Source organism: Monodon monoceros, unplaced genomic scaffold (assembly GCF_005190385.1).
Source record: "Monodon monoceros isolate NGI ecotype Baffin Bay Population unplaced genomic scaffold, NGI_Narwhal_1 Super_Scaffold_4, whole genome shotgun sequence".
Taxonomy (NCBI): domain Eukaryota; kingdom Metazoa; phylum Chordata; class Mammalia; order Artiodactyla; family Monodontidae; genus Monodon; species Monodon monoceros.
This window is the reverse complement of record NW_021703781.1, coordinates 44,659,564-44,803,742: the sequence shown is the minus strand read 5'-3', so window position 1 is coordinate 44,803,742 and position 144,179 is coordinate 44,659,564. Positions and strand designations below refer to the sequence as shown.

Genomic DNA, 144,179 nt, shown 5'->3' with positions numbered 1-144,179 from the left:
GACACCCTTGACCACCAAACTACATGGACAGTAACGTGAGCAAAACATCAGGCTTTGCGTGTCATAGCAGCTATTCCGCTCTATTTAACACATGCTGTCTTCCTCCGTGTGCTCTTGCATGACAGAGATTAAATTAGTTACTTAAAGGAGTTGGTACAATCCTGCTACACAGTAAATAATAAGTAAATTGTGACTATGTTATTATTGTTGGGATCGTACAGGCAGGAGGCTTTCTTGCAGCCTATAGTAGAGGGAAGTAAAACTTCTATAAATATCAACTGATACAGACTGTATTTAAAGTGAAATTTGAGCAATCACATTTTCAGAGACTGAGAATAATCTGCAAATAGTAATAAAGATCCTGAAACAAGGAAGTGACAGATTCCGAGCAGGCATTGCAGGTCAAGGACCAGTGTCAGACTCAGAAGGAGGGCAGAAGGAGATGGGAGAAGAGGAATCTGGATCAGGCCGGAACAGAAACTGCTCCCCTGAGCCACACTGGGCCATGGTTCTCAGCAGCTCCTCAGGGAGGAGGAAGTGGCCATGGTCATCAAGATTCTACCCCTGAATACATAATGATTGCATGACTCCATCAGCCTCATTTGATTCCTTTATTGTTTCCATGATGTCCTCAGGTAGCAGACCCCACCAGGCACTGCTACCGGGACACTGCCCCACCTGCACTTTGAAGTCAGTTCTGGTAAGTAACGTGGCTTCTCCCTGTCCAACAAGATTTATTTCCAGCTGTGTGTGTGCAGTGCATTCTACTGGCCTTTGAGACTTTCTCCAGTTACTCAGTCTTGTCATTTGTTCATTCACTCATTCATTCAAGGAACATCGATTGAGCACCTGCCATGTGGCAGGCACGGTGCCAGCTACTAGATATATCAGCAATAGCAAAACAAATACATGTCCAATTACATATGTAGAAAAAGTACTCTGAACATGAATAAAAGGAAATCACTAGGTTCTGATGGGGAAGAACACGAGGGACTCCATTTAGAGAGATCACCCAGGAAAACCTGCCCGAGGAGATGATAATTAAATCAATGTGGTACCTATACCCACCTCCCCTATAGACTGTAAACGTCCTCGAGACAGGGATTCCCACAGCCCTTGGCAATGTCCCCATGCATAATAGGTGCTCATTAAATTTATAAATGAGCTTTTTCCTCTTCTAGAGAGCATCAGCCCCAATCTGAGTTTTTGACCTTCTCTTCACCCTTCTCCTGCTGCCCATCTATTGCTTTCTGTTCATCAGCAGAGCAAGCTTCAAGGAGATGCCCATATTTTTCTAGGTTTTTATTCTTTTGTAAGACTTGCCCCCGTGCAGACAAGCCTGATCTCTGTGGTATCCATAAAGCTACGGGATGTTGGGAATAGTCTTGATAACTGCCATTGCTCGGACCCCAGTCTTTGACGGTGGCTCAGGCACCCAAGATGGCTTTCAGGGCTGTCTCCTCTTTAGGAGCGCTGTCTATGGCTTAGTCTCTCTTTATCCACTCTCTTAAAATATAGAAATACAACCGTCAGAGTCATGATTAAAGGGAAAAATCAAACAATAATAGTGCTCCAGAGACACTGAGAGTATTATGGAAAGGAAGTCTTTAAGTGGAAAATACTCAGCTTTGGAAATAAAACTGTAGGCATCTGAACTTAAGTATGGAACCCAGTTAAAAGATGTGAGAAATGGTAAGAAGCTCTTTTGCCATTGAGTCAAGTCTCTGGCAAATGATCCTTGATGAATCCAAATTTGCACAGGGATTAGAAACTTTCCATGCGCTTGTATTTCCTCAGCTGCTTTGAGTTACTTTTAAAGAAATGCATTTTTAATGAGAAATTTTTGACAGAGAATGCAGTGCAGATGTAATTCTTTGGAACAATTGTTTCCTTTGTTGGTGCTTTTTTCCCCCACAGTACCCACTTGCAATTAAATAAAACAGTAATTAAAACTCTAAATTCACTCAGCATTACTGTCCCATCGGTCACCTTCAGGGATCCTTCAAATGTCATTGTGGAAAGAACGTCTTATCGGAAATGAAATGTGCTAAGACAGAAGGCCTTAGATTTTTCTAGTTTGGAGTCATAAATATACAGGAACATTTTAAGGGATTTGAAAATTATCACAGTGAAATAAAAATCCAAGGCTATAGACCATAGGATAGCTTAACTCTCTTAGGAAAAAAATGACTTTTTTTTGACATTTTTATACAAATTACATACACATTGAACAATTTAGTGACATATAAGTTACAGGCATAGACCCACACACTCCCCCCAGTGCAGACATGAAACATTCAGTCTAATTTAGCCATGACATAAGTGTACCTTTCTGAGTCTTTCCCTAAGACAGGGTGTGTTCAAAATTGATGTTAACTCATCAAATGAGTCTTTGAACCTTCGTAAAGTGATTTAAGAATGGCCTTCCCTCCCCATTATTTCCTCCTCTTCCCCATCTCCCCCACTCCTTCTCCTCTGGAATCTCCCACTTTCCTAAAAGGCACCATCGTCCTTCCAACAACAAACACAAGCCACTTCCAAGAGCAGCTCAGACTGCTTCTTTTCATGGCCCATCTGAGCCATTGGTCTGTAATATTTTTCTCTTCTTCTCCCTTCTTATTTTCTTTTTATTAAAACTACATGATTCTCTCATTATCTTTCACCAGATCCCCTGACTTTCACTTCCTCCTCTCACCAATCCTCACAGCCATTGCTTCCAAGTTAACATTCCTAAGAGCAGCTGCTGAAGGACTCTCCTGTTAATGAAACTCTAATGCTCACTTTGCCTGCCTAGGGCACGTTGCAGGATTTAGTGTCCATTTACCTTCCTGGTACAACATGCATCTTCCCCTTTCATGTACACTTAGCACCCAGGCTAATTGACTTGTCCTTAGTTTTCTGTATACGTAACATACTTGACCCTCTCCACATCTTCAATCATGCTATTTTCTCCACGAAATAGCATTCATCTGCATGTCCAAATCCTACCCACCCTTCGAATCCCAATTCGAGAAAAGCTGCTCCACCAATTGGGCCTTGAAGGATAACTGCAGGCCCCACAGGAATCCTAGAGTATTCAGAAAATTCCTGGCACTGACTTCTATCACATTCAAGCCTTCTCTTTCTCCACTAAGTTGAAATTAGAATTATTTTCCTAATATGCCCTCTCCATACAATTAATTCTTATCTTTTTTTATTCTGCTCTCTGTTTACCAAAGAATAGAGTGGCCTTGTCACCATGAACAGTTCTGGGGGTATAAGTGGTGGAGGTGGGTACACAGTCTGCCCAGCATCATTTGTAAATAGTCATGCATGATATGAAAGCATTAGACGAAACCGCCTTAAGGGCCTAGAAAATCGCCAGGCCTCGTGGGCAGGAGTGTGGAGAGATCTCAGCCCAGGCAGTAAACCTTGATCCTCAAGGTCTGGACATTCTCAGCCTGCACCAAAAAATTCACTCTCCAATCCTACAAGTTTCCTAGGAGGTGGGCAAATTAGGAGCAACTGTTTAGGGATAAAGATAGAGTTTTAAAGGTTCTACTGCCTGCCTAAATGTAGACTTCCCACATTGTCAGGGTTTTGAGCCAGGTCTTTCGATTGCAATAATCCTACAGCTGATGCATATAAAGGATGAGTATTACAAGAATACATGGAGATCTCATAGAAACCCAAGAACAGGAAGCTACATAGCACATCCTGTACCTCATGAGAAACAGAGCTGGGAACCATAAGGAACCAAGGTCACTTTATTTCTTGGGACTTACCTGCTTTTCTCAGCACATCTGTTCTTTGCTTCTCTTTTTGCCATCCGTTGTCCTCTGTTTGCTCAGAGTCTTTTCTCTCTCATCATTTTAACTCGTACTTGGCTTCTTAAGACCTCTCTTGCCCCAGCTTGACCTGTGATCTTCATGTCCATCCCTAACTGGCTTAGTCTCTCAGTGCCCCAATTCTACCTTACTGAGAGGGCAATGTGATTCACCCAAAAACACTTTGAGCAAGGTCACTGGCTAGCCTAAGTCAGATACCACTAACCTGCTATGTATTTATGCGATAGGGCAGTGGTAATGGGGACTAAGCACATAATAGCTCTTACCACTTCCTGTGAGAAGCTTCTCCTCTTAGAATGGAGTTGTGATTAAAGCAGGGAATGAGCCCCTTCAATTGGTAAATGTTTGCAGTCTAAGGGTCATATTAAAGTTTCCTAGATTTCCCTTTATTGAGCATGTTTTTGGGGTGTGAAACACCCTGAATACTCTCTCACAATTTGGAAACCTAGCCTACAGGCTCATCACTAAGGCCTGTTGTCTTACCTTGTAGTTCAATGCTAAGAAAGGCCTTTACAATCACACACTCATGGGAATATGAGTCACCTTCCATGACTCTGTGGAATACTTAAAAAAATCTCCCCCACAGATAATTCATTGAACTTGTATTTAGTTAGAAAGGTCCGGGATGTAGCTTCAGGAAATCCTTGTGAGCACAAGTGATAATTGGGCACATTTTCCAAACAGTGTTCATAAGAAAAGCATTTACACATAGACATGGGAAATCCTGAGACTTAGTTCTAAAAGTTTAGCATTAACAAAAATTGTCAAATATGAAGTATTTCAGAATCAAATCCCCTACTCAAAAATAAAATGGGAAGGGGGACAGAAGCTACATTGGAGCGAATCTTAGTGAACTTGGCCCCTGCATCCCCTTTGGGTGTGTTGAATGGCAAAGAGAAAACCTGTGACATCTGTGCCTGGTTATGTAGTTCGTAAAGAGCCAGGGTCATGCGTTCTATCTTGTTCCCCAGTTGGCTTCATCTTATTCAATGGCTACAGCATGTACCTGGCACCCTGGCCAGGAAGCTGACTCTGCAGGCCCTTGTTCTTTGGGGCTTTAGAGTGTTGGAGAGTGATGAAAATTTATTGCCATGACTGAAAAAAACCAACATGAAAAGCACCCTTCAATCCATCTGTCTTGCCATCTTCACTGGCAGGAGACACCCCTTCACTTGTTAGGGTCTTGCTGTTCATCCTGTTCTGCAATGACAATAGGAGAACAATAAAAGAAAATCAAGGAAAAAAGAATGTCAGTGACCTCCCTCAATTAGAAGTACTTTTTTCATTAAGTCAAAGGGGAAAAGATTGACCTTCTGAATAAGTCAAAAGGAATTTGATAAAAATTCAACATTGATACCTAATTTTTAAAAAATTGCTTAGTTAACCTAGAAATAGAGGGAAGAAAGAGATATAACCTAAACAAAATACAGAATATCTGTATAGGGACTTCCCTGGAGGCGCAGTGGTTAAAGAATCTGCCCACCAATGCAGGGGACACGGGTTCGAGCTCTGGTCAGGGAAGATCCCACATGCTGTGGAACAACTAAGCCCGTGCACCACAGCTACTGACCTGTGCTCTAGAGCCCACGAGCCACAACTACTGAAGCCTAGAGCCCATGCTTTGCAACAAGAGAAGCCACCACAATAAGAAGCCCGCGCACCGCAACGAAGAGTAGCCCCCGCTCACCACAACTAGAGAAAGCCCGTGCACAGCAACGAAGACCCAACACAGCCAAAGATAAATAAATAAATAAATAAATAATTTTTTTTAAAAAAAGGATATCTGTACAAAACCAACAGCAAAAACTATATACATGGTGAGGGAGTGAGTCCCATTAACATCAGAAATAAGAAAAAGATGCCCTCTCTAATCATGAGCATTTAACATGGTCTGGAATTTCTAGTTAGTGAAATAAAACAATGAAAAGAAAAGTAGGATGTATCTTTTGGTAAGGAGATAAAATTGTTGTTTGCATATAATATTATTGTTTATCTAAAAAATTAAAACCAATAAATAAAGCAACTATCAATCTTAAAGAGAATTTAATAGGGCAGAAAGTTACAAAATAGGCATAATTTTTTTTCCCTAAATACAGCAGCAACTATATTGGAATTGGATCAAGAATACAGATGACTGTTGACCCTCCCTCACAAATTTTTTTAATAAAACAAGGATAAACCCGATGAGTACTGAAAAATCGGGGCAACTCATCAGTGACTAGAGAAATCGTGAGTAATTCTTTGAAAATAAAAACATAAGATAAAATACTGTAAATAGTAGAACAGAACACATGAACCTCAACTAAGATTGAATAAACACAAATTGCAGAGGTGGTCTTGGATCAACCAATATGTGGTTAATTGATAGGCAAATTTCACTTATGAACTGATACAAAGAGAGTATCTGAAAGTTGAATCCAGCAGAATATTAATAGCATAATATGTTATGAGCAAGTAGAATGTATTCTATGTTCTATGTAGAATATATTCATGAAATTCACTACAATAATAGATCAAAGGAAAAAAATACATGCAGTTTAATATACTTTAAAAAGCATTTGTTAAATTTCAATACATATTCCAATTTAAAAAGAAAAAAAAAGCCCAGAAAAGAAATAAAAGGAAATTTATTTAGCTTAAAGTTTAGACAAGTATATAGCAGAGCCTATAGAAAGCACTATATTAATGCAGAAAGAAACATTGAAATAATTCCCATTAAATCAAAAAAGATTAGAAAACATGCTATCACTGCAATTATTAAATATTTTACTAGCAGTATTAACAAATTAAACAAGATAGGAAATTTTTTAAAGAAACATACATATGGAAAAGGAAAAGACATATAATCATGATTTGTAGATAATATGATTGTCTACATAGAACCCAAGGGAATAAACTAAAAAATTTCCAGAACTTATATGAGGGTAGATACGGCTAGTACAAGATCAACACACAAAATTTATCACAATCTGTAATAATCAGTTAGAAAATTAAAAGAAAAAAAGACACCATCATAACAGCAACAAACGAAAAACCCAACAAGAAACATTCAAGAACAGTATGAATAAGATAAACAAAACCTAAATAAATGGAGATATACCATTGATTTAAATGCAAATATACAGGTTTTTTTTTAAGTTAATTAAAATTCCAACAAAATCTTTTCTGGAACTGACAAACTGATTCCAAATTTTATATGAAGGAAAATGAATGAGAGAAGCCAAGGCATTTTTAAAACAACAGTGAGCGATAACTTGACAAATACTAAAAAGCTAAGGTAAGATGTGTTAGTATTAGCTAGTGAATAGAGAGATGGCTCACTGAAGCAAAAAATTCAAAAATGCTGTGTATGAGGGAATTTAAAATATTATAAAGGCAGCATTTCAGATCAGCGGGGAAAGGATAGTCATGATATTGTGAAAAATGTATATTCATTAGATTGCTACCTCTTGCCATGCTAAAAACAAATTCCAGATAGATTATTTAAAAATACAGTATTTTAAAATAAAATTTAAGTTTAGAAAACAGAAAGTATCTTTTTATAATATTATGACAGAAAACCCAGAAGCCAAAACCAATGGCATTTGACTGTATAAAAATTTTAAACTTGTAGAGTACTAATAGACCACATAAAAATGTGAAAAGACATTCAAAAGACTGAGAGACCATAAAACCAAAAATGAATTACTACTCAAAATTCAGAAAAGCAATTACAAATAAGTAAGGAAAAGACAGACAACTCACTTGAAAATAAGAAAAAGATTAGAACAAGCAGTCCCATAAGAAGAAATACAAACATATGAGATTTGCTCAACCACACTAGGCATCACAACAATGAAACCCAAAACAATAAAAACATAATTATTTTCCCTCAGATAGAAAGAATTAAAAAGATTAATAACATCCAATATCAGTAAAACTGTAAAGAAACCTTATTATTGGAAGTAAAATTTAAAAACCATGACAAAATCCTTTTGCAGAGCAATTTGCAAACGTGACTAACATTTCCACAATTGTAAAAACACAAAGAAGCTTGAATAAAGATATTAATTGAAGTATTCTTTAAATCGTAGTGCATCAGTTCAGTAGACTCAAGTCTGCTGACTTCACAGGCACTGTTCTTTTCTGTTCCTCACAGCTAAAAATGGAGTTCATAGCAGGCCAGGGCATTGATTTTTCAGCTTCCATTGCTGAGAGTCCAGATCTAAGAGGCACAGAAAACAGCAAGAGCAGAACTCACCACCTGCCCCATTGCCCAGACTCATTACCCAGGTTGAATATTCCAGGGGTCAGATCAGAGAGCCTGTGTCAACCAGCTGGCCCCAACATAAACACTACGATGAGCAGGTAGTGCTGTCGGTCCTACTTCCAGTGGATGGAAAGAAACTGGAAAGTGAAGATCTGCACTATCTAATGAAATTCCTGGCTATGGGTCAACCCAGTTTAACAAGTATTTACCTAGACACTACATGGGGTTAGGCACTGGGGACATATGGATGAGTAAGACACAATTTTTGACCTCTAGGAATTTATATCTTTGTTTTTGTTTTCTACTCCAGATTCTTAGTTATCATTATGATTCCCTGGGCAAAAGCTAGTGACTCTAAACCAGTGGTTCTCAAAGTGAGGTCCTGGGACCTCAGCAGCAGTAGCATCTCCTAGAAACTTATTAGAAACACAGATTCTCAGGTCCCACTCCAAACCTCCTAATTCAAAATCTCTGGGGGTGGGGTCCTTCTAGTGATTCTGATGTACACATAAGTTTCAGAACCATTACTCTATATTAAGCACTAAACAATGCCCAGATTATTTTCCTTGTAAAAATTTTGCATAAGATCACTAGTGAATACAAAAGCAACCACTGTATAATTTGGATAAGCTATCTGATTATAAAATGGTGACTCAGGGCTCCCCTGGTGGTGCAGTGGTTGAGAGTCCACCTGCCGATGCAGGGGACACGGGTTCGTGCCCCAGTCCGGGAAGATCCCACATGCTGCGGAGCGGCTAGGCCCGTGAGCCATGGCTGCTGGGCCTGCGCGTCCGGAGCCTGTGCTCCGCAACGGGAGAGGCCACAACAGTGAGAGGCCCGCGTACCGCAAAAAAAAAAAAGAAAATGGTGGCACATATTTTGCACATATGATTTCTGGTAACATCCCATTATCATAGAGTTATCCTATATAGAATGTTCCTGTAGCAGAAACGTATATTCATTTACTGCTAGATCAATACATGATTATTTTTTTGATCTCCTATGATTTATCTGACACTGTAGATGTTGCAATGAACAATTTCATGCATATAGCATTTTTTTTCCTGATTAATTCCATGGGATAAATGTTCAGGCATGGGATAACTGCGTGGGGAAGAAAAGAATAGGAACATCTTTATACATGTTGCCATGCTGCTTTCCAAATGGGTTTGTCCTCAAATGATGCCAGCCGTCCTGTGAATGTAAGTTTCATCACCGTCTTCGGGCATAATCATTGCATTTTTCTGTGTTTAAAATGTTGCCTCAAGGCTGCTCTATTGTACTTTCTTTGTTTTCTAATGAGATGGTAGATTTTTCCCATGTGTTTCTTTAATATTCACATTGCCTCTTGTGTGACTCATCTGTGGATTATTTCTTGGTTATCAGAGATATTGCTTTAAAAAATACTCACTTAAGAAGTTCTTACTGGAGTCAGGAAATAGAATTGTGTTCCAGGTATGTTCCAAATATATCAGAGTGTAGAATTAAGCATCTAAATGATTAGGAATCCTTCATCTGAGCCATTGATAGAGATTCAATAGAAGTACTTTTTGAGTTTTCTCAGGGCTGCTGTTATTCATATGGAGTACTATGTATTAGGGAAAAAAAAAAAAGGTGTCCTTCTTAGGGTTGTAGTACATTCCCTGGCCCTGGGCATGAGCCTTGATGAACAGAGGGTTTCAGTCTCCATTGGCTCCCTAGCCCAGGCACACTTGAACAGTGAATAATCTGTCTGACCTTATCCTACCACCCTGAGCCTGTCACTTTGAGTTCCTATATGAAACTCTTGATTTTCTGAAAACCAGACCGAGGTAGGAGGGATCCTGCCACTGCCTCATTTCTATGGCCTCAGCTTCTTCTGGGTGGCTTCAGGTTTGAGAAGTGGCCCCACCACCTCTAGTTGTCTTTTCTGTGGTTTGGAAGGAAGCCCTGTGCTTAAGCAGGTTGGACACACTAATGAGGACCCAGAAGTTGGAGGGCATCTCCTACCACGGCTCTTGAAAGGAAGTGCTGTGTGTGTCACTGTTTCCATTAGTGAGAAGGGAGAGCATATTGCAAAGGCCATTCCGGTATAGTCAGAGGAGTTCTCCTTCCCGTCAACTGTGGCATGTTCAGAGAACTTTCCATCTCTATCTTGCTTCGCCCCTGACCACTGACATCTACTAACTGTCCTTATTCTTCCAGATGTTGACGTTCATTTGTACCCTCAGCCCAATGTGCACAAGCCTTCCCTATCTTAAAAGAAATATCCGTTCCTCCACTCAACACATCCTCCAGCTACTGCTCTTTCTCCTTCTTTGGACAAATGAATTTCTAAAGGAATCCTATACAATAGTCTCTACTCCTTCACCTCCCATTTACTATCAGCCACCAACCCAATAATTCCTCTAGAACTGTTCTCACCAAGGCTACTAGCTTACCTCTTTTAGTCCTTGTGGAATTTCTTGGTTTGTAACATTTATGAAAATTAATAAAATCACTTTCAAGGACTATATTTAACATTTAATTGCATTAGGCCATGAGTCTTTCAAGAAGAAGTCCTATTTGGAAATCCTTTCATGCCTTGAGAGGATAAATAAAAAGAAAAATATCACCTTTGCCACCTCCAAGTCTCACAAGCAGGAAGGTCTCTAAAATCTGGACACAACAATAAGTTATCTTTTGTGCAAACAAAAGAAGGGATATAAAGAAAAAAAAAGTGTTAGAGAACAATGGGGTACCCCAAAATATATTGCTCCTCCACTGACTTCAACTGAAAGAGAACAACAATTCACTGTTGGGAATGTACAGTTGTTTGACCACAGGAGAAGTCCAGGCAGAGACAGCACTAAGGAACGATGGTTTCTATGTTGTGATATCAAAGTTTTCAAATTTGACTACTCAATGTTTAAATTAAAAAATAGTAATAATAATTACATTTAAAAATAAGAATTCAAATTCATTTTTATATGCCAGAATTCCATTCTGTGATAGTGTATTAGTTTTGGCCAAATACTGATCTTAACACTAGGTCACTCAGCAAAACTGTCTATTAATAAGCCCTCTTCTTCTGATGACTCCTTAAATATTGATGATGTCTCTATGAGAAATACAGGGAGGAAAGAGACATGTAAATAACACTGCGGTCATCAAAAAGCAGACTGTGGTACAGTACAAATAACCTATTTTCTTCAACTAGTAAATGTAATCCTTAATAAAAAAATTTAAAACAGAAGGGTGAACTGACCCACAAATTGAGACCTAATTGTTATATCAACCAACTGCAATATACAGACCTTAGTAGGCTCATGACTCAAATAAATAAATTATAAAATAAATAAATATATATGTATATTGACATATAAATATACAAAAAAATCAAGTAAATTTGAATGCTGACTAGATATTGGACTCTATTAAGAAGGTATCGTTAATTTTTTTAGGTGTGAAAATAGTAAGAGGCTTTATTTTTTTAGAGATATCTATGGAAATATTTTTTAAGAAAATGATAAAATGTTGAGGATTTGTTTCAAAATAATCCAGGCAGGGGGAATGGGATTAGAGTATAGAAGAAACAAGATTGGCTGTAAGTGCTATGGTACCCAGCCTCCACTATAACCCCAATGAACCCCACCTTGTGGTATTCATGCTCTTGTGTAATCTCCTCCCACATGGAATAGGGTTGACCTGTGTAATCATAAGATGTTGTGGAAATGAAGGTGTCTGAAGAAGAGCTCACAAATATAGCTTCTGCCTTGCTATCTCTAAGATCACTCACTTTGGGAGAAGTCAGCTAACATGTTAGGAGGACACTTGGGCAACTCTCTGAAGAGATCCACATGAAGGGAATCTAGGGTCTGGTGCCAACAACCGGCACTAACTTGCCAGGCATGTGAGCGAACCAACTTGGAAGTAGATATTCAAACCCCAGTCAAGCCTTCAGATGACCACAGTTCCCATCTGAGCCACATCCACACAGCGAAGCCGCTCCTGGACATAGGACCCACTGAAATAATGTGCAATAATGAGTGTTTATTGTGTTAAGTTGCTACGTTTGGGGGTAATTTGTTATGTACAAGAGATCACTAGTAAAAGTGAAATTATTGAAGTGTGGTGATGGGTGCACAAGGAGTTCATTACAGTCACTCTTCAGTATCTGTGGAGGATTGGTTCTAGCACCCCCTGCAGATACCAAAATCCATGGTGTAATATTTGCATAGAACCTATGCACATCCTCCCATATACTTTAAATCGTTTCTAGATTATTTATAATAACTAACAGTGAAAATGCTATGCAAATAGTTGTAAATACAATCTTAATGCTATGTAAATAGTTACTGGCACGTGGCAAATTCAAGTTTTGCTTTTTGGAATTTTCTGGAATTTTTTTTTCATATTTTCCATCCATGGTTGGTTGAATCTGCAGATGCATAGCCGCAGGATTTGGAGTGTTGACTGTACACCATTCTCTCAATTTTATACATGTTTGAAGTTTTATAATAACTTAAGGTCAATATTAAAAAACAAAATATTTCTGTTTCATAGAAGTCTATTATCTATCCTCTCTCTACACTGTACTTTTACATTTAAATGAATGATTTCGCACCTTTATCACCTCAGTCTCCCAAATATTTATCTAAATTCCAGACTTCTGCACTAAGCCAGTTTCATAAGCCTAACACTTAGGACAAATCAAAATCTCTTTTTTTTTAAAACCAAACATCTCTTTCCCTCAGACCTGCTCCTCTTATGGTATGTTCCATCTTCATGAATGTCACCATTGTCACAAACCTAGGAATCATGCTGGACTTTGTCTCCACTCTCAACCACTTAGCCAACCACTTTCCAGGTCCTGCTTGCTCCATGTCCTAAATAGCTGTTTATTATCACCCCATTCCCCCTTCTCTATCCCCTGTTCTTAGTTGAAACTTTCATTTTCTCACACCAAGATTTTATCTCACTCTGTATTATTAGCATAGACTAAGTTATGGTAATAGATCCAAATACACAATGACTCAACATTACAAATGTTTATTTCCGGCTCACGGGACAGTCCGAGAGTGTGTTTCAAGATAGTAAGGAGGCCTGTAATGCTGGCAGCAGCAGTATCTTCATGACTTGGTTTCCAAGGTCTCAACTGAGGCCACCAGTAAGAAGAAAAGCATAAAACCCAGTATATGTGAGGTTTTAACGGCCTGACCAAGAGGTAGCACAATTAACTTTTGCACACATTTCACAGAATAAGGACACACAGCCACACTAACTGCAAAGAGACTGAGAGATGTGGTCCGGCTGTGTAGCTAGGCAGAAGAAGCACATTTTGGAAAACAGCTCTTCTTCTTTGCCAGATATCTTTTATTTTTTCATCCTTCACACTGCTACCAGGGCACTCCAACATGGAACTTAGATAATACTTGTTGGGTGGGGGAGTGAGGCAGTGAGTGAGCAAGAAGCTATTAAGAAGCTGTGAAGATTCTCCTCAAAATTCTCCAATGGCTCTCCATCCATTATAGGGTAAAAATTGTAACTTATCATTGCATCAAGGCCCCTACTGCTCTGCTTCTGATTATCTTCCAGCCTCATCTCACATCACTCATTCCTTCTTGCACTTGTATTCAACTAGATTGGACCATTTACCATTGCCCAAATTAGCCATGTTCTCACATATGATATGTATACGTTTCTTCTCCTTTTTCCACCCACAAATCTCCCACTCATCCCTCACGCCTCAATTCAAGAGTCATTTCCTCTTGGAAGCCTTCATCAGTACCCTACCTCCGCTTCTGCGCCAGGCAGAATGAGAGGCTAGCTCCCGCTTTAGCTCTTTAGTTCCTTGCAGTGACCTCTACTGTGTGCTTGCACAACCTGCCTCTCCTCTAGGTAGTGAGTTAGCTAATGGGGAAAGCAGTGCGTGTGCTACTCATTCTCTTCCTATTAGTGATGGGGCAGCAACCATTTAGGCAGTTTTAACTTTCTCCATTTCAAATTCCACCAGCTTTTAGAAGTATAGCCAAAAATAAAAAGCAACATATAGAGAAAACATCAGAAAGGTAAATACAAAGTTTCCTCCTCCTTTTGGGTAAATGGCACCACCATCATCACCCACAATTACCCAAGCCATATGCGTATGTCTGTATATATGTATGTACGCATATATAATCCAAGGGGGATTGCCTGATCTCTCCTCATCATTTACATTTAAATCACCAAATCCTATACAGCCTACATCCTTAATATCACCAAGTTCCCTTCCTCTCTGTGTGCTCCACCCTGGCAAGTTCAACCCTTCTCCCCAAGCTCTCCTCCTCCTAAAGGAACTTCCTCTCGTCCCTCTCTCACTCTACACCACCTTTTCACGCTGGTGCAGATCTGGGCAGGAACTTTCAATGACACTCTCGCCAGTCCTAGCTGATGCTAACTCTTGGTCCTAAGCACAAGGAGGTCCTGGTCAGATCTCAGACTCTTTCCAGCCTCAACCCCTGCACTGATGCATCAATTCCCAGTGCACTGATGCTCTAACTCCGTAGAGCTGTCGTCAGTCCTCGACTCTAACATAGGTTTTTACCCGTCCAAGTCTTTTCATCTCTCTTTCAAAGTGCCCTTCCTCCTCTTCCACACCCCCCCCAACCCGGCCTTTTCCTACCATAAACTATTCATCATGAAGTGGCTCAAATAATATCATTTTTTGAAGCCCTCCCCACCACACAGAGGTTCGTACAACCTGTTCCCGTAGGATTTGCTTTCGAGAGCTACGTCAGCACTGATCTCATTGTAACCACTGTTTATGCATCTCTCTCCCAGTGCAACAGTGACCTCACTTGTCCCCTGCTCCAGTCTATGCTGCAGAGAACTGCTTTCTCCAGGTTCCCTTTCCTCTAGCTCTGGATTGCTTTGGTCAGTGGAAGACGCGTGTGAAAGATTAGGAAGCTAGAAGCTGGGGGGAACCAGAATATTCCTCTCCCCTCCTCCTTAGCTTTCTGTGATGTTCCTGGAAATGTCTCTAGCTGCTCCCCACCAGTCAGGCCCCACCGTGGTTCTTGCCATGGTTCTAGCCCCCTCCACACAGTCCTCCTGGGCTCTGGCAACACTGCTCTCCCCGGCCACACCCCACTACACCCCTCCACACCCATCCCTCCCATCCCCCCCACCCCTGTGCCTCTGCCCTAGGGCAGTAGCAGTTTCCTACTCTTACTATTCCTTCACCATCCCCTTTGCCATCCCAGTTTTTCCCTGATCATGTAATCAATTCCCTCTAATTTAAAACGTAGAGTGAGTCTGTTTTACTGAGTGGCTCTGACTCATATATACCACCTCTAAATCAAGGTCCTCCAAGCAGGAATCATGTATGCAACCACTGTTTAATACATGTTCATTTAAAGAATGAACAGAGGAAATTCCCTGGCGGTCCAGTGGTTAGGATTCCGTGCTTTCACTGCCCAGGGCCCGGGTTCAATCCCTGGTTGGGGAACTAAGATCCCACAAGTGACGCAGCATGACCAAAGTGGGGAAGAAAATGAGTAGAGCCCTATTAAGCTATGTCTTAATTTAAGCAATAGTTATACACCTATAACTCAATATATTAGAGAAAAAGAAGGAACCATATCCCTAGACATTTCAATCAGACAGGCCAAGAAAGAAGGGCCCTATGTAGGGCCCTCTACAGGAACAAGAACTGACCCTGACCCCCGGCCTTCACTAAGATCAACCAGTATTCCATTAAAAAGTTTCAGCCACAAAGTGTGGCATTCTTTCCTTGTGGTTCACATTACCCAGGAGCCTCTGGTTTCCCGGAATTTGTATTGAGTAGCAGCTGTCAAAGATGATAATATTTGCCAACAATCCCTGTGGCACTACTTTACATTTTTCTGAAACAAAACGGGGATTATTTTGTCCATATTTCTCATTTCTACAGGCTTTTGCATATATTGGTTCTTCCTCCTCTGGCATTAAATAGCAACATATTCCCATTAAATCATGAAAGTTACATTATTGTCTTTTAAACATCAGTTGTCAATCAAGGTTGACAAACAAGCTCTCTGACATTCTCATGAACATCTTACTCAGCCTGTGAGTACAAATGTCTCACTGATTTTGAGAAACACTCGTCACAGGCAGGCAGGCAGAAATAAATACTTGAGAATTTCATTTTTACCAACTTCCCATAATCACCTATTCAATTCTATATGCCTGCATTGTCATCCCAAACAGTAATCTTTGAAACTCTCTAAATTATGCTGTGATCATTGTTGATCTAATCAAATCAAAATACTCACTGCTGACTTGTTATCTTTTCTCTCTGGTCTTTTTTCATCCTTTTTTGTATCCCAGGAGTGTGTGTTGTAATGCTTCCTCCTGCCCAGGGATTAGTATATCCAGATTCTAGCTTTCATGTAACATTTCCAAATGCCAGCAACTCCTCTATGAAATTTCCATGGTGCTATCCTGCCCAGCATAATCTTTCTGTCCTCAATGTAGTCCATTTTCTAATACCTGATACTGAATTTATAGACATTACTTTATATGTCTTAACTCTCTACTGCAGTGCAAGGTCCTTAAGAAAAAAACACACACGCTCTTACTATGTTATCTTTACAGGGTCTATCAGAGTATTGGGTTTATAAAAGATTTTCATTAAGCATTTGTTGAAGGAATACATTTTTCCTGGATATAAATGGCTACCCTAGGTAAACTGTTGCTTTAAATGTTTTAGTGAATAATTGAGATGGATTTGCAGCAAGGTTTTTATAATTATTTGTACAGTATTTGATGTATACAAATGCAATCTAAGTTCCACTATTCTCTAGCTCAGGGATTCTTCTTTGCTTAGAAGACTCTCAGTCGTGACTGGAATGTAAGCTTCTTGAGGACAGAGATGATGTCTCTATTGTTTCCCTCTGTGTCCCTGGGTCTGGTATGTAGTAAGTACTCAATACATAAATGCCAAATTAAGCCTTCAAGATGCGGCTCAATTTCTTTCAAACGCTTTTCTAACCAACTCTGGATTCATTTATGCCTGATGCTACACGTATATGTGTATATGTACATATATTCATACATACAGACACATGTACATATGTATACATATATGCATATATCCTTTCTTTAGGTAATTCAATATAACAGTTATCCAAAGAAAGCATTATTATCCCCTTTTTACAGATGAGAAAACAGGGTGAGAGACCTTTAAATCCGGTAACAAACGGTTGAGTGGCAGATCTTGAATTCCAGTTCAAGTAGGCCTAGTTCCACATGGTTCTTTTTACTACACCGCAGTGTCTCTTGTCATTTCATGAGGCTTGAATTTTTTTTCACTTTCCAAAATCAACAACATAGTAATATAATCCCTCCAGGATTAGCATTAATTTTAATACCTATATTCCTTTGAGATCTAGTTCTCTTTCTGTTCTGTACTTTGTGGTACATTCTGCTTAGGAAAGTGTCCTCCTATGATAAGAGCTTTCATTCTAACGTTGTACGGCCTTGGCTTCCTTTTCCGTATATGAAGTCATAATGTCTTTTTCTTGGACTTCTCTCAATTCTTGTAGCTTAATAAAACTTCCCAAAACACACTAAAGTTTTCCCCCACTCTGGTCATACTTCCTCCTTCCTACTGATCACCTCTTTCTTATTATGGTCCATCTCTTTTCTAATAATATGTATTTCACTTTACCATAAATTGGCTAGCTCTCCCCTTCACTTTTTTTTTTTTTTTTTGCAGTACGCGGGCCTCTCACTGTTGGGGCCTCTCCCGTTGCGGAGCACAGGCTCCGGACACTCAGGCTCAGTGGCCATGGCTCACAGGCCTAGCCGCTCCACGGCATGTGGGATCTTCCTGGACCAGGGCACGAACTCGTGTTGCCTGCATCGGCAGGCGTACTCTCAACCACTGCGCCACCAGGGAAGCCCCTCCCCTTCACTTTTTCAATTATACAAGCAATATATCTTCATTGTAGAAATGCTAGAAAATACCTATAAATAAAAGGAAAATATTAATAACTAGAAATCCCACTACCCAGAGAAAAACATTGTTACTACAGCAGTCTTCATCTTGCTTTCTTTTTTATTTAAATATATTTGTATAAATATACAGATTTTTAAAAGAAAATTATATTATACACATGAGTCATTTTTCATTAAAAATTTTTCATTTAGTGTTCCATGGGCATTAAAAATAAGAGTTTTTTTGCAAGAAATAAGACTTTTTATATATTTAACTAAATATTATTAATTTATGTTATTCAGTTTTTTACAATCATATATACTTCTGTTTCTTTGGTTAGGTAAAGATTCAGAGGAATATGCTAATGTTTCCCTGCACTATTGTTCTGATCCTTTTCTTCATGCATTACAAATAGATTTAGCATTATATATTTTGTCATTATGTTGTTCAATGCATATAATTTTACTACAGTTAAGTATTTATGGAGGTTTATAAGTGCCAACAATAAAAGAATAATCCACCTTGTCCTATTTGTTGATTTTTATAAGCATATGAAAACATTCTGTGTAAATTGGGAGCCCTGCTTTATTTTTTTTGTTGTATTTGTATGGCATATTTTTGCCAATTCTTACATTTTTAATCCAGCATTTATAACAGTTCCTGGTGCACGGTAGGCATTCAGTAATTTGATCACATGATTGAATCAATAAATGCTGATTAACCTTTGTTACCTCATCTTAGATGTCTTGTAAATAGCATCTTATTTGATTTTGTTTTTTGATCCAACTTAATACTTTTTACCTTAATTAGTGATTTTATCCCATTTATATTTATTTTTAGGTTGTATATATTTGGATCTATTTCTGTCATCTTATATGTTTCTAAATGTTTCATTATCATTTTCTAACTTTTAGCTGATGCTCTAATATTTTTTCCTTCAATAGTAATTTGGAATATTTTAGTTCTACTTATGGTTATGTTAAAAAAAAAACTACTTAAATCCATGCTTCTCTTCTATATTCTCAAATGTGTCTGCTCACAAATGAATGGTACCCACTGGTGTCTCCTATAAAAATTATGGACATTGGTATATATATATATATATATATATATATATATATACACACCCTCTCATAACCTCCCTTCCAGCTGCCATTTAGCCACTTTGGGGGTAGTAAGATCTGGGATTTTTGTCCCAGTATGTTATTATTTATGTTATTTATCTCTCATATGTATTATATTCCTTCTAATAGACTTTGTCCTTTTCTTCTGTGTTCTTAAAGAGCTTCTTACACTTGTCTTTCATTTAACTGATTTGATTCTCTGCAGTATTGATTCTGCTCTTTATTGCTTCTAATGTCATCATCATTTCTCTTATGCTCTTACTTGTTCCCTTACATTTTAGTCTCATATTTCCCTTTTATTCTCATCTTGTTGTCTCACCATATCACCTTTACAGCTTATTCAAAGGATTCACAATTTCTTTAAGTACCCTGAAAACACTAAGCAAATACTCCCAAAAATTTAATTGTCCTTCCTAAAGTATGCTCATCCTGTGGTCTTGAAATACTATGGTAATCCTTTAATTTATGTGGCGGAATTTTTTTATATATTTCACTTTTGTTTTGTTTCATTGCTGTTTAGTTACTTTTGAAAACATTCATTTAATTGAAAAATGTATTCCCTGGTGGTGCAGTGGTTAAGAATCTACCTTCCAATGCAGGGGACATGGGTTCAATCCCTGGTCTGGGAAGGTCACACATGCCACAGAGCAACTAAGCCCATGTGCCACAACTACTGAGACTGCGCTCTAGGGCCCGCGAGCCACAACAACTGAGCCTGCATGCCACAACTACTGAAGCCCACGCGCCTAGAGCCCATGCTCAGCAACAAGAGAAGCCACTGCAGTGAGAGCCCACACACCGCAATGAAGAGTAGCCCCTGCTCGCTGCAACTAGAGAAAGCCCGCGTGCAGCAACGAAGACCTGACACAGCCAAAAATAAATAAATAAATAATAAAATAAATTTATTTTAAAAAAGAAAAATATATTATTGGAAGATCTTCACAGTTCTGGCACTGGAAGGATAATGATGAAAAGAAAAAAATCCTTGCACTAGCTTACAGTTCATCCTCCAGCGTTAAAGAGAGACTTTAAGTAAGTAAGAAAATAAATATCCAATATGAATTGGAGCAAGTTATCAAAGAAAAAGAAGGGAGTCTTATGACAGAAAACCTGGATTGGGTGATCCAAAAGACCTCTTGAGAAGTGACTTTAAGATGGGATTTGGAGGATGGAAATAAGCAATCCATATGAAGAAAGTGAGTAAGAGTGAAGAAGGTAAAAGGAACAGCACATGCAAAAGCCCTGAGGCCAGAGACACTCTTGCTCTTCTCTACCCCAATCACTCTGCAGGAGATAAAGTTCAAGAGGTTGGCGAAAACCAGGACATTCCCAGTCTTATACAAGCTTGGATGTTCCTGGAAATGCTATGAGAAGTTACTAGGATCTTTAAGGAAAAGGAGTGCATGATCTGATGGATATTTTGAATTCACTGTGGCTGCTGTCTGAAGCATGGGGTGGAAAGACAAAAGTAGAAGAAGGGGACCAGGTGGGAGGCTGGGTCAGGAATCCGAATGAGAAATTATAGTTGTCTGGATTATGGTGGAAGGATTCAAACTACATTTTGGAATTAGAATCTTGGACTAAATGGGCTGGATTAAATGTGGTGAGGAGGGGGTTGTTAAACAAGAGGAAAAAATTACAAGGCTTTAGGCTTCAGCAACTGGCTGGACAGTGCTGTTATTTACTGAGATGTCAAAGACTAGTGGAGGTACAGGTTTACGGCTGAAAATCAAGAGTTTGGGACATGTTAAATTTGTGATGCATTTGAAAAATAGACAAGCTTGAGACTCTAAGGAGAGATCTTGGATGGAAATATAAATTTGGAAGTTAGGCTACAGAGGTAATTAATATCACATGAATGGATTAGAGCACGTTGGGTAAAGTATAGAGAGAGATGAGCAGGTAGCCGTGCACCACAGCCTGAGGGAAATTTTGATGTATCATATAGAAGAGGTGAGAGCAGAACCTGAGGACTGTGAAGTCACAGAAGCCAGGAAAGGAAGGTGTTTCAAGAAGAAAGAGTGGTTGACCTCCATTTAAAATTGCAAAGTAAAGATACTTCTGCACACCTTTCCTCGCAGAACCTTCCTCCAAACAGCAAGGAGAATGAGAACAGAAACACAAATTCAACTTTAATGAATCCTGGAGACATCTGCAAAGCATAAACATGGAAAGAATGGAACAGATATGGATGAATAGTAACCACCTATCAGAACAGTAGCAAGTGAAACTTAAATGCCTATGGTGAAAGATACCTACAAGAAGAAAGTCAGTTTATTCTGTCAAACCCCAAAAAAGGTGCAGGAAGCAGAGTTGTCCAGTGTTGTAGAAAGAGGGGTAATACTGAAAACAGAGCTTTGGGATTTTGGATCTCTTGCTCCTCAATATGAACGGACAACCAAGCAATATCTGGAAAGACATTTTTATTAATGTGAACAAAGATATCCAAACAAACAAAAAGGAACTTGAAGAAGAAAAAAACAATGCAAAGAGCAGATGAAAACTTGAAATTTTTAAAAATGTAATTGCTTCCCTCAGAATGATGAGAATATGTTGTGTCTATAAATCAACAACAGGAAGCCACACAGAAGAAAAATTCAGAGAACAAGAAAGAGATTCTGGAAATGAAAATGTAACTTAAATTCTTTTTTAAAAATCAATAGAAGGACTGGGAAGATAAAGTCAAGAAAATCCACCAGAAAGTAGAACAAGGAGAGAAAAGATGTTTAAATATTAAAGTATCAATCCAGAAGTTCACATATGACTAAGAGGAGTCCCAGAAAGGAAGAAAAGAAAACAGTGGGAGGGAAATTATCAAACACACACACACACACACACAATTTTCAGGAGTTAAAGGACAGGAAACTATAAATTAAAAGAGTCTACTATTACACAAAATGAATTTTTTAAAATCCCTAGGGCACATTATAAAATGTTAGAACACCAAAAATAAAAAGAAGATTCTAAAAGCTTCCAGAGAGAAAAGAAAAGGGTCCCACAAAAGAAACAGAAATCCAAATGCTATTGAACTTTACATCAGAGGTGTGCACAATAGTGTAAAAGCTGGGAACCTGGCTGCCTGGGTTTGAATCCTGACTCTGCTCCCTACTAGTGATGTAACCTTGCACAGTTAATTAATATTTCTGTGCCTCAGTTTCCTCATCTGAAAAATGGCATTAATAATGGTATTTACCTCATAGGGTTATTATGAGGACTAGATGAGTTAATATTTGTAAAGTGTTCAGAATAATGTCTGGCACCTAATATTTGCAATTTAAGTATCTCCTAAATAAATTTAAAGAAGAAAACTGAACAGGACTTCAAAATTCTAAGGATGAGTTGCTACCTAAAAGTCAATACCTAACTAAAACAAGTATGAAAACAGAAAAAAACATCTTTTCAGACATGCAAAATCTCAAAAAAAATTTTACTTCCTCTGTACCTTTCCCTGGGAAGTTCCAGAACTATGAGCATCACTAAAACAGGAATTAAACCAAGAAAGAGGAAGACACAGTAGCCAGGAAAGGATTGGAAGATAAAGGGGAAAAGGAATGTAACACAAGAGAAAAGAAAAGGAAAGTCCCGGTATCACCTCAGTATAGCAGGCCAAGAGGGCAACCAGTGACAATCAAAGGAACACCTCCAGGAAAATAAATGGAATGAATAGGTTACAGCCAGATTTGACCATGTGGAAAATTACATTAAAGAAAGGAGAGGGCTTCCCTGGTGGCGCAGTGGTTGAGAGTCCACCTGCCGATGCAGGGGACGCAGGTTCGTGCCCCGGTCCGGGAAGTTCCCACATGCCGTGGAGCGGCTGGGCCCGTGAGCCATGGCTGCTGAGCCTGCGCATCCGGAGCCTGTGCTTCGCAACGGGAGAGGCCACAACAGTGAGAGGCCCGCGTACTGCAAAAACAAAAACAAAAATAAAAACAAAAACAAAAAAAAGAAAGGAGAAAAAATAGCACAAGGGTACAAGGCATAAGGAAATGGACAAATGAAAACAAACCAGGCAACTACTAACCATAGGAAAAACCAAAAGTTGTATAAGAAACAATCAGGACAAAGAGAGCAATATTTATTTAGTCCAGTGATGCAAATACTTAATACTGATTTAACTAGAAACTGTGATATACCAGGAGGATTGAAAAGGGGTAAGAATTGGGGAATATGTGTAATAAATGGCATCTACCAAATAGGAAGTCAATATAATCTTTAAAATTAAATAATAAAGAGATTGAGTATTGACATATTATTTAGACACATGGAGGTAAATACCACATGGGATATTTGCCCCAAATAGTGTGCACTGATTCTCCTTGAGGCTTGTTGCTCATCTTGAGCACCCCTGACACCTCCTCTTAGATCCATCTGGAAGGCTGACCATGTGTGTTCTCATTACCATTCCAAAAGAAGTCTACAGAAGGCTGGAGAGAACGGAGGCCAGAGACTGCCCCAGGGTCAGATTGGGGTGGCAGAATTTGTCTCTGTTGTTCGCCTTCCATGTTTCTTTCTCTTGTCACAGGAAGGCAATTTTCCATGCCTAGTTTACTGTTTGGCTTGGTAGCCACTCTTGGTCCACCCACTCATTTGGAACAGTGTTCCATCCTCTTGATGAGAATGTAGGCATTTATACCGCTCCTGATCTGGAAAGTCCTTATCTGCCTAGATGTGAAGCCCTAAGTTACTGAGAAGATGGATCAAAGAACAATTCCCAACTTGCTCTTGAATCATATTCTTATTATAGCCACACCTCCCACCCTCACTCATAACCTTGATCATTTTAAATTAAGGGGTGCCAGTAGGGTTTCCAGGATTGACCTTCTTCTCTGTCACTTCAGTCTGGTCCCATTGCACCATATCTGATATAAATTCTTTGAATTTTGTGGAATGTGGTTGGCACCATTCCCTGGTTTCAAAACAAATTAGTTCGAGGTACTTTAGTTTTGTTTCTTTAATATCTTTTAGCCATTTCTAATTCTGAGAAAAGCTTCAAAATTTTATATGTAAGTTACCATCTTTCCCAGAAATCTGTCGCAAATGGCAAGGTTTCTCGATTCTCCTAAGCGTGTTTAACTCATATCTAAATATTCTTGTAAAATGTATTAAAAATAGACCTTTTCAAATTCACAACCTAAAAAGGACTTATGTTTCAATATATACTACATCACATCACTTGGTTCTGTATTGATTCAATTATATGTTCTTAACAAGGATGTTTAAACTTCTAATGCAAACAAAAGGTGGTATATCCACACAATGGAATAGTATTCAACCACAGAAAGGAGTGAAGTACACCATGGATGAAACTTGAAAGAAGCCAGCTATAAGAGGCCATATATTGTATGATTTCATTTATATGAAATGTCCAAACTAGACAAATCTATAGGGACATAAAGTAGTACAGTGGTTGCCAGGAGATGTGGGGAAGGGAAATGGGGAGTGACTGCTGATTCACACAGGTGATGAAAATGTTTTGGAAATAAAAAGTGGTGATGTTTGGACAACTTTCTGAATATACCAAAACTACTGTTGTGTACACTTTAAAAGTGTGAATTTTATGGTATGTGAATTATATCTCAATAAAAAAATTCTCTTGCAATTTCCCTGGGGGCTTGAGACCTGTTGAAAAATTTCAAGCCACAGCATGTATAACTGTATACAAAAAAACCCCACAGAACGACGGAGAAAGTGCCAAGTCCTCAATTACCTATGGTAGAGTTTTATGTACCAATAATGAAATCAAAATATTATTAAATATTAAAACAAAATGGAGTATATGAAATGTGTACAGCGTGCTACCATTTGTATAAAAAAATGAAAATAGAGGATATGTAAGTGTTTTTATATATGCATAAAATATCTTTAGGCAATACATAAAAATTGGTTACAGTGTTTGCCTCCAAAAAGAACTGGCTAAGCAATGTATAACAAGGTGGTGAGACTTTTCACTGTATACTTTATACTATATATACTCTACACAGTATATACTTTTTAAACCTTGTGAATGGAATAATCATTCAAAATAAATTAAAATTAAATTATTTTGCTTAATTATGGTTTACTTCATATTTATAAATGCAGTCTTCAACTATAATTGTAGATTTGTCTATTTCTCCTTTCAGTTGTATTAGCTTTTGTTTCATATAGTTGAAGCTCTGTTATTAGATGTACACATATTTAAAGCAGTTATGGCTTCTTGATGAGTTGACCCCTTTTACACTAAGAAATGTCCCTCTCTAACCTTAGGGGTAGGTAGGAAAACAGGAAGCAAGGTACTAAAGTCATCAGTGAAGAAAAGCAGGTGACCAGGAAATTGCAACTTGGAAGAGTATTGAATTGTAAAGTCTAATGCCATAAACTTCAGAGGGGATGTGTTTTTTTGTTTTTGTTTTTTAGGACAAGAGAGGTAACGATGACGAGCAAGGACCATGCCTATCCTACCACCCCATCCCTACCAAATTTTGATCTATCTGAAATGTAAAGGTAAAATCAGCTTCTACTTGAGAGGGCCACAGGGGAAGCAGTGCCTTTTGAGGCAAGTCAGATATGAGTTATGCATTACTAATGACAGTTAATAGCGTGAAATAGAAGAAATCACCCAAGCAAGCTGTTGGTGTAGAGAAAAGGAAGAGGGAGAAGTTCAGAACCCTGGAAAACATTAGCATCAAAATCTCATGCTGAATTTTTAATTATTTTGTATTAAAATAACACATGTACCTAATTTTAAACTTCAAATAATGTTAAAAGGTTTAAAATGAAAAGGGACAGATTCCTATCTCTACCTCTCTCTGTGCCCTGACCCTCCAGAGGAAATGTCTCAAATCCATTCTCAACTATTCTTGTTTTCCTTGGTGTTTGCCTCCTTATATTTAACTAAACATTATGCTTCTATCTCTTGATTCATCAATGTTAGGTGTTAGGTATTAACAATTGCCTTCCCATTATGGTGGACAGGGACTTAGCTCCCTCCATAGCATCATTCTCCCCACGCCATCACCCCACCCAAACCAACAGCTTAGGAATTTTTGGTAAAATCATTAAACAGTGTTTACATTTTAATAATGTATAGTAATGCTTCTGAGGAAACTTTGTAACCACACATCCTATTTTGTTCAACCCTTCATTTTTCCTAGAATCAATAATTAACCCCCCCCCAGCTTTTTTTTTTTTCGGTACGTGGGCCTCTCACTGCTGTGGCCTCTCCCGTTGCGGAGCACAGGCTCCGGACACGCAGGTTCACTGGCCATGGCTCACGGGCCTAGCCGCTCCGCGGCATGTGGGATCTTCCCGGACCGGGGCACGAACCCATGTCCCCTGCATCGGCAGGCGGACTCTCAACCACTGTGCCACCAGGGAAGCCCCCAATTAACCCATTAAAAAAAAATATTTTCTTGGCCGCACCGCACAGCATGTGGGATCTTAGTTCCCTGACCAGGGATCGAACCCTCACTCCTTGCATTGGAAGTGCAGAGTCTCAACCACTGAACCTCCAGGGAAGTCCCTGCTCCATCTTTTCATTTGTTTGATTTTAAATGTATCTCTAACACTTTTTGCACCCGATGCCCCAACACCTCTGTCATTTACCTGTCAGTAACTTTTTGAATACACTCAAACACACCTTTTCCATTTTTTTCCCCTGGAGATCTTTCTCCTTGAAGACTCCATGTTTCTGCTTCTGTGCTGCTGTTTCTCTAGGCGTGCTACACAGCTCTTATTTTTAGGACTTCTCTTTGCTGCTCTCCCTCCCCTTTTCCAGATCCCACGTCTTCCTCTCTCTTGGTTTACTTCTGCATTTGAGTGGAATGTGACCCAGCCTCTCCTTACGTACCTCAAAAGGTAAAGTTAAAAGTAAGATTAAGTTCTTCAAGTTATTGTTCTTTTGTTAGAAACTCTGTTAGCTAGAACGGCACTGTCCAAAAGAAATATAATGCAAGCCATATGTGTAATTTTAAGTTCTCCAGTAGCCATATATTTCAAAAAGTACAGAGAAACAGGTGAAATTAATAATATATTAATTTAGCCCAACATATCTGAAAGTTATTTTAACATGTAATCAATATAAAAATTACAGTAAGTCCCCTAATACAAACAAGTTCCGTTCTGAGAGAACGTTCATTAAGTCCAATTTGTTCGTAAGTCCAACAAAGTTAGCCTAGGTACCCAACTAACACAATCAGCTATATAGTACTGTACTGTAATAGGTTTATAATACTTTTCACACAAATAATACATAAAAAGCAAACACAAAAAATAAAGAAAACATTTTTAATTTTACAGTACATTTTTAATTTTGAAAAGTACAGTAGTACCAGCTACATCACCGCTGCTTTTCTGCTTGCTTCCAGACATCCTGGGCTTGAAATAAAGATACCGTACTACCGTACTCTCTGCAGTACTATACAGTAAAATACACAAAAGCACAACTGCTTGTAGAGGATGCACGCACATGACAATGTACGCCAGACAAGTGAACTAACGTATGTGATTGGACATGCAAACACACGTTTGCATCTTTGAAAGTTCACAACTTGAAGGTTCGTATGTAGGGGACTTACTGTATTGAGGGGATATTTTACATTCTGTTTCTCACACTAAATCTTCAAAATCTGGTGTGTAATTTATACTTCCAGCAAATCTCAATTCAGACTAGTCACATTTCAAGTTCTCAACAGACACATGTGGCTAGGCTATGGTATTGAACAGCACAGAGCTGGAAGTTACTTATTGGGAGGCAAACTTGGCCTTCGAATATTCCATTCATAAATTCTGGTTACACTCCATGAGTACAACTCATCCCTTTTGGAGGCCTTTGCCTCTTTAGTATTACAGATACAGAATATAGATCTAGAATTGAAGTAACTTGCCCAAAGTCATCCACTGAGTGGTGGGAAAGCCAGGATGAGCACTCAGATGTTCTAACTCCCCGGGCTATGCTCTTTCCAAAACACCACACTGCTTTCTCTCACAAGGCAGACTTCAAATATTTTCCAACATTTGAAAATACCATTGGGCTTCTGTTCCCAAGGAAAACTCTTTTAGTTGTCCTCCATATGTGCCTCTCAGACCAGCCCCTTACCTAACAGAGTATTTTGCATATGGCAGGTGCTCTGTAAATGGTTTTTAATCAAATGAGATTTGTGCATTGTACAAGCAATACCTATACAAATTATTATTCAACTGTCTTTATGTAGTTATTCAAACATTTTCACATGTATACCTTGTAAAGCATTGGGTCAGATGATCATAAAGGAAAAATGAAATTTAAGATGACCTACCTTGTCCTCATGACATCTGGTAATCACTGAATTATTTTCTAATGTTCTTCAATTACCGGCTACAGAATATGGTATAGTCATTTTTCTGGGAATCAGTGTTAAACACACTGGCATTCATTGCCCAGAATATATCCCTCTGGAGAGTTAAGGCAATCTTTTCTCATTTCTGTTTGTCTGAACTCTCTCCGATTTCCCCTAATTTATCATAAGAGTACTGCCAGTGATTCTGAGACCTCATTTCCAAGTTCCTTCATCACTCTGAAAATTAAATTTTTGGGACCTTTTAGGTAAATGTTCTCTTACTTGCCTCCTGCCAATCAAAGCTCTTACATCAGTGATCCTCAAAGTGTGGCCTGCAGCCCCTGTAGAATATTGAGACCCTTTCAGGAAAACAACTAACAGCATTTGTTGTCAGTAATAAAATTCAAGCTTTTGAGTAAAAATTAATATTTTTTAAAACTTACATCTGCCACCATGAACTTGACAGCTCCCCAATATTTAAAGACTTTTCTGATGAGCCCAGAGTGATAATAGCAAACATGATTTTTTTCTCACATTGTGTAATGAAATGTGTCAACATTTGGAAGATCTACACAACTCAGTGAACCAATATTTTCCAAATAACCCATGCATGATGTTACAAAATCATGTATGGGCAAAAGATCCGTTCAAAGAACAGGATAAATCAATGTGTTTGCATTAAACTGAATATAAAAAGTTCACTGAAGGTTTCCAATTCCACATTGCAACTAACCTTAAAGAAATTACAACTTGATGGGCTGGTAGTACCAAATAAAAATATCTACAATTATCTGAAAAGGCTGTTAACATACTTCTCCCTTTCCTAACTACATATCTATGTGAGTCTGTATTTTCTTCACATACTACAACCAAAAACTATATTATAATGGATTCAATACAGAAGCATGTATGAAAATCCAACTCTTTTCTATTAAGGCATGTAACAAAAAGATGTGAAAAACTGTTTTTTAAAAATCCATGCTTATCACTATATTTTTGTTTTGGAAAACACAGTCATCTTGATTAAAAATGTTATATATGTTAACATGTAATGAGTTTATTATTGTTATTTTTTAAATTAATAAATATGTCAGGTAATAATGCTTCAGTTTTATTTATTTTTTTAGCTGTAAAATATCTTTCTTTTTTAAATTGAAGTACATTGACCTACAACACTATGTGAGTTCCAGATCCTGGAATGCTTCACAAATTTTCAGGGGCCATGCTAATCTTCTTTGTATCGTTCCAGTTTTAATATACATGCTGCCAAAGCTAGTACTCAGTTCTAGTTTCTAATATGGTAAATATTAATAAGTATAACCCACACAAACAAAAGCTCATTGACATCCTCAATAAATTTTAAGAGTGTGAAAGAATTCTGAGATCAAAAAGCTTGAAAAGTTTCCTTACACCACTGTTCTACCCATTCCAATTTGAAGACTATGCCCTCTTAAAGAAATTAAAGGTTTCATTAAGTTGTTATAGGAAGTAACATGCATAACACGGTAGTTAATGGCCTAGGATTGGTAATCAGATTGACCTGGATTTAATTCCTGGCCCTACTACTTACTAGTTTTGCTATGTTCAACAAGTTTTTGAACCTTTCTGTACCTCAATTCCTCGTGTATCAGATGGATATAATCATACTTCCTACCTTATGAGAACTAAATGGCAAAACTTGTTATCTAGAATAATCATTGCAATCACAAAAATTTATACTAATGTCTGAGAGTAATATGGTGCTACTATAACAATGGGAGGTATTCTAAAGCCTTGAAATTCTCTTCCTTCATCAGAAGTAGTTTTTTCCAAATGAACTGCAATACTAGTTCAGTTTTTCTCCAAACCAACCTAGAAATTTGTTAAGATTTCCATTAGCATTTCCAGTAGCAGCATTAAACAAATATTTTTCTGTTGCAAAATCAAAGAGCATGTATTATGCCTACATGATAGGTCGATTTTCTTAGGACATCTCTGTAATAACATCCATATTTGGGAAAAGGCCCAATTGCAAAGGATGAATCAATGAGTTAACACGAGCAGATGAGCAAAGCGATTACCAAGCACTGATTCTGAGGATGAGCTTAGCAGTTATCTGGTGATGACTCTCCCATGTTTCAAAATTGCTTTTACTGCAGGTATACAATGTAATAGACCCAATCAGAAAACTTTTCTTTGTCAATGCCACTTTGGACATTGTAAGTCACAGAGCATTTGAAACATGTTTTTACATATTAAGCCTATATAAAACACTATAAAATTGACATAATTATGGTTGGACCTATGATAATACTAATTCTTCACTCAGTGTTATTGACAAATAGCAGGAACTTCTTCATATATATCTGAGGGTGCCCCATGAATGTACTCGGATTAATATCTTATTAAGGCACGTGTAGCTAATTCAATCAGATATATTTTGCTTTTCAAGCACTCATCTACCTTTAAGACTTTTAAAGTCATCATTAAAATCTGACATTAATTTATCTTCAAGTTTGCTGACTCCTATCATTTCCATTTTTCTGCTGCCCATCTAGTGGTTTTTATTTTAATATCAGATGGTGTACTTTTTGTTGTAAAATTTCCATGTGATTCTTTTTATAATTTGTTTCTCTGCTGAGAACTTTTATCTTTCCATTCAGTTCAAGTGCATTTACCTCATGAAGCATAATTATAATAGCTACATTTACAGCTGATAATTCCAACATCTGGGTAATCTGGAGGCTGGCATCTCTTGATATTTTTTTCTTTAGAAAAAATATTCTTGGTTCTTCCTAGTTATATAATTTTGCATATTGGGTTATACCAACTCTGGATCTTGTTGGAACTTGGGGGAAAACATTTTATTTGTTTTTGTTTGTTTGTTTAGTTAAACAGGCAATCAACCCAATTAGGCTCAGATTGCATATTCTGTCTCACCTGTTGAGAGTGGTGGTTCCGATCTCAGTTTCATTTTCAAAGACTTTGCTATGGTGCCTTGGGTCCGTCCTGTGCATGCCAGCTCAGGAGTGAGCCCAGGATGTGTGGAATGTCATACACAGAATTAGAAGATTTTCCAACTGTCAGGATTTCTTTCAGCATCTCTTCAAGATTTTCCCACTTTCCCCAACCCCATGCTCTCTGGCTCAAAGGAGACTCTTTTTCTGGTTCCTCTGGCCAGAAAGCTGGATTTCTCTGAATTTTACCTAGTCATGTCTCCAGTGCCGTGCAGCTCCACAAGTGGGGCCCACCCTTAAGGCAAAAGCTGTAAGAGAAAAGAGAAAAAAATGGGAAACATCCTCATACAGGTTGCTTTTCCAAGTTTTGACACTCCTTCACAATATACCTGCCTTTGTTTACTTTTCAGAGTTCTTAGGTACTTGATTTTCACATTTGCTCCAGAGGTTTTTAGTTGTCGTTAGCAAGACAGACAGACTTGAGTGGTTTTGGCCCACCTCAGCTGGAACCAGAAGTTTCCCTGCCTACTTCTCCAAATGTTTATCTTCCACCACTCTCCCTGGTCACTTACTCTACACCAGCCTTTCTCTTCTTAACAGGCTCCTAAATGGCCAAGTTTGCACCTACAGCAAGCCATGCTACTTGCTCTTCCTTCTATGTAAAATCGGTTTCCCCACTCTAAAATATAAACTCTATGAACTTTTCTGACTTCTACACTACCGTAATTCCAGCTGAACACGGAAAGCATGCAACACATACTTGTCGGATGGCTGGTTGGCCTGCTTAACTGAGAACCAATTACTTTGAACAGTCCGGGTATTCTAGTTCAAGCAAAAATAAAGTAAAAGTTTATTGAATTGATTTAATAATAAACTAGTAAATAAAAGAGCTCTCATTCTGAGTCTTGATATGAAAATGTGTGCCAACATCTTACCATCTTACCTGTCAAGAAGTTTGCAAGATACAGAGTTTTCTTTTTCTCTTTTATGGCTCAAACAATTAAGTATTTCTCTTTGCAATTCATTTTGCATGACTTATACCTGGTACTGAGGTTTGCTTTTCTTCTGTCAGTAATAAAGAATATCTGTATGACTTCATTACGCATTAGTTGTTTAAGCTTTGGGTTTTGTTCACTTTGTAAATTTGATTCTGTTTAACAGGTAGCAGACTGCCCTGTTCATACCCAGTTCTACTTACTAGTTGTCAGACTTGGGAAATGAACGTACTCTGACCTTCAGTTTTTGTGCAGAAAATGAGATACAACTACCTACCTTGAAGGGTGGGTAAAGCATGTGAAATATCTACCACAGTGTCTGGCACATACTTCAGACTCAAAAGAATATTATTTTCCTATCCCTCTACCAGCTCTCCAGTACTAAGAGTTAGTTTGAGCTCTCCCATGCTTTTCTTTCTGCTTTCCCTTCTTTTCTTACTTCACCTTCCTCTCTCTCTCTGTGCTATTTTATTTTAGTCTCTAGGTACCTGACATCACAGAATTCCCATGAATTTTAAATACGTGTCTTCAGGTTTTCTGAGGTAGAACTGTTTAATTTTAGTGATATTTTTGTTTTAACCTTATTGGATTTTTTTATAGAAACAAAGGCTTAAGTCTTCTCCAAGGACAGCTAAACACATTAAACGATGTCTGCCGAGTCTGGCAAAAGGGACATTTTACCTCATACCTACTATTTTACCAAAGACTAAAACTCATTTTCTCTTTCAAATGTTCATTTAATATACAATACTAATAGTCATAACAAGCCCATGCATTATTCATATGAATTGCGATGGCTGTGCACGGTAAACAAAATATTAGCTATTTAATTACTTAAGGAACGCTTGTGGTTCCCTTGTTGAGGATAACCATGTAAAATGTTTTCCTGCCAAAGATGTCTTCATGGAAATATTGAATAAAACTGAGAAGTTTGCTAATTTTCATATCCATGAAATTTAAATACATTTCTCTTCCTTATAGTAAGGATTAGAAAACTAGGAAATGTCTAATTTCAAAAGCATGATTATAACGGAAAAGGGAAGCATAAACATAAGCATAGGTAGTATTGTCATACTTAAAAAAATTTTTACAGATTATATTTTTGGTGAGTTTCACAATATCTACAGGTCATATTTACCTGTAAATATATCAAACAGAAAAACATAACTAACTCAATTTTTCCCAAGTCTCAGCTGTTTCAAGAAGAGTAAACACTGCGGTGAAAACGTGGCTTATTTCCCTGAAAATTAGGTTGACGGCTTATTTATCAATGCTTAAAGAAGCAATTCACAATAATATTGGAATGTATGGATTTTCAAATTCCAGTGAGGTAGGTTCAGGAGATATTCCCAGTAAGCGAAGTTTAACCCTTAGGCCAAGACCAATGGATACAAGTAATATTTTTTCCTAAACTGACTTGGCAATTCTTCTCACGTTAGGGAAACCCAGTCAGCTACCTTAAATTCTTTCCAAAGCAAAGTAAAATGTATTAAAAACAAAAACAAAAAAAAAAAAAAACGCCTTGGACTCAGAATAAAAACAAAATGCAAAACTCTCAAGGAAATGTCTTTTAAACCACTTATAATGCTATTTTCTAAAAAGCTGAAGTTAACATTTTCTTTCAAAATTTTATGTCCAATTATACATACCTGCCCTGATAGGAAGAAGAAACTGATCAATAGCAAATACAATAATAAATATTCCTGATAAGTAGTTGCAAATTTCTACTGTATCAACTTAATTATACTATTTTCCCTTGATCACAAAGTTAAACTTCTTGGATCTTGAAATGGGGTAGGAGAAGAGTGTGTGTGGGGGGTGTCCCTCTTCATGAACAAATATTTCTTTTACTATTTAGATATTTATACATTTCCACAGGTTTTTGCTCGAGTTAAGAATATAAAGAACTAGGCCATAAATTTCACCTTTTGTTTCTTGAGGTAACTCAAAATTTACAACTTGTTTCCCATCAATAAATCATAAGTGACATTTCCTTTCAGCTTTACAGTAGTGTTTAAGGCCATAACAGAACTTTAACTTCTACTGAAGTGATATCAAATATTGCCAAAGTACAATCACACACATTTAGTAAGATTTTAAGAAATTTAAAAATGAACTCAACTCTGAAAATGAAGAGAAACAGATTGTTTATATAGATTTGGCCAAACCAATTTAGAAAATAAAGTAACTTAGAACATTGTGACTATTTTGAGTGGTATTCTTAAAAATTCTATCTAGATACACCAATAATGATCTTAAAAACTCAAGAATTAATATAGAGTTGTAAAAGGTGAGAATAAAATTTTATAGAGGATAATGAGTGCAACTTGCTGATCCTTTTAGGATGAAAAGTTCTAACTACTGTTTCAGGGGGTCTGTTCAATTCTCACCTTCCCAGTGAGGCCTATTCTGGACTTACCCTATTCAACACTGCAATCTCTCTACCTCTGCGTACCTGGTCTTCCTTACCCTGTTCCACATTTTCCCCCCATAGCATTTATTAACTTACATATGGTATGTTGACTGTCCATTACCTATTATTCCTTGCTAGAATGTGAGATCCATGAAGACAGGAATCCACTGTTCACCCATTTGTATCCCAAGCATCTATAACAGTGCCTGACATATATCAAGTGCTCAATAACTATTGAGTGACTTGCAGTTTAGTTTCCTTATTGCATCCATGTTGTTTAAAGATGTCACTTTCTGTTTTGCTTTATTCTTAACTCCTTCCTTGCTCAAGAGAGCCTTCCCTGATCCTTCCAAAGCATAAGTCAGAATGTAATTAATTATGCTATGGTAACAAGTTGTCCCAAAATCTCAGTTTACGTCAATATGTTTACTTCTTGCTCATGCTAATATCTAACACATTCAATGTAGGGAGAGAATCTGAGGTAGTTTTGCTCATATAGTCACTCAAGACCCAAGCTGACAGAGTTGCACGATCTGGAACATGTCATGTACTCGGTCACTGTAGTAGAGAGAAGCCTAAGGATTGTACAAGGGATTTTATTTACAATGCCTTTCCTTGGAAGTGTCACATCACTTTCAGTGCTATTTTGTTGGAATAAACTAGTTACAATGGCCCCATCTAACTTCAAAGGGGTGAAAATTTAGAGGAGCATATGGAATGTTTGGTAATCATTACAGTATCACATATTATAACTTTTTAAATAAGGTCTATTTCCTCTACTAGAGTGGAAACTCCTCAAGGGCAAGAGAGGGTGTCGTTTTGATCTCTAATGTATTCCAAACATCTGTTATATATAGTGGGGACTTGATAAATACTTGTCAAATAAAAAGTTTAAAACCAAATATTAAAAATAATTAACCTTTTTAATTTTTTAAAGAAAAAATACTCTCCATAATAAAGCATTTGTTTTTACGTCCATCAGTAGCCAAATGGAATTTGATATAAACATTTCCAATATACCAACTTTGGATAAATGCACAACTTAGAAAATAACTCAATAATGCATGCATCAAGATGCTACCAACAAATTCATTAACATCCAAGATTCATTACTGTATGTCAAAGGTCATCCAGGGTTAACATTATTTTCATTACGATGAACTGTAAAATTCCAGTGAGAACTGTTTGCCTGAATCAAACTATTTAATCTCTAAAATCGGAACCTAGCACTCTCACCACCCATCCAAACCTCCCTACACTCACACACATGCACACACACTTAAAAACTGCCCATGAAGGCATTATAATGGAAAAAGAAAATAGAAACTGAATGAGCATTTGTAAACGTGGGATATCATTTAGACAACTGTATAAAGTAGGCAGAAAATCCTAAAAGTGTACATAAATAAAAGCCAATAAATGATAAGCTACAGAAAGCCACATCTAAACATTTTAAGATAATCTCACTACAGTAAACAGATTTGACAAACTGAAACACTAGAGCCATGACTATAGGCCTTGCTCCATTCCAGCACAAACAAAATCTCTAACCATTTTAAGAACAGATGAGAATCCACATGCAACAAAGGAGATATAAATTACTTTTAATTAAAAAAATGAAAAATATAAATCCTTGTTAAACACTTCATTTAAAAATATGCAGCTTTATTTTAAAATGTGGTAATGCTCAAAGATGGCAGTTGACTTCACTCATATATGTAAAAATGTTCATAAAATATCAATACATTGGTTTGTAAGTTATGTACTGCCCTCCAGCTAAACTTTTTTCCACCGAATTCTCAAGTAACTGTTAAAAAAAAGAGATCTATGTTCTAAGCCCACCATTATACTAATCATGGTTAAGTTCCAGAGCTAAAGGTGAACCATTCATGAAATAGTTTTGGATGTGATGGAAGTCTCATGAGCACACAGATGTAAAAACAACTAAGTGATAAACCAGCAGTGGCTTTTTTTCTGTTTTCCAGGTGTTAAACTAATTCACTCTAAATTGAGCAACTGTTTGGGAATTATAAAAAGTGAAAAGCTCACCCTTCTTTTCCAACCTATAAAGAGAAATAGAAAGGTGATGATGAAATTCACTACTAATACAGTGTTTCACACATTCTGACCTAATTCCAAAATACAAATGTTTGAAACGGTTTTTGAAGAGAAATATCTACAATGTTAAGCTTGTCTATGCTAAATAAATGTAACCGTTTTATTTACTTAGACATGTATTATTCTGATGCTAACAATATTTAAACGTCCATGACTGACCCACTGAATTGGAAAGGACTCTCAATAACTGCACATAATCTGCATCTGTAGTGTTAGAAAGAATCCAGTCACTGTTCATTCTCTGATGTAATTTAACATTCTACAAATCCGTGATGGAAATACTAAGCTTAAAGGCCTGGAGAGTATGCCCAGTACAAATTTCATTTTTTGAAGAAAATATATACATGAATATACAGAAAAAAATGATTGTATAGTCACTAAAGCATTAATAATAGCTGTTTCCAGGTGGTGAGATTATCACTGAAGATTTTGTTACGGGAAACTATTCTCAAAAAAGCTAACTTAAGAACCAAAGGGTATTACCACCAATGAAACTATTGTCCTTTACTGACTTTACATAACAAACTTTTAAAGCTACCAACACGTGAATTTGTAAGAATGGCTACATAGTCTGATATATTGTGTCGGCCAAAAAGTTCGTTCGGGTTTTTGGGTAAGATGTTAAATACCCGAACAAACTTTTAGGCCAACCCAATACTTGAAGAAGGAAGATCTCTTAAAAAATGGAAAAATACCAAGATCATGGTCATAAAGGAATAGAGTTGCTCTAAAATTAAAAACAACTGATAATCATTAGGCTTCCTATAGATACATAATTCTATAGGAAAATCGGTCTCTAACATGTCATCTTTAAAAGTTTTAAAATGTTTTCCTCTATTATCTTTTTTGCTAGTTTTTTAGGTACTTATACCAGTTTAGACTGAATATTTATATTATTTTTTCCATTCACAAACATTTCTCTCTGCACTAGTAACAGCACACTGCTAACCAAAACTTACACTTAAGCCATCTAAGACTAAGTTTTAGATCTGTGGCTAATTATCTGGCAAGAATAAAAGAACAAAAAAGTTTCACATTAGCAGCAAATTGACTAGATTTAAGGGTCTTGATTTTTTGTAAGCCTTTGGAAGCCTGCATGTTAAACACTGGTGATTTTTGTATTCTCAATGGAAATGGTGATGGCATTCACTTAACCAAGCTAGCCCAAATTAAGAGTTGTGAGAACACGCAATAAAAACAAAATTGTCAGTAAATTCCTATTTTTCAGACATCACCAAGATCATCTTATAAATCAGAATAATTTTAGACTCCAGTATAGTTTTCAACCATACTTACGATACCTAAAAAGAAAAAATGTGTGTACACACACATACTTTTCATACCTCTTTACATTATATATTCACATTTACTTTAAAAAAAGTCACATGGAGAAAATGTAAACCTGAAATAACATTAAATTCTATTGTTACATAAATGATCTGCTTTATTTTCAAAACATTTGTACAAGCTACACTTTCACTTATTACCTTACTATGCTTTGTTGAAAGGATGTGCCTTACTCAGTCTTTAAGCTTTTAAGAATATTAGAAATAACAAGATTAAGTTCAAGTACACAAAGTCCTTTAGACTATTCTGGAATATCAATTTTTAAATGGCACAAGTCACAATGAGTAGATGAAGCTCCCCATATGTTGATGGCATACTACAGAATCATAAAGAATGGAAAAGCCACAAAATTGAAATCTGAGATATCAAATCCATTCTGGGGAATTATCTTCAGACATCTTAGTAAAAAAATATATATGCACAATTTTTCAAAACTCGTGAACTTTTTAGGATTAGCATATTATTTAACGTGCTTGAAATAGGATATTAAGTGTTGACTAAGACACTAAAAAAGCTAAATGCCTCTCTCAAACATGAGTAGACTGATACTCTACTCCCAAACTGACAAGAGCCCATGTTTTTATAACTGTAGGCTTTGAAGGACAGCAGGGAAAAAAAAAACCAACAAACCTTACAAAAACTTATTAATCACATTTGGCTGCCCATCATTTAAAATGGCAATAAATCTAATCAATTTAAATTATAAATATTAAATATTCTCATTTAATAAAACACCCACACAATGACAAGAATGAGACTTTAATCAGTTTTAAGTGGAGTTTATAACACTAAGAGATAAAGGGTTGTTAACAAACACAGTAACAAATGGACATCTGATTGGTATGAGGCATTATCCTGTACACATCGTAATTTTTTGTGTATCCTCAGTGCATAGCATTTACACACAGAGCCACTGCTGCACAGCACAAGAGTATCTGAAGAGGCTGAATCAGAGTAAGGCTGTTTAACAGACTGAAATTTTTTAGTATATATATTCTATATGAAAACAGATTGAACTTTTGAACTGGCAGGGTAGAAGGCAACTCTGCCAAACACTGCAGTTAAAGCCCCCACTTTAGTGCACAGTTCCACCCCTTCCATCTGCATGCATAACACATTAACAGTATTTAAAGGTAAACGAGGCACTTTGTGGCAACCACAGCCATCGTTATGAACATATTGCACAAATTTTCTAGAACTAAACAGTAACTTGTACCCTACTTTTATTTTTTAAAGCTGAAACATTTGATGCTGCCGGTAAACTCCACTTAAGTTTATAACCTGTGCCACAGCAAAGAATGGTGATGCTATTTATTCAACTACCCTTTAATAATTATGGCAAAAAATGTTCAAGAGGAGCTACAGAGGACTTGGGATGGTACAGGGCCCAATTGTAAGCTTTCTTAAAAGTGATGCCTTCAAGTAACTTCAGACATGTAAGCGGCTGCACATCCAAAAAGTCTAAGAAAACATTCCAGAAACTCAAAGAGATTACCTACAGAATGCATTTCAGGCTAATCGTGAATACTGTCATAAATAAAGTTTTAATTAGGACTCAAAAACCTTTCAGTCATAGCAATTCTTGTCAAATTCTATGGGCGTGGTAACTGAAATAAAGGAGAGTAGTATGTATAATATATATTTATATATATATAATATATATAATGCCATTTTTCCATTTCCAATGACTACACCATAAAATGTAAGCAAGGCTTCTCAAAAACACTGAAACATTCAAAATCAAAACCCTCATTCAGACCTTCACATTCCAAAGGAAAAATAATAACAGTGCAAAGCCCATTATAATGTCATTATTTATGACCTGGCCCTCCATGTTACATATTGGAACCATACAAGTTACGCTTTAATATACTGTGCCCAAAACTGTAACAAATAACAGTATTAATAACCATCTTCAAAACATGAATAGTTGATTTTCATTTTAGTCAACAGTTTTCAGCTTTTATGAAAGACAAGGTGACATATAAATTTCAATGATGAGATCTTAGGAATAGGTGTCTCTAACTTTACCAATTTAACTTATGAGCAGTCAATCAATTCTCTATATATCAATGTTTAAATATAAATGTGTAAATCCTAACAGCTTTGTTAAAAATTTTAAAATTTTATTTGTTGAATGCAACTGATGAGGTATGGAAAACATGTCAAGATTATTTACTAAGAATATTTTAGATGAAGTTCTGCCTAATCTATTTACCATCAAACTCTATAAATGCTGCTCTAGTAGATCCTATGCAATCTGTATTTGTAAATTAACTAGGTCAGACCACAGCTAGTGAACAATTTCAGCACCAATAAGTTATTGAAAATGAGATTTTACACCATTAAGAAATAAATTGGCTGGATGGTCAAATGTTTCAAGGTCAAGGTATCATTTGAAAGATACCAAATTTCTGGGGGAAAAAATTCTTTTTAATCGTATCTTCACATTAACTTTACAATAGTAGTTGTACTCTGCTTAAAATCGTATGCAGTCTGGGCATATCAAATATATGATATTTAAGAAGTGAAATTGAAGCCCTTGTCCTAACTCTAGCACTATGAAGAAATGATTCAACACTGCACATTTAAAAAAATCTATTCTTTCAATAGCAAATTGATAAAAGCATTATGTGGGACAATTTCTACTGAAAAAGTAAATGACATTATTTGTGCAGTGTTGAAAATTTACTGCAACTCTAATTTCCTTTTTAACACAAATAACGTCCTTTTAAATATAAACATTATATGTATTCAGTATTCAAGTAAAATTCCCTAACAGTTAATGACATTTAAAAAATGTGCAAAACTGCAAAACTCATTGTAATGAATGTGTAAGGTCAAAAGGGTGGAACGGCTGACATCTATTGGATTGAATAAGTGCATCGTAAATCTTTAAAGGAAAAAAAACCGCTTACTGTAGAATCTCAAATTGAAATTTCCTGTGCAGCATTACAAAACATTTTATATTTAATGAGAAAAAAGAAGCTTTTAGGCAGCACATGAAGCATCCACAGCAGGTATACGATTGAAAACTAATAAAATAAATGTAAGTTGTTGACTGATGTAGGTAATAATAGCATCTGACTTTTAGCACTGGCCTTGATTACACAGGAGATGGAGCAGTCATTACAATTGAGAAAACATATTTAATAAATCATTGTCAATTTTTATAATGTTTCAAGCCCATTCTTTGCCGATAGCCTCCACATTTATATGGTTAAGTCATTGTTGCTGTGTTTCTTATCTATGACCACATTATTTTTATATCCCTTCATTTGTGGATTCTTAAGATGTTGTGGAAGGTTCATTCCTGTACCCCTATACAGATTCACTCCCTCTAGCTGCCTTTTCTAGCACCAATATGCTTAAAAAAAATAAAATGCACAAATAACAAGCAGTGACAGCGGCCAATTCCTCAAATGTCCAGATTAACAACTGTAGCATGCTAAAGAAAGGTGCGTGTAAATAGCTGGAGATGGTATATGGTCCAGAGTCCAGCGTAAAACATATTCCTTTCTGAGCATTCCCTCCATTCCCCTAACCCGAATACATGCATTAGAATGTAGCAAAACCCTTTAGAAACTCCTCTTAGCCAACTGCAAACTTATCTGTTGCCACAAGTGCAAAGGGGTAGGATGTGAACCTGTATATCACAAAGCTCTTTAGCCACTTCAGTTGGTGACAGAACACAAAATGAGAAATTCCTACGTATACACATCAGTCTGTCTCCACTTTTTATAAAACTGGAATAAAATGGGAAAGTGCCATCTTTATTTATCCTAATTGAATTTTAAATGTCCTTTTGACACAAAAAGGTATATACATGACACAGCTACACAACCTTTTTTCAACTGGACAACAAGTGTCAAAACCCTGTGGATGTATAGGGTAAAACAAGATTGGTCAGGAAAAGAGAATTGTTCCTATAACTGGTAATCTGACACAATGTCCTATTGCCATTAAAAAAAAAGGTCCATTTTCAGTTTATTCAAGTTTGTTTTCATGGTGTTTTATCCCTCTTGATAAAAAAAAAAAATCAGACTTTTGTAATTTGTGTATGCTGATCTTCATCAAAAGGTTCATTCTCTGGATCAGAGTCAGTGGTGTCAGAATATCTATAATGATCAGGTTCATTGTCACTAACATCTGGTGTTACAGAAGTTGAACTGCTAGCCTCTGGATTTGATGGCTCCTCTACTGTTTTTGTGAAGTACAGCTTCACCTAGAGAAAGAAGAGAAAGTATAAATGGAAAATCCATAAATCTGACTAATCTTAATTTACTTAAAGATACATATTTTTGACAGATTCATTTTTAAGTACTATGACACATATGATCTTTAAAGGGCCTTTTATTATGACCCTCTTCTTAAGATTTCCTACACTTTCTTTCTTGGTATATACTGAAAAGAAACTGGGATGTTAATATACTATATTTTTTAATAGGCATGTTACAAGCATTAACTAAATAATTCTGCAAAAGAAATGTATTGAGTTCAATAGTCCACATAATCTATTTTCAATCACAAAATTCAACTCACAAAGAGTTGAGTTCCAAAAGAATGTTTCACTTAACTACTTATCTGAAATTCAATGTATTTTCTCATACAAACAATACTAAAAAATACAGATACTACACTATGTAAAATACTGATTAACAATGATGTTTAGGATTCCATTCGCCCTAAAAACTTCACCGAAAGGGAGTCATAAGAAAGTTAATATCCTACAGTGCTCTTAACAGTGAACCAACAGCCTTATAGGCAGAGCTGAAATAACTGTCAAAACAACTCTAGGGCTTCCCCGGTGGCGCAGTGGTTGGGAGTCCGCCTGCCGATGCAGGGGACACGGGTTCGTGCCCCGGTCCGGGAAGATCCCACATGCCACGGAGCGGCTGGGCCGGTGAGCCATGGCCACTGAACCTGTGCTCCGCAACGGGAGAGGCCACAGCAGTGAGAGGTCCGCGTACCACAAACAAAACAAAACAACTCTAAACGGTAGGTATCTATTTTAAAAGAGAGAAAGCTATAGCTCAGAAAGGTTAGGGAACTCGCTAAAGGCCGAGTATCTAATAGGTAGTGGATGTGGGATTTAAATTAGATCTGACTCCAAATCCTTTGATCATTCTATTGTATCTACAGCCCCTCCCCCATGATCCAAGAATCATTATCAATTTTTCTCCTTCTCCTACATCCAATATCCAATCCATCAGTAAATCCTTTTAGTTCTACCTTCAACTAGCCTCCCAGCTTTCATTCTTGCCCCTCTCGAGTCTATATTTTAAAGGAGGGGACAGAGTAAACTTTTAAAGACAAAATTCAGATTACATCTTTCCCGTGCAGAAAACACTCAACATCTTCACACTTGGACTGATGTGCATTAGTCAAAACAATTTCTTATCTATTGCTCCTCAAATAAACCAAGCTCACTCCTGTCTCAGGGCTTCTGCACCAGCTTTTCCCTCTTTTCCCAGATATTTGTATAGCTCACTCATATGTTTACTTATAACTGAAATAGTTTTTATTTGTAATTACAAATATAAAACCTCTTGCAATATTAAAACAGAAAATAAGAAAGTTAGAGGAAGTCACATTTTAAAAGCTAATAATTGAGTAAAATATAGACAGAGAAAAGAAAGTAAATGGAAACCTACGAATTCTAGAAGACACTACTGAACACTTTAAATATAAGATCTAAAGGCACTTATTATTAGATACATTTTCACTTAAAACAGGTAGCCCCCCCTTTATTTTTATTATTACTAGCAATATTCTTATAAGCTATGATTAGGTCTGCTACATCGTATAAAAATGGAATGAAGAGAGAATTTAAAAAGAGAAAGGAGGAGGGTATGGTGAAAGGAAGAGAGAAAAATGAAGTAGAATAAACAACAGGAAAGGGGAAGAAAAAAATGGCAAACCACCATTTGGGAATGTTTACAAGTCAGCTTTTTAACCTGGAGAATTCTCCTCTACAAATAGAAATAGAAATATACACATACATATCACATTTAGATAAAAGTAAAATGAACCAAATAATTCCATAATAAGAGGAAGTAGAGTTTTACAAAGAGAAGGAGAGGGGAGGATGATCAGAGGCCTTACAGAGCACATGAGATTGAAGCTAAGGTTAGAATGTGAGGGGCAGCCACGTGAAGGGCAGGGAAAAGCCAAGGGTGGAGAGGTTCGGGGAGAAGGAAAAGAACTGTAAAGACCTGAGGCAGAAGAGTATAGCATTTTGAAGAACTGAAAAGAGACCAGGTCTGAGAGTGAATCGCAGGGAGAGAATGTGGCTAGAGTAGATGCAGAAGGTAGTCCTGTGCTAAATTATGCAGGTTCCTGCAGGTCACATCAAAAAAGCATAAGGTCTTTAAAAAGTATAAACAGGAGTGATGCAATCAAGTCATTTTTAAGATCACTCTAAGGAGTTGAGAATAAACTGGAGGGGACAAGAGTAAAAGCAGTGAGAACATTCCATAGGAGTCATTCCCAAAGGGCTGAGTTCCTTTCCACTTCTTTTTTCACCTATTCCTACTTCATATCCAACTTACTTAAATCCCCTCCCTAACCTATGCCCCAGATTTCACCAACTAACAAAGAATAGGGTAAGGAAACTGTAGCCTTTTGACTCTCTGTGCATTGGATTTCATTGACTTACTGCTAAATAAACAATGCTTATGAATATATGTAATTTAAAAATTAGCCAAGCAAGTCTTTCACCAGCTACACACCTAGAATAAAACAAACACACACACAGAACCACTCACCAACTCCTCAAAATGTTTTTAACTGACCTTAAAATTTGGAGAAAAGTATCGGTTGGCCTTGTCTTTATTTGCTTTGTCGAGATCATTTTTTGTTAAGGTGAGTACTAGATATTCCTTGTCATTATCTGCACGCTCTATACTGCAAATACTATCAATTTCTTGATCACATAGACTTCCATTTTCTACTTTTTCTGAGGTTTCCTCTGGTCCTGGTATGAAGAATGTATTTACCCAAAAGTGAAACATTTTGTCCTAAGAAAAAAAAAGACATAAATTTTTTTAAAAAAAGACAATGTTACTTATATTCAACATTTGCCCTAAGAAGTGAACAAATTATGCCATGTGTCATTAATATTCTGAATAAAGGTAAACACAAAGACTAATACTGGGCAATCTGTGGGTTATCTGTTGCATCTAGTTCACATAGGATTTTTCCTTTAATTCAAATCTAGACCAAAAATATAATTCCACAAGCTCTAAAATAAACTTACTTTAATACTTTAAGTAAAATATTTCCTTTCCTAGTCTAACACTAGCTTTTAAAAGTGTTGAGTTTATATGTATATATTAAAAAACCCAGAAATGGATTTAATTTTGTTTCAACAAGCTATTACAAAATTTACTTTACCAAAAGTTCTTAAAATGTCACTACAACTTCCCAAGGAAGCAAGGCAGATACATTTTTACTTCTACAGCAATACAAATGTTAAGTGGCTCCAGTTTCTTGCATGACAATGTATGTTTGAAATTTTTCATAATACAATATGGGGGGGGTAAGAACTTCAACTTTTTGTTGTTATAAAATGCCTATTTTTTAAAAAATCACTTATTAACTAATAATGAGGTCTTGTAAATCAAAAACCACCAACATTACTTCAAACCTTTCTTGACCATTACTTCAAACCTTTCTTTTTTTTTTCTTTTTTTTTTTTTTTGTGGTATGCAGGCCTCTCACTGTTGTGGCCTCTCCCGTTGCGGAGCACAGGCTCCGGAGGGGCAGACTCAGAGGCCATGGCTCACGGGCCCAGCCGCTCCGCGGCATGTGGGATCTTCCCGGACTGGGGCACGAACCCATGTCCCCTGCATCAGCAGGCAGACTCTCAACCACTGTGCCACCAGGGAAGCCCCTCAAACCTTTCTTGACCAACATAGAAAATGTACTCTTAATTAGTGGAACTGGCCTGTATGCATTATTTGACAATTAATGATGTACAACCCCATGACACCTTATCTGGTGCCTTAAAGTGCCATTTAAATCTTTTATTTTAATTTATCTTCAAGTTTATTTTCCCAGGAAGATGGTAAGACCCTTAAGTAACTTATGTCTTAAATGTCTTTGTATCTTTTAACAGTACCTAGCATAGCAATTTTATATGTGGTAGTCTTTGAAAATATTGTTAATTTCAATCATTTTAGCAAAGTTACTGAGTTAGTAATAACTAGACACATATTTTACTTAGAGTCAGAAGAAAATAAGCTAGTAGAATTTAAATTTCAAAAAATGTAGATTCTGCTAATGTACTGATTATAGTAAAACTGTTCTTGTTTAAATCAGAACATTTGTAACAGGCAAGGAAAATCACATAAAATGGAAATAAATGTAAAGTAATTCAAGATACACAAATTATTATAAATATCTAACTTAATCTTCAATTTTACATGTGTTAATATAATGTACAGGTGATAAGAACTAGAAGAATAAGAATTAGTACACTCCTAAACATAGAGGGAAAGTGATACAGGTGCCTATTTTTAAAAGCAAAACATAAAATCTTGTGTGTACCAGTCTTACAGTGAATAGAAGGAAAAAACTTACTTACCTTAATTTTAAAACATTTGTTAACACTTCTTGGATTATTGAAAAATATATTTTCAAAGTTACTGAGATATACTTAACTTTTATTTATACAGAACATGTAGGAAATGGGTTTCTGGTGAAAAAAAATCAGTTTTACATTTTGTGATTTTCCAGCTACCTGGATTCTGGATAAAGGAAATTATACTTCTTTTGACAAGTCAAAATAGAGGTTAAAATTTTTGTAGTAAATGAAGCTTCCTCTTATTTTCTCTCAAAAAAAAAAAAGCTAAAATTCAGGAAAATGAAATCAATCCTATTACAGAGACTGTCTAAAGATTAGCAATACACTATCTGGTATGTTTAAGGAGGCAGTAACAATATACACAGCTAATTTTTTTGTTCATTACTACCTAAAAATTTTGCACCTTAGGTTCACCTTAAATGTTCACACTTAATATTTTAAACCAACACAGTTTGTTTTAAAATGAGCCCCTGCATTCTCTAAATATAGCTCAGTGAGATGCAAACCTCACTAACTTTCTAAACCTGCATATTTAAATAATACCACATTTTTTTCATTCTTTATTACTTCCTCTTCATATTTATTTCTCTCCTAACTAAAAATCAAAATACTCAGTAAATTTGAGGAAGCTAAATATAAAATGACCCAGTCTCAAGAAACATTAACCAAAATGGGGGAAAAGTGGTTTGTGTCATTACACAAGACCACAAAACAGATTTTATTTATACATACAGACCAAATTTTTTTTTCAAACTCATGGTCCCATGTTAACTTCTCAGTAATTAATCATCCCTTCTAAAAGGACTGTAACTGATTTAATGGGATATGTATGCAATCTTTAATACTTTTATAAAATTTATATGCATAACCTAAGTTAAGGAAAATTCATCTCAAATTATAATGCCACATGGCCGTTTCCTTCTAATAGGACTATTTACCATTAATAATGGCTCACCGATGCCATAGTAAGCAAAGCATGTGCAGATCTGATAGAAAATAATTCATGATTCATTAGATGTCAGTCATAAAATACATCTTTTAGTCTCTCCTTACAGAAATGACTTCTGCCTAACTAAATGCTTTAAGCAAAAGATCTGAGGTTACTATTCAAGGTATGGCTATTCTGGATATTTTTCCCAATAAAAGTAAAGTGCAAACCTTTTTTAGCATCTTGTTCTGTTTGTGGAAGAACTCTACTTTGATGTCACCACACACAGGCAACGGCTGAGGGAACTCAAAGTACATGAACTTGTCTTCCCGTCGTGTGGGTCCTGAATTGGAGGAATATATCTTCACCTTTAGCTGGCAGACCACAAACTGAGGATCTGCATGGTCAAATACATAACTAGTATCACTTCACAGGAAATACCTTTAACTGTCAAACTGTCAAAAGCTATTTTGATGATGAATATCAGCAATATACACAAAGTAGTAATTCTGCATCTTTAACCCCTGATCTAAAACAAATCAGTGGATAGAAAATAATAAATAGATAGCTAAATAAATAAATAAATACATAAATAAAACAAATCAGCAGAAATAAACTAGGGCAAAGTAAAATCAATACAAGGTTTCCCCTAATTTGAGCCTTCAACATAAGGTTCTATTACTGGTATTAAAGTCAATTCCATTTCATAAATAGTAAGTACCAAGACTGGACTTCTAGCACTGTACTGTAATATCAAAATTTCAACATTACAATAAATGAACTGCATAAAAAGTAACTTTTTTTTTTTTTTTTAAAGTAACTTTTAAAACAAGTATTTGCTGCAGTATTTTAAAGTCTCTACCACGGAATAAAAACCACAAAATACCAATCATTACACATTCACAAGAAGAGAATATAATCTATAACAAAGTTATAATATATTCCATAAGCACAAGTTTCAATATTTATAAAAATTTAAACCATAATTAATTTTACTTATAACTCATATTTTATTTTTAAAGGTATATAAAGCCACCACCACAAGAAACAGGAGGAAAGAGATTTGAAATGTCTGCAAAGAAATGCAACAGACATCAAGTACAAATTACAGCACAACCCCCCTTTCTCCAAAACACACTCCATTTTCATTAACAAGTACTTTGGCTTTGACCCATGTGTGTTTTAAAATAACTGGTAAAATATGACCTCTCAAGATGTATCATGCTTATATTAGCAACGCAACTAAAAGGCAGGTAAGTGTGAACAGGCAAGGATTATGTTTTTTATTTTTAAAAATCTACACATAAATACATTTATACCTAATGACATTAATGACAGAATTTAAAGTCATGAACATTAAGATCCTAGGACTTTAAAAACTTTAAGTTACCTAAATAATTTGACAAAGTATAATTTATTTGTAGTACACCAAGTTCAAAAACAAGAGTTCATTAGAAAAAAAAGTAATTAACCTGAGGAGGTAAGAAGTGGGTCTTGAAGTTTCAAAACATACCAAGATAATCAAGAAATAAAAACATAAGCTTGCATAAAGTGCATGAGAAATACATATATATAGACATAAAGTTCTCAGCACCAAAAGGCATCATCCTTAAAGACAAAAAAAAGAAGTATCACATTCTTTACCAATGTGACCAACAACTGAGGACAAGGCAAAAAGCTTATTCAGGCTAAAATTTTCCAGTGTAATAAACACCTGCTGGCTCATCTATATAATACCTAAAGAGGTATCATCAATCACATAATAAATAGTAGGCTTCATAAAAGCATGAGGGATTATTCCAATATGGATTCGTGAGACATTTATCATGAGAAAAAGGAACTCTAAAAAAGGGAAACATTACACCAACAACCTGTCAATAATTTTCACTTCCTTGACTAAAGATTCAAAGTACAAGGAGCTATTTTATAAGACTTTATTTGATACTGAAAATTTCACTGGGAAGCCTAGTTTGAAGAAGCAAATAAACAAGGTATGATTTCAAAGCTGTGATAAAAATCAACCAGGAGGGAAATGCCTTGCAATCTTATTAATTCAAACTCCACTAATTCAGAATCTGATAATCCTAATCTTAAGACTTTAAAAAGCAAATTAACTGTGTAAGCCAGATTTCAATTAAACTACATCTAAAATGTGTACCTTCAAGAACTTTAGAATTATATATACAATTGATATTCTAATTAGAAATTAATTTTTTGAGGAAATATCTAAGCAACACTAAGCTAAAACATTTTAATAAAAATAAGTAGAAAATATTTCTTCAAATCACTAAAGAAAATAATTTTCTTTACAGTATGAATTTCACATTTTAGATAGATAAGACCAAACTTAACAGTTGTCCAACATTAGTATGGTTCTTTTGACTTCTAAGACACAACTCTGAGATATACATCTTTGATATGATCGACTGTGTTCTAAAAAGAAGAAATGAAGAGGCTGATACGTAGCAGACAAAAATTACAATTAAATTTTCTTGGATATATGCATATTGATATAGTATGAGAGAAAAATCACACTGGTCATCTTTTATTAACTTTTTCAACCCTTTTAGATACACAGAAGATAGTAACCTTTCCTTTATTTAGAAATATTAAGACAATACTCAAATAAGAAAAAGGCTGTTAACCCCTGACAACTTTGCAGAAGATACTTTATTTTCACATGGTCTGTTTTCTTCACTGATTCCTCTTCCTCCTCCTGAACCCACACTGTTACAAATCCTATTTGTCTCAGCCCTCACCCTGTTTTCTTCTGAACCTTCCCATCTTCTAGCCCCACGCCAAATTTACATGAAAGGCTTAACTGCTATGTCTCTTTCCTAATGCTTCTCAAAATATCAGGTATATCTCTCACCTAAGTTCGAATCCATACTTTCAACTACCCACTAAATATCTTCATGTAAATAGCTCACCTTTACCTGATTTACAACATGTTTAAAACCAAAATATCAACATTCATGTCTCCAAGTCTCAGTTAGATTCCCTTTTCTGTGAATTATTCACCTGACCAGAATAAAAACTTCGACAAAATATTTAGATATAAACGGCAAAAGAAAAACTAATCACATCTCATTTGATTGCCCAAGCAAAGCACATCTGGCTTAAAGCAAGTCACATAACTGCTTTCCTTTCCACCATTTTTCTCCCTCTTGCAATCACTACCTTCTACAAAACTATACCTAAATACAGCTTATTAAGCCTCTAGTAGGACCACTGACACCATAGTATTTATCAAATCAAGTCCGATATGCCCATTTGGAGTCCTCCAACAGTCAGCCACACATTCCGTTCCTAGTCTATTCTCCATCTCTATATTTCTTGTCCAGCTCATTTCCTTCTGCTGTGCTTCAATTCAAGCTATTTCCTATTGCCTGTAATACTTTCTTTGGTTTTTAAGGCCAATCTAAACTGTATGCTTTCTCAAATGTTCAATAAAGAGCTGGACTTCCTTCATGAAACTATCTGACAATCCTCGCAAACTTGATTTTTCTAAATATACCATTTATGATTTATACATACAACCTCCCATTAGTTATATATTACTTACACTACAGCTTTACTACATAGTATTAAATCATAGTGCATAAACAGAGAACTAGCAAATTGGTAAAGATTAAAAAGATTTCAGTAGTAAGTTGAGAAGTTTAAATGTAATACACTGAGAGATCCAACACACATACACACACACACACACACACCCCATTTAAATGTAGAGCAGAACTGACAGATGTTTGCTAGAGAGACCAATGTGAAAAAAAAATTATAGTAGATAAGATTATTGAATTGAATGTTCTCTCTCCCTTATTATTTCTCTAATATTTTATACCTTACCATTTGGCTCTTACAGTGATATCTAATACTATAGGAAGAGCATGAGCTTTTTTATTTTCTTCCTTTTCCCTTCTCCACTATACATCTAAAGTTCCTGTGCCAATCATCTCTGATAGCCTAGTACCTTGTACTCTGGAGTTTTAAAAATTGTACTGAGATGACAAAAGCATCAGTGAGGTCTCTTAGAAGCCTTTCATATGCTGTGTTAATAGATCTGTGGTCTCTGATAAAGTTATTTGCCCTAAGAATACAGAAAAGATCTAATGAAGGTGATCATACCTACCTGACAAAGATAAACAACATCAAGAAATTAATTCCCTAGGTATAAATTAAGGTCTGAAAAATTTTAATTACATAAATACTGTCAAGAAGCAAACTTTAAGCTAAAAACTGAAACCATCAACAAATTGCAGAATATCACTGAAATATTATTAGAGGTATTAGAAAAAGTAATACAGTAGTATCTTATCTAGAAACTACAAAATTGTATTCTGAATAAATAAAACACAGTTCTTAAACATGAAAACATGACTGATCACTTCCAAGGTAGAAACTAATATAAAAAACTCTGTAACAGAAAAAAGCAGCAACAGTCTGGTCTTTTACAGGGCTGAACAATACTTCCTTCCATGTGTTCTCCCTTGACTACCTGCTTTGGGTCAAAGTATTAAGGTTCCTATCAGTTTAGCTAAGAACACTGGCGAATGGCAGAGAAGCAGAACGGGACCAGGGTGACTGAGGTAGGCTTACAGACGTTAGGGTAAGAGAGAAATAAATTAGAGACAGACATCAATGACATGATCCTTATTTAGTACTTTTCTAGGAAGTTTCAGATTTCAAAATATCTTCATATTGTTGATGAGCAAAGACAAAGAGAGGTAGATGATGTGCCCTCGGTTATATAGCACATTAAGGACAAATCTAGCACTGGAACTCCGATCTAAATCCAGGTTTTCTCTAATACTCCACACACACTGAATCTACCCTATTCATTCAATATACTTCAGCTTGTTGCCATCTCTTATCATCGTTTTCTTTTTCTTTTTCTTGTCCCTATCACCATTACTATTAATATCTAGTCTTACTAAGATATCAAGGAATTGGTCCTTGCCCTAACACCAGTAAAGGGATGAATCCCAATGCCACTCTCATGCTGACGGGACAGGTTATTTTAGTCATCTAGTCAGAATATAGGCTGCATTTGGTAGCTACAGCACAGAATATTCCTTTCATAAATATAATTTGGCTTCAAAGACATTAAAACCCAATGGTCTTAGCTTCCACAGCCCAATGTGCTGAACAACTGAGCTAATTAATTAGTTTGGATACTTAAGAAATATACAAACCTGCATAAATTTTAAGTGTGGTAAATTTCTTTTTAGACTTTTATATAAACTTCTAGCTATGTTAAGAAAAGTGTTCCAGTACATCAAAGGATGAGAATTTAGAGCACTTACTGCAAGTTCCGCCACTGAACATTGGAATAGTTTCAAACATCATCTTGTGAAACAACAATGCCACTGGTCTATAATCCAGATGATTCTTTAACAGGTAGCTATAATAATATACATAGCGCCTCTGACTGGGAATAGTTACTCCCTGGTGGACAGAAAAAAAAAAGAAAAGCCAAATTCAAAAGAAAAGTTCCATTATAGTTATTTCACTAAATCGTTATGGTAACTGGGTTGTATCCATTGAAGAACATATATACATTAGAAATTTGACCTTAAATGATTTAATACTTAAATCCAGCTCAGTAATAGAGTAAATCAAAGCAACATCAATATAAAGGAAACATCAGAATAACTTTTCTCCCTTAAAATACAATTATCATAACACCCCCATCTATTCAATTGTCGCAACAATCTCTGACCCATGTACCCAATAAGCAAAGGCCACTGCATATCCAAAATAACTGTCAAAGGCCTCTGCTCTACCGCTGTGCTCTTTACACGTAGGGTTCCCCACAAGCATGTATAGATTCTTATTCAACACAGAATTCCTCAGAAACTTGGATACCTATTTTCCAGGCAAAAGCATATCAGAATCAGCAAGTCAGATAAAGGCTTATTGCCTTTAGGAGGCAGAAATAGCAGCAGCAAAAAGTGATGCTGGCTTTAGAACCCAACAAAAACAAGAGTATGCAGTTGACATAAATGTATGCAATAGTTTGACAACAAAGGTACTTAGAGATGTCCCTGAGCTACATACACCTCTTTGCATGTAACCAGGGAAATACATAATGTTTTAGAAAAGTTAAGTATTACAGTGCTAAAAATATACACAATTCATGTGGTGTTTAAATGGCGACCCTGACTTATCTCAAAAAAAAAAAAATCTACTGTGTGCAGCAATGCACTCACTAATGATGCTGAATAAGTGAGGTATTAGGGAACTTACCTAAGGTTTCTTTTCCTATTACATGATATGACTTCAGAATAATTTAAGCATTTAACTTAGAATTTGCAATATTTCTCTTTTAGATGTTATATTGGCATATAAATATGCCAATGTGTTAGAAACTCTGGACATAAAGACTTTTCTTTCCCCAATGAAAAGTAGAAAGTACATTTACGTGAATTTAAAGAAAAGTATGTTGAATGGCAGGTATATAGGTATTTGTTTCAGTATTCTTGGTTCTTTTTTAAAGGTCAGCATGATTTTATTACAATTTTAAAAATACATAAAATGCCAAATAATGGATAAAAGCCATTTCATGGGCTTCCCTGGTGGCGCAGTGGTTGAGCGTCCACCTGCCGATGCAGGGGACACGGGTTCATGCCCTGGTCCGGGAGGATCCCGCATGCCGTGGAGCGGCTGGGCCTGTGAGCCATGGTCGCTGGGCCTGCGCGTCCGGAGCCTGTGCTCCGCAACGGGAGAGGCCACAGCAGTGAGAGGCCCGCGTACCGTAAAAAAAAAAAAAAAAGCCATTTCAAATCAGGACTAATGATCTAAGATTTTGGCTATAGTACAAAAATCATATAATCAGAAGACTTGGATTTGAATGTTGACAGTCAAAACACAAACTTTGTTTCTGCAGGAAAATGAAGACAATACCATCTTCACAGGATTCTCATGAGGATTAAACATTAAATGCAATTAGACAAAAGCATGCTAAAACAACAGAATGTTACAGAAATCTGAATCAGCAGTTTGAGAAATTCTACCTACATTTAAGGCATAATTTTGGAATTGCTGGATTTTTAGTTCTACATATTTTCTTAAAGAAATGGCAATAAAACAGTGTTGCTTTGAATAGCTGCTACAAACACTAATGCTAAAAATTATCATTAAAGTTTAAAAAATGTTTAAACTTAAAATTATTTTTTATACATTATTTAATGCCATTTCAGCAAAAAAACTTATTCATATGTATCAAGATAAAATACAGAACTGCAAAGCAGGTTGGGGGAAACAGCAGACAGAAGATGGGTGGGTGGGAGGGAATCTTTTTTGAACCATGTGTATTTATAATCTAGTCTAAAAATTAAAATTAAATAAGATTTTAAAAATTAAATCAATGGAAGTCTACTAGACGACCAAGCTGTCAAGTTATTTATTGGGGTTTAGTGGAATGATAGATGATATTTTTTCTCTTTATCTCCATTCTTGGTGTAAGTTTGCATGAAATAATTAAAAGGTTGTCAAAGCTTTAATTTTACTCAAGTAGCAAGTGACTGGTAGCGTATCTATAATGCAAGTGTTTATACACCCAGTTAATCCTTAACAGAAAGGCAAATGTGTAGAGAAACAGTGTTATGAATCTGTAAGTTCTCACCAGCAGATTAATAATTAATGTGTAAATACAAGATGAATCAAAATTATTGACACAATTCAAAGAAAAATGGTGAAAAACATAATTGTAAATTTATTATTTTACTATCAAGTTACGCATAATTAGTCTTCTGTACCTTAACTTTGCAATCCTTACCTACCTGTTAGCTTACCGGCACCTCAAATCCAATGTGTCCAAATTAACAGAAGTTAAAAAGTTGGGGAGAAATCAAAAGCTTTACAGACAAGCAAAAGCTGAAAGAATTCAGCACCACCAAGCCAGTTTTACAGTTTTATATTAGATCTTGATATCTGGTAATGAATAAACTCTTGTTTTGTTTTCCTTAAAAAAAAAAAGTTTGGAAGGCCCAAATGTGTATGGACCATAGCCCTTAATGTGTTGTCCTCACTCTGTTCTCATCTCTTACAGCCATCATGCACACTTACTAAAATTTAATTAACAATACAATGTATTGTACAGAATACACTATAACCTAGGATTCGAAATAAAATGAGTAAAACTTCCACACTAAGTTGACAATGTGATTTGTAACACTTCAAATATCATATTTCCTGAATGCATACACTGAAAACAATGATTCATGTGCATGTTTTACATACAGCATCTTGAATATTAAGATTAAATTTAAATATATATCTTTTTAAAAATCTGAGAAATGAACTTTTTACTGATTTTCAAAAATTCTACATATCTGAAAAGAGAGCTGACCTTTAAAGCTCTTGAAGATTAAAAATTACTACATTTTCAAATTTTCCATTATTTCAGTTAAATTAAGACTAATAAAAATCAATTCTATTCTTGAATCAAGAATTTTTAAGCTAAACTGATCTATAACTATATCCCCCAAATATAGTTCTATTCTCTACCACTAATTATTCTCCTTTTCCTACTCTGTGAAGAAAAATACTTACATTCTTAACATTTTTCCTGAAGTAAAACTTTCAAAACGTTCTAATTTTAGCTAAACTTAGCATTCTTCAGATTGACTTAGCATCATGTTCCTGGCCATCTTCTCAAAAGGCAGCCATTGCTTCTTCAATTCCCTTATATTCACAGACCAGGAGGATATTTGGTGTTCCTCCCACTATTCCTTCCAATCCACTTTTCCACTGTCTTTACTCAGTCTCACCTATTCCAAATCTATATCATTCAATAACTCTTCTGTTATGCACTTATTAACACTTGACTATAATGATTTCAGCATTTTTTTTTTTTTTTTTTGCGGTACACGGGCCTCTCACTGTTGTGGCCTCTTCCATTGCGGAGCACAAGCTCCGGAGGCACAGGCTCCGCAGGCGCAGGCTCATCGGCCATGGCTCACGGGCCCAGCCGCTCCGCGGCAAGTGGGGTCTTCCCAGCCGCTCCGCGGCAAGTGGGGTCTTCCCAGCCGCTCCGCGGCAAGTGGGGTCTTCCCAGCCGCTCCGCGGCAAGTGGGGTCTTCCCAGCCGCTCCGCGGCAAGTGGGGTCTTCCCAGACCGGGGCACGAACCTGTGTCCCCTGCATCAGCAGGTGGACTCTCAACCATTGCGCCACCAGGGAAGCCCTGATTTCAGCGTTTTAAAACCTCTCTTTCTGTCCTGTCCCAAATATCATCCTCAAAGAACTAAGTTCCCATTTTACTGGGAACCCTGAGGTCACCCGATGTGAGCGCCCTCAAAATTATTTTCTCGTCTTAAAATCTTTTTAGGGGCTTCCCTGGTGGCGTAGTGGTTGAGAGTATGCCTGCTAATGCAGGGGACACGGGTTCGAGCCCTGGTCTGGGAAGATCCCACATGCCGCGGAGTGACTAGGCCCGTGAGCCACAACTACTGAGCCTGCGCGTCTGGAGCCTGTGCTCCGCAACAAGAGAGGCCACCATAGTGAGAGGCCCGCGCACCGCGATGAAGAATGGCCCCCGCTTGCCACAACTAGAGAAAGCCCTCGCACAGAAACGAAGACCCAATACAGCAAAAATAAAATAAATTAATTAATAAACTCCTACCCCCAACATCTTAAAAAAAAAAAATCTTTTTAGTCCTGATATTTTCTAACAGTGTCTCTTCATGTTCACATTGGTTCCATTTTTGCAAGTGTTCTATTAATTTTCTCCTCTCTGGCTTTTGCCTTTATTCTCTCCACCTGTCTCCTCCTAATGAAAAAGCTCAGGTAACACTCATCCTTTATCCAAAATAAGCAAACAATTCTAAGACCAAAGACCCACACTCTCCCCAAAATCTTGTATCTCTTTCAAACTATCATCTTCTCTCTCTATATAAACTCTTGAGAAGCCTCTACTCCTTAACTCTTGGAAATCTGTTATTATGAGGCTGATTTCTTAATGGTCATTAGTTCTTAATGGTCATTAATGGTCATTTCCTACTGTTTTCTTATTATCATTGTGGCTCATTTTTTAGCTGCCATTTTGAAAACTCCCTGTTCCTTCCATAGGATACACTCTCTAAAGGTTTTCTCCTGGGACTTCCCTGGAGATCCAGTGGTTAAGACTCCCCGCTTCCAATGCAGGGGGCGAGGGTTCAATCCCTGGTCAGGGAGCTAAGATCCCACATGTGGTGCGGTGTGGCCAAAAACAATAAAATAAAATAAATAAAATAAAATAAAATATTTTTTAAAATAATAAAGGTTTTCTCCTATCCTTACCAGCTATCTCTTCTCTTCTTGTCCCTAAATGCAGGTATATCTCAAAAAATTGATCTCAGCTATTCCCTCTTTATATCAATCCTATCTACTCCGCTGGTTTAATTATGTCTTACACATTAACTCCAAAACCTGTGTCTCTCAATATGACTTTGTTCCCAACTCCCAGTCCAGAATTTCCTACACTTGGACATTTCTAGCTGGAAATCTCAGAAACACTTAAAACACAACATATCCCAGAACTGAAGCTTTCACATTCTTGCACGGACCAACCTCTGTTATTTGTCGTTATACTCAACTCACTGTCTCCTCCAGCATCTGAGCCGAAAATCTATTCTAATACCATCACCATCGTTGAGTGAAGGAAACAATCTGAGAGACAGCAGTGATATACACAGGGTTATAGTAAAGAGAAGTGCGGGAACCCCAGCACTATGGCAATGGTCCAGGCAGCAGAGTCGAGGCAGAGATTGGTGTATCAGTCAGCATATCAACTACCTGGCATATATATATATATATATATATATATATATATATATATATATATGTATACACACACACACACACATATGCACGTGTGTCTGTGCATGCAGACACACACACACACACACTCCATGCAAAATGGAAGGCAAACCAGAGGTTAAGCTTGTTTAGAATACTCATACTCAGGATTCCTTCACGTCTATTCAGATGTCGAAATCCAGATTTTTTCTTTTTTAAAAAAATTTTTATTTTATATTGGACTATAGTTGATTTACAATGTTCTGTTTCAGGTACATAGCAAAGAGATTCAGTCAAAACCCAGATTTTGACTTTGAAATGCTTCTCAAAATACCAGTTCTGGTTTTCTGTGGCCTTTCTATTCAGTCGCCTCCTGCAATTTTGCAATAGCCAACTGATTATCAGCCTTTCATTTATCTATTCTCCAATTCACTTTTTATGCTGCTTTTGGATTAATATTACAAAAATATAAGATTAATCACATTACCAAATAATTCAAAATGTTAACTGGCTTTCCAGTGTCTACCCAAATAACAACAAATTTATCAAACACTATAATTCTTTAACAACCTGAAAATATAGCCTAACCTCTTTTTCCACTCTTATCCCTCACAACTCCCTTCCACGTACTCTTAACTTTTCGCCAAACCATTTAATTTCCCCCATATTATACTTTCTGGTTTTAAAAATGTTATCTTTATCATATTGAGGTAGAAGGGCTATGCAAGCAGTCATATGGGGAGTTTTACATACTTTCTAACACCTGGACCAATTTAAATAACATAATTATTTGATGCTTCAAGGTCTGATAGCAGCCATCTGAAATGCAATTCACATCAGGTACTTCTTGAGGGCTCCTATTCATTTTCACTCTTGGATGGTCTATTCAGATTTTGGATTTCATCTTGAAGCATTTATTGTCCATTTTCCACTGAAATTTTCAAATTAATTAGCATATACCTGAATATAATTTTTAATGTCACTTCCACACTGTAGTTTTATCTCTTTTCTCAAACTTCCAACATCTGATTTTTTGTTTTCCCTCTCTTTTCTTTTTCCTTTGATTGGCTTAAAAAGAGATGTATTGATTTTATTGGCATTTTTGTGTGTGTGTGTGTGTGGTACGCGGGCCTCTCACTGTTGTGGCCTCTCCCGTTGCGGAGCACAGGCTCCGGACGTGCAGGCCCAGTGGCCATGGCTCACGGGCCCAGCCGCTCAGCAGCATGTGGGATCTTCCCGGACCGGGGCACGAACCCGTGTCCCCTGCATTGGCAGGTGGACTCTCAACCACTGCACCACCAGGGAAGCCCTATTGGCATTTTTATACAGTGTTTGGATTTATTAGTTCAAATGTCTTACTGTTTGATAATTCATAAATTTATATTTTCATCTTTATTAATCCATCTATTTGTTATTATCTTAATAATATCTAATATAAATTTCTATTTCTTCATTGTCCAAAAGTTATTTAAGTTAAGTGGCTTTAAATTTCCAAATGGTTGATTTAGTTTGATTAAACTTTTTAACAAAATCTCTCATTCTATTGAATTGTAACCAAGGGATGAGGTTTATATATTTCTACTTGGAGGTGAGATTTTATGGTTGGCCTAATGAATTATTAATATTGATAACTGTTTTGTGAATGACAAAAAAAAGAAATACATTTTATGGGCTTGTATTATATTATTCAAGCCATCTATATATCTTCTTATTTTTTTGTACCTTCCTGATCTTAAAGTACATTAAAAAAGATTCCTACTAGCATTGCTATCAATTTTTCTTAATTTCTTCCAGTTTTTGCTTAATATATTATGATGTTATGTTTAGCACTAAAAAGTCCATAACTGCTAAGTCTTCATTGTGGAGTGCACCCTGTCTTAAAATAAAATGACATTCCTGATCCAGTTTTACACATTTTGCTCCGCATCAATACTCTCAAATCATCTTCTTTAAGATGAATTCACAATCTAGATTCCTCAGTTTAAAAAGTAATTTTCTACCTCAGTAAACTTTTCACTGGCACTTCTAAACTCAAATAATGTAGATGTTTTACAATGATAGTGTTTGCTTGAAGCTTGGAAATCCATGTTTCAGAGTGATCACAGCAAGATTATTACAGGAAAGTAATTCAACAAAGGAAGAAATGTGGCTTTTAGGAATGCCAGTTCCCACAATGACAACATATAACAGTAGTTATTGGATATTAAGCGGCATGCCAGACATTTTACATATATCCCTAAAACTACCATTACTTTACAAGATAGATCTCCTCTATTTTAAGGATAAGAAAACACTCCTGGTGCACATAATCACCTTGTTCAAAAACAAGATTTGAACCTAAATATGAGTCTGATTCGAATTTTTTTTACTCCTACGTCCTGGGTTTTACTAACAGCACGCATACCAACTATGTAATCTGAAAGATTCACAACCTCTCTGAGCTCTTATTTTTCCCACCTACAAAAAATCTCCAAAGCTTAGAATATTACAGTGCTTCAGTTCTATGAAACAAATTATAAGTAGTGTATTAAATAGTGGTACATGAACCATAGAATTCTTGAGAATAATATGAAGCAGAAAACTGATATTTTTATTATCCTTTCCCCTTTGGGATGCCATCTCTCTCCCTGTGGTTTGGGGGAGGGGGAGGGGGGCCCTATTCTTCAGCTTCAGATATATGGCCCAAGCCTCTGGTCAGAATGTTTGGTTCAGGGATGGGTACATGCCCTAATCCAGGTAAACCAGAGCCTAAACTAGAAATTTCTGCTCAAATTGTCGCTCTCTTGCCATCGCAGTTGCTAAAGTAGACAGCATGTAAACCTGGAGCTACTACCTTGCCATTACTTGCAGAGTCTGCCTAAAAATAAAGTATAAAAAGACAAAAAAAGAGAGTAGAGAGAGAGATTTCTGACATCTGTTAAGCATCTAGATTCAGGCCAGAGTTTTAGGGTTATATAAGCCAATAAATGTCTCCTTATGTTTCAGCTATTTTGAGTTGGGTTTCTGTGACTTGAAACTGAAAGAGTTATAATACATTATAACACAGTCACTTTCTTTTTTCCTTTTTAAGTTTCTATTTCTACTTTGGGGATCAAAATAATAAAGAAAAATAATTTGGACAGGAGAACATAGAACCGTAGAAAGGATACTGGATTTCAGGTTAGGAGATATGGTTTTGAGTTGTTACACAGAGAGATTAAATGACCTAGGACAAAATGATCTTTGCAGATCTGTTTTATCATTTATACTAAAGTGGGTCTGAAATAATTGCTAAGGTCCTTCAAGGTATAAAACTCTTAAAATTTTATGAATATACAGATTGGATAACAGGCTTAAATACCATGTATTAGTGAAACAGTTTAGCCCAGGAGAATTAATGTGTTAGAAAAAATAAGAATGTTATATTTGGAGGTTTTTTAAGCCAAAAAAGAGGATAATTATAGCTTACTTTGTTTGTTTGTTTGTTTGTTTATATGCACTTCCATGTTTATTGTAGTTCACAATAGCCAAGATACGGAAACAACGTAAGTGTCCATCAACAGATGAATGGATAAAAATGTATATATACATACAATGGAATACTACTCAGCCTTGAGAAAAAAGGAAATTCTGCCATTTTCGACACCACCAATGGACCTTGAGGACGTCATGCTGAGTGACATATGTCAGACAGAGATAGACAATTACTGTACAATATCCCTTATATATGGAATCTAAAAAAACAAAACAAGACCAAAAACTGAACTGGAAAACAGTAGAATGATGGTTACCAAACACTGGGGGTGGGTGAGGGGATGGGAGAGATGATGTTTACGGGTACATACTTACAGCTAGTAGATAAATAACTTCTGGAGATCCAATATAAAGTACAGGGATTACAGACAACAAAACTACATTATAAACATTAAAAACTTGCCAAAAGACAAGATCTTATGTGTCCCCACCACTAGAAGAAATGATACTTCTGTGGCACAACAGAGGTTAAGGCTACAATGGTAATCATACTGCGATATAAATGTATCAAATGAATATGTTGCACATCTTAAACTTACACACTGTTTTATGTCAATTATATCTCAATAATTAATCAAGGAATAAATTAAAAAATAAAAATGAAGCCTTAAACGGTTTTAAGCCCTACAGTAAAAATGTACCCATTCATAAGTGTGTACTTATCTCCTTAGATACAATTTTAGACAACATTCTTAGTATCCTAATTTCTTTTAAGTTTTAAATGCTTCAGAATTGAAGGCTTCACATAAGACAAAGTTTTGTAACAAATAAATATTTGCAGAGCTGTTCTCAAGTGTCCAGCTATCCTGGCGTGGCACAGCAGAGAGTGCATATGTACTAATTCAAGTGTGTACTCTCAAACACTGCTCCTCCCCTGCCACCCAATAACAACAACAAAAAACAACCAATAAATTGTCATGAGTTTGTCAGGAAAACCAGAAAGAAGTCATAAATACATTTCTTTTCCTGTTACATCTACTTCGTTTGTTCTTCCTTACTTTGTTTTAAATGAAAAGAAAATGAGAAAATTTCATTAGGTTACCATATGGGGAAATTTAGTAAACAGACTAGAAAAAAATAATCTGATTATATATTAGAACATAAATTCATTCCTCAGAGACACTAGAAAATTTCCTCTTCTTGGGATCACTTAGAATAAAGTTAATATTTATTATTTCTAGAAGATAGAAGTCTTCATTAAAGGTAAGCTAATGAACTCACATAGAGAGATCATAATACATAAGAACTTTAATAACTGCTTCGAAAACAAACCCCCCCCCAAAAAGAAAATCAAAGCTTCAAAATTTTTTCCTGAGAGTTTTATTCAAAGAAAGTAAGTATTAATGCTTACTTTACCTGCTACCATTCTAGAAGCAGGAAGACAAGAGAGAGAGAGGAGAGATTCTGGGTAAGTTTGTCATGTAATAGAAGTTTCTCTCTCTAAATTCAGAAATTTTGGGAATCTTTCCAAAATATACACTTACCCCTACTGGTAGGATGTTTTAATTCTTTATTCATAGTCTGTAATAAATATTGTGAGTTATCTACTTTAATTCTGAAGCATAAGTACAAATACAGACAGTGTAAGGCATAGATTAGATAGCAAGCAACCCTAGGAGCTTTATTGGGGTGGAAACCATCGACAGTTCATTTTAGAGTAATTTGCCACGTGCTCATAAAGCAAAAGATCAAATATGCAAAGAAATGATTCCTAGAGAAGTATAACATAATTGCCTTCTTGTAAATTATTGAATAAGAAAGTCTTCCCTCAAGTAGTTACACCACTCTCAGAAAACTTTTTTTTTTAAGTAAGAGGCATCAGTTGTACTTCTCTGCAACATTCAAATCCTGAAGTATTATTTCGGTATTTTACTAACACAGCTGCACACCTTATGGTCAGTTGGCACCCACCACTCTGCCATCTAATTTGTACCAAGTCTGCTGAGAAAAATGTCAAGACTCTACCAGGTTAATTTGAGGAGAGTCTCTTCAAAGTCTATAAATCTTCACCAAAAACATGACAACTGGCTCCTCTTTCTTCAAAACAAGAGGGAGGAGGGGAAGGTGGCGGTGGGGGCGGTGGGGGGGGGGCAGAGAAGAGAAGGAGGAAGAGAAAGAGGGTGGGGGAGGAGGAGGAGAAACATTCTGCTCCTATAAAAATGTCACCAGAACACAATTTTCTTCAGCTTCTTAGTGTTTCTCCTTAGTTAAAATTAAGGCTACAAGCAAAAGAACATTAAAGACATTTCTAATAAAATTAATCCTACACAAACTGATAAAATGTACGTATCTCCTATAATAGTGGTTCACAATTACAAAAATGCAAATCTACAGACACAACCTAAAATACTGGTAAGAGAATAAATCTCTCTAACAGATATTTCAAGAATAAAACTACTTTGGATAGTCAATTATATTTATTATCAGATAACTTATTTCTCTGGAAGAATTCCACAGCTGTATAACAACAGCTCTACCATGGTCAGCTAAGTTTTCTTATGATAAGTTATATTCATTAAAGGTTAAAAAAATATATCTAGATCTATATCTATATCTATATATATTTTTTTGCGGTACGCAGGCCTCTCACTGTTGTGGCCTCTCCCCTGCAGAGCACAGGCTCCGGACGCGCAGGCTCAGCGGCCATGGCTCACGGGCCCAGGCGCTCCGCGGCATGTGGCATCTTCCCGGACCGGGGCACAAACCCATGTCCCCTGCATCGGCAGGCGGACTCCCAACCACTACGCCACCAGGGAAGCCCTAAAAATATATTATTATTTCACTAGTACTCTTACCATTAGGTAAACATGTGATTTATTTGAAAATTTGTAAGACAAATTCCAAAGATTTAAAGGAAGCCTGCAGCATTATATTTTTAACACCAACAAACTCAAGCTATCCTTATTCTACTTAATCAGGGGTCTTTACTGCTCCAGAATCTATTTTTAAATATAAACTGAGGAGCCTTGTCAAAAGAGGCCAATTTCATCATCATTTTGTGACCTTTCAGGAGAGCTTGACTCTGTGCAGAGATTAATTCTGAAGAGCTTCAAAACTCTTATACAATTCCAGGATTTATGGACTTGATATTGTAGAAAGAAGTTCACCAGTGTGTCAGGGGATTCAAATTTTACTCTGAACACCGTCATTAATTGTTTGGATAATCCTGTTCAAAGCACTTCATCTTTCTGGGCCTCAGTTTTATCATCTATAAAATAAGAAATACTCCAGCAAAAAAAAAAACAAAAAAAAAAACCTCATAATCTTATGACTTTTATCTACTCTGTCTCGCTTTCTAATGCTGTTTCAACCTATAATGGAAACAACACCATTTAGTAAAATACAGCTTTGTCAACAGCATCTGCCCATAAATGTCTTTTTGCCTTTTAAAATATACACAAGGATAAAGGTAGGAGCACATTAGGATACTCCTTTAGAGCCTGTGAATAATTCATCCAAAAAATAGTCTAGGTATATTAATTAATCATGAGCTAATAAAATAAGCACAGCAGATCTTAATGATTTACTTTGACTTCAAGATGCTAAAGTGATCAATTTTGGTCAAATTACATAACTCTGAGTTTTAATGTCATGTAACAGCTAAACATAATTTTACTGAGTACATCCTTAGTAGTACATACAGAACTCCATTTTCTATTAACCCATCACCTTTCACTTGGGTGAGATTCTAACCTATGAGAGGACAGAGAATATGCTGTGCCTGGAACAGTTCTGCTGATGATGTAGCTACTATTATTCTACCACATGACACTACAGGCTTTGCATTTTATTTTCATAAATACTTCTCTTGCTATCTTTTCACTCTGGCCCCTGTTTCACAACAATATCCCATGGGGCTTGCCATTTCATCACATCTCCTCTTGTCTCCTCCACAGAGAAACAGAACTGACAACTGTATTACCAGATTGTGATGACTACAATATCTTGCCATTGAAAATTAAAATATGGCCTCATTTTTCATTATGTAGACATCTCTTGAATCTAACTTAAACAGAAAACAGAGAAAATAAAATACAATAAAGTTTAAGTATCCTTAGGTTTTACTTTTTCCTTGAACACGATGGGACGGAATATCCCAAGTGCTTCTTATATGGCTAGTTCTCACTATCAGAAGCATTCAGCCAACTATCCTGAAGAAGCACCCACGTCAGACAGAGTATATATTCACATATGCGGGGGTGGGTGGGTATAAGAGAGTAAGAGGGAGGGAAGTATGACGGAAGTGGGAAGTGTGTGTAAGAACACGTGAGAGCACAGCTTAGTTACAAAGGCTGGACCATTACAAATACCTTATTTGCCCCCCAACTCAAAATTCTTGATTAAAGTAACCTACAAGGATACTGTAATGCCAAACAAACAAAAAAGTCACAGTGAACATGGTGAAGGCAAATATCTTAGAAATGGTCAAACATACTTGTAGTTTGCAACAGAAAAGTAAGACTGTTGTAGTATCTCTATCAAACAGTTTTATCCATTCCAAAAAAACAGACATTTTTTTCTAAAACTATGAAGCAGGTCATGAAAGGACTGGAGATACCACTTCTCTTCAGCATATGAAATCTCAGTTTAGCCAGCTACTAGTTTTCATCAAATACATGCATGGTGACACAAACAATAATTCCTATTTTGGAGTCCTTTTTGGAAACTTCAGCAGACAGTAACATTTTCAAAACGGTGAAGTTTCTCTGCCCAAAAAAAGTCCCCTGAAGAAATCTCAGTATTCTGTAGACAGAGTACACCTTAATGCCTGGCAAAACATCTGGTTTTGCTGCTTTGGTAAAGAAAGAAGTTCTACACGTCACTGTGACTCCATGCTTTGTTCACCAGTATGCACTGGTGTGTAAGACTCTACCATGAATCCCGAGAGAAAGCTTAGCTATTGTTGTAAAAGTATTCTATGACTTCATGAGAGCCAAGTCTTGAATCACAGACTGTACAAGAGGATTTGTCATGAAAAAATCTACTGTTGTGAAAGTTGCCAAATTCAGGAAAGCCAAGACTTTCAATCAAGGACTTAAGAGGTTTTGTCAAGAAGTGGGAGCAACTATGCAATTCTTTGCTACACATAAGTTCACTTGCTTTAGGAAGACAAATTCTATAGCTAGAATTTTACCTGCATAAAATACAAACTCATTAACACAGTTTAACTCTTCAATATTAAAACTAAAATGTGGAGTCATAATTTTTTCCTTCAAACACAGCATTATGCCAGAATCTTGCCAAAAAATGATCTCAATAACTAGAAGGCAAAGAAAATGATGCAACATGAATTAATCTGAAGAGTCTTATAAGAATTCTTATTTCTTGACACAAGCCTACTTTCATCTGGCAAAAAATCTACAGAGTCCATTTGCTCTTTCATTCTTTCATGAGATGGGGAAACAAAGTCAAAACTAATTAGATATCAAAAATGACATAAAAGTTGCCAAGTCAAAGACAATGGCATAGTTTCAATGTGTTCTTTAAAAGCTAAATAATAGTAGCCCTTTCAGGAAAATTTACTACTGAGCAGAACTAAAGCTTAATTTTGGTTAATTTGTACCACTTGGATTTATTCAGCAGTCTCAAGTAGTGGCCACTGCCTGGCATAAAAAAAGAAAATGAGACATTATTCTTAAAGTATTTTTTACATTCTTTGTTAAAAAAAAATAATTTTCAGTGCAATTAAATACTATAAGCAAAATTTTATGCTCATGTACATGATGCACATTTTTTGTGGGAGAATAGAGTTTTCATCATATTTTTAAAAGGTATATAACATAAACAGTTTAAGAGTCCCTAACTTAAAGCTAGTTCTGGCTGAACATTATACAACTTTTCTGTTTTTATTTTAAATTCTTTTTACCTGATTTCTTTTTGATTACCAAAATGTCTGCTGCTCATCAACCCTGTTTTAAATTTCTACCACTGCTCCTGTGACTGTATTTTAATTTGACCCATCTCTCTAGGTTTTCTTCTCATTCAGTCTCTTTTCCCTGTGCTGCCCTATGTTTATTCACTTAAGTACAGAAAAATTTACCTTCTATATTTTTAATCAGTAAAAGAAATTGTTTCCCTCTAAATGAAGAAAGGATGAACCAAAGAAAACATCTCAGGTCCCCTGCTCTGGAATTCATTCTAGTGCTATCATCCCAGGGTGCACACAGTATACAGAAATGTATGGCAAGTTATTATAATCAACACTCACCAAAATCATGCATTAACAATAAGATTCAATTTTGTAAACTGTCACCAATAAACAGTGCTTTGGCATCCTTAGATATAATTCAAAAATGTAACAATGACAAGTAAAACAAGAAATGAGGAAGGAGTAAAGGAACCAGGAATCAATGCCATTATCCAGCTGAAAATGATGGCTATGATCACTTATGTTTCTGTTTTGAAGTTAAATTAAAAAGAAATTAGCTTAAACTGTAAGAGAACCTTCCTCATTGTGAAAATTATTAAAACTAGAATAAATTTTTCATATAAAATTAGGATGTCTTCCTCAATAGAGGTCTCTAAATGAGTTTTTCCATCTATCTGAAGTAGTGTGGTATTTTTTCCTTTCTTGGAGACAGAAATGTACAAAGTCCATTTGTAAGAAATGTAAATATGTTTTGCCATACTTAGTATCCAAAGAAATAAATCCCTTGAAAATCACTGTAAAAAATTCTCCCAAGAGTTCATTTTTTGCTTTCAAATGTACTACACAAATTAAATTTGTCAATGATTTTCAGCATAGTCTTTAGTCTTCTGAATAAGAGAAGAACCTTTGACTAATCTTAATTATAACCACATTTATGAGTATTCAAATCAAAGAATAATCTCTATGTATTTTAAAAGTAAAGATCACACTTTACTAGGTAATGGCATCCAAATTATTATCCAAAGACATTTTATTTTCAAGCAAGCTTCAGGAGTATCAAGCTTACTTTTGATCAATGTGCTGCTTTTTTAAATGCTTTGTAAAGATTTCATGATACCAAATATGCAATCCAGTTAATGGGTAAGATTTGCTAGCACGACATGAAAATGCTAGAATGAACAGAAAAACTGAATGAATCTGTCATTTGCTCATGTGAAAGTTAAGGTAGTATACTAATTTAAATGTTTAGAGGAAAGAAAATAAGGGTTAACAACTATCTTTTTAAAAATTTATTTTCCAATAAATTCTCAGATCTAGGAAGAATAAAGAAAAAAAACATCAAATATAACTTACCTTTTTGTCTCTGGTCCTTACTTCCCCATAGAAATCTAGGGCCTCTTGTGCCTTTAAAAATTTGCCCCGATGTAACAAATATGCGCAAATCATTACACCAGTTCGTCCCTTTCCAGCTTTACAGTGAATTGCTGCTACATGATTGTCATCTTCACTTAGCCATTGGTCAAGATCTTCACAAAAGGGTTTGATAAGTTCTAGCTGTGGTGGATTATGGTCTTCGAAAGGATACTGTGCAACTGTGGTAAAAAGATAACCTCAAATAAGAAAAAAATCTCTCCTGAATTGCTTATTAAAAGTACGTTAACTTTAGAAATGTTGCATATAAACTTAACAGAGTTCTTAAAGAAAAACTGAACTCCAGAGAAAAATAATTTGTCTCATAATTTTCTAATTTTTGAATAGAAAATAGTCTCTCAACTCAAATTTATTCATTAGACAGGGAAACCAAGTATTATTTTCCTCACTTTATGAAGGAGGAAACTTTGCAATAGAGTAGCAAAGAAGTATCAGAGGTCACAACATATCAGAGGGGGAGGTAAACTCAAAATTAAATGTCACAGGAGCCTCTTATCAGGGCTCTCAATACATTTTCTAACAAAAGGAATTGTAACACTTATAATATTGCATAATCACAAAACATATATTCCAAAGAAAGTACAGATCACCAACAAATCAACAACGGAAAAGACTGCATTTTACACTTCATAGAATAAAAACGTCAAACATGTTATTTTAAAGATGGTCTTGCAAATGTTAGTGTTGTATACACATGACTTTAAAGACATTTACAAAAGAAATTGAGAAAAAAAAACCCAAGCTATAAAATGTATACAATTGTAGTAAAGTTTATCAAGTGAAGTTTCAGGTCTTTTCATATGAGTTATAAGAACTCAAAACTTCTCTGTTCCCTATAGAGTTGAGGTTTTTAAAAATTTTTTTCTAGAAATAGGACTTTAAATATATCACTACTTATCTTATTTCTTCTGTGTTATCTAAATATGTGAAAAGTATGTCCTTTATATCTTCAACCAGGTCATTCATAATGGGGTACAAGATACACTCAATTAAGCCTTTGGTGTGACAGAACGGCTCTTCAAGTAGACAATGACTACCATTACAGGGAATCATCAGGACAGCTTTTACTTAGTCATCTGCCCAGCTGTACCATCATTCCATCTTCATTTCCCCAGTGGCATACAAAAACATCCAGAAAAACCTGTTAAAGCTAGATAAACCTCGAGTAAAACACTCTTTGACCAGTAAGCAGTAGCCTAAATCCACTAAAAATGAAACATTCTTAGTAAATCTATCCTAGCTCTCACAGCCATTAGCACTTCTGAATTCTCAAACCAACTGTTTGAAAGTCCATTCTAAATATTTAGGAGAGATCAATGGCAAATATATCAATCTGTCAAGGCACCCACTTTCTCTTTTTGACTATCACGGCAGCATCTTGCCAAGCTTCTCAACTCTTCAGGTCTCTCATGGTTCAAAGCGTTCCACAAATACAAATGAAAGTTTCTGTGGGCTCTGAGACAGAATTTACTACACCTGGAGAAGAACACATTTAAATCAACTCCTGCTCTCATCTATCAGCCTCCTCTTATCCATATTTCATTATACCCTTTTCCACCACGCAGGTCATGTTCCTCGATAGGAGTTAAGTTGTTCTTCTTTCTCCCTGTAATCTCTTACTGTTACACCAAATGCATCAAACTGTAGGAATAACCCTCTCTTCATTCTACTGTTAGTCTAGGAATTTCTCCTAATTCTCGGTCTATTCTACAATTTAGTCTTCCTAGTACTACTGGCAGGTTTATATGATACTTGTTTCCAAAAACACAATAGCAAAATTAAATTTATTTTTCAAATTTTCTAAGACCATCTTTAAGATAAATATATCACTTAATAATTGAGATTATTCATTATTGGTATGACAGTAAGATTTAGACTGTTGGCTTCAAGTTATCAAACATAATACAGTGTATTTATGCCTACCTCTGCAGTTAAATTTGGCGGTATCATAATGTCTTTCAGCACATCTAAAAGAAAAGTTTAAATGTGATATAAAATTATCTTTTGCGCTTGAGAAAAAAAAGTATATTAGTAGCAAACATTTTCTGAACCTTTATAATGTACCAAGCATTATGTTAAATGTCTTACATTAACTATTGCTTTTAATCTTAAGACTCCTGTGAAGTAGGTACTGTTATTATCCACATTTTACAATTAAGGAAATCAAGGCTGAAAATGTTAAGTATATACAATCAGAGCTTATACGTTTGCTTACAAAACTTATAATGCCACTAATATACAACATTGCAAATTCACTTGCATCTATACCTTCACATTCCCTTTGTGAAAATTATATATGCGAATGGTCTTTATTTTTGATTTCACAAGATATGTGTAAACAACTAACTAGCTTCAATTTTACCTCTGCCTTATAATTGAGCATATACAGTTTTCTCAAACTATTACTACAAAAGATGTATGTTAAAAACAGTAAAATTATAAGGGCAAAGGAAAAGTAAAGAATAACTGAATGATGCTAATCTACTCAGACACAACACTTACTACATCTTTTAACCAGATCTTTCTCTCTTTAGAGAAGCCAAAGGTCATCTTTTTCAATAATCTCTCAGGTTATAAGTTTTAATTAAAGTCTGAGAGTAATGAAAGACTAGTAAGTAAAATCAATATAGAATAGAAAAAAGTAATGTTGACTTAGCATTACTTACAGCATGCTAAAATTTGTCTTTTTAATAGTAGTCACGTTTGTTATCATGCACTGGCTCACTCATGATTAATAGGCCATGTTTATAAACATTAATAGGCTCAGAAAGGGATTCCATACGTTAGCTTGTGGTCAGCAGCATTCTGGTACGTTCAACTACTAACCAAACCAGATATTTAAAAAATTATTTAAAATAAAAACTTAGCATTTTAAAACAAATAAAGGTCCATAGCCTCTGAATCTACCATTCCAAAATCCCCAAATTTTGAAGCATCTGAAACTTTCTCTTAACTGTATGGCAAACTCAATTGCAGCAGAACTTGATCTGAGTTTATGAGAATGTGTACTCCTTAATTAATAGGAATACACTTACAGCAAAGAGTGAAACATTTTATCCTAGGTACTGTTCCAAATCCCACTGGGGTGTTATGCAATACAAAATATATGCTTCCATGTTACCTTTCTAAAAACTGAAAAATTCTGAATGCTGAAACACAACTAGCCCAAAGAATTTCACATAAGTGGTTATGGACCTGTGCCTTACATTTAGAAATCCTGAAATATCTGTAGAGTTCATCTATTTTAAACAATTTTTAAACTCAAATCCACATGAAGGTTGGGAATTCCCTGGTGCTCTCACTGCCAAGGACCTGGGTTCAATCCCTGGTCAGGGAACTAAGGTCCAACAAGCCAGGTGGTGCGGCAAAAAAAATTTTTTTTAAAAATTTAAAAAAATCCGCATGAAGGTTGAACTAATTATAAGCAAACTGCAACCCACTAATTTCTAACTGGTCAGACCTGAAACAAATCAGCTTCTCATAATATTGCTGAAAACAAAGCTTTTCCATTTTAGCATACTATAATTTAGTATATTGAGTTTTGCTAGAAAGAAAATTTATTTAACAATGACATAAGCACATATACGCATCCTTGCTAAATAATTTCATACTCGCTTTTACTAAAAAAAAAAAAGACAGGCAGAAAGAAGAGAACTGACCAAGAAAATAGTAACATTTTACACTTTCTTTGGTACAGGTTAAAGAGGAGTATGGTCAATAGAGAAGAATCCTTAATGGAATATTTTTTAAGGAATCATGTAAAATAGGGCTTACGAGGTGAGGGGAGAGGTATATACCAGGAAACAATTCTAAGAAACTGGTCTCATAAGAGCACAACAAAAAATAAACATTTTGAGTTTCATACAGCTTCAGTTATCTAAAATTTCTGTACGTTTTTAGCAGCTCAAAATGTTTGGCTTGATAAACACTGCTGATAACTGCCTTCATACACTGATTCTCAAATATTATTAAGAGGAAAAAAATGGAGGGAAAGTGAAAATAATGAGCTACTAAATGTCTATTAGATGTGCATACCTTACAAAGTTTCCATATTGTTAAATTCATCCTCACAATCATATAACAGTTAATACTGTCTCCATTTTATGTATGAGAAAGCTAAACTTTAGAAGAGCATTACAAAACTGGCCCCAAACCACGATATGTAAATGGAAGAGCCCAGCACCTCTGATTACAAAAGTCAAACATTTTTCAGTATTGTTCCATACTCCACGCATAGTAAAAAATATAGAAGTTTAAAAAACAAAACAATAACAAATTTTAGTCAAAGTCAGCATTCCAACAAGAGCATTATTTGGCATAAAAGAACCAACAAACAGTGATAATGAAAACATGAAAAAATTGTGAAAATATCTACAGGTATGGATAGGGAGTATGTGAAAACATATATTGCGCCTGGTAGTGATAAAAGTGATATGGGGAGTGGTTGGTCAGGTAAGAAAGAAGACTCTCTTAATTAAAACCTTCTCTGATGGGGCTTCCCTGGTGATGCAGTGGTTAAGAACCCGTCTGCTAATGCAGTGGACACAGGTTCGATCCCTGGTCCAGGAAGATCCCACATGCTGCGGAGCAGCTAAGCCCAGGTGCCACAACTACTGAGCCTGTGCTCTGGAGCCCAGGAGCCACAACTACTGAGCCTGTGCGCCACAACCGCTGAAGCCCTCATGCCTGGAGCCTGTGCTCTGCAGAAGAGGCCACGGCAATGAGAGGCCTGTGCACCGCAACGAAGAGTAGGCCCCACTCGCCGCAACTAGAGAAAGCCCACGCACAGCAACGAAGACCCAACGCAGCCAAAAATAAATAAATTTTAAAAATTAAAAAAAAACACAAACTTTCTCTGATAACTGCACACACATACACACACACACAGAGTCCCTTGTAAATTTATGGTATATTAGTGATAAGACAAGTCTTTCAACAAACCAAAATTAAAGATACATGAATGGTAAATGGGATCTGACTAAGACAAGTGTATTTATACTTCCATATAACTAGAACTCAAAAGATATCTTTTTTTAAATCATCACCTCATATTGGCTTATATAAGACAAGAGAAATAAAGATGCACTCAAAGAGAGCTTTTATGAAGCAGTAGACAGAAAGTGAAGAAAGGGATAAGATTAATAGGAAATGCTTCCAGAGAAATGAGACTCGTCATAGAATCAGCTAGGCATGTAGGTCTCTTCTTTACTCTCTTCAATGGAGCTATCCCTATCTTACAAAATAAAACTTAATAGATAAAAATTAACAGCTGAAGGTTTACCACAAATTGATGCATAGCTGTATGTCAAATAGAATATACCATGAAATATAGTCAACCTTTTAAAAATTAGTATCCAGTGAACATTTAACTTCCTCAAAGGCAAAAACTATAGTATGTCTTTATACCCTATCTCCCCCCTCCTCCCCTTACCCCCACCAGAAGACAGGTTACAGAGGAAAATACAAAAATGAAGTACACACACTTGCATAAAACGAACTGATTAATGTACTAAGTAATTCACCAAGTATACCTGAATTTGGTTAATGATATGAGGCTAATTTTGTCCTTTCTTAAAATAACTTACTGAATGCCTGATAATAGAGATATAAAGTTACAGTCAGTTATTAGAAAGTCCACATTAAGAACTCTTCTTCACCCACATATGTCATAGTTGCCATAAAAAGTTTAATATACTATTAAATACAGGTATGTCAAGAGCAAATATTTTAAGATCTTTCCATTTACATATGTTTGCAAAGACATACATCACATCTAATTAATATCCTAAAAATAAACAAAATAGAAACATCTGCTACTTATCAGACTCACTTACCCAGAGCCAGAGAAAAGTAAAGAAGACTGAAAACTGACATCAGAAATCAAAACACGCTACAACTTGGTAGTTCTAGAAACTTCTGAAGAAAGTAAAATTTGGGGTGATTAAAACAAACAAAAAAAACAGAAAGGGAATACTGGCATCAACAGTGGATGGTATGCTACCATATGTACCTGTGTGACCCTGTTCAACTCACTTAACTTCTCTAGGCCTCAGATTCCCCCATCAGTAAAATGAGAAGGTTGGACTAAATGATCTCTTTCAGGTACTTTCCAGTCTATGATTCCATTAAATGGATGGGGGAATAAGGGAGTTAAAATATGTGCATCAAAAGCTACTCTCAACTAATAATGAGACAGTTCATTAACTTGGGGGTCCGATGTTTGGATATACAAAAACAAATAGGCAATCAACTCTCCAGGCTAGATACCAATGCCAACTTTAACCATAATAACACAAGTGACCCACAATACTGACAGTACAAACCTGAGTCCTAAATTCTAGAAGCAGGAAGCCACTGCATACAGGAATGAAAAGAATTTCCTTTCCTTTCTTTGGATATAATGTTAAACTCAAATAAAGTTTTGAAATAAGGCAGAATCTGTCTTTAGTATCTTTCTATCTTTAGTAGAGAGTCTGGGACTCTCTACATGCCCAGTACTAAGAGTCTAAGCCTGAGGTGACTCATTTAGTGGACTCCAGCTTTTGACAGTTCATGTCCTGTTTGGTTTTTTGTTTGAAACTTAACTTCTGAATCCAGTTGTTCAAAAACTACAAAACTTTGTGGTTTTTATTTTCCTCCACAGAAACACTCTGGCACCTGTAACAAGAGTTTTTGTAGGAGAGGTTAATCCAGAAAAGAGAAAGATACACGCACAGATCATTTGTTAAGTTGGAACCCACCTAAACTTAAGTTTCTACAGCACCTTTTACTTTCTTTCATCTTACTTATTACCACTACACCGTACACACACACACACACACACACCATAATCTGACCATAATGGATTATCTGCCATATTCTAGACAATATTATTGCCAACAAGCTTCTTACACGCCATTCTCTCTGCCTGCACTGCCATTTCCCCTCCTCCTAAGCCTCAGGTCAACCTCTATGATTCTTTTCACCCCAGCTCAAACATGCCATTCTTTATGAAACCTTCCCTGCGGGGTGCAATGCACTATTTTGACTGTTGTCTACACAGCTCTCTTCTATACAAGAGTTACCTCTTCTATAATACTTTGTCTACCTTTCACATTAGACTATAATTACCTGAGGAATGGAACTACATCTTATTCACCTCTGCACTAACAAAATGTTGTAGAATGTCTAACATGTAGCAAGCCCTCAATAAATGTTTGCTTCTTTGTTCATCTGAGGAAATCAGTGACAACTCACTAAGAGATACAATAATAGTGTCTACTTCACTCTCAGGTCTTCTGAAGTCTTATCAGAGTACAAAGATCACTAAATTAAAGATAAAAAAGCAACATCCCACAAGCCAATAAGGCACAGAGAATCTTTCATTTTTTTGGTGAATATCTGAAAGCCCACTGAACGCAGAAAAAAACCTTGTTCTTACATTTGATAAATAAACTCTACAGAAATTATAACAGTAAATTAGCATACATAACTTTAGATTAAAATTTTTTCCATTGCATAATTTATACATATCACATAGGAAAAATAAAAGCCAGGTAGAAACATAACACATTTTATGCACAATTTGTTTTTTTAATTAGAAAATGGTCAATATTTTGGGAAGGAAAAAATGGTCAAGAGCAAAAATGATAAGATATTTTCTTCACATTTTTCTTTCCTTCTTTTTCTATTTTACACCTCTACTCACAAAGTCAAAAGAAAAAATGAAAGGTTAAAGATAAGGTCAGCTAGCTGAATCAAGAGGCAATCCTTACATCCCTGCCCCAGGCAAGAGAAACCACCCAATTCAACAATTTTAGTTAACTTATTTATTTTATATACAGTTAGAGAATATGCTAATAGCTTTTTCAATCAATTGACCTAGAGACACAGAATAAAATTATGTCTACTCTAGAAGCATCCCTCCATGGAAGATGGCATTAATGCTTCAGCAGAAGCTCTGTGTGAATTACACTTCAAGTTACCACATGGTTATGGGCCCAAAGACGGGCTAGATGCCAAGTCATTTAAAGCAGACCAAGTAACATGAATCTGTGCCAACATTGTTTTACCTCATCACTACACTTTCTAAATGACCTAACAATGCTCTCAATCAGACTTCTTGAACTAATTGTTTTAGGAATACAATTCTGTTAAAATATATCTTTACCTCATTCTAACAAGGAAATAACTTTCACTCAATAGTTATTTTAGAAGATATTTGCAAGCATACAAACAAGAAAACATACTTACAGATTGTATATCTTGTAATGGTTTTTATGCTTTGAATCCAAAAACCTTAAAACAAAACAAACAAACAAAAAGCCACCATTAACAAAAATGAGCTAACATTTGAAATTACATTACTACTATTGAGAAAAACCAAAAGACAGATTCTTTTTTCCTAATCTCAAATATCATTTAAGAAAAATAAATAAACTCCAATAAATAGTCTATCCATGGATTTAAACTAGTAATCAGGTCTTTCTTAAGTAATTATTACATTACACAGATTTATACAATCTGAAGTAAAGCCATAGCTCTTCATAAAATGAATATTTTCATAATCTCTCTTCAGCCTAACATAACGAGATTGAGTATTAAGAAATAACTTCTTTAAAAAGCAGCATTAGCATTTAGCTCAAGTTTACCTAGCTTATACAGTTTTGTGAGAAACAGTCACATGCAATCAAGAAATCTTAAAAATAATCCTGGAAATTCAGCCATCATTTTCTTTCAAACTAAAAACTTTTGATATTTGAAAGATGCAAGTAATAACTATTAGCTCTGTACAAAGTTTATTAAGTATTTTCACATACATATTCTCATTTGATGCTCACAAACATCTGAGAGGTAGGTATCAAAGAAATTACAGGACTTGCCCAAGGTCATACAGCTAATACGTCAAAATAATACGTCAAAAGACCAAAGACCTCTCCCCTCAACAATTAGTTAAGAAACTAAACAACAACAATTACAGCCAACACTTACTATATGCCAGGCACTATTTTAAATACTTTATGCATACAAATTTGTTTAATCCTGTAAGGTAGGTAACAGAGGGGTTAAAAAAGTATAAGGCTGAGGAAATAGAATAAATAGAAGAACAAATGGAAAACAGAAGAGAAGATTTTAAAAGATCTAAAGTCTAGGAGATTCAACATATGAATAGGCATCCCAGAGAAAAAAACAGAAAACACAGGAGAAGAAATCCAAGATATAATTCAAGAAAAATACCCAAAACTGAAGGCCATGAATTTCCAAACTGAAAGGGTATAATGAGTATTCAGCAATATTAAAACAGACCCAAATAAAGGCATACATATCTCACTGAAATTTCTGAATGCTGAAGACATAAACATAAGATCCTAGCTGCATGAGAGGAAACATGTTTCATAAAATGAATCTGGAATCCGAATAACATCATCCTTTTTAATGGCAACACCAGCAGCTAGAAAACAACTGGGCAAAACCTTCTGACTTAAAATTATTCCCAGCCTAGAATTCCATACCAAGATAGACTATAAAACAAGTGTGAATACATATATAATAAAGGCATTTTAAAATAAGCAAAGACTCAAATAATTTTGCTTTCCACATATTCTCTCTCAGGAAGTTGCTACAAGATGTGTTCCACCAAAACAAGGGTGGGAAACCGTGAAAGAAGATGACAAGTTCCAGAAACTGAAGAATCCAATGCATGAGAAGAAAAAGGAGAATCCCCAGAATGAATAGTGAAGGGACATCTCGATTAGACAGTCATACAGCAAGCCTAGAGAACGACTAATCCAGATCAGGGCAGACCGGAAGGTTCCTGGAGAAGATGAAATTGATATAATAAAAAATGTGCTCAAACATATATAGAGATTTATACAACTAGGAGTAAGTTTAGGGATGAATTAAAGTTAAGAATGTAGAAACTAAACGAGAGAGAGAGAAAGAGAGAGAGAAAAAAGGAGGGAAGAAGGGATGGAGAGAGGGAGAATTGTAAATCCAGGGAAAACAAAATGTGTAGGAAAAACCAGTTATAATATACTATATTGCTTAACTATGAATGACATTTATCTAGTCATAATGACATAAAAACCCAATACTGATATAACCAAAATTACAATATACTACTGGAAGAATGGGAGAATGAAAATATGTGGTTGGGTTAAGAGGGAAAGAAAAAAAGAGTCCATAAACTTGAATGTGAAAAATGTTACACAGTAATACAAGCAATACTTATAACTTTATCACTAACTGATATGTCATACTACAGTTGATGAAGATATCAAAATATTATTTACAATCAACACTGCAAAAATTAACAGTCATTAGACCTGCCAATAGATTTGATTTAAATGTGTTAATAACTATTATTATATAGATGTATTAAAATATTTTATAACAATTATAATCAAAACTAATATAATAGGCACATTTATAATCCTATGAATTTTATTTTATGGATTTAAAATCATTTTAAGAAAGGGTTCATAAGCTTCACCAGACTGTCAAAAAGGTACATGGCCTAAGATTAAGAACTCTTGCCACAGGGCATAGGGAAACAAAGGAAAATAACTACCTTTTTTTTTTTTGTGGCAGTGGTTGTTAATAAACCCTATAGAACTATTTGATTTTAGTATTTCATGTGTACAACTTTTTTAAAGTAAATATTTAAGGTATGTGTAATTTTTTATAATTCTTTGCTTTAACCCACTACTTCAACCAACCCAGGACGCACTGATTCTGCTACAGACTTCTACTGAGCTATAAATATATTACAGGAAAAAGTGGTTTGTTACAGACCCTTTCACTCCTGTCTGTTCTACCCTCTTTATCTTCTATATTCCTGTACCTTTTTCTCAATTTTTACTTTTGGATTTTTCTTTAAATTGAGGTAAAAATTTACATACAGTGAAACAGACAGATCTTAGGTGTACAATTCTATAAGTTTTGTAACAACCACTCTAATCAAAATATAGAACACTTCTACCACCCCAGAAAATTCCCTCAAGCCCATTTTCAGTCAAGCCCCACCAAGCTCTCAGGTAGCTACTACTATTACCATATATTAGTTTGGCCTTGTTCTTTAATTTCATGTAATTGTAATCATGTAATATGCATTCTTTTTAAACTGATTTCCTTCACTTAATGTTTTTCGAATTCACTCATGTTGTTACATGTATGGATAGTTCATTCTTTTTATTCTATTATTCCACTGCATGAACATAACACCATTTGTTTATCCATTCTCCTTTGATGGATATCTGGGATGTTTACAGTTTGGGGTTATTATGAATAAAGTGCATAAACATTCTCGTGCAAGTCTTTTGGGGGACATATGCTTTCATTTCCTTGAGTAAATAACAGCTAGGAGTAGAACTGCTGGGTCACAGAGGAGATAGGGTGGGTGCATATTTAACTCTATAAGAAACTACTGAACAGTTTTCAAAAGCAGCTATACCATTCTACAGTCCTACCAACATTTTAAGAGTTCCAGTTGCTCCACAGTCTCATCAATATTTGGTGTTGTCAGCTTTTTAAAATTCTAGTCCTTCATTTGTTTATTAGCCATTTTTACACTTTCTTCTTTGAAATGTCTGTTTAAGTCACTGGCTCATTTCTTCCCCCAACTGGATTATTTGTCTTTTTTATTATTGATTTATAGGAGTCTTTTATATATTCTGGGTATAAGTCCTTTGTCAGATATTTGCTCCTTGTGTATGACTTGCCTTTTCATTTCCTTAATATTGTGCTTTGAAAATCAACAAATTTAAATTTTGATAAAATCCAATATATCAAATTTTTCTTTTGTTAGAACTTTGTATCCTCTCTGAGAAATCTTTCCCTACACATAAAGAATTCATAAAGATATTCTCTATGTTTTGTTCTAGAAGCTTTATACATACTTTTAGACTTTTCTCAGTTTCTATTTTAATTTGGTTGGAAATTTAGGTAAATATTATGGGTAATTAGAATAACCAAAACATAGACAAATGATTTGAAGGACAGTGATCATAAAATTTAATAAACAACAACTCATTGCTACCTGCCATATCTTCCACCATAGGTTTCTTCTGAGAGAAAATGAATAAGTAAAAAATGATCTACAAAATACAATTTTCTCACGGAAAGCCTACGATGTAAATGTGAGCAGAGGGGGGGGAAAAGGTATTTTGGAGGATTAACAGTTCATTTTTAGTTCATTCTGAGTCTGGTAACTATGTTTTGAATCTAAATACATAAACCAATACTATATTAATAGGTATGTACACATCCCATTGCCCATCTCCAAGGAATACTATTCACATGTGGCAGCCCTTCGTACACTTAAACTGGAGTCTAAAGGACTGACAGAACACATACCAAAATGATCACAGTGGCTATCCTGGGTTTTCAGGGAAAGATGGAGGCTTTCATGATTTATTTTCAACAATTTACTTCTACAATTTTGTTGTTAAAACATAAGCACATACCACTTTCAAAAGAAAAAAGTTTTCTGTCCTAATGTATTTTCCCAAAAAAGTAAGAACTGATGAAATTATATCACACTATGTTTTACCTCCAAAAAGTGAGCTTCATTAAAAGTCTAGGTTCTTTTAAACAGTATTTTTTAGAGTTTACATAAAATTAATATTTTCATATACTATTTTTAAATAGAAAAAACAAGGATCAAAGCTTTTTTCAATGTGATAACAGTCCTCCTTGAGAAATAATTAGTTTTAATGATTCATGCAATTCCTATTTATAAAGACTCATGAGGTTTTTCTTAATTATATTTTCATTCATACTGAGCCTGTCCTGAGGATGTTAAAAAAAAGAAATTATTGGCACACACTGTATGCCAAAATCACAAATCTAACATCAGTGAGAAACAATGTCAACAAAACAGAAACAATTCATTAAAATGCTGGTAACGTGTTATCTCTTTAAATCCCTCCTAGAGGCTCCAGCCATGGAAAGCCTATTCTTCAATTTCATCAGGACACTTCATATGTTACTTTAGCTAGGTGTCTACAATGTATATTCAAAGCCAACTTTAATCCTCTTTTAACTTTCAAGTATTATTTATTATGGGCACAACTGCTAAGAATTTCTGCTTCCCAATCCTTTATTTTTCTACATTCCATTCAGGAAGTACTAAAGGCTTCCTAAATAAACAGCCTCATTTGATGCCTTATAGCACAACATTTAAAAATAAAATCACTTCACTTCTAGAAAAGAAAAGTATCTATTAGGGTAACCTTTCATTAAATTAAATATCCCACAAAATAATACTGATTGACCTAGTAAAATGGAAATACATTAGAGATGGTAAATAGGTGTCAAACTAGTAGTGGCTTGTTGAGGGGCAACGTTAAGGCTATTAAAACAGGTTGGAGACTGGGAAAGAATATCTGCCATTACTGAGGGAGAGAGACTAAAATAAAAATTTGCACTTTATTTGCCATTTCTAGAGAACATCAATACAAATATATGGGTAAAATTCAGTAAAAAGCAAAATTTGAACATTATAAATTATTATACAGTAGCAAAATTATTGTAACCAGATTAAAGTTCTATTATGAATAGGCCTTAAATAACTTTGTTCTAAAAATCTTTTTTTATACTGGCATTCAATATAAAGGGGCCATCTCTTAAAATTTTTCTTACAGGAGCACGTATATACTTTTGACCATTAAAGAGTATCTGGTACAGGAGTTTTCCTCTTGTAAATAACTGTAAAACTGGGCAAAATGTATGAGGCACTAAACAAAAGGTAGCATAGGCTTATGATCCTTAGGGAAAAAGAAACATGAGGTTACCCCATGGCTGCCTTGTTTTCAGGTTGGAGACTCTTTTCTGACACAGCAGAAGGAAGTAGCACAAATGGAACAAAGGTTTCACTGAGGTATACAGGCAGAGATTGGAGTTGGGTGGTGAAGCAGCTAGAGTTTGTGGAAGAGGGTAGCAGAAAAAGGAGGATGAACAGACAGAGGGACTTCGAAGTGTGTATGGAAATTCACCTCACGGCCTTGGCCATGAGTTGGGCTGCATATGTGCAGAATCTGGAAGCATAATGGAGATGACACCAGAGATAGCACAGCTCTAGGAGAAGGAGCTCTGGTCCAGCCAGAGTGGAGAGACCTCACTGAGGAACTCACGTATTCAGCTGAGAACCCAGAAAGGCCACACATTAGGAGTAAGGATCATGCCCTGAACAAAAGACAAAACTAAAATAGGCCTGCCTTAACAAAGCAAACCAAACCTGATAATACAAGAAGATTAACCATTAATTTAAATGCCTGCCAAAATGAAACTCAGCACCCTTAAATTAACATTCAGACTCCCTACAACATATCACCCACAACATTCATCATACAATTAAAACTTATTAGACATGCAAAGCAGGAAAACATGACCTATGACCAAGGAAAAAAAAAGCAGTCTGTGGAAACCAACACCAAGACAAACCAGATGTTAGAATTAGCAGACACGGACTTTGAAGCAGCTATTATAAATATATATGGGAATGTAAAGGAAAATGATTATAGCAAATGACAAGACAAATCTCAGCAAAGACACAGAGACTATAAAAGACAGAAATTCTGGGTCTCAAAAGTACAGTATCTGAAAAGAAAAAAATCTACTTGCACGGTCTTAATGGAAGACTGGGAACTGCAGAAGAAAGATGTGGCAGATTGTATTTTCTAAGAATGACTACATCTCCCATCCCACATGCTCTTCATACAACATAACCTTAACACTGTTCCCATCAAGTGATGGGGTCTATGGTCCCTCCCCCTTGAACTTGGGCACACCTTTGTGACTGCCTCAACCAACACAGTATGGGCAGAAGTGACATAAAGCTATTTCTAAGGCTAGGTCATAAAAATGCCATGCACTTTTACCCACGCACTTCATTCTTAACAAGCTGCCATGCTATGAGGAAGCCCAAACTAGCCTACATGGAAAGGCCAAGTATAGGGGTTCTGGCCAACAGCCCAACTAAAGACCCAGATAAGGACTGCATTTACCAGACATGTGAGTGAAAACACCTTCAGATGATTCAGCCCCCAACGTGCCAACTCATCTCCAGTCACTGAGTCTTCCCAACTAAGGCCCCAGACACTGTGGAGCAGAAACAAGCCACCTCCACCATGCCTTGTCTGAATTCCTGACTCACTTAATCTGTGAGTATAAAATAAATAAATGGTCTATGCTATTCATGTTTAGAGGTGGTTTGTTATGCATAAATATTAGCTGGAAAATAAAGATACGAATTTGACCAAAGATTAGTAGTAATTATCTAACCTGAAGAACAGAAGAAAGAAATTGAAAAAAATTTTAAAGACATCACAGCCGGAAATTCCCCACCCATGGTGTAAAACATTAACTTAGAGATACTAGAAGCTCAATAAACTTCAAGTAAGACAAATATAAAAAGAACCACACTATGCATATCATGATCAAAACCACTGAAAACCAAAGACAAACAGAAAAAAACAAAAGGAGTCAAAGAAAAAGACACATTATGTATAGGAGAATACCAGTCTGAATAATGGCTGACTTCTCATCAGATCTAATGAAGTGCTGAAAAGCAAAAAAAAAAAAGCCATCCCAGAAGTCTATATCCAGCAAAATGCCCTTCAAAAACAATCAACAGAAGCTGAGAGGATCTGTCGCCAGCAGACTTGCCCACAGGCTGAAGGGAACTAATTCCAGATGAAAAGTGAGTCTACAGAAAGAAACAAAAAGCATCAGAAATAGTAAATATAGGAATAAATATAAAAGGACATCTTTTTCTTCTCTTGATTCCACTGAAAGACAACTGACTGTTTAAAGCAAATAAAATAACACTGTATTCTGGGGTTTATTAAATACATAGATATAAAATCATACCAAAAAATTGAGGCAAGCAGAATTTTACTGTTGTAGGGCTCTTATATTTTAATGGGAACTGTAATAAGCTAAGAATGTGTTCTATAATACCTAGAACAAACTCTAAATATATATATATATTTATACATACAAATAAAAAGTCAATAGAAGAATTTAAATTGAATACCTGAAAATATTCTATTAACCCCAAAGAGGACAGAAAAAGAGGAATGGAGAGAATGAGAGTGAAACAGGAATGAATGAACAACTAAACACAAATAGAAAGATGTTGGTCTTAAATAAAACATATTAATCATTATATTAAATATAAATGGACTAAACACTCCAATTAAGCAAGTTGGTGATTGGGGATTTCCATGGTGGCTCGTTGTTAAGAATCCGCCTGCCAGTGCAGGGGACACGGGTTCGATCCCTGGTCTGGGAAGAACCCACATGCCGTGGAGAAACTAAGCCCGTGCACCACAACTACTGAGCCTGCGAGTCACAGCTACTGAAGCCTGCACACCTAGAGCCCATGCTCCACAACAAGATAAGCCACCGCAATGAGAAGCTCGCACACCACAATGAAGAGCAGCTCCCACTCGCTGCAACTAGAGAAAGCCTGCACGCAGCAACAAAGACCCAACTCAGCCAAAAAAAAAAGTCAGTGATTACAAAGCAAGTTCAAAACTGACCTTCATATTTCTTCATGAAATATAGTACATATAAATGTTTACATATACTTGCTACACAAGTTGTCACACTCTACAAATTAATATACTATGCAATGCTCAACTCTGAAGAAGCAAGACAAGATTACATAAATCAAATGCAAAACTCAATCTAGATGCTCTATACATTAACACCATGCTACTGAACTCATTGTAGTAGAGGAGAAAAAATCTAGGTTGCAAGATAAGCTTTATACTGACTCTTAGAAGGCATAAGAAACTCAGTTATTACTTTGAAGTTACTGGTGGTCCAGAGTCTAACTCTCTACCTTTCAGGGTTAGACTTGATCCTGTTAGTATATTGAGTGGGTTTTCCCCCCCCTCCCCAGGGACAAATTAAAACCCATATCATATGACTGATGTATAAATATCACAATGATCATAATGGCAATATACTAATTTACTGAAAAATCCAACTGCCATAAGAACTAAATTATTCATATCTTTATGACCATATCTCACCATAAGCAGACCTGAGAATTGAAATCAGAATGTTGCTGAATAAATGTGGAATCAAACAAGAGAAGTTAGTTAAATGAAGCAATTTTTAATAGACTAAGATATTCTGATGTTTCCATCTCCACAAAAGGAATGGTTTTGCCAAAAATATCTAAAGTTCATTGGCTAAAGCTTCCTTTCTCTTGGCAGTGCTTTTTCCATGTTTCAATAGCTAACCAATCCTTCTTTTCACCGAAAGGCTTTATGTTGACAAACTAAATATACTCCACTGCATTAAACTGAAGTCTTACTGTAAGGCCTGAGAGTCATTCTGTTTTTTAAAGGTGAACTGGTATATTTCTGCTTGGTGCCAGTACTTACTGATATTAAGGTCTATATTATTAGAGCTGGGAACTGATAAAAATTCATCCAACAAATATTTATTGAACACCTGCAATGTGACAAGCACTACTGTGGATACATTGGTAACAAAACTCCAAGTAGGAACAACCACAATCATAATAACAATTGCTCCTAGCAGCTTGAGAAAAACCCATCAGCAAACCCCCTTTCAAGGTATCCCATTCAGAAAATAGCCTAAGAACACTAGATAGCTCTTACTAATTCAGAAATAGGCTAAAAAGAAAAATAATTACTTATTTGCTACATTTTTCTGTAGGTGAGTCACTATTTGGTAACCATTTTTAATTCATCTGCTGTATCCATGTTGAATCAACATTTGCCCTTAGAACCCTAATATACCTACAATTACTACTGCTACTACTAAAACATGAAATTGGATTGTTGTTTTTCTTTTTAACACATAAATTATATCTGCCTTAATCCCATTAACACAGGCAAACTGCAAATATTCTAGCCCTTGACTATTTTCTTCTAGTCATCTTCAGGTTGTCAGAATTAAAATCAGTCATATATCGGACACAAGGAAAGTATCTTGTTGAAAATGTACTTTTCACTCTTGCCTGCACAGTAGTACTTTCTCCTACATTATCTCAAGTTAAATAGAAGAGCAAAAATAAGAGCTTTATATTATATTCAGGTGAAAGGTAGTAATCCCCAGAACCAAAGAAAATCTATTCTATCTAAAGAGGTATAAAATTAGAAGGAAAAGAAATAAACAGTGTAGTAAGTAATCTATAACCCACTGAAAAAAATTCAGAAGGCTATTAAAAATATTATGAATAAGAAACCACCAAACATTTCTCTGAAGAAGTTGTATCATTTTGTGCTTTTACATGGATGAGAGTTCCAGTTGATCTACATCCTTGCCAACCCATTAGCCCTTTAAGTTTTAGCCATCCCATTAAATATGAAATAGGATCTCACTGCATTTTAATTTTCATTTTCCTGATGATTGAGTTTGAATTTTTCATATGCTTATTGATCATTTATAAATCTTCTTTTAAAAAGTTTCTGTTCAGATCTTTTGCCCTTTATGGGGTTGTCCTCTTATGAATTTGTAACAGCATCTTTATACTGTGTTGAATTCAAGTCCTTTGTCAGATATATGCACTGCAAATATTCCTCCCAGACTGTGGCTGCTTTTTTATTCACTAATGGTGTCTTTCAAAAAATAGAAGTATTTAATGTTGATGAAGTTCACTTTGTCAATTTTTTCTTAGACGGTTAATTTTGTATGTACTAAGAAATCTTTGACTAAACAAAAAGTCACAAAGATTTTCTTCTTTGGTGTTTTTATCTAGAAGTTTTATAGTTTTACATTTTCTTTTATGTTTCCATCTATAATCCATTTTAAGTTAATTTATGTGTACAGGCATACCTCAGAGATATTTTGAGTTTGGTTCTAGATGACTAAAATAAAGCAGATATAGCAACAAAGCAAATCACATGAAATTTCTGGTATCCCAGTGCATATATAAAAGTTATGTTTGCACTATACTATAGTCTATTAAGTGTGCAATAACAGCATTATGTCTAAAAAAACAATGTACCTACCTTAACTTAAAAATACCTTATTGCTAAAAAATGCTAAACATCACTTGACAACTCAGGGCTGCCATAAACCTTCCATTTGTAAAAAAAAAAAAAAAAAAAAAAAAATTCAGTATTTGTGAAGTGCAATAAAGTGAAGCATAACAAAATGAGGTATGCCTGTATGATGAGAAAGGCTCATTTTACTTTTCATACTGACTTACAGTTGTTCCAGCTTCATTTGTTAATAAGTCTTTGTCAATTAATGTATATGTGAGTTTTTCTGGAATCTCTATTTTGCTCCATTGATTTACATTATATGACCCAGCAATTCTACTCATGGGTAGCCAACAGAAATGAAAATATATGTCCACAAAAGTCTTGTCCATGAATACTCACAGCGGCTTTGTTCATAATAGACCCAAACTGAAAAGAACCTGAATATCCATCACAAGGGAATGGATAAATAAATTATATCATATCCATAAAATGGAATACCACTCAGCAATAAAAAGAACCAAATTACTAATAAAAGCAACAACAGGGATGAATTTCAAAACTATTATGCTAAAAGAAAGAAGCCAGACACAAAACAGTACATACTATATGACTACATTTATATAAAATTCTAGAACAGGCAAAACTTATCTACAGTGAGAGAAGACAAATTTAGAGATTGCCTGGAACCAGGGCTGGGGACTGATTGCAAAGGGGCATTAAGAAACTTTTTATGGTAATAGAAATGTTCTAAATCTTGATTGTGGTGATGTTTACACGGGCATATATATGTCAAAACTCAGTGAAGTGTACACTTAAAAAAGGTACATGTTGCATATAAATTATACCTTAAAAAATTGGTTTTTAAGAGTAATATGATTATAAGCATCAATTTATAAAATGCAACCCACCTCAAAAAATCTCAAATTTATTTTGATTAATAGCAGACATAGCAATAGAAGGAGCACATCATCTTCAGGAATTAGAACTTTTTAGAATGAAAAGCAAAATGGCACTGTCTAGATTAATAGTCCAATAGAACTTTCCACAATGATGGAAATGTTCTATATCTGTGCTGTCCAACACAGTAGACACTAGCCACGTGTAGCTACTGAGCACTTGAAATGTGACTGGTGCAAAGGAAAATGAATGAGTAAATTTATTTTTAATGAATGTAAATTTAATCATAATTAGCTACATGTGGCTAGTGGCTACCATATTGGATAGCATAAGTCTAAAAGATGTATCTATGAAAAAATCCACTGGAATACAATGCACATGCTTCTTAGAAAGGAAACAGAAATGGGTATATTCTTGGGATAGAGAATAAAATTGAAACAGAAGAAAGATACAGTAATAACTGGGGACTTCACAACTGTCAAAATATCCACTGAAAAAGGTATTTTCAACTATATGCAATTTTCTAACAAATTCTTGGTATTTTTTTATTAATTTTCTTTTATCAGTAGACTAATAAAGAAGGGAACTACAATTTGGACACATTTCTAACCAAGAATGAGGAACAAGTTTGAGTGGAAATGCCAGGAAACAGGGAGAAAGTGTTCATATAATTTTAGAATTTACGTCAGACGAGGAAGGAAATACTGGCATAGTTAGATATGATACAGATCAGTAAAACGGATTTCAAAAGCTTCATTTAAATAACAGGCTATGAATTCATAACTCAATATCTAAAAGGAAAGACCATAGAGAGGCTTTAAAAACTAAAATTCTGTATAAACAATTACAAATGACTCTAGTTTAAAAAAGACAAAAGAGGAAAAACAGAAATTATCTAAGACCAATAAACATAGCTGCAGAGAATTTACCCACAACGTTATTTTAAAAATAAACAAACAAATAAATACATATCGCCAGAAAAAAGGAGGGAAATAGTTATAGATGAACATAAAAGAGTAGCATATATAAAGGAACATAAAAATGGAAAAGACAAAAGAAAAGGCTTGGAGTGCGGGGCAATGTTTAGACTAAAAAAAGAACAATAAATAAGGTAGAATTCCATGAGGTAGACAGCTGTATAACGCTAGAGGTAGAAAAAAAGCAGGAACTCCTAAATCTCCTTTTCACTTCTATCTTCACTGTCCAAGAGAATATTGCTCTGATTCAATAACTCAAGAGTGATTGGTACATGATGTTTCTCTGGATTAAAAGCATTTTTTATTTGCAATTTAAGCAAGGCTATCTCTTAAAGAACATTTCTTAACAAACAGCTTATCAACAAAAATCTCTGATATTTTATGATTATACATATTAGTAGAGAAGACAGTTAACAATAAATAATTCAAACAGAAATAATCCACTAAGCTCTTTATCACTGCTTCATCTGAATCTTGTAGTTGTAAAATTCAAATGGCAAGAGTGGCATAGCATTATAAAAATGGTCTGAAGAAACGGTACCACTAATTTGCTAATTTTCAAAAAGTTCATAAAAATCATTAAGAAAAATAATAACAATAGGGTGGTATACACAAACAAACCAAGGAAAAATCTGTTAAGACCAATAAAGATCACCAAGTTGTTTAACCTCGAAAAGAAATGCAATCAAAAATCGAATTACAACAAATAGTAAAAAGTTTTAAGTTTCATAATATTCAGTTCACCAAGACTGTGAGAGGGGAAAGAATCATACATGTTGGTGAGAATATAAAATGATACCATTTTTTAGTTTAAACCATGGACCCACTGGACCCACTGCAAAGAATTTACCTTAAGGATTATAAGTACTTGCAAAAGGACACCAAGATAAATGTGTGAAGCTTTTCATCAGAGCACTGTTTTCAATAGCAATAACTGGAAATACCCTAAAAAATGTATCTGGGCAGGCTGTTTATTATGGTATGATCATAAAATGGAATAAAAGACAACCAATAAAATAATCAATTATATCTCCACACCAATATGGAAAATTCCTGAGTATGTTAAATGAAAAAAGAATATGCAGTATGTTCTCATTTGTAATCCTTTAAAAAGTGAGTATAAGATGAAAACAATTTTTTAAAGAATATGTGAAACTTTTAATTGTAGATATCTTTGGGAAGAGGGTCTGAGGATGGGACGTGTAAAATAGGAGAAATCTGTAGGGGATATTTGCCATCTCTAGGCTGCTGAGCATCCAAAACCATTCCATTTTGGAGAATTTCAAGAGATGAGAAGCAAATACACCCTTCCGCATCTTGCTCGCATCACATGTACAACGTCTAAGATCAGTTATGTCCTCGTGTTCTGAACACTGAATCCCGGTAGTGAGAGCAAGGTGCGGAGGAGTCAGAGATTATTCAGAGAGATCTCCAGAGGAACTTAAAGTTTATGAGCACAGCCACCAATATCCAGTCATGGTGGCAGTATCTGGGACAGCAAATATCCAAGCAGCAATGTCCTCAGCATAGGATACTCTTATTATAACCTCTTGACTATGCCCTGCTTCTCTTAGCTTCTGAAAATCTTCAAAGTCTGGTTCTCTAGCTATGAGCTATCTAATATTTTTCAAAAAATTGTCTTCTAATTAAGCTAATTAGAGTTACTTTTTGTCATGTGCAACCAAGAACCCTGACTTCTTTCTTTTATTTTCCTATAGATTTCTTTTCTTTTTTTTTTTAATGAGGGTTGGTGAAATCATACACATACTTTTTTGTGTGCTCCCTTTAATATTTGAACTTTACTGTAATTTCTTCTCTAGCACTGTGGGCAACAATGAGACAGGCAGGAGAATAAACAATCTATTTAAAAGAAAACATCACAGCATTTTTTTTTTTAAAAGGAGGGAGGGTAAGTTCTCTCAAAGAACTTGAATATTACTTAGGGAAACATTCAGCATGACTGTCCCTCCCACTTCCTCCTCTCTCCTCCCAAGGATTTCATGCCCACAATTGGCTCACTGCCTTATAAGTCTGATACAATGGAAAGGCGGAAAAAAGCAAGAAAACAGCACTTTCCAAAGGGAAATGGGAAAATTTAACTGTGGATACTTGGAAAGTTGAGAATAAGAACTTAGACAAGAGCAGAGAGGTAATACCCTCAAAACTTAAAAAATCTTGAATTCAAATCTAATTTCTATACCTTATTTCAAATAATTTCAGATATATATAAAATCTGAATTCATTAAAGACAGTTGTGAGAATAAACACTGTCTTATTTTTTAAGTCTTTCCTTTCCTCAAAGAATTCCTATGAGATAGTTCTAAATAAGCTTCCAATGTGCAAAATTTTTAAAATTATTTTTGTCAAAATAATATATAAACATATATATTCCAAGAGATATAAAAAGTTTGTAATAAAAAATTACTTGAGTGAAGATGGCAGAATAGGAAGCACTAGGAATGCATCTCCCCACCTAGACAAAAATTGTACTGGCATAATCTGTCTGATGTAACTATTTTGGAACTCTGGAGTCTATTCAAAAGCTTGCAGCTTCCAGGAGAAGGCCTGGACAGTAAATCACAGTTAATTTCAATTTCAACTCTTGGTGTGGTAGCAGCTATCCACCCCTCATCCCCTCCCAGCAGGCAGCCATGGATGTATTCCTAGAGTAGCCTGATGGAGCTTGTGGGACTTGTCCTCCAAATATCAGAGATCTGTGTCTTGATCCTTGACTGCTGCTTCTGATTACGATTATGGATGTGCAGACACAGAAGCAGGCTGCCATTGTTGCAATTCCCAACAATTGAAATGGCTTCCAGGGGATTTAGAGATCCAGAGCCTATTTTTTTTTCCCTTTTCTTCTTTTGGGAGCCAGGCATTTAAGAAGTATGACATCCATGAAAAGGATGAACACTAAGTCTTTCTGTGTGAACATTAGTCTTCAACTCCTTCGGGTAAACAGCCAAAGGGGTGCATTGCTTGACTGTATGGAGTAGGTGTGGTTTTGTAAGAAAGCACCAACTGTCTTCCCAAAGTAGTTGTACACAGCGTGCTGTGGAGTTTTCATATACTGCCATATTGAATACGAAGAGAGTTTCTGTATGCTACATACTGAATAATTCTACCTATACTACATTCTGGAAAAGTCAAACAGAAGCTTTACAGTGGAGACCGTAAAAATATCAGTGGTTGCCAGAGGCTGGGGAGAAAGAGGGATGAATAGCCAAAGCACAGACCACTTTTAGGGCAGTAAAGCTACTCTGTATGATACTATAATAGTGGATATATATTTATAATGATAAATTTGTCCATACCCACGGACTGTATAATACCAAGAGCAAGCCCTAATGTAAACTATGGACTTCACATGATAAAGATGTATCAGTGTAGGTTCATCAATTTTAACAAATGTACCACTCTGGTTGGGGACATCGATAATGAGGAAGCTATGCATGAACAGCAGGGGGTATATGGGAAATCTCTGTACCTTCTGCTCAATATAGCTGCAAATGTAATATGGCTCTAAAAAATAAAGTCTATTAAAAAAAACAACAACACTCCACAGCTAATATGATATGCTATGGTAAAAGACAAAGTTTTTCCTCTAAAGTAAATAACAAGGCAGGAGGCCTGTTTTCGCCACTTCCATTCAAACATAGTACTGAATGTTCAAGCCAGAGTAATTAGGCAAGAAGAAGAAAAAAAGGCATCCAAATTAGAAAGAAAGAAGTAAAATTATGTTTGCAGATGACATGATCTTATATATAGAAAACTTTTAAGATGCCACAAAAAATTGTTAGAATAAACAAATTCAGCAAAGTAGCAGCATACAAAATTAACATGCAAAAATCAGTTGCATTTTTATACAATAACAATGAACAATCCAAAAAGGAAAATTAAGAAAACAATTCTATTTACAATAGCATCAAAAAGGATAAAATATCTAGGAATTATCTTAAGCAAGGAGTTGAAATACTTGTACACAAAAAGCTACAAAACACTGTTAAAAAAAATTAAAGAAGACCTAAATAAACAGAAAGATATCTCATGTTCCTGGATTAGAAGACTTGAATATCGTTAAGATTTCATACCATACTATGCAATCTATAGATTAATGCAATTCCTATCAAAATCTCAACAACTATTTTCTTTTGCATGAATAGAAAATTCCATCCTAAAATTCATATGGATTCTCACAGGACCCTAAATTGCCAAAACAACCTTGAAATAGAAGAACAACGTTGTAGGACTCACAATTCCTGATTTCAAAATTTACTTTGTACAAAGCTACAGTATGGTACTGGCATAAAGACAGACATACACCAATGGAATAGAATACAGAGCTCAGAAATAAAACCTTGTATATATGGTCAAATGATTTTTGACTAGTGTGCCAAAATTATTCAATAGAGAAAGGAGAGTCTTTTCAATAAATGGTGCTGGGAAACGTGGATATCCACTTGCCAAAGCATTAAGCTGGACTTTTATCTTACATCATATACAAAAATTAACTCAAAATTGATCAAAGACCTAAATTAAAGACCTAAAACTATAAAACTCTTAAAAGGAAAGACAGGGGAAAAGCTCATGACATTGGATTTAGCAATGATTTCTGGGATGCAACACCAAAGACACAGGCAACAAAAAGTAGATACACTGAACTGCATCAAAATTTGAAACTTTTATGTATCAAAGGACAAAAGCAACATAGTAAAAAGGCAACCCATAGGATGGAAGAAAACATTTGCAAATCACATATCTAATAAAGGATTAATATCCAGAATATACAAAACTCAACAACAAAAAAACAAACCATCCAACTCATAAACAGGCAAAGGACTTAAATAGATATATCTCCAAAGAAGATATAAAAATGGTCAATAAGCACATGAAAAGATGCTCAACATCATTTATCATTAAGGAAATGCAAATCAAAACCACAATGAGATACCACTTTACACCCATTTGGATGGCTATCATCCAAAAGAAACAACCAACCAAACAAAAAAACCCCAGAAAGCCCAGAAAATAGCAGTGTTGGCAACGAGGATGTGGAGAAATTGGAACATCTGTACATTGCTGGTAGGAATGTAAAATGATACAGCCACAGTAGAAAACAATATGATAGTTCCTCAAAAAATTAAGCGTGGAATGACCATTTGACCCAGCAATCCCACTTCTGGGTGTATACCTAAACAAATTCAAAGCAGAGACTTGAACACATACTGGTAGACCCATGCTCATACCAACATTATCTACAATAGTTAAAAGGTGGAAGCAACCCAAGTGTCCATCAACAGATGAATGGATAAACAGATTGTGGTATACACATACAATGACACATACCACAATATGGGTGAACCTTAAAGACATTACACTAAGTGAAATAAGTCACAAAAAGATAAATATTAAATGACTCCACTTATCTAAGGTATCTAGAATGGTCAAACATATAGAAACAGAAAACAGAACAGTGGTTTCCAGGGGCTGGGAGTAGGGGGAATGGGGAGTTACTGTTTAAAGAGTACAACATTTCAGTATGGAATGATAAAATAGTTTTAGAGATGGATAGCAGTGATAGTTGCACAAGAAAGTGAATATACTTAATGTTACTGAAACTGTACACTTAAAAATGGTTAAAATGAAATTACCTTATATATATTATACCACAATAAAAAAAAATTACTCATTTCCATCTCTTTTCATCCTCAAACCCATATTTTTTCCCCCCAAAGCAACTACCCTCAAGTACTGGAATTCCTTTCCCTGGTATTTAATTCAGCATTTCTACATAATAATGCTTTTTTAGATTTATCAATTACCTACATATTTTCTGCCATGTTAGAGGAGGCTTACAAAAACCAGTAGTACCCCCAACACAAATATTTCACTTCTCTTAATCCCCTTCAAATGGCAACATCACAATTTTGGGTTAAATAAATCAACAGATATTAAATTTAAATTGCTTCCTGTTTCTAACTCACCTAATTTCCTAAGAATCTATTATATTTTCTCCTAAATATTTCAATATCCACCTATAATTTATTTCCCTGCAGCCCCCTGTCCTACTGCTCTAATCACTACTGGTTACTCTTCAGCTTTGTGGCACCGTTGTCACCCTGGGACTTTCCTTTGTTGTTTCTGAGTTGTATTCTCTGTTTATCGAAGCCCTTTTCTTTTCTTCCATGGTTTATTTCCCTGTTTTGCTAGGGCACATCTTCTAGTAATCTCCTAAGATATGTTACAAGGACAAATTGTTTTTAGTCCTTGAGTGTCTTTTTTTCCTACTCTTGCACTTGATTGATGGTTTGGCTAGACACAGAATTCTAGGCTGACTGCAGAACATCTGAAGTGCTGTTCCTCCATCTTCTATCTTTAATTCTACTGCTGAGAAGTTAGATGCCACTGATATTCCTAATCCTTTCTAAATGATCCTGAAAGCTTCTGAGAAATTCTCATTATTCTTGGTATTTTTAATTTCAAAATAATTTGCCTGGTATTGGCCTGTTTTCATTTATTGTGCTTGGCACTATATAGGTCTTTTCAATCTGGAGACTCAAATCCTAAAGAAATGTCTGGTATAATACCAGAAACGATTTTCTTTGATGATTTTCCACACTGTGTGGGGACCAACACTGTGTTAGGCCAAACAAAGGACATCAACAAGCTAGATGAGCCCAAGAGTTTCCAGTTTTTGTCCTCTGATATACAGGATTTTATGGTTATTAAGGAAATCAGCTTTGTAATCTGACAGACCTGGACTCAATCCTCAGCCTCAGTTCTTACCAGGTGTGGCACTTGGGGAAGTTAGCTTCTTTTAAACCATCTATGAAATGGTGATCGGTTTACTGTAGCAATTTAATAAGATGACGCATGTAAACTGCTTATACAACAGTAACACATGTATATAATAAATGTAAATGTTACCTATTATTAAAATATCAAAAATTGAATTGGTGCAGATAATTTAATCATTGTCAAATCCTTCACGGCTTCACTATTTGTAAAGAATAAAACTAACAGGGCTTCCCTGGTAGCGCAGTGGTTGAGAGTCCGCCTGCCGATGCAGGGGACACAGGTTCGTGCCCTGGTCTGGAAAGATCCCACATGCCGCGGAGCGGCTGGGCCCGTGAACCATGGCCGCTGAGCCTGCGCGTCCGGAGCCTGTGCTCCGCAGCGGGAGGGGCCACAACAGTGAGAGACCCGCGAATGGCAAAAAAAAAAAAAAGACTAACAAAAGAAATGGGAGGCAGCAAATGGGGACAGGGTTTTCTCCTGGGGTGATAAAAAATGTTTTGGAACTTGACAAAGGTGGTGGTTACAAAACATTGTGAGGGTACTAAATGTAAGTGAATTGTATACTTTAAAGTGGTTAATTTTATGTTATGGGATTTACACCTCAATAAAAAAAAGGAAGCAGGAAACAGAGAGGCTATATGAGGGAATTAGTCGAAAGCTGTTGGAAAGGGAGAGGGAACTGATATCCTTTCCTCTAAATTATTTTGAAGCTTTCCTCTAAATAATCTCTTTTCAACTCTTTTTCACTGAATAACCAATAATGGTAATGTTGAGATGACAAACACCTTTTTTATTGAAAATCAACATAAAATTAAGGTTGATTGAGAGATCAGCATGTGATTAAGAGAAGTTTTTTTTGTTTGTTTGTTTGGTGGTACGCGGGCCTCTCACTGTTGTGGCCTCTCCCGTTGCGGAGCACAGGCTCTGGACGAGCAGGCTCAGTGGCCATGGCTCACGCGCCCAGCCGCTCCGCGGCATGTGGGATCTTCCCGGACGGGGGCACGAACCCGTGTCCCCTGCATCGGCAGGCGGACTCTCAACCACTGCGCCACCAGAGAAGCCCAAGAAAAGAATATCTGAAATTTTTCTTCGGGAAGAAAATGTATAAAACAGGAAAGGGGAAGATGGACTTTTGAATCTATAATACAGCTGCTTATATATGGGTAAAAAAGCTGATAGTATACAAGACAATGAATAAAGGCTTTTTTCAAAAATCACTAAATATCAGGAGACTGAGCTCTAAGCATTTCCTCATAATAAATACAGAAATCTTCCCACATCTAAAATCTTTCCAATAAAAGAGGAGGAAGTAAATTATTTCCTACTGACAAACTAGAGGAAAATATTGTTATATACATCTTTTTTCAACATTTCCCAAATTGTGCTCCATGGAACACTATTAGCACTAGAGAGATGCTATTTACTATACTACAAAAGAAAAGAGAGAGAGAAGGGGGAAAGGAGGGAGAGGAAGAGAAATGGAAAGAAAAGAAAAAAAAAAAGGAAAGCAACATATTAAAATTTCATTCTTTGGAGATTTACAATGAGTAATAGCACATTAAAGGTTCTGCAGTAAGAAAGCCAGTTCACCTCTATTAAACCTAAACTTTCCTGATTTATTAGGTACCGAACAGTTCTCAAGCTATGTCTGTTAAACATATGAAGCATCAATTTGTTAAAGACTGCCTAGATTTATACCAGATAACATGTAAATTAGATAACTTCAATATTAGCCTGAGGGATAAGATTAATACACACACACACACACACACACACACACACACGATTAATATACATATCAAAGAATAATCAATCATCTGAATAAAACATTGTTTCATATTACCAGCTGGTCACAGCAAGAATTTAGTGGCAAGAAAAAACAGGGAGAGAAGGCAGTATTAAGAAGAAAAAAAAATCTGGGAAGAGCTAGTTCTTCAACTTCCCTTCTATGAAATGACCCTGTCCTGTCCTGTCAATTCTGATCGCTTATTAAAGAAAACATTTGCAGTTAAGATAGTAAAAAATGTCAACTTGGTTCCCTTTTTCACCTCTTTTTATTTTTTACATTAAATTCCTGATCCCAGGAGGTAACTTCGAAAGGAGAAGTTAAATATCTGTCACAGAAGTATTACTTTGAGTACCTCAAGTATAAAATCTCACATTGCTATAATAAACCATATCCCTAAACAGTTAAATAATTTAAGCATGAAGATATTTGTAATTTGATTTTATTTTACTCAAAGCAATGACGTACAGCAACAACCAAGTCTGAATTCTGTACAGTATTTCCTGCTTGGGGGGAAAATCATAGGGAAAATAAGGAATTAGAGAAGAAAAGGTAATTTTAAGTATTCTTTAGACATCCCAATGTCTAAATCCCAATGTTTTCTTTTTGTTAACAGAAAAGATATAAGAAAATACATTTTTCACTGAGATGTTATCATCTTTGAACCAAAAAGGAATCATTACTGATTAGTACTAGTGTCTCCAATATAGTGTAAGCCATTCAAGAAAATCAATTATTTAGGTACTAGAGACAGTCATTTCCATGGAGAGGTTAATCCTAACATGCAATCTACTTAGGAATTATTTATTTTCATTTTACTTCATAGGAAAAACTACATCTTCCTTCCTGGTCACTGTTCATCCTTTCTCATAAACTAAGTGGGGCGGGTAACTGAGGCCAACAAAGCCTTACTGGCCATTTATCCACCAATCCAAAACAAACAAACAAAAACAAAACAAGCACAGTGGGCTTCCCTGGTGGCTCAGTGGTTAAGAATCCACCTGCCAATGCAGGGGACACGGGTTCAAGCCCTGGTCCAGGAAGATCCCACATGCCGCAGAGCAACTAAGCCCGTGCGCCACAACTACTGAGCCTGCATGCCACAACTACTGAAGCATGCACACCTAGAGCCCGTGCTCCACAACAAGAGAAGCCACCGCAATGAGAAGCCCCCGCTCGCCGCAACTAGAGAAAGCCCTGCGCACAGCAACGGAGACCGCACGCAGCCAGAAACAATAAATAAATAAAATACAATAATAAAATAAATTAAAAAAAAACAAGCACAGCATAGCTATTATGTTCAGCTGATAATTTTTCATTTTTATGTGCTATTTCCATTATCACTGGGGTGACAAGATCAGTTGGTTAAAGTAACCGCTGGCTAAATAACAATCCATACACATAAAACTCTTTTTCAAGAGTGACATTTGAAAAAGTCAAAAGCTAGATAAAATAAACTTTAAAGAAGATAGAATAAATTTCAACCTTTGTTCCTGATTACAAGCTAAATGTGTGAATCTTAATTCAGAGGCATAAAAGCAGAGGTTATGAAGTCAGAAGATGACAGATCAAAATACTTCCCAGCACAGTAGTTGCTTGATGACGTTATTACAACCTAAGATCTGATAGTCATACGTATAGAACCAGAAACTGGACTTTATCAGTAATCTGAAACATGATCAGTCAGCCTCAGTAAATTCAGTCAAAAGAGACTAATTCACATTCAGAAGAGGACAATGTAAAAATTAGGATAATTTATCACAAGGATATCCTTACAGTGATCAGAAAATGCATCCTATGCTCGGAGTACTCATACTCCTTTTCCGTATAAGTATTAACCTGACTTGGTTGAATACAGAATTATAGTAATGTGAAGTAGACGGACTTCAGAGATGTTTCATCTAGGCCATAAAGAGGCCTGATAAACACTCCTGCACCACAGCAGCAAACACATGTTTGATGACTGCACTGCTCATTTCCCAGATTCTCCATCTCTTGAGTCAAACTTTACCTCTCTTATTCTTTTTTCTATCATTCACTGCATTTTCTGTAGATGGGTATTATCACTGACTAAGCCATATCAAGCTGTTGCTCCCATGGATCTGCGATATTACACATTCTTCCATCGTGTCCTGCCCAACTATGAGAAGGCAAATTCATTTCTTATTTTCAAGTTCTTAAATAGTTCCTCTGACAGCCTCATGTACCATCTATAACCGTAACAGAAACTACAAAGAACTCTGGGAGTTTTTTGTAGATACTGAAATTTAATTCTGAACACAACATTACAAAAATCCAATTGGATACAACTCAATACTGCAAAAATGTAAATATACTCTGGCTCAAAGCAAATTACTAAAAATTAACCACTTAGTAAAACAACTATGCCTAGCTCATGTGAGAGTACAGATACTCTTATATACTAAGACAACTATTTAAAAAGGATTCTACATCTGCAAAAAGCTTTACAAAGTGTTTTCCTGCGCATTATAACATTTAATTCTCATAACCACCAAATATTTAAATTGAAAGTCTCCAAAAAAGATACTTCTGAGAGTACAGGGAATAATCCAAAATTTTAACTTCTAAAAGCCAATTGAAGTTCCGACTGACATTTTACAGTTAATTTATTTATATACATATTTTTTGCTCTGAAATTAGAAAACATATTGACTATTTACACAGCAGACAAAAATTCCTTCTCTCATAAAATATATTACGTACTCTTAGGTCATAAATGTATTTAAAATTATTTAAATGAGCCTTGAGAACTACTGTTCAGAAATGAATGATAATTACACTTAGAAAATTATGCAAAATTGTAAAGCAAACACTTAGGCTTTGGTATGCCCAGCAACTCCTTTCTAGATCCCCTGTACCAAATACTTCTTCAGGTCCTTGGTACACTTATGCCCCATTATAAACTGCTCTATGTAAAATTACATGGTACCAGGTACCTACACCTTAGCATAAATAAATTTAAGTGAATAAATCCACTCAGGATTTTAAGAATAATACCCAATTGTGAAATAAAAGACAAAAATCATAGTGTAATGGAATCCAGATATTAAACTGGTGAGGGGCATTTTATGGAGTCCATGAAATCATATCACATACACCTGATTATGTAAAAGGTCAGTTCTTATCAAATGAGTTTTATCCCATTGAGGCTGAGTAGGTACGTGAAGAAAAAAGCAGTTATAGGTCACCAACATAATAAAAATAAAGTTTACATCACAATGTACATCTTTTTCTGTGGTTTAGAAATCTTTTCTAAATGAAAATACAACACGAATATACATCAATATTTGAAACAGAAAATTAAAGAGTTCTTACCTTACTACATCATCAATATTGTTCCTGTATACGCCTTCAAGTCTTTCTGCAGGAAACCCCATGGCAATAATGTTTGGATAAATATCTGAGTACTTAAGTTAAGGAAATATGCAACAATGCAAATTACATGTACACATTTTAAAACATTAGCTGATTGAAATACACAACAATGCAAACTACATGTACACATTTTAAAACATTAGCTGATTGAAATACACAACAATGCAAACTACATGTACATGTTTTAAAACATTAGCTGATTATAAAAAGAAGCTTTCCCCACTACAAGCTACGCTAATAAAAGATTGTCAAATGTATTTACTTATAAGCCATCATGTGTAATTAAGAAATACAGGTAAATACACTGATCCCCAAAAAGATCCTCAAAACAATTATACGACAAAACAATTTTTAAATCCTTCTACTCAGTATATTTAGAATGCACCTAAGGTAAAAGGTAACTTCCATATTTACAGTCCTAAAGTATCAGGACAAAACTCAAAATAAAAACAAAACAAAAAACAGCGTACAACTTCTCATTTTTCATGGTTGTAAAAGGTACTACGGTATAGAGAAAAGTAGATACAATTAAGAGTTACAAAGTCAGATTTAAGAACTGGCTATGCCTCTAAACAGTTGTATAAATTGGACAACTCAACCTTTCCTATTCTACACAATAGTTAGGTTGAGAAGACCACTATGATCTCTTCTAGCCCGTGGTATTTATGACTTGATAATGCTGAACTGAGGTAGAAACTTATTCTCATTTCCAAACAAGGTAATCAATATTTAGCATGCCCATTCTATTAACTTATGTTATATATTACAGTTGCATAAAACAAACTTCTACCCTCAAAAATTTGTATCAGATTAACCTTAAAAAAGCACCAATAATCTACATTTCTATGCATTTTGTCCATCATACTAGCTCTCATTTCTTGAGCTCTATCAACCCTCTCTAATCTCATGATTTTCTGACACAGAAAACAGCCAAGTTAATCTGCCTTAAGCCACTCAAGACCATCTCTAAAGCTCTATGCCCACCTACTTGGACCCATTCATCTTCCAAATACAATTTAAAATTCACCAAATCCAGTGCCCTTTTAAAGATTTTTTTCTTTATTTCTGCTGCATTCACACTATTGAGCTTATTTCAGTATTATTTTCAATCTAAAAATAACTATTAAATTACTAAAAGCTTTCACTTTGATATATCATTATAATTTAAGAAAAGATTATATTACTATATGTTCTACCTTTATGATTACTAGTACTGCTTGGACAGATCTACAGAATATTTTAAGAAAAAAATGTGCAAAACAGAGTATATAGTATGTTACCTTTTGTATAAAAGAGATATTTTATAAAATATTTATACATATTTTTGTTTGAATTTGAACCCTCCAACACACACACACACACACACACACACACACACAAGATAACTGAGAAACTAACAAAAATGGTTGCTTCATAGAGAAGGGGAGGGGAAAGAGGGAAGCACACATTGAAACAAATCTGATTAAATATCAAATTGGTAACCAGGAGAAAGGATTTATTTCAAGGGTTATTTGGACACTAATTTTACTGTACTTCTGGGCAGGAAGTATTCTAAGAAGGAAGAGAGCTAAAAAGAAATTTTAAACTTCTACCGATAGTTTATTTCTAATAATATCAGTATTGATATCTTCAATTTTTTTCCTTATATTATAGGAAAAAACAATGAAGTTATGTTAATGACTTGAAGATTCATGATTATTACTGTAAGAGAAAAGAGATACCATTATAAAATCAAGAACTCAAGTAATAACTGAATATATTAATGTGAACTCATGTTTGTAGAACTCTATATTGTTTAGGTCTTTTCAAAGAAATGGCTTAAAAGTATGTCACCTTAGCAGTAGTAAACACTTCTAGAACCCGATTTCATCCCTAATATCATAATACACTAAAGGGTACCAACTCCTTGAAAAACTGGTTGATGTCAGATCTGGAGCAGGGAAGGTACAAGGTGAGCCTGGGATATCTTTCTGTGCCAAAAAGCAGGAAGGCATACAGAGATTAGTGGTCTATATCAAACAGACATAGGAGCTAGCATGAAGGATATCACAATGGCTCAATGTGTGACAAACTGAGTATCAAAGAAAAATTTTAAATGGTAGTAAATTAAAGAATCCTGAATAAAATGAAAATCCGTGAGTCTATAAAGATACTCAAAACAGAAAAAGTTCGAGCAACTAAATAAAAAATTATTTTCATTTATAACTTTTGATAAAAGTGGCTATTGGAATAGTTCTTTACTTTGAAATTGGTGAAGGGGGAGATTAAGGATTTATCCTACTTTTCCTGTAGGAACTCTATTTCAGGGAAGGCAAATAACTCCATTTCATAAAGCAAACGCAACAGAAAATACCAGTTAATAAACATAAAAAGACAGAATTAGGAAAATCAAACTTTGCAAGCCCTAATAAAATTATTGATTTAGGCAAGGATCAACAAATGGTGCTAAACCAACAGGTATTAGATAATGAGGACCTGAACTTTCGTACAGAGCCGAAGTAACACTGCACAAAATATCTTCTAATGTAAGAAGACAAATATAATTGAATAATGGGCAGAAAAGACTGTCATCACCCAATTTCAGTGGTCAATCTCAGCATTACCAAGAAAGTTAAGTAGAGATCACATAACTTTTGATGTGCTGCAATATGAAGAACACAGCATCATCTATGATAGCCAAATCATCTTCAAGCTGCGAATCCACCAAGCACTTAGAGATATAAATTTTAACTTACAGACACTATATGAGATAGAACAAGCTAAATGACATTATGAGCATAAACTGGACAAATTCAAAAGGTCTGCCAGACATGATGCAGTCTCTTTCAAATTATCTTTTTAAAAAGTCAAATATCATTTTAAAAGGTGAGGAGGGGAGGGATGAGTAGTTATCCTTGATTTAGAAAGACATAAGTGTTCTAACAGTCAAGTTCACTGGTACAATCCTGTTCTGGTTACTGTTTTAGACAAACCAGCCATTAAGGACATTTTAAGAAATTTTAATATGATCCGAGGATTGGCTGAGATGAAAATTTACAGAAATGGAAGAGTAGACATTATTGACTGAAAAAAAGGTTTCAAGAGCAAAGGTACAGTGTGACACCATTTTGATAAAAGAAAACATATACAGTATACCCGTATACTTAATTAAATTATGTAGACAAAAAGATTACAAACTAAAGTACTAAAAGTAATAGTCTCTAGATGGTAGGAATATATTTTTTTTCTCATTTTTGCTTGTTCTGTATTTTTGGTATGATGCACCTGTACTATTTCTATAACGGGTTTTTTGTTTTTTTGTTTTTTGCTTTTTGCGGTATGCGGGCCTCTCACTGTTGTGGCTTCTCCCATGGCGGAGCACAGGCTCCAGACACGCAGTCTCAGCAGCCATGGCTCACGGGCCCAGCCGCTCCGCGGCATGTGGGATCTTCCCGGACCGGGGCATGAACCCGCGTCCCCTGCATCGGCAGGTGGACTCTCAACCACTGCGCCACCAGGGAAGCCCTCTATAACGGGTTTTAAAAATTATGTTTGTTTTATAATTATCTCCAAATCTATTTACTGTCTTGACAAAATATTGCCTTTCCCTATATGACTTACAATCAGCTTTGTATGTAGTTTTTTTAAATGCTGAATTTCTTTAAAAAGAAAAAGTATAATAATAAAAGTATCTAAGACTTAAATAGCTTTTACTATGGGCCAGGAACAATTTTTGTCACTTTAAGAATACATAAATTCACCCTCAACCTCAAAGGGTTCTTCTACTATAAAGACTCCAAAAGAAAACTGTTAGGATTAACATTTTTAACATCACGAATATTAGCTGTCATCTATTATTCTAACATAAGTAACCCCACTTAAAAATGTAGCTCTTATTCAATTAACAAAATGTTTTAGCATATTGTATCCACTCACACACACACACACAAAAAAAACCAAAACAGGGCTCCCCTGGTGGCGCAGTGGTTGAGAGTCCGCCTGCCAATGCAGGGGACACGGGTTCGTGCCCCAGTCCGGGAAGATCCCACATGCCGCGGAGCGGCTGGGCCCGTGAGCCATGGCCGCTGAGCCTGCGCGTCCAGAGCCTGTGCTCCGCAACGGGAGAGGCCACAACAGTGAGAGGCCCGCGTACCGCAAAAAAAAAAAAAAAACCAGAACAGAGGCTCAAATTAAGCCTAAAGCAGTACAATTCCTGAAAATGAATCATCTTTACTTTTTAACTCTGTCTTATAGAGTAGAAACATAAGAAAATGGGAAATAACAGTCAGAAGAAAATGAGGCAGCAGTAGGGAACCCAAAGCAGTGGCAGCTACCACAAATCTGGAATTCCTACCTAAAAAATTATAAATATACTTTAGTAAAAAATATAAATTGAAATAATGCCAAGTTTTTCTGAGCAATGCAACAGAAATTTTTTTATGTAAAAAAATTTTATTACTACTAACAAACTTACCTAACCATTAATTTCTGTGAGAATGCTAGTAAGATTCTAGCCTTATAGAAAAGCATAGAAGTGGGGGGAGGGATAAATTAGGAATTTGGGATTAACAGATACACACTACTATATATAAAATAGATAAACAACAAGGACCTACTGCACAGCACAGGGAATCATATTCAATATCATGAATAACCTATAATGGAAAGGAATATATATATTCTTATAATCATATATATATAAAACCGAATCACTTTGCTGTACTCCTGAAACACTGTACTTCATTCAATAAATTTAAAAAGAAAGAAAGAAAGAAAAGCATAGAAATATAAAGCCCCTTGAAATGCAGTCATTTTAACAAGGACTAAACTCAAATTTATCTGTGCACTATGAATACTAACTAATAAAGTAAATAAGGCTGGAAAGGGCTTGGTTAACTTACTTAAGAAAAATACTTATCAGTAACTACACATAACTGGGGATGTTATATACTCATTAAAGTAAATTCAGTCAGCCCCCTCCTTTATTTACTTAATTAGGAGGGGGCCGACTGAATTTAGATTTCCAAAACTGATGTCAGCAACTAATAATAATGTCCAAACACATTTTGAACATTCAAAAACACACTGAACATTGTGCAAGGGGCAATGAGAACATAAGACTAAGTAAGCAAAGATTACAGCACTCTAGGAGTTCCTATTCTATCAGGGAAGACAGACGCACAGACATACAACTATGCCAAAGGCCCCATTATATATACATAAGATCAAGATATTTTAAGAGCCAGAGAAAGAGGGATTAATTCTGTAGAGGCAGAGATACAGCTTCACAAAGTAGGTAGTAGTATGTTAGATAATCCTTAAGAAATAGGTCATACACCAGTAAACAGAAGAAGAAACAAAACAATTACAACATTTCAAACAGAGGGTAGAGCAGATACATGGAAATACATAAAATATTCAGAAAAAGTGAGGAGTCCAGTATAGCTCACACACAAAGCTTTATGGAGAAGGTGGCAGGACTGACAGGAGATTAGGTCTGGTTTTAAGGATGCTGTGACAGGAAGTTCAATTCAATCAGACAGATAAGGAGTCAAAGGCCAGGATCAACATGGGAGTTTCTTGCAGAGCAATAATCCAATCCTTCCTTTAAATAGAATCTAGGAATTTAGCCTTCTTAAGGTTTCATTTTTCCTCAGACTCCCAACTTCCCTATTCATACAGTTTGAGATTTTACCCAACACTTTGGCATCCATCATAAATTAGAAAAACAGAGAACATGTCCCAGACAGTACGCCAAATACATTCTCATTTAATCCTAACAATCCTATGAAGTAACATTACCACTTCATAGATGATGAAATTGAGGGTCAAAAAAGATTGGTCCCAAAGCCAGCAAGTAGTTAGTTACAATTCAAACCCATTATGTACGTAACTCTAAAGCCCAAACTTTTTGTACCATTCTGCCTCAAAAGATTAAGATTTTCTATACTTCCAAATCAATAGTAAAAATATAAAATTTTCAAAGGAAGCATATTCAAATGAAAGTAAGTTACTAATCACACGTTAAAACTAAAAAACTTCTAAAAGACAATACAAAAATCTACTGGTATTTCCAAAACTGATGTCAGCAACTTATGAATGCTCAATTTTGAGGCAAACATTTCTCATGCCAAGAATTATGTCAATAAATAAAACCCTTCTAACATATGGCTTTTTTGCTTCCCATTAAAATTTTTATGACATAATTTTTTAGACAATTTAAACCAAATAGGAATAACTGAGGTGGGGGAAAAAAATATATATATATATATGACTGCTAATACAGAATAGACTTAACTTGCACTTACTGGATATTATTTTGAATAATAAAAGTGGGCTAATAAAAGTACCTATCATATAGGGTTGTTATAAAGATTAAATGATTTAATATATGAACAATGCCTAGAACACAGTGATGTCTATGAACTGAACAAATGGTATAACCATAGATCTTAAGAGCCCACCACTATTTGGTTGGTTTTCAATGACAATGACTTGTTGAATAACCTAACCCTTCTAAAGAACATCAAAACCCAACAGAATCTTTAAAATCTTTACTATATCAATTTGCCTTTTTACTTAACTTAAGAACATATGCAAAATATAACTCTGAAAGAAAAAAAAAGCCTTCTTTCCCAGTGGCTCCTGCACATGCAACAAGTAGAGAGTAAGAAATGCATACATGGTACCATCTTGCCTAGGTCGGATGCCACCATAGCTACAGGAGATCTGATATGCACTGGACAGTCTTTCCCCACTCCCCCTCCTTCAAGTAAACATGTTAAAATGTGTTTTGTTTTCCTTTAATTGAGGTATAATTTACATAAATACACAGATCGTAAGTGACTGGTTTATGAGTTCTGATAATTATATACAGTATACCATGCTTGATTCAAGTGCTACAACAATCCCTTCACACCACAGAACACTGTCCCAAAGAAAATAATGAATAATAGTTAAGTTTTAAAATCTGTGCACAGAAGTTGATTCAACCCATAATATAAATGACCTATTATAAAATAATGTGGCTACTATGAGTTAAATAATTTTTTATTGGCTGTTCTAAGCATCCAAGCATAACTTAAAACACTAAAAATATGTTCGAAGTTACCTCTAATTAACAAAACATCTTTCAAAAAACTTGTGACTTGAGATCTCATGAGTCTACCTTATCTCAGAAATTTATTTGAGCCTAAATTAATGGGGTTTAAACTATAAATTTACCTTCAATTTTCAAATAGAGGATAACAACCAAAAATAGCTCCCTAAGATACTTTGTTTTACTACTTACCATTCTATTGCACATTTTATTAAAATGACAAGGGAGGGAAAAAATAGCTCCCTAAGCTTTATTTTATAACAATGTGTTCCCGACACAGATTGAATCTTATTTTAAATATGATAATTACTGGGGGCTTCCCTGATGGTGCAGTGGTTAAGAATCTGCCTGCCAGTGCAAGGGGCATGGGTTCGAGCCCTGGTCCGGGAAGATGCCACATGCTGCACAGCAACTAAGCCCGTGTGCCACAACTACTGAGCCTGTGCTCTAGAGCCTGCGAGCCACAACTACTGAAGCCCATGCGCCACAACTACTGAAGCCCGCACACCTAGAGCCCGTGGTCTGCAACAAGAGAAGCCCACTGCAATGAGAAGCCCGCTCACCACAACTAGAGAAAGCCCACACACAGCAGCGAAGACCCAACACAGCCAAAAATTAATTAATTAAAAATAAATAAATATGATAATTACTAACAGGAAAGCAGTTCTGAAAAGTTTCTCTGTAGTACTCTGTATAGTATATAGATATACTTATCCCTTAACTTATAAACTGAAGTGCAGTGCTCGTATACAAACCAATAACTACTTATTTTTCCTGCCATAATTATTTTAAGGAAAATTATTTCCACAGACCACATAAAAGCTATTTTTAGAATTCTAGTTAACTGAAAGTTGTACAATGTGAAGCTATAGCATACGTGGAACACGACAGGTCAAATAAAAAGTGACATACAGATTTTAGAGAGGTAGTGATCAAAAAGTTTCAAAAGCAAATCTCAAGTTGCCTGGCTCACAAGAGGAACACTGAGCTAAACTGGCAGCGGGAGTAAAGGAATAAAGCCAGACTAACAAAAGACAACAAGAATCAAAAGCATGTTAGCAAATACCAGGACATCACCATTTAATTTCATTTTCGAGGAATTTCTGGAGCTTTTTCCCTGATTTCTGTCAGTGCTTTCAACTCACAGACACTTAAGGCTCAGGTGAGAGGAAAAGAAATTCAGCCACTGATTCATTAACTACATTAGCTTTACATTTCTTTCAACAAATTTTAACAGGTTTAAATTTAACAAATACTTTCCAAGTATGTCACAGTTAATCCACATTATCAACTTTTATAATCACATTATGTTTTAAATACCAGCCATGCTCATAGACTTCTATGACTTTCTCATTTAATAAAAGATTTTATATTTCTTAAGTAGATTTTATTTTTCCCTAATAAGTGTGTTAAATGTTTGGATCTGGTTTCTGATGATTCTATTGGGAGGAAAGCAGAAATAGGAGTTCCTTGAATTTCCCAGTTGATAAAGTGTTAATTGTTCAGTATTTAAGATCATCTGCCCTAATATACATCATATAATCATCCCTGTACAGACCAAATCAATGCAGCCTAAAATTTTATTTTCTAAAATGAAAAGGGTACGTAGATACAAAAGCATGAACTACAGAAATATGAAGAGAAAGAATGCTCAAAAAGATGGGAATTTTAAGAATAAAGAAGAAATGTCCAGGAACAACACAGGACACAGGAACTCTGAAATATTTACTAGATGACAGGCCCTGTACTAAGTACTTAATGCATACTGTCATTTAATATAGAAAACCAAAATTCCATTCTTAGCTTTGCAACTTAAAAGCCTAGACTTCAGATTAAGTTAATCTCTGAGCCTCAAATATTTTTGTTTTTCTGTAAAACAATGATAATAACACTTGCTGTAACTTCTTCACCGGTTGTTTCAAAGATCAAATGCGATATCGGAAATATCTTTAAATCTGTAAAACTGCAAAGGGGTCTACAATTGTAAATAAGGGGTTGTTATTATTTGAGGTTGCATAAGTTAGAAATGTCCTGTTATTTTTTAGTTTAAATGTCTCATTACAAGGCAACTCAAGACAGTTTTCATAAACAAATTATATTAACTTAAATTCACTTTAGCATAAATTTTAGGTTCCTTTTAACACTTTTTAATTATCTGCTAGCAGTGCCAAACCAGAAAGGAAAACTGACTGCCAAATAACTTAGGAACTCCACTAAAGTTTTCTACTTCTCCAAGCAATTTGAACCTCACAACTTTCTTTGATGTTTTTATATTATACCAACTCTTCTTGACTGAAAAGTTTACACAAGTTTATATCTCACTTTCTAAATGAAAAATTACATTCTTCTAAGGTAATATCAAGAATTGCTAGTAATTCTTCCACTTAGAAACAAAACTATAAACTGGTTCGTTTGTCAAGAAATCTGCAACCATGTGACTTCCCTGGTGGCGCAGTGGTTAAGAATCCGCCTGCCAATGCTGGGGACAAGGGTTCCAGCCCTGATCCGGGAAGATCCCACATGCTGCAGAGCAACTAAACCCATGCGCCACAACTACTGAGCCTGCGATCTAGAGCCCGCGTGCCACAACTACTGAAGCCCGCATGCCTAGAGCCCGTGTTCAGCAACAAGAAGCCACCTCAATGAGAAGCCCGCGCACCACAACGAAGAGTAGCCCCCACTCGCTGCAACTAGAGAAAGCCCGCGCGCAGCAACGAAGACCCAATGCAGCCAAAAACATAAACTAAATAAAGGAATGAGCATCTTAAAAAAAACAAGAAATCTGCAACCTATAGAGCCATGAAACTGCTGTATCTTTTATTCCAACAATCCCACTCTAACAATATAATCTAAAAAAACAAACCAAGGAAAAAAACTATACAAAGATTATTTACAATAGTGCTGTTTAGCAAACCACGATATTTAGCCTGATGAAATATTACCTATATAGCTATTAAAGTAAGTATCCATCGACAGATAAAAATCTGTGATAAAAGAGAACACAGAACAGTATGAAAACACTGATTACAAGGACCTAATTATGTTCATATGTACATTAACAAACAGGGAAAGATAATTTCCAGTGACAAATATCTGAAATAGAAGTAACTTTTTTCTATTAAATTGTTCAAATTTAAGAATCATTTTGAAAACATTTCAAGCTAGATATATTGATTACACTGAGGTTAAAAAAAATCTTTTTAAAGGAATAATCAAGGCACTGAAATTTATTTAAATTTAATCAAATTAGAGCCATGGAAAAATATCAAGTCACTGATAATGCAAGCAATAGTCTAAAATCCAAAGTACAATTTTCTAGTGTATTAGCTGAGGGATTATTAGTCCCCTCAACTAACTGAACCAATTCTTCTCCGGAGTAGTTTGTTAATAATGAAATAATATATCCACAACTGTTCAAGCCTACATCTGTGAACCTCTAAAACTTTAAGTTGCCCAACTAACTGGTTTTAACGAGTATACCAAACAATTACCTTCTTCCTAGGTCTCTGGATGAATACGATAAGACTGATTTCCTGTTTCAGAACTCTGCTGCTGTTAAAATACACACACACACACACACACACACACACACACACCCCTCCCTAAAGTGTTGCTCCCACTAAAAAACATCTAAGATTGACTACCAATGACAAATCAAACAAATTATGGCTGTAACACATAACAACTTTCAAAAAGGTTATCAGTTCAACAACATGCATTAGACATACTTATCCACATTATATACCTGAACCAAGCCAAATGTTAATTCTAATTAGTTTTCTACCATAAAATCTTAATAAAGCATATTAAAGACTGTAAAAGTTAAAACTATATCAATCCATCATTACTCTGAAGTACATAAGAGGGTGTCTTTTATGCTCTAATATTCATATTCAATGTTAGATTTATAAATTACTTCTGTAATATCATTCTATTATAAAAGCCATTCTTTTATCATTTATTTTAATAGAAGTGACTACCTAAAACATTAGTTTTGGCTACTCTATAGCTATGCAAAAAGATAAAAGGTCATTAACTTTTACAGAAAAAAGACATTCAAAGAGTTAAGGTACAAGATGCCAAGGGATTTGTCAGTAGTTTGACAACAAAGGCCAGTAACGTTTAGTGCCAATTCACTCAATATTAGCAAACTGCATTCTGGAAGGAACAAAAAGATTCCAAGATTTGTAACTGAATTGATCTTTTAGATACAATCATGAACAAATTTCCTAACATTCAAAAACTACCACACACACACAAGGTACTAAGAAAACAAAGTTCTAATACAAATGTGTCTCCAACAAGTGGATTTTCTTTTTCCTATTAATTTAGCCAAAACTGCAAGATTTTAAAATTTACTTCTAACAATCAAATTTACTTTTCAAAGAAAGTCCTGTTAATTTGAAACATTTTAAAGGAGAAAAGCTCCAAACAAGTGTGTGCTGTTTCATTTTATATTTGACTTTTAATATTATAAAATCAAATCTCTTTATTCCATATCTTAAGTCAGAAAATCATCTGGAAATGACTTTTTTCCTCAATTAGCAAAAAGTTTTGCCTAAGTGCAGTATTTTAATCTGGATAAGAACAATATAAACTAGAAATTCATATAGATTTTAAAATATGAAGGCACACATACTGGCATTCATTACTCTATTGGTAAGAATCATATTACTGATTTTATGATAAGTGCCTTGTTCTAATACTACTGTATAATATGATTCATATTCCCACTGATGGTATTTTAATTATTATATCAATTTATAACTGCTTGAATAAGTATATTATCTAAAAGATCTGAAATTACATATACTAAAATACTAGTCAAAATTCATCTTAAGATTTAATAATATGCAATTTTAGAATATACTAACAGCTATGAGAATAAGGTACATTGCTTGCTTTGAACTGATAACACTTAATTTTAGACAGCATGTTCCTCAAGGGATACCATTATTAGTAAGAATCCAATATTGCAAATGGGGGAGAAAACACAATTACTGATCACGGTTAGTTGTGGAATCTTCATATTCAAAGGAGAACACAGTAAAAATCTTGGAAACTAATTAGACTGAAACATTAAAGAAAAAACTAACTTAAGGGCTACTAACTCTTTCAACCAGTAAATAAACTTTTAAAAACATAACGTTTGGGGCTTCCCTGGTGGCGCAGTGGTTGAGAGTCCGCCTGCTGATGCAGGTTCGTGCCCTGGTCCGGGAAGATCCCACATGCCGCGGAGCGGCTAGGCCCGTGAGCCATAGCCGCTGAGCCTGCGCGTCCAGAGCCTGTGCTCCGCAACGGGAGAGGCCACAACAGTGAGAGGCCGCATACCGCAAAAAGGAAACAAAAACCATAACGTTTAACATACAGAAAAACAAAAATACCAAGTTAGACAGGAGGGACAGAAATGAAAAGAGGGGAAAGGAGCTCTTAACACCTCACACCATTTAAATACTATTAAGTAAACAGAACAGGTGAAGACTTTTACACTTTTAGTATTTGGATAAAAAAATCTCACCTACACATGCACCACACTTCATGTAAGAGATATAATTTATGTACACACTATCTATCCAAAAAGGTACACAAAGGCAACATTCTGTTCATGGCCTACAATTCAGGAATGAACAAAATCTATAAACTGATGTTAGTAAAACAATCTACTTTCATCAGACATTAATTTGAAATTGGCAAGATGTTTCTTACACGGAAAATGGAAACCCTGGACACAAAGTTGAATTTGAGGACATAAATTCAAAATGGTATCTAAACTGAAATATTATATCTGATCATATTAATCACTTGGCATGGTAACAAACTTCTCAATAAAAAACAATGTCAACATAATAAATAAAACAAAGTAGATTAAAATTAATCAGATCTTATTAAGCCCAATATGCAATATTAAAGACTTCTATGCAACTCGGCAAGATTAAATTCTTGGGGGTGAAAAGAAATTAAGTTATAGAAACAACTACTGCAGTGGTTCAAAATGCAATAGCAAAATTTTAGGGGAAACTCATTTACTAGCATACAGACAAGAAGTGAGTTATGGTAGAAGAAAGAAGAGAACTTGAAAAATATTTAAGCAAATCTTTAAGGAATACTTATTCAATCAGATCCCTGATTAAGTTCTGTAATAATGAATTCCTATATATCAACTCTTAGGGAAACTACAGTTTAAAAATCTTGTATAACTACAGTATCAAAATATTGTATAACTTAATACCTCAAGTTAAAACACGATGTTTCCACTTAAATATCCAAACAATCTTCTAAAAGTAAATGACTAAAAGCCAGGCTTTCATTACATAATCTTTAGTTCCCAACCGCTATCTTTGTATTTTAGTAGAAAAGTATCAACACTGGCATAACCATTAAGTTTTATTTTTGCAAAAGCTTAAAATTTGCTATTAGTTTTTAAAAATTGTAATTAATAGATGATTCCAAAAAGAGAAGTGTCAAAACCACTTATATCACTAGATTATCTTAACTTTTTCCTATATTTGTGTAACAGATGGCAAACCTTACTTTTTGGACACTATACAAAAATCACAATCTGTGTGACCTTTTCATTATCAAGAAGAATCCAACTAGCCTTAATAACCAGTACCTCAGTGTATTTTACAGTATTAGATATAAACTTGCTCACACTAGACAGAACCTAGATATGAAAAATTGTATACTTTCCGTATACTAAGTTATTTATTTAGACTTCCTACCACTAGTCCATGAAAACTATTCATATATTAGATTGCTTCTTGAGTTTTAAAAAAATACATATATTTACTTACAAACAAAACATTTTTGCCTTCATTATATTTTCATTAACACCCAAGAAGGTACCCCACACCTAGATTAAAATTTCCTTATGTTTAAGAATTGAAACAGGGCTTCCCTGGTGGCGTAGTGGTTGAGAGTCCGCCTGCCGATGCAGGGGACAGGGTTCGTGGCCCGGTCCGGGAAGATCCCACATGCCGCGGGGCGGCTGGGCCCGTGAGCCATGGCCGCTGAGCCTGCGCGTCTGGAGCCTGTGCTCCGCAACGGGAGAGACCACAACAGTGAGAGGCCCGCGTACCGCAAAAAAAAAAAAAAAAAAAAAAAAAAAAAAAAAAAAAAGAATTGAAACAATTTTATCTCATTTGGAAAAATGTTACTCTAACAAGTAACTGTTTAAAAAAGAGAAAAGTTTGTTTCTTCCACAATATTTTTTTTTCTAACTACATGAATAAATTCATTGAGAATTATCATTTGGCTAATAAGGTTAAAATTATTTCCATGTTTTAGTAACTGATACTTAAAATTAAAATTTGATACAAACAAATGCAATTTTTTACCACAAAAATTAATATTGATTATAAATGCAAATGCACATCAAACCTGCATCAATCACTATCACCAATTACTATCACCAAGGCAACTAAGCAAATATAAACTGTATCATTCAAAATATGCTCTACGGAACAGTAACATCATAAGTCATACCCTTTCTGATTAAAGAGAGGACAGCAACAGGGTTATAACAACTTTAGTATAAAGTGATGTGACAGTTTATTCAAATTACTTCTATATCCACTTTAATTTCAACACAATAGGATTACTATTCCTATTAGTAATAGGAATAGAAAATAGCAAAAGAAAATTTGACAGATCAAAAGTGTTTAGATACATTTTATTTTGCCTCACTTTTACATAACTAAAATATGCTTTAAATTTTAAATATGCAATAACTATCCTGTAAGTAAATAAGGGGAAAAAAAAGCTTCTAGACTTCAAACTTCAGCTATTTTTTTGTGTAAGAGACTATGATTTTGTGATTCAAAATCATGAAAACCTTTTCTAATATTTAGGTCAGCTTAAATCCACACTAAACAAAATCTGAAAAGGGCAGAAAAACAAATTGGCCAAATATTGGATAGATGTTTAATGTATAACTACAGAGAAGCAAATATTTCTGATGACTTCGCCATTTAAAATAATTAAGGTAATTATGAGGTGCTTTGGAAATTGTTAAAACACACACACACCTTTAAGTTCACTATGATGAATTATATTTTAAAATAAATGCATATGAACAAAAACTAGAAGCTAACATGGAAATATGAAGTTTCAGAGAACTAGGACAATGAGTAATTTTTTTAAATTTTTAGTTTTTATAAAAGAAATATTCTTAAGTACAGTAAAGCAAATGGAATGTTTTATTCATATACTGAAATAAATACCATATTTATTCAATTAAATTACAATAATAAATGCTACTTGTTTTTCTTAATAAATGTGAAGCTATCACATGATTAGCAGTCCTGGTTTTAAAATATTAGTATCTTTATCTCCTGTAATTTCACAAAGAATCATAACAGTCAAAACTTAAATTTCATAAGGATTTTAAAAATAGGCCTTGACATTTTAATCTGCCTGTGCAAAGTTGAGTGGCAAAGTAAATTGTAATATCAAGTGAACAGAAAAAAATCATAGCAAACAATCAATTCCTAGAACACTTTCGTAATTATGTTTGTCTGCCCTAAAAACAAAACAAAATTCAGAATCCACTAAGCTACCCCCTTGGCATCTTCTCATCTCTGGACTAGTCTAAAACTCCATCCCAATTTTTTTCTAAAACTTTCACACACTAACGCAAGTTTTTAATGTAGATAAATACAACACTTTAATTCAACAGGCTGACATAGCAAATTTAGGGTCTAGAAAAGAATGTAACACATGCATCAGAGAACCTTAGAGTTGGCCCTACTTCATCTGGAAAGATATGAGAAATTCTTATAACTTGTCAGAAATTTGCCATTTTACATAAGCAGATTTAACTTCACCACATCTGACTGTAACAAAAACAGCTTTAGAAAAAAAAAGCAGAAGATTAAAGAATGAATTAAACAGCACAAAACAAGTATCCTGTGAGCAAAGTACCTCTTAATTACATAACTAAAGGAAGCAAGCTAAGAATTACTTTTAAAACTAATGGCAATATAAAAATGAAAAGAAAAGTGCTTTAATAAAGCATATCCATCCTGTTAGAGTTCTATGTAACACCCTTCTGAATACCTCATATACTGCAATATACTTACACGTTTATTGAAAACATCTTCAGCCTTTTCTGACAGAAGTTCAAAGCAACACCTTCACAATCAGTCAGTCACACATGAGCCTTCTTCAAATAAACCCTTTTTTGTTACCAGGGATATGTTTTGTGGAAAAAGTTATTATAAAGAATACTGGCCTAGCAGCAGTCAGAAAAAATAGATACTAAAAGCCTAGCTCTATCATTTATTAGCAATTTCACCTTAAATACCACAACCTAAGGACAAAGGTACTGACTTATCAAATATTATACTTATAATATACCAGACACTTACACCTCTAAACCACAGTTTCTCAACCTCGGCAGTGTTGGCAGTTTGGGCTAGGCAATTATTTGTTGTGGATGAGGCTGTTCTGTGCACTGTAGGATGTTTAGCAGCATTCCTGGCCTCTACTCTGAGACAAATGCCAACAGCTTCCACCCTTTGACCACCCCCCCACCCCCGGGGCTGTGACCACCAAAAATGTCTCCAGACATTGCCAAATACCCAGACAAGGTGGAAGGAGATCACCGCCAGTTGGCAAACAATATTCTGAAAATATATTCTTCTAACAAACCTAAAAAGCACCCTACAAGTTAAGGGTTTTTACCATGTTAGAGATGTGAAAACTAAGGCTCACTAAGGTTAAGGAGTTTATCTTTTATTACATAACTGATAAGTAGCGGAGCAGGGATTTAAGCTACACTTTAGGTCTAGCTGACTCCCAAATCTATGCTCCTTCCATTCCACTATGCTGCTTTTCTAAACTCACTGCCTCGTCCACAAAAATCAGGGTAACATTTGCCATGCTGAGCTACTTAGGGTTTACAAATCAAATGATATAATGTATGTGTAAATTCTATTAAACTAAAAGAGATAACACATTAAGGATTTGCTTGACAGGAGATAATATAACACAGTGATTCACAAAGTTTGATCCCCAGACTACCATCATCAGCACCACCTGGGAACTTGTTAGAAATACAAATTCTGGGGCTTCCCCGGTGGCACAGTGCTTAAGAGCCTGCCTGCCAATGCAGGGGACACGGGTTCGAGCCCTGGTCCAGGAAGATCCCACATGCCGCGGAGCAACTAAGCCTGTGCGCCCCAACTACTGAGCTGCGCTCTAGAGCCCACGAGCCACAACTACTGAGGCTGCGTGCGACAACTACGGAAGCCCGTGCGCCTAGAGCCCGTGCTCCGCAACAAGAGAAGCCACCGCAATGAGAAGCCTGCGCCCCGCAACGAAAGAGCAGCCCCCGCTCGCCGCAACTAGAGAAAACCCACGCACAGCAACGAAGACCCAACGCAGCCAGAAATTAATTAATTAATTAAAAAAAAACAAATTCTCAGGCCCCAACCCAGACCTAATGAATCAGAAACTCTGGAGGTGGGGCAAGTAATCTATGACTTAAGCCCTGCAAGTTATTCGAATGCCATCTATAGTCTGAGAAACACCGATGTAATATAATGGGAAAAATACTGCACGAGGTACCTAAAAACCCTGCATCCTTCTTTGGACCCAATCTTCAGGTAGCCTTTAACAAGTTACTGATTTTTTTTTTTTTTTTTGGAGCTACGATTCCTATACTACAAAAAATGAGGAAAGTAATGCTTGTACCATCTTTTTTTTTTTTTGCGGTATGCGGGCCTCTCACTGTTGTGGCGTCTCCCATTGCGGAGCACAGGCTCCTGACGCGCAGGCTCAGCGGCCATGGCTCACGGGCCCAGCCGCTCCGAGGCATGTGGGATCTTCCCGGACCGGGCCACGAACCCGTGTCCCCTGCATCAGCAGGCGGACTCTCAACCACTGCACCACCAGGGAAGCCCTGTACCATCTCTTAGGTTGCTCCTTTTTTCTTTGCAAAATCAAATGAGCTAATGATTAAGAAAAGGCTTTGTTAATGAAAAAATACTGAACAAATATAAGACACTGTTAGGGTATATGCTAGCTAATTCTATTAATTGAAAAAAAAAACTTCTGACTTAAGTCCTCACTTTTTCATCTTTCATACTTCATAAACGAGTAAGTTAAAATGTTAAATAAATTTTACAAGGCTAAGTTAAGCCTGGCAAAGTACTGTTTTCACATTATGAAAGAAAAAAAAGTCCAGGCATTCCACTTTAACTCTGATAGACTCAGAGTAATTAATAAATACATTACACCTAAATATCAAGCTTGGTAACATTCCCCAAACTTCATTTTTCTTTTTTTTTTTTTTTTTTTGATTTGAAGAGAGTTTAATGCAAGGACTGCTTAAAGGCAAGGTAACAATAAGGAATACTGAAGCATCACAGAATTTAGCAATGGTGGTAAGCCTTGTAAACGATTTTCACCCCTAGGCCTAAAGGGACAATAGAAGGCAGCCATTATCGGAATAAAGAGCCATAGAAGAGGAGCCATCATAAAGGAGCTATAGTCTTAGTGCCCAACAGCACCCCCTGCCAACTCGCCCTCTTCCCTCCAATATTCTGCTAGAGCTTCCTGGGGACTGAATCCAAATGGAAGCCAGAGGATAAGGGAGCCTGAATGAGCCATCTAAGGATGTCAGTCTACCAGGCCTCAAAGAAGGGTGGAGAAAGGCAGAAAATGGATCTTGATGGGCAAACAGAATATCCAGCACTGTCCATCCCCCACCCCCCAAAAAAGTAATAACACTGTTTCATATCCAAACAGGTACCCAAACTTCATTTTAAAGGAGAGAAAAGATTTAAATTCTATTTATTTAATCTCCAGTAAGTTCCGAGTAACTAGAACACTCAAAAAGAAGAGTCTCACTAAATTCATGAGAGCAAAAGAATTTTAAATGGAAAAAACAATTGCACACATTTTAAAACAAGGAGTTGTTTGCAACTCTGAACAAGTATGCTGTATTTATAAATCACTTTAGGAATACATATGATTTAAAGAATCAGATCACAACCCATTTCATAATACCTTAAATAATTACATCCTCCTTAAAAGATCAAAAATATTAAACATATAAAATTAGCAGAGTGCAATCCCTGCAATTACTACTAAAGAAAATAGAACCTTATTATATTTAGCCTGAGAACCTACAAAGATCAAAATAAATAAAATTGAAAATTATTCAGAAGTGCTTTAATAACACTAAATCAACTAAGTTTTAGGTAGTAATATAAAACAAAATACAGGAGCATGAAGCATTAGAGAGAAAAAGAGGGAATTCTAGATAACTAAATTTTCCTAAAAGTTGTCGAAATGAACAGTTCAATTCTACAACCTAGACTTGGACCAAAAATACAGCTACTTTATCCAACACATAACAAAACACATAAAAGTCATATAATCAGATAACTGCATATAAAGTTAGACAGCACAATTCATTCTGCAATGCAAAACAAATATGTAAAAGAAAAACTCACTGGAAATCAAGTGCTTCACTACTGAGGGTACTGTGACACAGCTTGGAGACCAGCACAGGGAAAGGAACAAACAGATTGATCCCTATGTACAGGTAATGGCCTTTAATAGGCAGGTCTCAAGCTTATCCCATCCTTCCCCATACCTGGTAAGGATAAATGAAGAAAGAAATCCTTTAGCTCTTCTTCCCATTTCTAGGGCCTACAATGAGAATCTTGATCAAAAGCAAAAATGGGAAACAATAATACAAAGGTTTAACCTAAATAAAATTCCTATATTAATGCACTGCCAAATTATATTAAGTGTAAATGTTACTGTAATAAATGTTAACTTGGCATTCAAAGTTGCATGACTCCTCCAAAAATCTGAACTTAGAAAGAAATGCTAAGATACCTTTATTGATAAGACAGTTTATATAACTGTTGTATCATATATTAAAAGTTTTGAGATGGCGATTACTCTGTGAATAAAACTATATGATATTTTAGCTGACCTATCTTTAACACTAAAGAAAATTTAATATTATAGCAAATTTTTATTTTAAAACTGCTACTTCATTAAGCCATAACAGAGGAAGTTTACATCATACCTTAGTATTTTAAAGCAAATACTCTTCGATTAGCAATGATTATCTCTTCTTTGCTCCATAGTATGAGGGAGCAGAGCTTCAAATTATTTGCAATGAAACAGCAAAATCACAGACATGTTACACTCACAACTCCTAAAAGAATACCCCTATTTTAAAAAATAGTCATAGCCTGAACCAATTAACATGCTAACATATCCAAAACTGAGGAAAAATTCAGTTAAAATCACTGCTCCTCCCATAAATGAAAAGACAAATAATTTATCATACATGGGTAATCTGAAATTATAATTTTTAAGAGAAGCTGTTACCATTTAAGTATTTACAATGTGGTAGGTGCTGTGCTAAGTTAATTATTTACATTATCTCATTTATTCTTCAAAATAAACTTTATGTGGGTTGGTACCATCATCCTCATTTTACAGATATAACAGATTGAGAAAAGTAACCTACACAGTCATCCAGCTACTAAGCGGCAGTCAGGATTCCAACACAGGCAGTGTTGGTTCCAGAGCCTACACTGCCACCCTAAAATCTAAAATGAAACAATGTACAAACAGTGTGTAGATAAAACTAATACTCAATATTTTAATGTAATTTAAAATAGATTTAACCTTATTTAAAAATTATAAAACCACATCCACAAGTGATCTCTAAAGAGAAAAAAGTTCAGTTTTTAGAAATATTACTATAGTTTCCTCACTCTGTCTTTATTTACATATATACACAGAGTATTCAAACACTTATAAGTTAGATTCACTGTCCATATCTGAAGTGATGACTACTGGTAAGAATTAAGTGTATAACCACTTAAAATATAATACATAAACAGTCTTTGTTTCCACACTATATACAGGTTAAGAATATTCTTTTGCTGGAAGGTGCGCCACAGTATCCAAATCTCTCAATATTCTCAACACTACCAACAAGTGTATACCTAATACCCTGAAGATGTCCACTCATCTCTTAATGCAAACTGTTGCAAATGAAGTGAATTTGCCTTAACTATACTGAACTAAATTAAGACTTTCCATACAAAATTAATTTACCCCTAAATTATGTTTATTCTTCTTATACTAATATTTTTCTAACAGCCTTTTTTAATTCCAGTGCAAATTATTTTAAAAGAACCAAACTGCCAATAGCTTTTCTGTAACCCATGAAAAAATTCCAAAAATTTGGGGATATGTGAATAGTCAAATCCAATATACTAATTTCACCTTTCCTGACAAATGAAAGTACTTTACATTATTAATGCATATACATATTCAATACTTAGAGAATCACAGACCAAAACACTTTTGACCACCTAGCAAAGAATGCATGTGGCACTAATATGGCCTAAATAAAGGAATTAAGGACATCAGTTAGCTCAGCAAATCCCTGACAACTTAGGGTTGTTCGGTCTAACATTACTGGTATTTCTGATAGCAACTGTGTTAACCTCAAAGCTACCACATAGAAAGCAACTGTAAAACAGAATATTTAATATCATAAAACTGAATATTTACTGAAACCATTTCTGACCCCAATCTCACAAGCTGATACAAATGTCTTAAGTCACTATCCTTAGAACAAATCCTAACACCTTTTCTTAATGAATTCATACCACAAAAGAATACTGATTTTACTTAAAATCAAGTTTATCTAACAAAAAAAGAGACAGGAGAAAAGGTAAGAGTGACAGTTCTATGAAATAGAAATAAAACTTCAGAACTAATGGGGGCTACAGGAAAAAAAAACACACCAAATAAATTTCTTACACCATCATTAATAACGTATTTTTCTGGAAGCTAAATTCTTATAGTACAGCCAAGGCCTAACATTTCAAGTAAGTGAAAAACTGTCATATGCATACAAACTTCTAAATTTCTTTTTACAAACTCAAATTTCACATACAATACTAATATAAAAACATTTCCTACACTGCTGTCTTACTAAAAATGCAAAGGCAAAAATTTAAAAATAGAATGTTTACTGAGAGTGATTTAATGTAGAAACTTTGTGATCTTCCCATAATAAATACTCCTACATTAAAAAGTCACTGAAGTGACTACTTCTTAAGTTGCTTAGAAATTATTAAAAAGTATTAAGCTATCATCAAATGAACAAATAGCAAACGGGGCAAATCTCAAAATGAGGACATTTGAAAATCAGTACTAAAGACTTCCCAAAAGTAAGAAATTTTGTAACATTAAGAGTTTATATTTTTTTGTGTGTGGTTAATGGGAAAAAGCAGATACTATATTGTTCCACACAAGCATTAAAGTATCACCAGCTACCTTGAATGTTGTTAAAATAAAATTCTGATAGGTAATACACACATATGCACCTTTCTTTACTATCTTTCTAAAACTATTTAAAGTTAAGGTGATTATACCTCACCATATTTTATATTTACTTAGTATTTATTTAGTGTATCATAAGCAATGTTAAATCTGCACTGATGACTGTACTACTGGGCAAACTTTTACAATGAGCAGCAATAAAATTCCTTTTTACTTATATTAAGAGTTATATAAACTGTAAATTCCTCTCAGATGCTCTTTATTCTTTAATACACTTTATGAAAATGAAGTTTATAAATTATTGTATAGCAATTAGGTGGCCCAATTATGTTGCACGGGAAAGAAATACAACTTAACAGATACAAAACAATGTAAAATAAAAATTGAGTAGAATCTTTTTCCAAAAAACCCTCACAATACAGTCATTTCAGTAATCACTAATCTTAAAAGATACTACATACAACCTGCTAGAGAGATACTACAACCTGCTAGAGACAAAGCCTTCAATGGCCATTTTAATTTCCCCCCACCACAGTAAACACAAAACACTAAAGTGAAACCAAGCAAACTAAAGTGCTTTGGTATTTCAAAATTATTGGAAGTGCAACTATCAAAAAAGTAAACCCTTTACTGACTTCCCTAAGTGATTTTTTTTCACATCAACATTTGGCTCAATAAAACCACAACTCTAGAAATTAAGTGTAATTAGTCATTTGATGCAATATACGATAATGCTTTCTATGCATACCATAACTAAAAGGACAGTTTTAGAGAAAGTTGTAAGTCACATAAATTTCATACATAGAGGCACACACACTCTGAAATCAAAGGAGAAATGGCTAATCACCTCACTGCTCATATATAAGAACTTGGTAGAATGTTAGTCTTATAACTCTGATAATTTTAAATCAAATGTGTAAAGCAAAAATAGCATAAACATATTCTGAATACTAAAAGCAATCTGCCCAACAAACAGCATTCTAGAAAATTTTTTGAATGGGGGTTTATTTTAAAAATTTAAACATTTAATTAATTTGTTTCTATACATCTAGATGACTGTCAAGTCACACCAATAGTAGACTATTTTTGAAATAGGTTACAAATCAGAAGAGTTTTTTCATAATTAATTATCTTCTGGGCAAGCGGGTCAAGTTCAGCTTTAGTAAAGTTTTTCAATTAATGTAACTCCAAACTTTCCAAATATTCTTTTAAAATATCATTTTTTAACCTAACAGAAAACTTACGTTGTGTGTGTTGTAAAGCTACTTCTTCAGTAACTTTTATCTTCATTTCATATCAAAAACTGGGGCAAAATTAGCTGTGCACATTTACGTGTGGATACATAATCCAAAGGAATAAAACCTCTTCAGATATGTAACATTTTCTTCAAAAAAATCTTCCCCACGGTTTTTACCTGGATGTATAGACACTTTAGTGTCACTCTACCTTTAGGCAAAATGTTTACTGATACTTGCTAAGAAACCATTTTTATTAAGACTATTAACACTTATGCAATTATGTAGTTTTAAGTAAGTATTGTCCACTGCTACAATTCACAGCACCAAATTTTTTATCTTAATAGAGGCCTTAATAAAATGCTTCAGTCACCTCAGACCAATAACTTAATCCTGTTCTTCATGCCTTACACTGGCCTACCAGTGACTCTCAATTCCTACGATACTTTCCATTCTGCAAAAAAGGAGGGCTCTATCGCCATCCTTGATCAAAACCGGTTTATTATACCTGAAACTGCAAAGACTCATGCCTTTCGATAACCACTATCTTTTGAAATATAAAGGCCTAACTTTTAGACAACCAATTATATACCACTGAAACTCTTGGGTTTCTGTCTTATCCAACAAGCTGACTCAGTAAATTTAATACACCATATGAAAAAAGCGAACACACCTACAATCCGAAGCTGGAGTGATCCACTCTTGCCAGCATTTCTGGTTATTAGCTGGTAAATTATACTTATACTGATATTCTACACAAGCCAGAGTAAAGTTAATGGATACCCAAAGGTGTCACAGGACCTGAAACCTAAATAAGGTGAGTGTCAATTCTGGTATCACAATAATACTTAAATTTCAAGTGAAACTGAAGTTTAATCTCTGCAATCACCATTTACTACACACAATACCCTTGAACCTACACAACATTATCATCTGGGATCAAAAACCACTCAATCTCCATTCTATTATGTGTCACAAGAGCACTGAATATACAGTGCTACTGAACTGCAAATTTCATGCCCTATCCCACATCAGCCCAACACGAGACAAAAAAAGCAAATTTAACAAAGATCTAGTAAGAGCGCCTTTGAGATGTATCACGGTACTATTGATTTCAAGCTACAAAACTTCTAAATGCGATTCAAAGTTGTAATTAACTTAGTTTCAACATACAAACCTACTTTTGCCTTCAAATGAGCACCATATATGCTAAAATGATTCTCTCTCTAAAGTTATGCAAATCAGTTCGGTTCACAACTCACATTTTAAAAGAATCTATCAATGCAACTCAGGAAACTAAAAGCAATCACTGCAAGATTCTGATGCAATATGCGTACGCGCAACACTAATTTTCATTTTAATCTGATCTATACCCTTGATCTAGGGCCTAAAGCCAAGATTTAATCGAAATATGCTCAACCTCAAAGCATCTACTTTTCTGTTCATTTAGCAGACCGGATTACCGAGCTCACTAATCCACTAGCAGTGTATTGTATTCTTTATTAACGGACAATAGCCCTTAGGGAGAGTCCCCACAGACAGACTAAGAAACCCATCAGTGCCTTGACACTTGCAACCAGGCAAGAGTTCCGAATAGCCGAACACACCCTAGGTTGAATGCATTCAAAAGAGGCACAAAATATACATGATCTAGAAATCCGACCAGGGTTAAATGTCATAGTCACCCAAACTATGGACATTTTTCGCATCCGTCTACTCCCACGTTATAAGAGAGAGTGACAGAAAGGCAAAGAGGAGCGGCAGCCACAGAAATGGATACAGGTCAAGTCTAAGTCGAATCCATCCTCTTGATATCTCCTTTTGTTTCTGCTAACGATCTCTTTGATGATGGCTGTCATGTCTGGGAGCCTGTGGCTGAAGAAAAAGGAGGAGAGAGATGGCAGAAGCTGCTGGTGGCGGGGCTTCTTCTGCAGGATGGAAATGGCTCTGGACTTGGCGGTGGCTGATGCCCCTCGCTCTGCTGCCGCTTGGTTCTGGACAGCAGCCGGGTAATGGCTGCTGCGGCGGCTGCTGGATGGTTGCAGCGACTGGGCCTGCTTCTCCTCAGCAGCCAGAGGTCTGGCAGCGGCGGCAGCGGAATGGGGAGAAGAATAATCCTCGGAACGGCTGCCTCCTCCGGCGGCCTCCGGAGCCCGGGCCAGGAGGGGTGCGGCGGCGGCGGAGGGGAGGTTTAAAACCGGCCCGGGTCCCTGGATGTGCCGCCGCCGCCGCCGCCGTGTTGGAGGCAGTAGAAGGGGAGAGACCAACTCTCCGGCGTTCCCAGCCCTGGAAATGGTGACAGGCGACTCCGACACCCTCCCCGGAGCTGCAGCCGCCGCCGCCGCCGCCGCTTCTCCCCCCCGCTCCAGGAGCGGGAGGTGCAGCCGCCGCGCCTCAGCCGGCTCCCGCCCGAGTCCACAGCTTCCACCTTCCCTTTCAGGAGAAGCCGAGGAAGAGGCTGCACGGTTAGAAAAGAAGACGAAGAGGAGGCGAGAAACGCCGCCGCTGCCGCCGCCGCCGGCCGGCCGGCTCCCCGAGGGCGCTGCCCCCGCGGCTGCTCACAGGCGCTGAGAGGGGCTCTGGGCCGCGGCCGCCGCCGTCTCTCATCTCCTTCGCCTGAGCCCGGCCTCGCCTCACAGCGGCTCAACTCTCAAACTTCCATCATGGCTGCAGCTTCCGAGAGGAGAGAACTGAGCGCAGCCGCGTCCCAGCGCCCGAACGTGTATCCTGCCGCAGTGCACAAAGAGTCCCGCCACATCACCGCCCGCCGGCCTGCCCGCCCCCTGCGCCGCCGCGCCGGGAGCCCAGGCGCCTCGGAGCCCGAGGGGAGGCGGGAGGCGGACGGACTGCGCCGGGGGAGGGAAGGGCAGGGCAGGGGCTGTAGGGAGGGGGCAGAAGCAGCAGCTCCGGGTGCGAGCGCCGAGTCCCCAACGGGCAGGCGCACTGAGCATGCCCAGTATGACTGCCTGGAGCTCGCTCGGGCTTGTTTCGAGGCGCCCGCCTGTAGCTGCACTTGCTGCGGGTGCTTCTGCAGCAGCCCAGGGTGGGGGGAACGAGCTGAGCCACGGCCGAAAAACCCAGCCACAGGCAGAGTAGGCTGTTGCAAGGGGGAGAGGGGGAGCGAAGGTGAAGGCTGTGGCCGGTTCGTTGAGCAGTGTCACTGACTTGAGTCTGAGGTTACCTGTGCACAGGTGGAAAAGACCAGGTGACTGCTATGGTCAGGGTACAGGAAAACGCAGGGACGGTCCCTGCAGCGAGGACACCCCTCCCCCTGCCTCCACCTCCAGATTTCCCCGGCACGGCCTGCAGCCTTCTTCTCCTTATGCACGGATGTCGGATCACGATCGTTCGCAGGGATGTGACTGCAGCAGCCCTTGCTGAGAAATCCCACCTCTCCCCTCATCCCCACCCGTGTCTTCAAGGTGTCAGTCTTAGTACAAAGAATAACCCCCTATTGTGTCTCCAGTGTGTATCACCTCATCCGGCTCCCTTTCACCGCCCCACCTCCCGCTTCCCCGGCACTCGGTTCATTTGCCCTAAAAATGAAAGCTCCCAGCGGAGCGCGCTGAGTGTGAGCACATCGCCCCTGAATTTCTAGATCCCAAAGGGCAACTGTCCAGGTAAACTGAAAGCGGATCCCCGAGGATGGGATGCACGCTGCAGCCCCCTGCATTTCCCCCGGAGAGCCGAGCATCTCTCCCCTCGGGGTTCCAGTTGGGTTCACCGCTCCGAACTCAAGCTCGACCCTTAGCGGCTCCTCGCCCCGCCCCTTTTGGGCCGCAGCGAAAACCCGGCTGGGTGGATCGCCCCGCGGCCAGGTTCCGCGCTCCCCTAGCGGGTCAGTGCACGCTAGAGACCGGGGTTGCAGGGCGGGAGTATGAATTACGGGACGGTAGGAAACTGCAGCCCCAGCGAGTGGGCGGAGCCGAGGAGACCTAGGAGGGTTCAAAAGGAGGTGGAGGGATACACGGGCCACAGTCGGAACTACTTTCAGGAGGAGGTCACGTGTGTTCCTAGTTGGGGAACTTTCCAAATTCCCACTCCCATTTGATAGCTCTAGAGGCAAGTGCTTCCCTTCCTTTGCCCAGGGTGCTCCCGCCATGTACGGGTAGCTGGACCCCAGAGCCTCCCCGGTTTCGGCGGAAGAATAGGCTCAGACGATCCTCCCGCCGGAGCGCTGTCAGTGCTGGCGCCTGAGGAGCTGGTTACACAAGCACCCACATCCAAGCACGTGCCCCCGCCTCCCCTCACCTTGGCTGCCGCCGCTGATTCTTGCGGATCTCGGAGCAAGAGTTCCCAAGCTGGTCGCACCCTTTCCTGCTACCCACAGAGCAAGCTAGAGGACGGAGACCTGAAACTCCGAGCTCTGGATCCGCTACCACTGCGCCTTCCAAACCGTGGGAGAAGGGGCTGGGCCCCGGGGGTCTGGCGCATCTTCCTTGCTAGTGCCCTGCCCCCTAGGGCGAACCTTTCTGGTGCTGTACTCGCGGGGCAAAGGGTATCTACTGCAGCAGCCCGGTGATTGAATTCAGCGATGTTGCGACAAACTTTCAGTCACTACTGAGCTGGTGAGCGCGCCCCACCTACTGTAGACTCAGCCTAGTGACTTATCTGGTCGGAGAACCTAGTCCATGGCCTTCAGCCCAGAACAAACTTGTCAAGTCTGCTTAGAGCTCGGATTGTTTGACCTAAACCGCGAAAGATCTGGTTCGGAAATGCTGAAAACTAGAGCACATTTACCCTGACATCGATCGGCTGCAAAGTGAGTGGTCCACCGTCTGCTTGTAGAGAGTGGGCATCAGTACCATTGTAGGAATTCTTTCTTTCCCCTGGGAAGTAGAACTCAAGGAGAATTTGAGTCCAAAAGTATTTAAGTTGATACCTAGACTGAGGCGCTGGTCGTTTTTTAGATCTGAGAGAATGGGATCAATTTGCATGTGTGTTGCAGTTATTGTGAATTGATGCCTAGGAAGGTCTAAAAGAGGATTTATTCAGTGTATGAGAAAGAACACATCATAGTTGTAGGCAGCCCCTGAAGACTAGAAACCTCAAGAGAGCTACCGTAGAAGCCACAGACCATTACCTTACTCCAGGACTACTTACTAATTAAACCAGGGATATTTACACTGTTCTTAGAGATCTCTGAGGCTTCATAAAACTTTGAATTTATATGCAACATCCTTTTAAGATAGCCCTGCAGGAGTTAGCCACCTGCTGAATCTTCAGTCTTGATATTTATTGGAGCCTGGTTTTGTGCATGGTCCTGGTCAGCTTGGGGGAAGGAGGGGCCACAAGTGGAAAAAGAAATGGAGAGCAACCTAGAAAGAGTAGGAGAAAGGCCTCCATTTGGTTTCCAAAGATGAAAGTCCTGACCACACAGCCTAGATAAGCTAGAGATTTTTTTTTTTAAATAAATGTATTTATTTATTTATTTTTGGCTGTGTTGGGTCATGGGCTTTCTCTAGTTGCTGCGAGCAGGGGCTACTCTTCGTTGCAGTGCACGGGCTTCTCATTGTGGCACGGGCTTCAGTAGTTGTGGCTCGCAGGCTCCGGAGCGTAGGCTCAGGAGTTGTGGCACACGGGCTTAGTTGCTCCGTGGCATGTGAGATCTTCCCAGACCAGGGCTTGAACCCGTGTCCCCTGCACTGGCAGGTGGATTCTCAGCCACTGCACCACCAGGGAAGCCCTAGAGATTTCTTTATTTTATAAATAACCAAGGATAAGTCCCTGATTTCTAGGTGTTCCACTAGATTGCATGGCAAGAACCTGAGAGCTACGCTCAATTGATTATCAACTACTGCTTGGTGAGGAAAGGGAAAATGAAGATAAAGTTAAATGAAGGCAAGTGATTAGGGAGGGGTAAAATGTCCCACGTTTGTTTTTCCAGTTGCTGATCTTGTCCCCAGAGTTCCTGTTATTAGCACTGCCCTACTTTGCCCACCCCTCTCCCCCCACTCCATGTGAAGATTAGTCTCACAGTATCTGAGAAGTTCTGAAATCCACTTCCTAGGAAGAAAGTGGATTCATTCCTGCCCTGTTGGTGTTTTGGTGTTAGGCCTGAGGAGAGAGAACCCTTTTCAATTCCTGTGGCACAGAGTTATTCTGGAGCAGAGAGGGTGTGCATCACCAGTACTAACATGCTGGAATATGAGACTGGCCCACAAGCACTTCCATCTGCTGAAAGAAGAAACTGGAAAATGAGTTTTGCTGCTACTCTAAACATCAGGTCCCTCTACTTATCTCCATGGTGAGTGAAAGGACCACCAACGTTGGCAGATATTTGACCAGCCTGACAGCAATACCAGGTGGTTATTAGAAGTTGCTGAGTAAAAAATTTCCTCCCCTTCCCAGTGTTAAGTGGGTTCCTGAAGGAAATCCTTTTTTAATTTTTGTATTTCTTCACTTTGTCCTCCTACCCAAGAAGTCTCCATATGCAGGTGGTAGAGCTGAAACCTTTAAATAGCTGACACTATCTAATGTACAGAAAGTTTTTTAAAATGTTTTTTTCAAGTTCAGTTGCAAATATCTGCTTGGCTGTACAGATATTACAATACATTGGTTTCTAAACACTTCAGTTATTTACCTGTCTGGATTCAGACTGCCCTGGGGAGAAACAGAAGCTGGTAACAAAGGGAGAATTATATAAAGCTTCAGGGAGACTAACCATACAGAATAATTAGTGAACAGGAAAAACCAGCTTTAATTATAGTTTCTAACAGCTGATTCCAAAACTGTATTGCTACTGCATCCAGAGAATATCTAAAGAAAATTCCTTTCTTATTTTCTTTGATAAGTGAAATGACCAGCAACTCAATGGGGATGATATAAATAGTTGATGTGCTCTTTGTAGGTCCTGCTGCTAAAATGTCTTTTGTTGAACACTGATTGCTATAGTGCCTTTCTCATCTCCCACACACTGACCTTTCAAATAGAGATCTAAAGCAATGGCTTCAATTTTTAAATAATCTTCTCTATTTTTATCTGCTTAACCACTGTTTTCTAAATAATACAGAGTAAAAAGTATGTAATAATTATATATTTTAACTTAAACCATCCCATTCTTCCAATGGTCTGAAGACTTTTCCCTTATTTCAGTTATCCTAATTACAAATATCCCTGTTGTTTTAAATAAAGACCTTTTGCTTACAACATTTCTCCAGAAGGTACCAGTATGGATCATACAAGCAACCACATCCTAAAAGAGAATTTTCCATTGTTGCCTACAAGTTCTTCATGCCCTAATCTCCTGGAGCTCTTTCAGATGGCACTTGTGTCTCCTTTCACAACTCAGTAGAGAGGTGTGCTGTATGAAATATCACACAAAGAGAAATGAGGGCTGGGCTGGGAGAACCACAGAGCAGACTAGGCACTCACTATGTCCAAGTGGCATTTAGAAATTGTGACTTGGACTAGAGAGTGATAGAAAAGAAAGACCTAACATGACAAGACAGCTTAGATTGTTTTAGTCTCTGATCTAACACTGGCTATTGGATATTCCACTCTGGTCCCCTTAATACTAACTCTAGCCCTAGGAACACATATCTTGCCTTTTAGCTCTTCTGATAATAGAAAAAGATAATAATAATTTTTATGTTACCAGCAGATATTGGGGCATTTACCAGGTGCTTCACAGAGTAGCCCTCATTGGTCCAGGTATAGGAGGGACACTGAGAAGGAGTCAAGGGTAACTATTGCCTCACTCCTACAAATCTTTCCCTTCAGAACATCCTTCTGGCTTCTGAGGTATCACTTTTTCTGGCAACAAAAAGCAACAAAAAACCTTTCTGAAAGAGAAAATGCATGGTTAAAACTCTATCTAAGGGACTTCCCTGGTGGTCTAGTGGTTGAGAATCCGCCTGCCAATGCAGGGGACGCGGGTTCGATCCCTGGCTGGAGAACTAAAATCCTACATGCCAGGGGGCAACTAAGCCCACACACCACAACTACTGAGCCTGTGCACTCTGGAGCCCACCCGCCACAACTAGAGAGAAGCCTGTGTGCCACAACAAAGAGCCCACACCACAACGAAAGATCCCACATGCCACAATGAAGATCCCACATGCCGCAACTAAGACCTGACACAGCCAAATAAATAAAAATTTAAAAATTAAAAAAAAAAAAAAACTCTATTTAAGGTAGCTTTTTTGTCTGTGTTGATGGTATAGGGTCTTAACTCCATTTAGTCATTTAATGATTCAATCAACAAATATGTGGGAGTCTTATGTGCCAGTACTAATAATGCTAAGCTCTGTGGACAGAGCAATGACTATAGCATAGAGGGTCCAGCCTTTACGGAATTTAGTCTCCTTGAAAACTTGGCTTCTTTGTCTGACACTGTTGCAACCTCTTCACAGTCTAGGAGTAAAGTTAAAGCTGTAGAAAATACCCTAGTATTTGATAACTGTTTCAATTATCTATTGCTGCATAACAAACCACTGTAAACTTGGTGGCTTAAAAGAACAACCACCATTTATTTTCTCACAATTTTGCAATTTGGGAAGGTTACAGCTGGACAGTTCTTCAGCTCCCCCATGATGTCAGCTGGGTCAGACATGTGGTTATGTTCAGCTATGACTTTGGCTAGGGCTGGAATGTCTGTGACATTCCCCACATGTCTGGCACCTCAGCTGGAGCACCTGAAATGCCTGGGGGCCTCCCTCTCTTCGTGTGACCGTTCATCATTCAGTGGTCCAGCCCAAGCATCTTTGCACAGTGACTGAATCCCAAGAGGAAGAAAGCAGAGGCTTCAAGGCCTCTCAAAGGCATGGTTCAGAAGTCCCAGAATATCACTTTCATTCTATTCTCTTGGCCAAAGCAAGTCACAAGGCCAGCCCAGATCCAAGGGGAGAGGAGTCTCACTTCTTAATGGAAGGAGTGGCTGGGATGAGAGGAATTATTGGCAGTCAGATTTGGAAGCACTCTACCATAATCCACCCTCTGGCCACAACTCTTCACACAGACACACCCACACACAGACATGCAAAAGACACTTACTTCCTCCCCCGCAAATTATCATTCTGTATAGCATTGGCTGTAAGGTCTAGGATCTAGTAATACACACTAGGCCCAGATGTGAATGAGGCATTTCAGATGCTGTTCCTCTTCATCTGGAGATCCATGAACTAAAAAGACAAGTTACAATACACAACATATAATGCTGAAACAGGGATAGAATAAATGCAAGAGATACTTCTCTTCAAAGGTCGGCAGGGGGAAATGGAAGGCACATAGCAGTCATTAGTCTGTAGCAATTCTGAAAGCCAGCCAAGCACTGTCATCCTGACTCTAAGGATCTAGTTCTCCGTTAGGGCCTGGTTCTTCTCCCTGGGAGTAGTTTCCTAATCCACTGTTCTTGGCTCCCTGCTCTGGGGTCTAGCTGACCTCTGAGTCAATCTTCCTTTCTCATAAGAAACTGCCTACCCTTTACAGTTGAATAGCTCTCTCAGCCTGCTTCTTGCCCATAGAAAGTTGGGGGCCCAGAGGCTTTTTTTCATTTTGAACTGTCTCCTCCTTCTTTGGTCCAAGCTCCTGGTGCTTTTATCAATAAAATTCTTTTTAAAAGTGTGTGGGTCTTCTATGACTCTAATTGGAGTTCACTCCTTGACCACAAAGCAACATCCAGAATTCTTTCAAAAACAAACCTCTGTCTACATTGGGCCTTTATCTAGGTGACTGCTGTTGGACCACCCTTAAGATTCTTAGAAGCCCTTTTAGTCTAGATGAGAGGGTCTATGAAGCAATGTCTTAAGTTTTTTAGAGATCTCAACAGAGTTTTGATTAAATCTTTTCCTTGAGGTCACATTTTATAGGCAGTCCCTGAGGCCATTTCTTAATTTGAGACCTTTTGCTGACTATAAAGACTCTCCTAGGTCCTGTATATTTCTACATTCTGCTTAAAAACTGAATAGTTCTTTTTTTTTTTTTTTAACACATTTCTCTCTTGTGATACATGACACATCACTAAAAGAAGCCAACTGACACTTTGAACATTCACATTGAAAATCTTCGCCAGGTCTACAAGTTCATTAGGTACATTTTCTATGTTTTACTGCACACATGTGCAAATGTTTCCAAACATTTTGCCACTACATAACACCACTTAGCCAGCCTCCAGAAGCAATTTCCTCACTACTCTTATAGCTTCCATTGAGATCCCTCAACAAAATATTAGCAAACCAAATTCAACAATACATTAAAAGGATCATACACCATGATCAAGTGGGATTTTTTCCAGGGATGCTAGGATGGTTCAACATCTACAAATAAATCAACATGATATATACCACATTAACAAAATGAAGGATAAAAATCATATGATCATCTCAATAAATAAAAGCATTTGACAAAATTCAACATCCATTTATGATTAAAAAAATCTCAACAAAATGGGTATAATGAGAACATACATCAATATAATAAAGACCATATATGACAATCCCACAGCTAACATACTCAACAGCAAAACGCTGAAAGTTTTTCTTCTAAGATCAGGAACAAGACAAGGATGCTCACTTTCACCACTTTTATTCAACATAGTATTGGAAGTTCTAGCCAAAGCATTTATGCAAGCAAAGGAAATAAAAGGCATCCAAATCAAAAAGGAACAAGTAAAACTGTCATTTGCAAATGACATGAGATTATATATAGAAAACCCTAAAGTCTCCACCAAAAACCTGGTAGAACTAATAAACACATTCAGTAAAGTTGCAAGATATAAAATCAATATACAGGGACCTCCCTGGTGGCGCAGTGGTTAAGAATCTGCCTGCCAATGCAGGGTACACAGGTTCGTCCAGGAAGATCCCACATGCCATGAGCAACTAAGCCCGTGTGCCACAGTTACTGAGCCTGTGTACCACAACTACTGAAGCCCACACACTTAAAACCTGTGCTCTGCAACAAGAGAAGCCACCGCAGTGAGAAGCCCGCACACTGCAACGAAGAGTAGCCCCTGCTTGCCACAACTACAGAAAGCCCACACACAGCAATGAAGACCCAATGCAGCCAAAATAAATAAATAAATAAATGTATTTAAATTTTTTTAAAAAAATCAATATACAAAAATCAGTTGCATTTCTTACACTAACAATGAACTATCAGAAAGAGGGATTAAGAAAACAATTCCATTTACAATTGCATCAAAAATAATAAAATACTTAGGAATAAATGTAACCAAGGAGGTGAAAAACCTGTACACTGAAAACTATAAAACACTGATGAAAGAAATCAAAGAAGACACAAACAAATGGAAAGATAATCTGTGCTCTTGAATTAGAAGAATTAATATTGTTAAAGTGACCATACTATCCAAAGCAATCTACATATTCAATGCAATTTCTATCAAAATTCCAAAGGCATTTTTCGCAGAAATAGAACATACAAACCTAAAATTTGTATGGAACCACAAAAGACCCCGAATAGCCAAAGCAATCTTGAGAAAGAAGAACAAAGCTACAGGCATCACACTCCCTGATTTCAAGCTATCTTACAAAGCCATAGTAATCAAAACAGTATGGTACTAGCATAAAAACAGACACATAGACCAATGTGACAGAATAGACAGCCCAGAAATACATCCATGCATATGTGGTCAAGTAATTTACTACAAAAAAGGCAAAAACATACAATGGGGAAAGGACAATCTCTTCAACAAATGTTGTTGGGATAACTGGACAGCCACATGCAAAAAAATGAAACTAGACTACTATCTAACACCATACACAAAAATTAACTTGAAATGGATTAAAGACTTGTATGTAGTAAGACCTGAAACAATAAAAGTCCTAGAAGAAAACATCCGTGGCAATCTCCTTGACATTGATCTTGGCAATGATTTTTTACATCTGACTCCAAAAGCAAAGGCAACAAAAGCAAAAATGAACAGCAGGACTATATCAAACTAAAAAGCTTTTGCTCTTCAAAGGAAATCAACAAAATGAAATGGCAACTTACTAAATGGGAGAAAATATTTGCAAATCATATATCTGATACAAGGTTAATATCCAAAATATATAAAGAATCCATACAACTCAAAAGCAAAACAAACAAAAAAACCAATCCAATTAAAAAATGGGCAGAAGATCTGAATAAATGTTTTTCCAAAGAAGACATACAGATGGCCAATAGGCACATGAAAAGACGCTAAGCATCATTAATCATCAGGGAAATGCAAATCAAAGCCACAATTGGATATCACCTCAAATCTGTTTGCTATTTGAATGGCTATTATAAAAAAGAAGAAATAACAAGTGTTTGTGAGGGTGTGGAGAAAAGGGAACACTTGAGCACTGTTGGTGGGAATGCTAATAGGTAAAGCCACTATGTAAAACAACGTGGAGGTCCGCCCCAAAATTAAAAATAGAACAACATGATTCAGCAATTCCACTTCTGAGTATTTATCTGAAGAAAGCAAAAATAGTCATTTGAAAGGATATGTGCATCCCTATGTTCGTTGCAGCATTACTTCCAATAGCCAACATATGAAACAACCTAAATGTTCATTGATGGATGAATGGATAAAGAAGATGTAATACATGTACACACACACACACACACACACACACACACACACACACACACACACAACACAATGGAATACTATTCAGCCATAAAAAATGAAATTTTGCCATTGGCAGCAACAGGAATGGACCCTGAGGGCATTATGCTAAGTGAAATATTATTAAGTCAGACAGAGAAAGACAAATACTGTATGATCTCACTTATATGTGGAATCTAAAAAACAAAACAAACAATAATAATTATTTAAAAAAACAAGCTCATAGATACAGAGAACAGATTAACAGATTGGTGGTTGCTGGAGGGAAGGGGAGAGTTTGGGGTGGGTAAAATGGATGAAGAGGTTAAAAGTTTCAGCTATAAAATAAATAAATCCTGGGAATGTAATGTACAGCATGGTGACTGTAGTTAATAATACTGTATTGCATATTTGAAAGTTGCTAAAAGAATACATCTTAAAAGTCATCATCAGGAGAAAAAAAGAAAAAAAATTTTGTAACTATTTATGGTGACAGCTGTTAACTAGACTTATTGTGGTGATTATTTCTCAGTGTATATTGAATCATTATGTTGTACACCTGAAAGTAATATAATGTTATATGTCAATTACCCCTCAATTTTTAAAAAAGAAAGAAAAAATAGTCCCTGCCCAGACTAAGGAGACATATCAACTAAATGCCAATGTGGGATCCTGGACTGGATCCTGGAACAGAAAAAGAACATCACTGGAAAAACTGGTAAAGTTCATATAAGGTCTGTACCTTATGTTAATTTCCTGATTTTGATAATTATTCTATGGCTATGTAATCTATTTATATTAGGGCAGCTGAGCGAAGAATATATATGAACTCTGTCTGTACCATTTTGCAACTTTTCTATAAGTTTAAATTGCTTCAAAATAAATTTTTAAAAACTAAATTAAAAAAACAAATTTTAGGAGTTAGAGTTCCCTCATCACCTTTCCAACCTCCACCCAATGCTGGGTCCCAAAATCAATGCCACATGTTTTAGATTTTTGTTATGCCAGGGTCCAACTTTCAAACATCAATTTCTATTATCTGTTGTGCATAACACACTACCCCTAATTTCATTTTTAAATAAATGAGCATTTTAAATAAATGTAGCAGCTCAAAATAGCCACAACCATTTTTTTGCTCACCATTCTGCAATATGGACAGAATGATGGTGACAGCTTGTCTCTCCTTCGTGTAATGTTGTTTGGGGTGGCTTGATTTGGGCTGGAGGATCCAAGATGGATTCAATTACATGTCTAATGCCTTAGCTGGAGTGGCTGGGATAGCTAGGAGCTGGCTGGACCTAACTCCCTCCTTACTCTCTTGTCCTCTAAAAAAGAGGCACACTGCCTCCACGAGGCCATTCTCTTCAACAAGGTAGTCAGACTTCTTCACGTGGTCATTATTTTCCAAGAGAGCAAAAACTAAAGTTGCCAGGTCTAGGCCCAGAACTGTAGTAGCATCATTTTTGCCTCATTCCATTGACCAAAGCAAGTACCAGACCCATCAAGATTCAAGACTGGGGAAAAAGACTTTGCCTCTTGGTGGTAAGCTTGTAGAGAGATGGAGGAATTGTTGATGGTCATCTATCACTGTGACCCTAGCTCTCTTCCTTATTTAAAAAATAATAATAATTAATTAATTATTTATTTATTTAATTTTGGCTGCTTTGGGTCTTTGTTGCTGGCCGTGGGCTTTCTCTAGTTGCAGCAAGTGGGGGCTACTCTTTGTTGTGGTGCGTGGGCTTCTCATTGCAGTGGCTTCTCTTGTTGTGGAGCACGGGCTCTAGGCACATGGGCTTCAGTAGTTGTGGCACGCAGGCTCAGTAGTTGTGGCTCGTGGGCTCTAGAGCACAGGCTCAGTAGTTGTGGCGCATGGGCTTAGTTGCTCTGCGGCATGTGGGACCTTCTCGGACCAGGGCTCGAACCCATGTCCCCTGCATTGGCAGGAGGATTCTTAACCGCTGAGCCAACTCTTCAAATCAGACAGTTTTCCATGGTCAATTCTGCCTAGACTCTATCATTTAAGAAACACCACTATCAGCTGACAATTTGATTAGCAACTGAATGTTTTCAGTTTGTTACCTATTTTGTTCCTTAATCATGTAATCTTTTCATTTCCTCACTCATCTATTTCCCATGCATAATTCTACTCTAGGATTAATATAGTTCACAAAAGTGTTCATTAAAATTCAGTAAAATAAAAGTGATAATACATGTATACATATATATGTTTACATAATTACATGGAAAATGTATGGAAGAATAAACCAGAGAGAAGATAACACTGGTTATCTCTGAGGTTAGGATGGGGAGGGAGGGCATCAGAGGGAGAGGAATTTCTCTTTTCATTTATTGCTTTTTGTATGATTTGAAGGTTCTTTACAATGATCATTTATTATTATGAAAAAAGTTATTTCATCAAATAGAATTAAGACTAAAAATAAACAAATACCTATTATCAAAAGAATATCAAATCAACCAAGGAAAGAGCTCAACTGTAATTTCATTTTTAAATAAATGAGCTCACTAAGGAATTTCCAGCATTTAAGCCTAAAGGTCTGTTTGATGTCTGCTGCACAACAGAAATACATGAGAATAACTGCTATAAGTGCTGTCTAGTAGAGATGCTGTATAGTAGACAGGTTATATCTTACCCTGAGTACCCTCTCTCCCTAGATCAACCATCTCTACTAGATCTACTCTTCACTCTTTGTACTATCTAATGACTTTTGCTGCTCAAAGAAAATACGCTCCAGAAATAATCATCTGGTACCACAGCAATACCACCATTCAAAGCAGTGGCAGATTACTTTATGATCCAAGAAATCTCAAAGGTCCCTTAGTTCACCAATCCCATTTTACAAAGGAAGAAACTGAAGCCCAAGGAGTTTATATGCCCAGATTACATAGCTACTCAATGAGGGATCCTGGATTGGAGTTTGGGAAATTTCTTGAATAAATTCCCATCAGTGAATAAAGAGGGGAAGAAAACCTCACTTTTAGAGACTTAATTAGAAATTTCACTGGGGAAGGCTGTTAATGGTATTTTCAAGCTTGTACAGGGGAGAATGAAGGCAACAAGAAGACTACCTAACCAGAAACAGTAAATAGGGTTTGGAATAGGGAAAGATGGTGACTGATGCTTACTCTCTGTCCTAAAGTGTCCGGAAATTGAACCATGGGAATTAGGGCCTTAACGATCAAACATGAATTGCTGCGTGTTACAATTCTGCTTCTGCTCCTCAGTTCCTAAGATCACTGGGAGAATATCTTCCAACAAGGATGGAAAGGAGGCAACTGTTATACGTGGATTGAGAAAAAGAAAAGGGACTGTGCTCTTTTGAAAGGAAGGAAATGCCAAAAGCTTCCGGGAATAGAGGGAAACACTGCCACCTGCTGAAGAGTTGGAGTCAATGAAAATGGTGCCAGGCATGGTTAGAGGGAGCATCTCCTGCAGGGCTCAAAATACCGTATGCTAACACATATATATGGAATCTAAAAAAAAAAAAAAAAGGTTCTGAAGAACCTAGGGGCAGGACAGGAATAAAGATGCAGACGTAGAGAATGGACTTGAGGACACAGGGAGGGGGAAGGGTAAGCTGGGACGAAGTGAGAGAGTGGCATGGACTTATATATACTACCAAATGTCAAACAGATACCTAGTAGGAAGCAGCCGCATAGCACAGGGAGATCAGCTCAGTGCTTTGTGTCCACCTAAGAGGGGTGGGATAGTGAGGGTGGGAGGGAGATGCAAGAGGGAGGAGATATGGGGATATATGTATATGTATAGCTGATTCACTTTGTTATACAGCAGAAACTAACACACCATTGTAAAGTAATTACACTCCAATAATGATGTTAAAAAATTTTTTTAATTTTTATAAAATCAGTTAACGAATCTATTTGCAGTCTGAGCAGGTCAGTGCAGAGAGAAAGTTTAGTTCTGGATTTAATCAGGCCAATCTGTAGTAGAGAAAGGTCAGCTTATCTCTACTGTGAGGATGGTAGAAGCCTGCATCCCTGCTTCTCTTTCTTCCATGAATATTTATGCCTATTAGCTCTGAATTTTTTCCCAAAACCTAAATCTCAAAATAATTAAATATACTTGGTTGAGACAAGATAAAAGTGATCTGAGAGGAAAAAGCAATACAAAGAAGTTTATTAATATAACATATGCACAGGGTTAAAAATTCCCAGTGGCTCACTACTACCATTCCCCAGACTGTCTGGTTTTTTTTCCTTTTTACTCTTCCGCTAATATTCACATACAAATATACACACAAAGGGCAATTGCAAGAGAGGGCTTGGAGAAAGTTGCTGATCCTTTATATAAAGACAGCCTTTCCCCTCTGCTATGGTCTGAGTGTGTCCTCTCCAAATTTTTACATTGAAACCCAACCCCAAGGTGAAGGTATTAAGAGGTAGGGCCTTTGTGAGGTGATTAGACCACAAAAGCAGAGCCCTCACGAATGGGATTAGTGCCCTTATAAAAACGGTCTGACAGAGCTCCCTTCTCCTTCTGCCATGCCAGGTGAGGTTACATCTAGAAGACAACATTTATGAATCGGGAAGCAGGCCCTTGCTAGACACAGACCTGATCATGTAGGTACACTGATCTTGGACATTCAGCCTCCAAAACTGAGAAATAAATTTCTGTTCTTTGTAAGCCACCCAGTCTATGGCAGTTTGCTATAGCAGCCTGAACAGACTAAGACACCCTCTTTCCAGCATCCTTCCGCTCTCTTTTCTCCTGCCCTCTTTCTTACCATTCTCTTTCTTCCTATCCCATTTTCCTCCTCCTAACCTCTATATTCCTAGATTCTCTTTATTAACGTACAAGAAACTGATATGGCTAGGAGACCAGGTGGGAAGGTGACATTTACAGGACTGCCAAGTTACACAGCTCCAAGGGCCCCAATCCACATTGTATGTGATGCTTGTTACTTCTTGCTTTTTCAACCACATAAATGTAGTATCTTTAGTTTATATTTAATTGTTTAAAACCTAACCTTAGCGGCCCAATGGTAGGCCACTGGTTAATTCCGTGGTTCCATTTAATGATAAAATAAAGCAGTTCTGGACTTTACCCAGTTATCAGTTTCTTATTAACAATTTCTTAGGATTAATAAAACAAGTTCTAAAGGTACTTTCATTGTGATTTAGATTTTTCTATCTTGCAGAACTTCAGAAAGAAACCATAGAAAAATCTAATGTTGTCAGACCTAACTTAGATGGAAATTTTTACCTATTCTAAATACAATAGATGAACAATTCTCTTTTGTGAATTTTTCCTCATTAATTGTACTTGAATGTACTGCATTTCTTAAAGGATGTACAGGTTTTATATTTCAGGAAACTCGAGGAAAAGGAGATCTGTAAGCAAAGGTCATGGTACTTTAAAATTAATTTGGGACTATTTCAGGTCCTTAACATAAATTTCATGAAGCTGGGAAACTGAAAGCTGATGGATAGAAACAGTCTATTTTCTGAGAAAAACAAAACAAAACTCTCATTTACCTAGCTGTGAGCCCTAAGTTTTATCTGAAATTTTCCTGGACATAATACCTTTGTCTTGGATGCCTCCTAAGGTGCAGCCACAGACCATTGGCTGCTAAAGTTCATGAGACCACCTTTTTCCTAAATTACCTGTTGAAGCAAGGAATGCTTAATTGAGATGTGTCTTATTAATGTGTTCTTGTGGACTTACTAACTATAAAATATTATATTTTATTATTTTATTATAGTCTTTATAATGATTTTTAAAATAACTTGTAGCTGTAAAATAGGACTGTCTGCATTTCATATTCTGTTTATTTTATACTGTTGAGGCACTTGTCCTATTAACTGGTCAACCTTTTCTTATGA

The 144,179-nt window shown here is 36.3% G+C and overlaps 2 protein-coding genes and 1 pseudogene across 2 annotated transcripts; 1 reads left to right on the top strand and 2 right to left on the bottom strand.

The window, feature by feature from the left end:
- Positions 1-29,602: 29,602 nt before the first annotated feature.
- Positions 29,603-29,694, bottom strand: LOC114883506 (annotated as a pseudogene).
- Positions 29,695-38,967: 9,273 nt separating this feature from the next.
- On the bottom strand, positions 38,968-128,648 carry PTEN (phosphatase and tensin homolog). The gene is made up of 9 exons (XM_029244893.1): positions 127,563-128,648; positions 102,077-102,161; positions 77,565-77,609; positions 71,256-71,299; positions 69,255-69,493; positions 53,046-53,187; positions 47,970-48,136; positions 45,019-45,243; positions 38,968-42,449 (listed from the first exon to the last, which is right to left on the bottom strand). Exons 1-9 carry the CDS (start codon positions 127,639-127,641, stop codon positions 42,264-42,266), a joined length of 1,212 nt encoding a protein of 403 aa, XP_029100726.1. The 5' UTR covers positions 127,642-128,648; the 3' UTR covers positions 38,968-42,263.
- Positions 128,649-129,427: 779 nt separating this feature from the next.
- KLLN (killin, p53 regulated DNA replication inhibitor) lies at positions 129,428-130,304 on the top strand. Its single transcript, XM_029244807.1, is given in 3 exon segments — positions 129,428-129,706; positions 129,709-130,087; positions 130,090-130,304. Coding segments are annotated over 3 exon segments (873 nt in total).
- Positions 130,305-144,179: the final 13,875 nt, after the last annotated feature.

Coding starts and splice junctions, on each gene's coding strand:
- PTEN (XM_029244893.1), bottom strand. CDS start 127,641: ATGACAGCCATCATCAAAGAGATCGTTAGCAGAAACAAAAGGAGATAT. Junction 45,244..47,969: donor AGAACAAGATGCTAAAAAAG/GTTTGCACTTTA, acceptor TTTTTTTCTTAG/GACAAAATGTTTCACTTTTG. Junction 42,450..45,018: donor ACTTTTCTCCAAATTTTAAG/GTCAGTTAAAAA, acceptor TTCTTTCTCTAG/GTGAAGCTGTACTTCACAAA.